At 36.1% G+C, this 144179-nt stretch overlaps 1 protein-coding gene across 2 annotated transcripts; it reads right to left on the bottom strand.

The window, feature by feature from the left end:
* Positions 1–51374: 51374 nt before the first annotated feature.
* On the bottom strand, positions 51375–123520 carry LOC149555994 (uncharacterized). 2 transcript variants are annotated; one of them, XM_089830107.1, is made up of 6 exons: positions 123164–123520; positions 59089–59516; positions 55810–56036; positions 55509–55701; positions 54564–54698; positions 51375–52898 (listed from the first exon to the last, which is right to left on the bottom strand). In XM_089830107.1, exons 2-6 carry the CDS (start codon positions 59477–59479, stop codon positions 52423–52425), a joined length of 1422 nt encoding a protein of 473 aa, XP_089686233.1. In that variant the 5' UTR covers positions 59480–59516; positions 123164–123520; the 3' UTR covers positions 51375–52422. The 2 variants fall into 2 exon arrangements, with proteins under 2 accessions (XP_089686233.1, XP_089686235.1); XM_089830109.1 differs by having other exon boundaries at positions 55810–55979; positions 123164–123301.
* Positions 123521–144179: the final 20659 nt, after the last annotated feature.

Here is a 144179-nt window from a genome sequence, read left to right as displayed (position 1 = left end):
TTTATAACACATTGGAGACATAAGTTACATAAAGGGAGTTATGTTTTATCCCACATTGATAAAATGAAGGATGGAGCTCTTGTGAGAACACTATAAAAGAAATGGAAGAGCTTCTTTTAAGCATGCTTGGAAATATCAAAGAAATTGGAAAATTTTTTGGAGATTATGTCTCAATAGTTTGGAGGACGAAATCCCTTCAAGCTGGAAATCTTGACGCCATTGAAAGATATGGTCTTGAGATTCAACATAGTAGTAGTCCGAAAAAGTGAAACCAAAAAAGCAGACTGAAAAAGCGAGTACGAAAAAGAAGTCCGAAAAAAGCGGAACTGAAAAAGTAGGCTGAAAAAGTGGGTATGAAAAAGCAGTTCGAAAAAGAAAAATTGAAATAAGCAGGCCAAAAAAGCAATTCAAAAAAAGCAAAGTAGAAGGGGCAGCATAGAAGGAAATTATTATAGCCATCTACAACCAGGTTATTTTGTTAGTATTTTTTTTTAGGGTGTTATAAGCTTTCAGCTGTAAGTGTGCATTATACCAGCATTATCATTTTGTAATCCATGTAAATGCCAAAGTCTTGGCCATATTTCATGAGCATTGTAATTTTCATTGCAATTAAGAAGATAATAGTTGCTGGAGTCATTTAAGCAATTTAATATCATTATTTATCAGCTAGTTAGTTTGCATACCAACTATTTGTAAAAATGCTAGTTGGTTGTAGGTGTCCATTTCTCATGCTTAGATCATATATATGCATTGAATATTGTCAAAATTAGTAGCACACTCATGTTAGGTCATTGTGTAGTCCATTGTAATCTTCTAGCACAAGATTCTCATTGATGCAAATTGAAGAAAAAGTCATTTGAAGCTAGCTAAAATACTATATCAGTCATACGTCCCTTGCATGTGAATTGTTTGATGAAATTCCTTGAGCTTTCATCAGCATTTTTGAAGGCAAATTTGAGGAGGGTCATTACAATGGTATCAGAGCTTGCTTGCAAAGTGTTTGACGAAATTTCAAACAACTGAAGTATAAAGATTTTTGATGTTTGAAAAAGTTATAACCTGTTGGGGTTATTACAGTGGTATCAGAGCTATAAGTCCTGCCATCTTGTGGAGGTCTTATAGGGAATTTGGAATAGCCAGATAAAGAGAAAAATGTTTGACAAAATGAATGACGGTCCAGATCAGGGAAAGGAAAGATTCTTACAATTATTAGACACCTTAGCACAAGGACAACGATCAGCAAAGTAAATAGCACAGGAAAAGAGTCAGAGATTTGAGCTTATGATGCAGATGATGGCTTGTCAAATGGGGTTGAATGCTAATGTGGGTGGAGAAAATAATCAGAATGGTAATAATCAGGATGGGGCACATAATGGAGGCGAACAAGTTGGGAACAATTTTGATCATGCACCCCAACAAACTAGGACAGTGAGTTTGCGGCCCATGATTCCCATATTTCCTCCCAGAGCTCCAGAGCAGCCCGTACCAGAGCCCCAGATCACTGATATACAGGACCAGCTGAGGAGAGATTGGGAAGCTGGAGGTCTAGATTTTATTGCTGCAATTACCTTTAGGGAGTATATAGATGTGCGGATGAAGCATATGCCATGTGAACATGACAGGAACCAGAGCTATGAGCTATAGAAGAAAGTAGGGAAACTTCAGTTACCATATTATGATGGCTCGGGGAAGTCTACAACAAGAGCTTGGGTTCAAAAGCTTGACACATACTTTCAAATGAACCCTATGCCTGAGAAAGAAGCTATTAAGTATGCAACAATTCACCTAGATGGGTTAGCACACAAGTGGTGGCATCATGGTATGGTCACTATGGGTCATGCACACATTACCTCATATGTGGAGTTTTCGGAGAGACTGATTGAACACATTGATAGGCCTAAGGATCATACCTTCCCTATGACAGGGAGAAACTTGTATGAGGAGTTTAACGGACATGCAAATTCGATAAAAGGAGACTTCACCACATCTTTAGGTAATGGTTTATTTGCATCATCTTCACAAGTAGAAGCAGTTTCAGATGTTGTACAGGTTGAGCCAGTTGCATTAGAAGGTGATATCATAGGCACATCGGATTCCATGATTGACACAGATAGTCATTCCAGTACAATTGGGCTGGATGAAGTTACAGAAATTGAGGATACTATCATGTTTGAGGATAGTACAGTTGATCAGAAAGTGAGCATTCAGGACTTTGCAGAAAATGAGTATCAAGCACAATTGGATGCTTCTTCACATGAGATAGAGGCTAGTAGCTCTTCACTTGGTTTGGCAAGCTAGCTGAAGACAAGGGACAAGGATATTGTCGTGGCTTTATCTCATCATGACAGGATGTATGGATTGATTGAGAATCACATTTGGATGATTCAACTGCAGGAGAGATAGAAAGGAGTCACAACAGGTTCTTCTTTTGACGACTTATAGTAGATCAAGGAAGGCATGGAGGCAATGAAGGTAAGTTACATACACCAACTTTCAAATCACAATCATCTCCTTAATCTTGCAGGGATCTATTTAGATGCATTGAAGAAGGAGGAGGAGGTTGACTAGCTTTCTCATGAGCTAGAGGATACTTGAAATTCCTTGGTGTGTATTCAGTTGGCTCTCTAGGATTCTGAGAGACATGTGGATGAGCTTTGTCTTGAGGTGAGCTCAGTTTGAGAGTTAGCGCTTATAGCAGGGACTCATTTTTCTTTTACAGTCAGGTCACATGTTGATGATTTCTCAAAGATGAAAAAGTTTACAGGAGAGTCCCAGGATCTAATTATTACAGACGACACCCAAGGCGATGTTGTGGATAGTTTTGAGGACTTAGTTTCCTTAGCAGTTTCTTATGGTATGAAGGGGTTGGACAACGATGCTACAGTTTTTGATACTACGTATGTTGATATGAGCTTTGGAGTTGATTCGTAGGATATGGATGGTAATAGTCTAGAGACCAGTAACTTTGAGGATGCTCCTTTAGACAGTGTGTTAGAGGAGGTTTGTAGGAGACAGTCTAGCCAGTGCCATCATGTGTCTAGTCAGTTGAGAGTTAGTGAGCGAGACATTTCTATCGCTTGCCAGCATTTTGACGTTGCTCGTCAGTTGTTAGCAGTTTATGGATGGGGTTGTCCTACTAGTGATGAGCATGGAGGTAGTTATCTTTCCTTGACAGAGATCCACTCTTTATGGGAGGCTATTCGGATTTTGAGACAAGATTATATGCAGTTGGTAGCCGACAGAGATTATCTTATGGAGTGGGGGAGTACAACATACGATGCATTATTGGCCAAGGAAGATGAGGTGAGTGAGCTTACTCAGTAGCTCGAGGTGACTTTTGAGATTCTTGAGAGTACATAATTGGCTTTTGAGGAGTCACAGTTTTATTTGGCTAAGGTAACCATGGAGTTAGAGTGACTGCAATCTTTACCAAATTTTGTACAGTCACAAGCTGTGGTGTCTAGTGATTCGAGAATGTCCATGGTCGATATTGTCACAAACAGTGGAGATGGGGATGCATCCACCCTTGATACTAACATTGGCATATCGATTCCATTCCTACTAGAGTCAGGTTCAGTTGATTTGGGTGCTATAGCAGATTGTTGTGGTATGCCTGACATGGTGGTGGCCTCTACTACTGATGGCTCAGAGACTAGAGATGTTGCATCAAAGATCATGTGTGATGTTGGTGAGTTGGAAGTTGGCATGGTTCCTACTAGTGATACTACTCCCTTGGTGATGTCTTTGGAGGTAGTAGTTAGTTCCAGCTTGGTTAGTGATCGATTGTAGTTAGTTTCATCTGGGTTGCAGTCTGAGCCACTGACTAAGATTGGCGCATTCTATCGGCATTACACTATGAGGTATGCTCATCAATTTACCTTTGATGACGATGTTGATGAGATGATGATATGGAGATATAATTTGATTCCTAGTGCTTGTCATCAGTTATGGGATGGTTTGACGCCACAGGATGAGAGTTGTGATGGGCATGACATGGAAATAGGTTCTATGGTTGATAGCTTGATAATCCATGACTTAGAGCAGGAGTTTAGGAGTGATGCTTCAGAGGTTGTTGTTATTGATTCTACTCCTTTGGCTATGACATCTCCTAACTTAGCTGGTGATCAGTCATAGTGGGTTGTATCACTTGTTCATGGTGAGTTGTTGACTGGGGTTGGTTCTTTTTATCAGCATTATACTGCAGGGTATGTACATCAGTTAGCATTTGATCCTTGTGTTGAGGAGTTGGTGGCAGGTAGATTTGGTTTGGGTTCCATTTCTTGCTGTTTATCTTGTGATCTCTTTTCACCATCAGCGGTGCATGGGAGTTATGGTTATGAGATAGTGGCCCGTAATCTATAGAGTTGTGTTAACTGCAGTAGATGTACAGTGTGTGGATTCTTTGTATTTGGTGCAGTTTCATGTGGGAGTGGTCACCATTGTTGCAGAGTTGGATTGTACATTCCATATAGACTAGTGGGATGCATTGATGGTATTTACTGTATTGGCAGTTTGGGTTATGTACTCTACTTGGGTTCTGATATTTTGGGAGCTTGTTTCTCATGGGATCCTAACTTTGGAGTTTGGGTGAGTTGTATTCACCAATTTGATTATGGATTCCTCTTGGTTAATTTTCAGAGGTTTTTGCAGGAGCCTATGTTGACTGACAGTAGTATAGTTCATGACTACATTTGGGATCTAGGTGGATTGATTGGTTTGTTGTTCGGCCATTGCTTGGGGACAAGCAATTTTGGGAAGGGCGGACTATAATGTCCCCTTTTTAGCATTCATAGAATGATTTTGTCATTAGCCTATTTCCCCACAGTCCCGTAGGCTAACCAGGACATTAAAGGGGCTTAGAGGCCATTTGGCCTAGATATTTTTAGTTGCAAGTCTTTCTGAGGGGTTTTGAGGGAACTTTGAGCATACTTACTATTTATAGTAAGTCATCTTGGGCATGGGTGGACATCCAGTTGCAGCGGTATGTTGATGGTAATTGTTTAAAATTGGCAAGAAGACTTGTTTATCATTGATAAGATTGTTTTGCATTGATAAAGCTATTTTATAAAGTTAAATTTAAATATTTAACTTTATTAATGCATAGACTATAGTTTGTGGGAAATATTTAAATTAAAAGAGTCCCCTTTATTTTATAACACATTGGAGACATAAGTTACATAAAGGGAGTTATTTTTTATCCCACATTGATAAAATGAAGGATGGAGCTCTTGTGAGAACACTATAAAAGAAATAGAAGAGCTTCTTTTAAGCATGCTTGAAAATATCAAAGAAATTGAAATTTTTTTTGGAGATTATGTCTCAATAGTTTGGAGGACGATATCCCTTCAAGCTGGAAATTTTGACACCATTGAAAGATATGGTCTTGAGATTCAACATAGTAGGAGTCCGAAAAAGTGGAACCAAAAAAGAAGGCTGAAAAAGCGGGTACAAAAAAGCAGTCCAAAAAAAGCGGAACTGAAAAAGCAGGCTAAAAAAGTGGGTACAAAAAAGTAGTCCGAAAATGCAGAACCGAAAAAAGCAGGTCGAAAAAGCAATTCGAAAAAAGCAAAGCAAAAGGGGCAGCATAGAAGGAAATTATTATAGCCATCTACAACTGGGTTCTTTTGTTAGTATTGTTTTTTAGGGTGTTATAAGCTTTCAGCTGTAAGTTTGCATTATACCAGCATTATCGTTTTGTAATCCATGTAAATGCCAAAGTCTTGGCCATATTTCATGAGCATTGTAATTTTCATTGCAATTAAGAAGATAATAGTTGCTGGTGTCATTTAAGCAATTTAATATCATTATTTATCAACTAGTTAGTTTGCATACCAACTGTTTGTAAAAATGCCAGTTGGTTATAGGTGTTCATTTCTCATGCTTAGATCATATATATGCACTGAATATTGTCAAAATTAGTAGCACACGCATGTTAGGTCATTGTGTAGTCCATTGTAGTCTTCTAGCACAAGATTCTCATTGATGCAAATTGAAGAAAAAGTCATTTGAAGCTAGCTGAAATACTATATCAGTAATACGTCCCTTGCATGTGAATTGTTTGATGAAATTCCTTGAGCTTTCATCAGCATTTTTGAGGGCAAATTTGAGGAGGGTCATTATAGTGGTATCAGAGCTTCTTGCAAAGTGTTTGATGAAATGTCAAACAACTGAAGTATAAAGATTTTTGATGTTTGAAGAAGTTATAACCTGTTGGGGTTATTACAAGTTTGAAGATATAAAAACCTATGGTTGATGTTTCTACTTGTTGATCTATTATTTTGTGTAATGTTGAATGAAAAGAATCCTTTTGAACTCCTCTCTTGAAAAGCTAATCGGGGATCAACTCCAAGTTTCTAGGTGATATTATGACCTACTAAAATTCACTCAATTGAAGATAAATGTGTATGTTCACAAGGAGGCCTTTGCTAGTTCTAAATAATTTTAGATAATTTGTTTGATCTATCATTATTTGAAAAACTAACGATAAAAGAGATATTTTTTTGGTATTTTTTGTTTTATGATGAATGCAATTTATTGATGCAACTATATGAATTCTTATTTTGACCAAGTATTAGAAAAGAAAATAACAAAGATAGGGCAATGAGGGATTAAAGAAAATATTTTGAAATCGTCAAAAAGATTGGGTAGGAAACAAACAAAAATAGGAGCAGCGCTTCCTTAATTCAACTTATGGAATTGTCGATGGGAACTCAATAATAAATGAAAGATGCTTCATGTCTCCTCAAATTGCAAGGCCATAGAAAGTGCACTCATGTAAGACAAGACGTTATGCAAGAACAATAGATGATCTTTTCTCCAATTCATTACATCAACAAAATTCGTTAACACAAGGAAAATACCAAAACTAAAAGATCACACAATAAAACCATTGGCTTCATTATTATTTATGAACATGCATTCAAAAACTAACACACTCTAGCAAGAATAACTACACTTAGAATGAGAGCACCAATAGCATATATTATTGCATCAAAATAATGGCTTGGAGTACCCAAGACATCAATGTATTTATAAGAAATCATCTCTTCCCTTTCTTTTAGGAGAGAGAGTTCTTAAAATGAAAATCATACTAAAATCTATAGAGGTGACAATTCATTCTAGTCCTCTCCTAAGGATTCACTCTTGGGATTATCTCTTATCTTTTCTCCCACCATCTCAAGGCCCACTAGCATGAATTCAAAATTAGAGAGGTAAAAGATATTAGTTTCTTGACACTCCATGTCAGCTATCCACTATTGTTGCACATCTTCTGATATAGATACATGAATAGGTTCTTCTAGAGTAGATGGAGGTGTCAGTTTTGAACTTCTTCTCTCCTCCTTTGTTTCCCTGACTAAGAAAGTCCTTTGGCTAAGGGGGACATATTCAATCTTCTCCCCTTCTTCTTCTTCTGCCTCCACTTCTAGGATTGTCTTGGGTACTTGTGGGGGTGGAGTGTTCTTTTTCTTTAATCTTCTCCTTCATGTTCCCACCATAATTAATTCAATCCTTGCCCTTTCGGGAGCTGAGAGGGAGGCTTCTTCCTCTTGTGTAACAACTATTGGTACCCTTTGTTCCTCTAGTTTTCCTTCCTCTTCCTATTTTTCCTATACCTATTCTCCTTGTGGAGGCACTTGTGGCTCTTACTCAAACTCTTAAACATGCTCTTGTGCTTCAAGCTTAGCTTGTGGCTCAACTTGTTCAGGTTGAGGTGCTTGTTCCCGAGTCATCTTTCCTTTTGTTTGTGCCTTTATCAACCATGAAGTACTCAACCTCCCTCTCATGTTAGTTTATTGTTTTTGACCTTACTAGTTGTTGAGCAGGGAAGGTTGGCACTGTTACTAACAAAACTTTTCCTTTGATCAGTCTTGCAGTGGCCTATAGGGGAATAGCCTAAGGAACTAGATCCATTCTAAAAGGCTTCTTGATCCATTCCTTTATTAATTGGACTATATGCCTAGCTTGATGATTGATATTTGCATTCTCATCTCTCTTATTTTCTACATTCATTATCGGCCTGTCATAGATCTTGTCCCTATTTTATAAAGCATCCAAGATATCTTTCAAATCTTTTTCCACCACTTTTAGAGGGATCTTTGTTTTCAGCACCTTTTCTACCAGGTATTGAGTCATCCTACAATAATCCCTTATTCATATATCATATTCATATACTCCATTCATCCAATGGTCTTCTAATGCATCCTCATGTACAAAGTGTTTCACTGGCAGATGATTTACCATCCCAATATTGTTGACGTAGGGGTGAGGGGAGTTGTAATCTTCCAAGGGATATTGATCCCATTTAGAATCAAAAGTGCCAATGTCTTTCTTTTGAATCACCTTGAAAGCACCAATTGTAATGGATCATACCAATGTCTTCTTATATTGTCTACTCACTCTATTGTATGTAGAAGTGAGATGGCATAGAATCTCCAAAAGAATGAGCCTATCTGACTAACATCTTGGGAGCTTCTTCAAGTTTTCTAGAGTATTGGCTACCATAAGATAGGTGAATGTCTTAAATTGAATGTAGTAAGTGCTAATCCCTGTGATCCTAGTCACTACGTCTACTGACATCCATTTTGCATAATCACCTTCTATAAATCTGATGATTGTGAAGATGAAACCATCATTCACCACCCTATGTTCCACACTCTACTCTCAAAGTTTCTTTTTTACCAATTCTAGATACACCACTTAGGGCCAAGCATTAGCATCATGTATGCTACCTTTCCTATAGAGGCTTGGGTAGTCTGTGGTTCTTGTCACAAGTAAATAAACCATATATGATGTCATGTTGAATCATGGATTGACTTTTACAGCTATAAGTTTCTCATGCAGATTATCACTAAGGATAGTAGCCTAATCAATTGACATTTTTTCCATCCTGATGGTTTCTATAAAGTGGACCATCTAGGTTTGAAGGTGTCCTGCTACAAGAAGTCCCATGACTCTACTCAAAATCACAATTGCATGTCCGATGTCAACCTTCATCTAGTACCTTGTCATGTCCACTTTTATGACTTTGTAGCATACTGGTTTTTGATCAATCATGAAAGAGAATTGAATTATTTCTCTAGCCTTCTTTTCATTCTCCCAATACCATCTTTCTACTCTATCATAAGTTATCCTCAAATATTGGTCAGCCTTAGGAAGATGGAGTACCTTCTCAATGTTCCTAGGTTGGAGGTCCAAGACTATCTCTCTTGTGACACTCTTAATGACCTTCTCTTCGTTCACAAAGTTTTTTGCAAGAGTCATTATAAGTTTTGAGGATTGGATGGATGTTTGATGTGATGCGACATTAACAAGGCCAAACAAATAATTTATGATACCATTGTAGATCATTATTTTAGTTTGTTACAAATTGTAAGGAAGGCATTCTAGTCAATATGCCCAAGTTCTGTGTCTCTGATCTTAGCATGCCCATCTTGAAACCAATATTTCTTTGGTGTACTTGCATACTTGAATACTACAAGTTTTGGAGCTATCATTAATGTCATTGAAGAGGATGATGATGCCATCTTATATGCACAAGAAAATAAAAATTAGTTCAAAAAGCTAAATAATCTAACTTAAAACAAACCCTAATTTACTCCAACACTAATCAAAATCAAGAAAAGTGCAATCAAAACCATTAAATTCCCCCCAAATTCCCTAAAATGCACTTTAGCACACCTAACACACCCTTGAAGGTACTTTGGTGTGCTAATTGGGCCCCTATTAGGATCTTTGTGCATAGTTATGCACCTGCACACTCTAATGAGGTGCACACCTACATACATGTGCAACTTCGGGGGGTGGGGGGTGCGGGGGTACTTAGGTTTTTCTTTCATTTTGGATATAAAGGTGTGCACATGTGCACCTCTACACCTTTATAGTATCATAGTGTTTGCATTAGTTTTTTTTTTAAGTGCTTAAGTGTGAGGGAAGGTGCACAGATGCACATGTATGGTGTCTTAGTGTCTTATATATTTGATAAAGTACACATATGCACACCTTTATGGAGGTGTTCATGTTTGCACCTTCATGGCATCTTCTAACCTTTGTTTTTTATTTTGTAAATTCAAGAGCAATAGAGGAGTGTAGGTTGGGATATGCGAAGGTGCAAAAAATTATGAGAGTGGAGAGTGAATGAAGGGGAATAGGGGGTCTGGGGTCTTATATAGACCCTTGGCCCTAGTGTGTATCTCTTTGGGTGCTCACCCTCTAGAGGTGTGCACATGCGTATCTGTACATGTGTGCATCTTCGAAAGGAAATGCAGTATGCACTACGCGCAGATGCACGTGTGCATGTATGCTAGTGCGCTAGTGTGCACTTAAGCACATGAAAATACAAAATCTTCACCCTATCTCTAGAATCTAATCCTCTAGACTTTCTAGTTAGAGACTGGGGCTTGACCCAAAATTTTAGGGGAGTTCAAAAGATGAGCCAAACTCTAGACTAGTATTCTAGTAAACAAAAAAATTACTAGGGGGTCCCCATTTCTAGGAGAAATGGAGCATGCACTGTGAGACCACAAAAAATATCCCCAACAAAAAGGAAGAAATGAAAAAGACACTTCTCCATCAGCAAGCATTCTTCTGATATGTGTCAAACAAAAACTAAATTTTGAATACTTCAAGCAACTTTCAAGTTCCTTAATAGTCAAAACTTCGTAATCTCAAATCTTCAAGCTTAATGTGTGTTTCATGTATTCAGTTCCTTTGATGTTTTGAAGTGTATTCTATCATGATCTTTCAGTAGTTCAGAGATAACCTTTTACTCTACGGGTCCATTAATCAAGAATCCTTGCAAAAACCATTTATCAAATCACTATTCAACTCGATGAGAGAATCTATTCTAAGGGCTCTTGATGAGTTATCAATTTTTCATTTCAAGTCTTTAATAATCTCTTTTTATTCCTTCATTGAGTTTGCATGTTTCCATTTGACTCTTTCATGAAGCAATTTATATAGATAGTAGATAGCCATTTTGGAGTGCATATCCCTATGTGTTAGATTAATTTTCAGGATCTTTTGGAATCTTTAAATTTAACACCATCTGTAATTCTTTTTTCTTCTGTACCTTGACCATGCTTAGGCTATGTGGCCAAGGAATTGGTGTTGTTTTTCTAGTTTGTTTCTTTAGTTTGATAACCCTTGCGTTCCACTATTATTGAACTTTTTGGGGAACTCTTACACTAAACAGTGATCTTAGTAGATATTTGAGAAGACTTTTTGTTTGAATTGGCAAGTTTGGGTTATCCCTTGCTACTGTCAACATCAATTTGTAAAATACTGGGATAGTCAATCTTTAAATTTTTGAAGTGTTGAGAGCTATCAATCAACAACTTTGATTTCAAGATTGAAAGTCCTTTACAATTTCGAGTAACATTCATTTTTAGTTGGTACAAGAAACAAAATCATCTGAGTAATTTGACAAAGAAATACTTCTTTCTAAAAGTCAAAACCAAAAGAGTGATCTATGAGATGTGTCAAGAAAGAGTCTTGATTGCACCTAAACCCTGGACTAACACAGCTCTTAAAGAAAACACACAACTTGAAAAAAATGCATAGCTTGAAGTAAAAAACCTTGTAGGAAATAAACACATTTGTAGAAAATAAACACACTTGCAAATGTATTTTTTCTACATTTAGGCCTCAAAGTAGTGTTTCAGTTAGCCATTGACTGGGGATGAGACCAATTCCCCTTGTAAAGAACTCAGCCTAAAAAACTTATCTCCCAAAATTTTTGCAATTTGATATGGGCCAATCCACAAGCATTGAAACTTAGTGTGACTGCTTGAGTTTTCTTTTGCCTTGTCCCAAAGGAAAACAAGGTCGGATATTCTAAAATATTTGATGATAGCTCGCTTGTTGAACCATTGTTTGATGAAAACCTGATGTTTTTCCATATGCTCTAAAGGAGTTGTCCTTTTTTCATCCAATTCCAAGAGATTCATTAATCTTATCTGAGCTCTGTTTGCATTTTCAGCATAACCCCTCATGAATTTCAAAACTAGAATCCTAAGATTGAATGGGAATAATGGTTCCTATCCTAACTCTATCCATCCATAATGTATATTTCAGCTAAGTGTGCCAATCTTTTGGGTTTTCCTGTAGCAATTTCTTTATCACTATGATCAAGTTCTTATTGGTGGACTCAACCACACCATTCCCTTGGGGATAGTAATTAGATGAGAACTTGACTATGACCTGATTATCTAATGCCCATTGAGTAAGGAAGATTGATGTGAAAGATGACCCATTATCGCATACAAGGAAGAACAACATACCAAACCTTGTGACAATGTGTTTTTCCAAGAAATTAGTAAACACTTTTGTTGTAAAATTTTGAAAAGTTTTAGCTTCTGTCCAATGAGTGCAATAGTTTGTAGCTGTGAGGATGAACATATGGCATGTAGATGATGGTGGGTTTACTGGTCCTATAAAATCTAGCTCCCCACTTGGCAAAAGGATGTACCTCAATTACTGGTTTTAGTTGCATAGTTGGATGTATTTCTCTATTGGCACTTGTCTAACAAATTTTGCAAGAATGTACATGTTCAAATGTATTCTTGAAGATGGTAGGCCAAAAGTAACCTAATCTCAAAATCATGTGAGTTGCACCCTATATTGATATGTTTCTCATGCCATACCTATCATGAACTATTCCAAAGCTTCTTTTGCTTCTTTACCTCCAAAACACTTCAAATAAATTCCCTCATAATTTCTTTTGTAAAGTTTTCTATCTTGAAACATATTGGATTCATATTTCATAGTGAGTCCTCTGCATTGGAAACAATTCATCCAATTATAGTATTGATTCTGCAAATGATAATAAACAATACCTTGATACCATACACTTATAATTAATCCTTCATCAATATCCACTTGAGATACTATGATCTTTTGTTGATTTTCAATGTTGATTTCATCATCAAATATTATTTCATTATCATTACTGATCTCATTATTAGCTATCATCTTAGTCCTTTTCCTCTCACCAGCTTCATTGGTTGAATTCTAAATCAAACTCTTGTAATATAGCCATCCATTTTCCTCATCTTTAACCTAACTCATTCTACATTAGTAATGTTTTGATAGTAGGATCTGGCACAATTGCATATACATTGCTCCTAAGTATGTAATGATAGAATTTCTTGACTATCTTTATTAGAGTGAAGGATTGTTTTTCAAGATTATAATATTTTAATTCAATGTTCTTTAGTGGACAACTCATGAATGCAATAGATCTTTCATCCTATTTGTCTTTCTTGTGAGTGAGAATCATAGTACATGAATGTTTAGAAGAAAATGAATAGATTTTGAATGGTAAATCATAATTTGGAGTTACTAGAATTGGGGCCATAAAGATGGCTACTTTGATGTCTTCTAAAGATTTTTTTATTTCAAGAACCCATTCAGTTTTTACTCCTTTCTTGAGAAATTCTTTAAGAACATACTATCTTAGAAAATCCACTAATGAAGATACACATAAAATTGATTTTGGAGGAGATTTATCTCTTTACGACTATGAGGAGGTGATAGATTAAGAATCACTTCTATCCTTTTAAGATCAATGGACATCCCAACTTCAAAAATAATATGAGTGAGAAGGTTTCCTTTTGAGACCTTGAATGAACACTTCTTAGGATTCAATGATATGCCATACCTTCGACATTGGTTGAATACTTATTTCAAATCTACAATATGAGTACTCCAATGTTTCAAAAAGATGGTTAAGTCATCCATATAGATAACTATACATTTGTTTATCAGCCCTTTGAATGCTTCCTCCATCACTCTTTGGAATGTGGCTCTCATATTGGTCAATCCAAAAGGCATCCTTCGGTATATAAAGGTTCCCCATTTTGTTGTAAATGCAGTCTTCAATTTGTCTTCTTCATCTACCATTACTTGGTTATATCTAAAGTATCTGTCAAAAAAAGACATTAGTTTAGACCCATTCAAAATTTGCAATACTTCATCAAGCAAGGGAAAGGGTAGTTATCCTTTTGGGAAGCCAATTTCAATTTGCAAAAATCCACACAAAGGCAAATTTCTCTAGTCTTGTTCCTTATTGGAACCAAGTTAGCAACCCATGTAGAATGTTGGATTGGGAAGATAATTTTAGCATTGAGTAACTTTTGGAATTCTTTCATTATCAAAGACTCAAGAATGGGATTCATTGGTCTCTTTATTTGATAAAAAGTTTTGCAATCAAGCTTCAACAAAATGTCATGAGTGATGATTTCAAGATCGTATGTCTTGAGTTCTTCATAACTCCATACTATGACATCTTTGTATTTTGTAAGTAATTGAAGCATACTTTCTCATCCTTGAGGATTACATGCCCTGTCAATTCTTACTAACTTAGGATCTTGTTCCTTACCCAAATTATATGAATCACACTCTTCAACCCCCTTTTCTTCAACATTTCTTTTACTACATGTTGATTCATCTTGATTGAGGATATGTTCCAACTCTACCATCCCCTTAGGAATAGTATTAGTCTTCAAATTTATAATCTCCTCTTCATCCTCTAGCTCATTATCCTTGGGTTTGTCATCAGTAATATCATCAATCTCTTGTCCTTTGAAAAGGCCATTCCACATAATGAACTCAAGGATATGTTGGTCATCTTGGAAGACTTTGAAGTTTTTAATATTGTCTGGAATAGATAGGACAACAACCAATTCAACTAAAAACCTCTTTAGTTTTGTTCTTTCAATAGGTTGTAATGCACTTTTTGAAATGGAAAGGGAATCAGATACCATGCTCTTCTTCCTCAGAGTGAACCTTACATTCAAGGCCTCACAATATTCCAATAAGTCCCAAACTCTTTTCCAATACACAAGTAATCTTCTATCATTGCAAGAATAGATTTATTTTACCTGTCTAATCACCAACTGAGAGTCTCCTTCAATTATGAGAGCTTTGATGTCTTTATCTAATGGAAGAGAAGTTCCCAAATCAAGGCTTCATACTCTACAACATTGTTAGTACATCTAAATTGTAAGCTATATGTTGCATAAAATGACCTACCTTTGGAATTAATTAATCCAATACCTACACTAGCTCCTAATTTTCATTTAGAGTTGTTAAAGCTGAGTGTCCAAATTGGTTGTTCTCTAGTTTTTCTAGACTCATACTAATAGGTACACAACTTTTCATTCACTTGAGTTTTAAAAGATTATTTCTTTGGGATCCATTGCAATCTTTCATGTGGTAGACTTGGTGAGTTTCCATACTTTATCTTTGATACTGGGGCAATTTGTTTCTCTATTTGACTTGAATTATCCCCAATTAATTTAGTGATTTTATCAATGTAGGGTTTAGAAAAAACAATCACCAAGGTCCAATCTTAGCCTTTTACAAAATCTATTCTCCTTAGGACTTTGATCATCCATGGTGGAGGATTAGATAATCCCCCACCATATGAGGAAGTGTCACTATATAACACATTAGAATCTTCCTTTTTTCTTCATTAATCTCCATAATTTAGATATGCATGTGGAACTTGAACTTTCCTTTTGTACCTCATTCAAAGTTTGACCATTTTTTGATTGCATTATCTGAGTGAGTACCCTAGCAACTTCTTCTTGAAAATGTGAGCATTCAAATTCGGAATGACTAACTTTGCGCAACCTACAAAATCTTGGAAGAAGAAAACTATTTGGGTCTACTTCTTCACCTAAGCATTGTAAGTTTACAACCATAGTGTGTATGAACTGAGTCATGAGCTCTTCTTTTGGGGTAGGGATCATAGATTTTTTATCCAAATTGTTTGGTCCCTTGGCTAAAGTTATGTCAAGAGCCATCACTTTGTAGGAACCTAATTAGTTTGAAAAAAATGCTATCTCATTTGGTGCATTGTATTGTGTGATTATTGTCTTCAGTTTTGGCTCAGCATCAATCTTGATCTGATTATTCAGTCCCTTCCAAGGTAGCCATAATTGAGTAAAATCAATTGATAATTATCCTTTTAATAAATTTTTCCATTCTCTACTTAACAATAATTTGTATGTTTCTGGTATCTCCACCACATGTATTTCTATAATGTCTTGAATTTGGGGATCTACAATTAACTGTATTCTAACATATTTCAATACCTTGATAACTTTTAGTTTCGTCTTTTCAAGTTGTATCACTATCCACTTTGAGGGTTGAGGAGTGACTCCCAACCTTTGAGCTATTGAAACTGGCATGATGTTACAAGAAGCTCTTGAATCTATAAGACAATTGTGTAGGTTTCCTCCAAAAATTCTAAGAATGAGCAAGAAAGGAGGCACTTTAGCCTTTTCTTTATACATGGTAGGCATTGCCTCATAAGTGTTGACTTGTTGTGATGTTGTCTTTTGAGGGACTATGTTTGTGTTAGGCATTACCTTTGTAGGATCAAGAGTCTTTAGCAATTCTTCCCTTTAGTTAGGACAATTTTGTAGCATATCAAACATGGATATATTAGCATTGATCCTCTTTAAATCTTCCACTACACTATACTTTTTAGTTTTCCATAGATGATTCTTTAGTATTGTTGGCACATTCCCTTGATTTTTTATATTTTTGCCCAATGTAGGGTGCTATGGTAGGTAGTAGATTGTTATTAGCTCTCAGATTAGGAGGTGTTGGCTAAAAGGTAGGAGGAATCCCATCAGTCATGGGTTCCCTTTGGTTACATAAATTTTAAGTATTCTCATTGTCATTTTGAAAAGCCAGCATCTCTTCTGGTTAAGGATTTGATTCTTGACTAGATAGAAAAGTGAATTATTCATTAGCTAGTTTCTCCATTTTATGATTTTGTGGAGAGTCATAAGATTCTAAAATCATAACATTGTACTACCTGGGAGACTCACTATTATTGCCTTGTGAATTTTGGTTCACTTCTTGATTTCCATTGAAATATGAGCCATCGTCACTAGGTACATTTTGATTACTATTGTATTGGTTGATGTCCACAAATGGAGCATTGTTTTCATTATTAGCAAGGATGCTTCTATTATTTGGATGGGTATTCTATTGTTGATTCTTCCTTTGGAAATCATTGTTGTGATCTAGAGGATTGTAATTGTTCCCTACATTGTTATTTCTTATATTATAATTTCTGCTAAGATTCTTGTTGTAGTTCTGACCATAATTATTGTTGTAAGGGCATGCATTCAGTCTTTGAAAGCTATTGTTTTTCCCTTATAAAAACCTCAAATAGGTTAATTTGTGGGTAATTTGAGACATGGTCTTCTTCATTTGGCCAATCCTAGATGCGATGTTATTTTTTGCTTCAGTGAATGTTGTTGCCTTCTACTCAAAGAAAGCAACTTTCAAAGGTTCATATCCTGGGCAAGTTATGGAAAGAACTAGTACAACTGGTGCATATTGTAATGGGACTAGATTCATTGGAATGAATTGAGTAGACATCACTTGTTCTCCAGTAGGATATGTTGGTACCATTATAGTAGCTTGAGATGGAACGATTAATCCCCCTCCATTAGGAGTGGTTTTCTTGGTAAGGGTAATTGTTTCTTCGTAGACTTTTTCTAATATGTCAATGTTTGCAGTAGGTAGTCTTTATAAGAAAATAGTCATGAGACAGTCCATAGCATTAAGATAAATATGAATCGAAGCCTCAACTAGTATAGTATAAGGCATTTCCAACTTGTAGTATGTCATGTGAAAGAGATGATTAAAACATGAAATAGTCTCTACAAGATCCCTTTTGATTGATATGAATTGAAGATGTATCACAACCAAGTTGACAAATGTTTTAAATTACTCAAGGATCAACTTTTCAAAAGTAGTCCAATTCTAGATACATCCTATTGGAAAATTCATGTGTCAATTATAGGAAACTTCTCCCAATGAGTATGGGAATAAATGAAGCATCACATTCTCCCATTGAACTTACTTTCAATTTCATATTTCTTTAAAGACTTTGATATGGTCCTCCTTTTTTTGTGTTTCTCCATAAATGAACCTTGGGTAGAATTTCTCAGGATTCTTGGGAAGCTCATTAACTACACCTTGCAATTAAATTGGTGAATCTACTACATTTGCAAAAAAGGTGACCGGTGTAGGATTTGGTGGAATGATGGGTGGATATAGGTTTGGATTTGGAGCTAGAGATGATGAGATTTAGAATGGAAATGGTAGAATTCTTGGAAGTTCTTTGTCACTATGAGCCTTGCAAAAATGACTAAGTTCTAAGAACTTTGGTTCACTGTCTGAAGATCTTAAAGCTCACTGAAAGGAAGAGGGTGAATTAGGATCTTCTAGTTTGTGTCGATTTTGGAGAAGTACACCTCTGTAGAAGCACAATATTTCAAAATACTTCACCTACACACCTTTTGATAGTGTTGGATGAAAAAATTTTAGAACTTCTAAAATTGCAGAATCTCAAAACAATGAGTTGTTTTTCTTATTTGAATAGTTTGTAGGCCCATCTTCTAGTGCCACTTTTTTCAATCTATCATTTTGCATGATGTTGAATGGTAGGAATCCTTTTGAAATCCTCTCTTGAAAATATAATCAAGGATCAACTCCAAAGTTTTGGGCGATTATGTGACCTACTAAAATCCACTCAATTAAAGATAAATGTGTATGTTCACCTTTGCTAGTTCTTAACCATTTCTTTTGTAGGTACTCTTTTCATTTTGTTTGTTCCCTTATTAGCCTTGAAGTACTCAACCTCCCTCTCATGTTGGTGTACCATTTCTGACCTTATTGATAATTGAGAAAGGAAGGTTGGCACTATTACTAATGCACATTTTCCTTTGACTAGTCTTGTAGTGGCCTATAGGGGAATAGCCCAAGGAACTAAATCCATTTTAAAAGGTTTCTTGATCCGTTCCTTTGTTAATTGGACTATATGCCTAGATAGCCTGATGATTGATATCTACATTTTCATCTCTCCCAATTTATGCATTCATAATCAGCCTATCATAGATCTTATCCCTATTGTATAAAGGATCCAAGATATCTTTTGAATCTTTCTCTACCTCTTTTAGAGGGATCTTTATTTTCAACACCTTTTCTACTAGGTATAGAATCATCCTACAATAATCCTTTATCTAGATATCATATTCATCTACTACATTCATCCAATGGTCTTCTAATGCATTCTCATGTACAAAATGCTTCCCTGATAGATGCTTTACCATCCCAATGTTGTCAAAGTAGAGGCAAGGGGATTTGTACGCTTCCAAGGGATATTGATCCCATTTAGAATCAAAAGTGACAATGTCTTTCTTTTGCTTCACCTCAAAAGTGTCAATTGTAATGGGTCATACCCATGTCTTCTTATTTTGTCTCCTCACTCTGTCATATGCAATAGTGAGCTAGCTTGAAATCTCCAAAAGAATGAGCCTATTTGATAGATATCTTGGGATCTTCTTTGGGTTTTCTAGAGTATCGGCTACCCTAAGATAGGTGAATATCTTAAATTGAATGTAGTAAGAACCAATCTATGTAATTCTAGCCACCTCTTCTACTAACATCCTTTTTGCATAATAACCTTCTATAAATAAAATTATTGTGAAGATGAAGTTGTCATTCACCACCCTTTATTCCACACTCTTCTGTGAGAGATTCTTTTTTACCAATTGTGGATACACCACATAGGGCCAAGCATTAGCATCATGCATGCTCCCTTTCCTGTAGAGGCCTCGGTAGTTTGTGGTTCTTTTCGCTAGTAAATACACCATATATGATGCCATGTAGAATCGTGGATCGGCTTTTAAGGCTATAAGTTGATCATGCAAATTATCACTAAGAATAGTAGCACAATTAATCAACATTTCTTTCCATCTTGATGGTTTATATAAAGTGGACCATCCAGGTTTGAAGATGTCATGTTACATGAAGTCCCATGACTCTACTCAAAAGTACAATTGTATATATGATATCATCCTTCATATAGCCCCTTCTCATGTCCACTTTGTGAACTCTACGGCCTACTAGTGTTCAATAAATCAGGAAATAGGATTGAATTATTTCTCTAGCCTTCTTTTCATTCTCTCAATACCATCTTTAAGCTCTATCATAAGTTATCTTCAAATATTGGTCGACCCTAGGAAGATGGAATACCTTCTCAATGTTCCTAAGTTAGAGGTCCACAACTATCTCTCTTGTAACACTCTTGATGACCTTCTCTTTTGTCACATAGTTTTTTACAAGAGTCATTATAAGTTCTAAGGACTAGACGAACGTTCAATGCAATATCACATTAACTAGGCCAGACTGGATAAGTGTTGATACCATTGTAGATCATTCTTTCATTTTTTTATAGATTGTAAGGAAGGTGTTCCTGTCAATATGCCCAAGTTTTGTGTCTCTAATCTCAACATGTCCACCTTGAAACCAGGATTTCATTGGTGCACCTTGGTACTTCAATACTATGAGGTTTGGACCTATCGTTTCTATCATTGAAGAGGATGATGATACCAATTTATCTACACAAGAAAAGAAACATTAGTTTGGAAAGCTCAATAATCTAACTTAACAAACCCTAATTTACTCAAACACTAGTCAAAATCAAGAAAACTACAATCAAAACCATTAAATTCCCCCCCAAATCTCCTAAAATAAATCTCCTAAAATACACTTTAGCACATGTATCATACCCTTGAAGGTGCATTGGTGCACTAATTGGGCCCCTATTTAGCCTTTTGTGTGCAGTTACACATATGTACACCTGTGCACCTTGATGAGGTGTGCACATATTCATGTGTGCAATTGCATAGATGCACAATGCATGCACAACTTCATGGGGGGGACTTTATTTTCATTTTGAACATAAAGTGCGTAGGTGCGCATGTGCTCACCTTTATAGTGTCAAAATTTTTGCATTAATTTTTTAAAAATTTATTTGGTTAAGTGCTTAAGTGTGAGGGAAGGTGTGTACATGTGCACTTTGTGGAGATGTGCATGTGCGCACCTTCATTGTGTCTTAGTGTCTTATGTCTTTGAGAAGGTGTACATATCTGCACCTTTATGGACCTCCATGACATCTTCTAACCTTTGTTGTTTTGCATATGTGCACCTTCATGATGTCTTCCACTTTTTTTACTCTACAACCTACTAGTGTTTGGTCAATTAGGAAAGAGGATTGAATTATTTCTCTAGCCTTCTTTTTATTCTCCTAATACCATATGTCTATGCTATCATAAGTTATCTTCAAATATTGGTTGGCCTTGGAAAGATGGAATACCTTCTCAATGTTCTCAAGTTGAAGGTCCAAGACTATTTCTCTCATGACTCTCTTGATGACCTTCTCTTTGGTCACATAGTTTTCTGCAAGAGTCATGATAAGTTTTGAGGACTAGATGGATTTTGGATGTGATGCCACATTAACTAGGCCGAAATGGATAAGTGTTGATACCATTGCAGATCATTCTTTTGATTTGTTTTAGATTGTAAGGAAGGCATTCTAATCAATATGCTCAAGTTCTATGTCTCTAATCTCAACATGCCCATCTTGAAATTGAGATTTCCTTAGGGCACCTTGGTAATTGAATACTATGGGTTTTGGAGCTATCTTTTCTTCCATTAAAGAGGATGATGATGCCAACTTATCTGCACAAGAAAAGCAACATTAGTTCAGAAAGCTAAATAATCTAACCTAAAACAAACCCTAATTTATACTGACATTGGTTAGAACCAAGAAAAATGTAATCAAAACCATTAAATCCCCTCAAATTCCTTGAAATGCACTTTAGCACATCTAGTACACCCTAGAAGGTGTTTTGGTGCACTAATTGGGCCCCTATTTGGCCTTTTGTGCATAGTTGTGCACTCTAATGAGGTGCATAGTTATGGAGTGCATGCGCAACTTTTTTAAGGGGGTACTTAAGTTTTGTTTGCATTTTGGACACAAAGGTGTGCACATGTGAACCTTGCAGAGGTGTGGATGTGTACACCTTTATAGTGTCAGAGTTTTTACATTAGTTTTTTTTTTTTTTTTTTTTTAGTTAAGTTCTTCTCAAAGCCATTTTTCAACACTAGGAACCTAAAACTATTATGTTTCAACTTATCTAAACTTTAATTTTTGTAGGATGCCTCCTATCACACGAAACACCTGATGAGGCAAAGGTCATAGAGCTGCAGATGTTGGAGCAAAATAGGAGGATGGACCACCAACCCCACCACCTCCACCACCGAATCCTAATCAGGATATTTTGGATGCTCTCCAAACCCTAATTGGAGTAGTCTAGTAGAGGCTACCACCCATAGTATAGCCTAAGTAGGAAATTTTGAAGGGGAACCACAAGTACCTAGAGGAGGAAGGACAGATAACAAAGAGAGGAGTAGGAGTCCTCCACCAAGGTAGGTTGAGGGACAAGACTATCATGAGGGTGAGTTAGTACACCAGTTAGGACCACCACCCAATAGATCTCCTAGACATATAGGAGATGATATTAGGGAGTTGATACAACTCCAACCACCATTGTTTCTCGATTCCAATGACAAAGCAGTAGTAGAGGCTTGGTTACAGAGTCTGCAATAGTGTTTTAAATTATGTCATTGTGGGAGTAATCTAAAGACATGACTAGCAGTCCATTAACTAATGGAGAATGCCTCCATCTGGTGGTAATAGGAGGAATCTATAGGAGGAGTGAAGATGGATACCCTCACATGGAAGATATTTTTGGCTAGATCCTGAGGGAGGTACCTGTCCGAGCACTTAAAATAGAAGATAGAGGAGTTCCATTCTCTGCAATAGAGGGGCCTCATAGTAGCCTAGTATGAGAGTAGGTTTCTCAAGCTCCTTCCTCATGTTGAATACATTAAGGACAAGAAACTGTAGATCCACTATTTTATCATGGGCCTAAATTTTACACTCCAGGGTGCAGTTTGTTTGGCTTTCCCTACCACTTTTAGATGGGTAGTTGAGATAGCACTAGTTGTTGAGGATACTCAGGGTAGACATGAGTCTTAGGATTAGTCTCAAAATTAAAATTCTACCCAACAGTCGGGACAACAGAAAACCCCTTGGAAAGGGAATCATAATTATCTAGTAGGGTCCTCTAAGGGCCAATAGTCTCAACAATAGATTCTACGGAAGCAATAGAAACCATCACAAGGTTATCAGGGCTCTAAGCCCAAGCAGTGCCAATCATAGGGTCCTAAGTAGGATTAGAAGAAATAGGCCCCATAGTCACAGTCAGCGAAGACTAAGCAATCTTACAGACATGGATATAGTGGATCTAGTAGGTCTGAGGGTCCACAGTAGTCTAGACCATAGGCCATACAGGCTTATACCTAAGGATCATGCTACACTTGTGGTGGCATGGGTCACCTAGCTAGAGAGTGTCTATAGGGATAGTCAGTCAGTGGTCAAAGAGAGACTACCTTAGAGCCTATAATTGGTGACATGGGTAGATCCCACAAAGTTTTTGCAGTGGTTGACAACTACTGGCCTAAGCATCAGGCCACAAGTATAATACAAAATAGTATGGTTGTCATTTTAATTGATTCTAGAGCTACTAACCCCTTTATATATCCATATATAGTGGAACATTGTGGGCTAGTGGTAGTTAGATAGGATGTTAGTTGGGAAATAGAGTTAGCCTTAGGAGCCAGAGTATTAGTTAGTTCCATAATAAACAATTGTTAAATCCAGATTGGAGACATCACGATAGTGTCTGATCTATGCATTACCCCTCTAGGTTCATATGATGTTGTTCTTGGCATGGATTGGCTTTATTCCCATACCACCAAGATGAATTTTTGACAAAAGAGCATAGAAAGTGTGGATGAATATGGGATCTCTAGAGGGATCTTTGGAGTGAAGAGACCAGTATCTCTTTGTATTATTTCCGCTATGCATCTTAGATAGTGCATCTGAAAGGGATGTCAGTTGTTCGCTATCACCATTAATGACTAAGAAGAGGATTCAAAGGGAGAGCCATCCTTTTCCCATGCTTCAGGAGTTTGCAAATGTATTTCCTTTAGAGCTCCCTGGTATGCCTCCACCTTGAGAAGTGAATTTTTACATAGATCTTGTGTCAGGAGTCGAGCCAGCATCAAGAGCACCTTATAGGATGACTACTCATGAGCTTGGTGAGATAAAGACTCAGCTAGAGGATCTCTTAGAGAAAGGGCATATTCAATGTAGTTTGTCACCTTGGGGTGCACCAATGATCTTCATAAAGAATAAGGATGGATCACTTAGGTTGTGCATTGATTATTGGCAGTTAAACAAAGTAACCATTAAGAACTAATACCTACTTCCCAAGATTGAAGATCTCTTTGATTAGTTACAAGGTGCCAATTATTCTTGAAGATATATCTGTAGTTAGATTATCATCAGTTGAGGATTGTGGAGAGTGATATCCACAAGACTGCATTCTATACGATGTATGGTCACTATGAGTTCATCATGGTACCATTTGGCCTCACAAAAGCTCTAGTTATATTCATGAGCATTATGAATGGAGTATTCCATACATTTTTGGATAAGTTTGTAGTTGTATTCCTAGATAATATTTTTTTTTATTCTAGTAATAAGGAGGAACATGAAGAGCACCTAAGACAAGTGTTGCAAAAGTTGAGAGAGAACTAATTGTATGATATCTTGTCGAAGTATGCATTCTATAGACCTAAGATACATTATTTAGGTCATGTTATATCAAGAGATGGAGTCTCAATGGATCCATCAAATATTAGGGCCATCATGGATTGGCCAACACCCACTAGTATCACTAAAGGAAGGATTTTTATGGGACTAGCAGGATATTACCAACACTTTATTATAGTATTATCTAGATTGGCACACCCAATCACATCTCTTCAAAGAAAGGGGAAGAAGTATGAGTGGACAAAGAAGTGTGAGAGAGCTTTCCAAGAGCTCAAGAGAGCCCTCATGAGTGAACTGATCCTTGTAGTGCCAGATACTTTTGCAGATTTTGTGGTATGCACAAATGCATCTTTGGATGTTATAGGGGTAGTCGTTATGCAGGCTGAATGACCTATTTCCTACGAGTCTAGGAATTTGAAGACTCTTGAACTCAATTACCCTAATCATGACCTAGAGCTTGTAGCATTTTCTCATGCCTTAGTGAGGTGGCAACACTTCCTTCTAGCTCATAGATTTGAGCACCATTCTGACTATCATAGTTTGCAGTACATATTTAAACAATCAAACCTTAATGCTAGGTAAATAAGGTGGATGGAGTTCCTTTGTGTGTATGATTTATATGTTCATTACATAAAGGGAAAGGAGAATGTGGTTTTAGATGCCTTAAGTAGAAGGTGCCATGATCTTTCATCTATGACTACTTGCACCAATTTGATAGAGAAAATCCTACAATTGCCAAAAGATGAGCTTTATGCAGAAGTTAGTTGGAGTCTAATGGACTTTTGTGTCATAGAGAATGTATTTATGTACCTTCCAATGGGGTTTTCCAAGATCTTATTGTACTTGAGGCTCACAAAGTACCTTATGTAGCACACCCTGATGTTAAGAAGCTACATGTAGATCTAAGGTAGGAAAAATAAAGTACATATGCATAAAAGATAAAATATCATAGGAAAATAACACAAGGAAGCATTCATGAAAACATGATATTTCATGATGACATGAATCGCATCATAGGATGAAAACTGCATAAGCCTAGTGCAACAACCTAGGCATGAGAGTGAAAATTGCTAGCATTGTTGTGAGATGTCTTGAGTGTTAGAGGGTGAAGGCAAAGAACCGACATCCTAGTGAGCTTCTTTAGACTCATGAGATTTCAGAGTGGAAGTGGGATACTATATCTTTGGATTTTATTGTTTGTCTTCCCATGTCTTCTCACTGCCATGATTTCATTTTGGTGATGGTTAACACATTGACCAAGGTTCCCCACTTCTTGCCCATGCTTACTACTTACATAGCATGAGACATAGCTTAGGTGTTTTTACAAGACATTATCATACTTTATGGCATCCACATAAGATCATCTCAAATAAAGACTTAGTGTTCACTTCATCCTTTTAGAGAGAGTTGCAGGTAGCATTGGGCACTAGGCTCAATTTTAGTACAGTGTACCATCCTTAGACCGATGGTCAAACCAGGAGAGTGAATCAGGTATTGGAGGACATGTTGCATATGTACATGATGGATCATCAATTCAAATGAGAGGAATACTTGCATCTTGTTGGTTTTTCCTATAATAATGGGCACCATTCCTCTATAGGTATGTCACCTTATCAAGCCTTGTATGGAAGACCTTGCAGAACACCTTTGAGTTGGGATAGGATCAAGGATAGAGTATCTATTGGTCCCCAGATAGTCAAAGAGATGGAGCAGCAGGTGACCTTGATTAGGCAGTGCCTTAGAGAGGCACAAGATAGGCAGAAGAAGTATGTTGATGCGAAGAGGATTAATCGAGAGTATGAGGTAGGAGATAGAGTATTCTTGAGAGTGTGATCGTACAAGAGTCCAATTTGATTTGAAAATGGCTCTAAGTTGGCAACTTGATTCATTGGACCATTTGAGATCCTAGAGAGGATAGGACCAGTTGCTTACTATCTAGCCTTGCTACCTAGCCTGTCACGCATCCACGATGTGTTCCATGTTTCTATACTTAGAGAGTATATATATATATATATATATATATATATGAATGATCTCACATTATAGATTGGGATGTCTTACAAGTGGATTCAGAGGTGAAGTTAGCACTAGAGCCTATTTGTATTATTGCCAGACGGACCCTAGCTCTTCAAGGTTGAGAACTAGACTAGGTTAAGGTCTAGTGGGATTGTTATGATGAGATCATGACTTCATGGGAGGATGAAATATAGATGAGATCTTAGTACCCATAACTTTTTGATGAACTCCAAGAGGAAGTTCATGCCCAGTGGGGGAGGATGTGATGCCTCATCCCAATCCATCATAGCACATCTGATACTTTTTTATTTGACAAATTATGACTCGATATGTGGAGACATTGTTTGATAGACTGGACATTATTAAATTATTTTATGCCATGTGATGTTTTACTTTAAAATTATTAATCATGTTATTTTGTGTTTTATAGGCATACATAATGATGGTGTATTACAGTAAATGAATTCAGGATTATGAATATGTTAAATACTTAAATTATGAAAATTTGTAATGATTAAATGTGTAGACATGAGATAAAGGTTATTTAAATGAAAGTTTGATGTTTTGATTAATGAGATTATCCAAAAGAGTTTTAAATATATACATTTGATTTATCTCGACCTATTGATGTGTGAATTGAGTGTGCAAGATTATTAATCATGGAATCTAATGAAGAATCAATAATTAACCCTATGTACAATCTGTGAAACCAAGGTTGAGTCTAATGAAGAGACATAGACCTCATTGTTTCTTATTTTATTTTTATCATAATCTGAATGTGTGTATCATTATGTAATTGTAAGGTGATTAATGTTACATAATAGTGAATCTTCTGGTGTCACTAGACACTCGTAATTCATATATTTGTATCAACGTGATAATTAGGGTTAGTAGAGTAACTTGATAATCTGAGATTGATTAAGTTAGTAACCTAAGACTAATTAGTTGGTAACCTAGATTAATTACCCTAATTAGAGTTGAGTGGAAAGTTTTCTTTCTTAGGGTTTTTAGAAAGTTTAAATATTTCAAGCCAATTTATAGGTCCTAAAATAATCCTAAGGGGCCAAAATTAATGAAATCCAAGTGCTTAGGGGTATGTGTATGGGTTGGGAATATTTTTCACCCTTCTATATTCTTTTGTTGACTTTTGTGACCTTCTAAATATCTCTTTTTCCCTTTAGTGCGAAAATTGAACATATTCATGAGTTTACCAAGTTTATGCTTCACCATAAAGGTTTTCTTAATAGTAGGATCAAGTGGTAAGACCCTAGAAGGCTTAAGTTATGTCTAGAGTTATTATCATTTTATGTGGGTGAGTTTAGAAGCCTATTTAGTTGTCATTTTGAGGGTAGAAGGGTGTTCACCCATTCTCTACATTTAGAGAGAGTCGGGCTTGGAATTGAAGAGGAAGAAGGATTAGCTCTTCTCAAAAACTCCATTTTCCATAAGCTTTGTGAAGGTAGGATCCTTCATGGCCTTATTCTTCATGTGAGGGATTTATTATGGGTTTCTTTTTCTTTTTTCCTTTCTTGTTTTTCATTTTTTTTTGTGGGGAAAACTATTAAGGGTGTGTTGGCATTACTCACCCTCAAATAGGGCATAAGAGACCATGTACATAATGAGGGCCTTAGTTGGACTTCAGGTCAGTGTAGAGTCTCTTCTCATGATGAGGAGCGGGAGAAAGTAAGGTTTATGGTCCCTTGTCTATACAACCCAATTTTTGTTTGGGGACATAAGGAGTGAAAGAACATAAGTTATTTTGATTATTAGCCTCGAAAGAGGCATATTTTTGGTATTGTGACTGACATCTCCTACCCTGAAAAAATCCACCGTCTCCCTAGTCTTGGTTTGTTATGGAACCTATTGTGCAAAGCGGGGATAGGATTAGTTTGTTGAACATGTCTATGTGATTGAGTTTGATTGTTACCGGTCAATTTCGGTTCTCCATGGTCATCTTTATGTAAATTTGCAAATTGCTTATTTGATAACTTGATGTGGAGCAAAACTAGATTTAGAGTTTTGGTGTTCTTGAGTCCAATGTTATGGAGACTTCTCCTCGGAGAAAAAAAAAGATCCTGATGTATAATTCATTGTTAACTTATATTTATAACAACAATGATATCGGATTTTCTTCCCTAATTCTTTCCCAATTCACTCCTTCAATTAGGTTTTTCAATAAAATATATATGAAGTGGCTCATATGTTGAAAAAAAGAGCACTTCATTTCTTATGACATTCTGTGTACTCCTGATAATTCATTCCTTTTAAAATCCTTGACATATTTCAAATAATAGATATGTAATTATAAAATGAAATAAAGTAAAAATAAAAATAAAAATAAAAAATAAAAACTATTAACACCCTACCCTTACGTTATCCCATCTCACCTAATAAACTTTTAAATATCTTTCCCTCCAACATGGGTGTTGAAAGGATCTCAAGGACTGCAAAGTCCTCCACATGTGCCTTGTCTTTTCTACACCTCATCCTTTGGGTGGTCGATGGTATGTGGTAAGGGGGTGATTCATTGCAAATACTTAACATCAAATGAAATTGCACCTTGTTAATGTTTTCCCCACCACCTCCACACTTTCCAAACACCCACATTTATCTCCCTTATCTCTTGCGGGAGAAACCATACTTGTTAGGTGATTAGGCCCCTTGCTCATCCACGTTGACTTGGGGTGGGAAATTTTTTTGATTGAATGCATTTTAATAGGTATGAAGCCCCTTCCTCTAATCAGCACAAAGGAAGTGTTAAAAAACTTTAAAACAAATGCCTTTTCAAGATGCAAGTGTACTCTCCAAAGAGAAGACAAATTTGCACTTTGGGCTGCAAGTGTAAGCCTAGGACCACGTGCAGGGTTTTGGGGACTACTCATGGTAAGTGGGAGGGAGTTGAGGAGTAGAGTTAGTTATGGGGTTTGAGTTAGTATGAGTGGTAGGTTAGTTAGGAGGTAATGTTAATAACGAGATGTGATATTAGTTTAGGATTAGTTAATAGTTAGTGTTAATTAGTATTAGTTCAGTTTTATTTTAATAAAGCTGTAAATAATCTCATTTTAGTTATTAAATTATTAAAATAAGAATGGTGGATTGTTAGGATAAGTTAGTTGTTAGTTAGGTTTGTTTGTTTGTAGTGATAATTTTTATTAGTTTAGGTTTGTAGATTCAATTTATTATTGTTTTTAGTTATTTTAAATTTGTTTAATTAAATTATTAATGTTTGTTTTATTTTAAAATAATCAATGATTTTGAAATGAAAGAGAAATGTGTTGATTAGAAAGTTTTGAGTTAGTAGGTAAAATTTAGTTATGTTATTGGAAGGTTTATTATAGAGGAAGATTATAATTAAAGAGTTTGTTATAGGATTATATGAAAGTGTTAGATGTATGATAGAATATTAGTGGTGTCGTATTCTTACAAATAATATATTATTTTATTAATATTTTATAATGCTTTATTATGGTGTTAATAAACCAAATTGTCAAGATCATAAGATTGGAAGGCGTAGTAAGAGAGGAAACTAAATGTTGTAAATAATGTTATGGGTAATATTTAATGTTTTCAATTACTATTATATGTTATTTTAATTATGGAAATAAAGTGTTAAGGTAGTTGACGAAATTTCTGAAATGATGAAACCAGTGCACCTAGGAGATTAAACCGACAACCAATTAAATATTAAATAACTTGATAACCCTTTTAGTGTAGTTTTGTGATAACATAGTGGATTAAATAACTTTAAAACAAACAAAAAAACAAAAAATGTGTACTTTTGCCCCAATATTTTGGGCATGACAGTGCTTAAGTGTGAGGGAAGCTGTGCACATGTGCACCTTGTGGAAGTGTGCATGTGCACACCTTCATGAAGTCTTCTAGCCTTTGTTTGTCGTTTTGCAGATTGGAGAGCGGTGAAGGAGCGCATGTTGGGATGTGCAAAGGTGTGAACAAGTTTGAGAGCAAAGAGAAAATGAAGGGGAATAGGGGATCTAGGGTCTTATATAGACCCCAGGCCCCAGTGTGCATCTCCATAGGTGCGCACCTTCACAGGTGTGCACCCTCCAAAGGTGCACACATGTGCATCTCTAGAAAGAGATGCAATGTGAACTTGTGCATTGTGTGCACATGCACATGTGTGCTAGTGTGCTAGTGCACAGTTAAGCACATGAAAATACAAAATCTTCACCCTGTCTCTAGACTTTGATCCTCTAAACTTCCTAATTAGAGACTGGGGCCTAACCCAGACTGCTGGGGTTGTTCAAAAGATGAGCAAAACTCTAGACTAGGAGTCTAGTAAACAAAAAAAAATTACCAGGGAGTCCCCATTTCTATGAGAATTGGGTGTGCATTGTGAGACCACAACACTACTATTGAAAGACAATTATCTAATCTTATAATTCAAAGCAAAGGCAAAAGAAAGAAAATTCCTAATATGATGAAGGCATACAACAAGTATAAATCATTTGACCCTGGCAATTACAATAGTAGTAGCAAATCTTAAATTCTAGATGATATAGTTGGTTGCAACAATAACTCTAGACAAACTTCCATTCCAATTGATGAAGAGGATTTGTGGATTAAGAATGAGCATGTGATTAATGTTCTAAATTCCTTCAGATGTTCATAAATGCTTATGGACCATATTGTTATCACCTTGGGTGTTTGATGTAGGAGCATCCTTAGGTTGTTGGCAATCTCACATCACACAAAAATATATAAATATATTTGTTGCTTTAAATTTACAATTACCTATCTGACAATTTGTATTGAAAAAAACTTGTTTGTTATTTCCAGATTTTGTGAGCTAAGCTCCATATTATGGAATTATCATGGGTCATTACCCTAAGTGTACATAATCCTATGTGACATCTAGCAGAAGTTATGATTCATCTTCATGGGTGCTATTTTCTTATGCTTCTCTTCATGCGATGCCCAATATTTAATTCAATGTTGTTCTATATTTAAGAATTGGCTTACACACTCTTGGATCTAGGTTGCTAGTTAACATATGGACTTATACCTACAACCACATAATTAAATATCATGTATTAAGTATTTGATCATTAATTATTTGAGGGTTAGTGCTATAATGTAATGCACATTTCCTATTAGTGGAGATTGTGAACTCTAGGCGATCGTGTGTCCTGATGGCTATATATGTAATATTTATTGTGTGTTTGGTGATATCAACACTCAGGTAGTATCATCCAAGGGTTACTTGGAGGAAGCTTGGATAGCGAACTTTTGTCTACAATCTGGAATGTACATTGGTCGTAACCAAGAAGGTCTTATAACATGGCATATAGTATTTTATATCATGTGAATTATCTTATGAATACGTGGAATGTATATGGTGAACATTTGATGTAACTAGAAATTTGTTGATAATAAAGTGTTTCTTGCAATTATATCTTGTATACTCATGTTGTGTTGTATTTTTTGTGGGCTTGGTCATCTCTTTTAGGGATTCACTTGTCTTGTACTACATCACAAGAAGAATAATTAAGTGATTTGGATACTCTTCTTTATGTAGGACATTTAGTTTCTTGATGCTCCTAGTTTTGAGGCGTACTTTAGTGTTAGGATTTGTTCTTTATTTTTTAATGGACTTCTATGGATCCTCAAGGATATTTTTTATGGTTTAACCCTGTGTGGCACTATATGTAGTTTTTTAATTACTCTCTGGACTACTTTCTCCATGACTCACCTTATGGCTTTAAGATTATACTTATTACTTTTAAGACTTATTTTCTTGGTCTTTTATGTTTTTGTCACTCCTGGACTCCTAGTAGAGGCACATGATCTATCTGATCCACAAGTCCAAGCTGAATTCTAACCCCAACAACTATAGGACTATCATGAATGGACACACCTTTTCCAAGCTCTATGCTACAACATTGAACATTATTATTACTAGAGTTCTTGAGAAAGAGGGCTTGCAGAGCTAGAGGCTGGGCTGGGTTTCGGGTAGGCTACCAGACAATGGACCACATCATGATGTTACAAGATATTACTGAGGAGGCTCAACACTGCTCTACGAAAGTTTATTATTGTTTCATAGACTTTTGTAAGGATTTTGATATCGTCCCACAGTTGGCCCTTTTCCAAGGCTTAGAGATGCTGCAATTTCAAAGATCTTGTTGAGAGCTATTATGAGGTTATACGAGAATGTTGTGGGTAGGTTTAGGACTCTTGAGGGGTTCTCAACTCCTATCCAGAGTACTATTGGGGTGAAACAAGGTTGCCTTCTTTCCCCCACCTTCTTTGGCACTTATATTGATGAGTTTGGGACCTTTCTCAAAGAGTCTTCGCTCACAAGTGATGATTGTTAATTACACTAGGTTTTCATCTCCATTCTCCTTTATGTTGATGATGTGGTCCTTTTAGCATCCTCTCCCAAGAGTCTTCAAAGGCTTCCGGCTTCAATATGAGGCCAACCATCTAGCCCAGAGTTAACAAGGGGATGTGCTCACATGCTATGCTCAAGAGACAATGCTTCAGACACCACTTCCAAGACACAATGTCAGAGTTGTCCCTTATAGATTCCTTGGTTAGACTGAAAGTACTTTATGGTTCAATGGTATGGGGGTTGTCTCTTCTTGACTTAGATTGGGCCTCTATTGAGTGTGTTCAAACTCTGCTTCTCCAACGCATTATCAAATGTCATAGATTCACCCCCCATGGCATTATTATGGCTAAATTTAGGACTCATCCTTTCATACTAGGTGTCATTTTTGATATGGTTTGGTTTCTTCATCAACTTTGTGACTTTGCAGATTATGAGGATGGTCGTCACAAATATGCTTACTTGGCCTATTGCTCCTTTATTGTCATTATTGCCTCAGATCCCTCCCCTAGAGGTTGATGTTGGTATGCTCAAGCAACCTCTTTGTTGAGCTCAATAGGATTGATATTGACCACCTCCCTCCCATCCATTTTTCATTGGATGCTCTTGCTCATCTCATCCCATCACAATAGGAGATGAATGGGCATGTCAGGACAGACATTTACAAACATTATATCACCATGACCTAGAGTAACCCAGTTGGGGGGTTATGTCCTAAGATAGCTACTTGTCGTGGCATTGGTGTCATGTCTTACACATCTCCCTTGGATCTTTCAGAGTTGGCTCCCACCAGTTGTGGATCCAGACTGATCATCATATGGGCAGAGAGAATTAGATCTATTGCTTGTGCTCCTTGTCTAAGGCTAAGACTAAAACCCATATCATCTTCAACTGCCTGTCCTACTACAAGATCAAAGCGAGATTATATTGTCTATTTAGAGATTGTAGTTCCCTCGTGGATTTCTTTGCGTACATAGATCAGAGGTGTCTGGTGGTCTATCTCAAGGAGGTGATGTAGTTTTTGGACCACAATTTAAATCGCTTGATCCCCCAAAAGGCCTCAGAAAAGCTCCTCATCACCACCTTCTTCTCCCCCTTGTCTCTGACATAGGGGGTGAAGTGGACCTCTAGTGCCTCCAGTACCCCCATGGCTGGCCACTCTAGATCAGTGAGACCACGTACTAGGTTTATTGTTACTCTTCAGCAGTACCACTCCCACAACTCATAGTGACGGACCAAATTTCTTCCTGCCTAGAATTGTCTCATTTGGTGTTGGATTTTTTTCAACGGAGGAAGGACCCCTAGCTCTTACCTTTGTGTTGGGTCCTTTGTTGCTTTGTTTTTTTTTTTTTCTTGCTCTTTCCTAGACACCATTTGGTGTCTTGTTGTCCACTGCTTCTTTGGTTGTATGCTCTCAATCCCTTAGACCCTTGGTGGTATTTTGTTGGACATAAATAGATTTATCTTATCTTATCACATTTTACTTTCTAGTTATAGGTGAAATGGGGTTGATGGGACTATGTTATTTATTCTCCTCTATCTCCTAAGATGGGTTTTTCATATCAAGGGTTGGAAGGGACTATGTTACTATGTAACACCTATGAGAATTGTAAGTAGAACTCATGCATTATGTGTAGAACCTTTTCTCTGCCTTTTTTTTGCATTATAAACTCAATGTACATGACACATGAAAAATACTTTTAAGACCTAGGAAAATTGTGATTACAACAAGAACCTCAAAAGATAGTTTGAGGAAACTTACACTCCAATAAAAGATTTATCGTGTGGTTTTAACTACATAATCATCATCTTGGCATAACAAATTTGAGGATCACATATAATAGAATTGCTTCTAAATAACAGGTTTATCCTCATAACATGATAAATATCTAAATAAATAGTTATTTACTAATAAAAAATTATAACTAAAAGGCTATAATGTGAAAGTTTGTGACCATTTTTACCAACCCCTTTTGGTTGCTTTAGATATTGTCATAAAACATATTATTTATACATGTCAAGAATATTAATGCATTCTATATACATGTGAAGTATCATTGAGAATATGAAATAAGATATTGTGATCTTATACTGACACAATAAATGACAATAAAAATTGTAAGGTGGATTCCTGCATTTGATCTTTTTTATTTCATATTTAATGATTAATTGCTTGTAGATCTATTTTTCTAACACATTCCTTTGGCATGTCCAAAGATATTAAAAATTTGCAATGCATATGTTTTAGCTTATAACTATCATGTCTAAGTAATTTTATATCTTTGTTTAAATGAATCTAGACTCCAAAACTTTTTAAAGATGATTAAATCCAATGCAAAAGTAATTCCTTATTTTGTTTCATTTAATATCAAGTAAGTATTAGCATTCCATTAAGTATATTATGTTGTAGATTTATCTCGATAACAATAATATCACTCCAACTTTAACAAACCCCTCAGTTAATACTAATCCTCTATTAATTTTCTAAATTCCAAATCGTTTGGATTGCTTGATATGTTACCCTTCAATATTTTGGATTTTGATAGTTATAAAAAGGTCATATGGACAACTAGATGTATATAGGCTCACTGGACTTAAGGAATAGCTATTAAAACTATAATCAAACTTTGTGGGCCACAATTTCAAACAACCTTCGATGGGCCTATATTAGGTATCATAATTAATGATATGCTTCTATTAACACATTTTTTTGTTACAAGGGCTATATATCAAAGTCTAGGTAAAAATTTTATCTTTAATATAGATAGATATAGAGTCCCTACATATATTACTTCAATGTTTGTCACTATGGTTCACACAATAGAAGTTGAAAAGTTTGGAATAGAATTGTTGTGCAGGAAATTGTTCAAAAAAATATTCTCAGGTGATCTCGAAAAGGTATTGATCAATATAAAAGAAGATCGCACGATACCAAGGCCATGCAATTATGATATAAATTTGACAAGAAGGAATAATGTACCATTATTTCCTATTGCTTTCATTGAAGATTGAAGGAGATTCAATAAATGGAAAATTGTCGCCAGAGGAAATGTGGATTTTCTAATGTACTTTCTTCATGTTACATATCCTCCTGGTAATGATTGGATAGACCAGCTTATGAAGGAGGATCAATTAGGTTTATGGGAAGATATCAAGAATATTAACATTGAACATATTAAGCCTAATCATCCCTTTGATGGAATTTTTGATTCAAATTCCCTTTCTCAATAACATGTTTTATATTTCTTCTCAAAATGTAAAGAGCATTAAGAATGTTAAATCCCTTTTTTTCCTGATCCCTATCAAATTTTGACAATAAATACAAAAAAAATCTTTCGATTTAGTACAAACTAATCTATATAATTCGAATCTAGATTAAACTCACTAACAATGTGATCTTAGCCAATTTTAATTTGGAGGATCTCGAAAAGGAAAACACTCTATAATGAAAATATAAAAGAGGAAGTAAAGTCAAAATACCATAAACGAATCTCTAAGGAACATTATCTTGAAGATGGATTAATAATATTTGTTCTTTAGGGCTTATAGACCTATTATCTATCAAAAAAAATTCCAATTTTTGTTCCAAACACAAAAATGTTAAGAGCACTTCTTATAAATTTGAGAAGTCTTAAATGTATATACTTGGACTTGCAAATATAAAAATCTTAGTTTTAATGAATTATAATTCTATACAAAAATCTAAGGGTTCATTTGGCATTGAGAATTACATTGGAATAAGCATATGTAAATTTCTAAAAATTTAAATCCTTTATTTGGGTGTGCCAAATCAAAAGTGAGAATAAGAATATGTATTCTAATTTTGACCCATAAATGAGTAAATACAATTCCACCTAAATAGGTGGAATAAGAGCCTATTCTTATTCCAATTTTACTTTTTCATATATTTAAGTCGATAGGCTTATTATTGCGAGACTTGCCATCGGAATGTTATGACACTCTAGTGGTCTCGGACGCTAGTAAATGCAAAAATGGTGCCCACAGAAAAGTGTGAATGTGTAAAAAAATGTTGTGCAGATGTCAAACTCTGCACTGCGTGAGAAGCATGGACGTAGACACTTAGTCTGCACTGCGTGAGAAGCATGGATGTAGACACTTAGCGAATAGTGTAACAATGAGCACAGTTTTTAATCATGAACAGTCACTAAGCAACCATGATAAACAAGCGATGCATAGATGTGTCTATGGTGAAGAGCAGTTTATCGTTCTCCTCTATGTGTTTATCACGTCTTTAGCAATTACTAAAATATAGTGGTCAAGAAGCACTTTAGTTGTTTGTGCATTTTCTTTCGCAGAAGCAGTGTGAAGAACAATCCTCCCTCTCTCATTTGCGGCATTTACAAACTTATAAATAGCTTCCTCATCACACCTAAATAAAAAGGCTTTTATACCCTCTATTCCGACATCTCCAGATATTTCACAACTGAGTGTAAAATGCTATTATTTTTGTACTTGTCGATTGCATATGGTGTACATCATGCTCCTCACTATGTTTTCACCCGATTGAATGCTTCCCTAACAGCCGCATGGATGATTCTAGTCATGACATCTATACCAGTTTCCCTTGTTCGATAGAATTAAACAATGGATACAAAGTACTATTGTGGGATGCCCACTTGTCTTGAAAACGGCCCGAATTTCTTTATCTCTCTGCGAAAAATTGTTATGATGATTCTGATTGAAGTGACTTCAAGAATTGTAATGTCTTTCCAATCAGAGGGAAGCCAAATTTACTAGATGGGAGTTTTAGGGAGGAATGGTTTTGAGATCTATAGAGAGAGGGAACGACAATTAGAACGATGGTGGAAAGAATAATGGAAATAATTTCAAGGGAAGAATAAAGGTGTTGAATGAAATGCCTTATATCTAAGGTTGAGTTTGTAAAGAGAAGCGGAAGCATGCATTCAGACAGATTGCAGTTGTTGATAAGCTTACATTCGATTGAAGAAAGGATGAATGGAAACCTTAACACCAAGTAGTTGATAATAGCTTCTAAAGTATTTAGTAATGGCTTACAAATCATTTTCCGTTTAAATTCTACCAGGGATGCTTGAGTCGGCTTCTCAATTTGTTACCATTTGAAAATTATTTTCAGCAAGAGATTCGACCTATGATTCTCTTAATATTATTTTTGGATTTTAACCTTATAAAAATAGACCAATAAAGTTACACTAGTACCTTAATTTAATAAATATAAAATTTAATGCATTATAATCTTTTTTATTTTAATAACTTGTCATATTTTATATTTTATATTTTATTTATGATGATGTTTTAGAAAGTAAACATTATGTTTTAATTTAAATGTTGATTTATTTTAAACTAATTATATTTTGGTCATATATTCATTAAATTAAAAAGATTTTTAAAAACAAAAAAAATTCTTGATTTGCATGCTTCCCATTAGCCTTTATTAACATGCTAGTTCTTCAACATTTTATTTAGATGATACTTGTAGTAGATTATTTGTACAAGTTAAATTTCGATATTGCTATCAAATTAAATTTTGATACTTGTAGCAGATATTGTATGAGTACCAATTCACAATTATTAACCAATACTTTATAAACAGTGGTTCAAAAGATCCAATCTCTAACTGCAAAAAACAAAATACTTAGAATTTATTCGGTGAAGGTCATAGAATTTTTTAATTACACTAGATTGTTGTTCTATAGCCATAAATAGCAACCAAAAATTATTAATTCTAAGTTTATCCCCATAGAAGAAAAGGTTTCTCTATCACTTTAGTGTCAATTTTTCCTAACCAGAATAATAAAAATGATCCTACTATGTTTTTTTTTCAATATTTAGTCTCATATTGAACCCTAACTCCCATGCACTTAAATCATTACTAAAATTTGACAAATCAAATAGAGATATGGGGGGAAAGATTCTGACCCATCCTAGAATAAAGATTATTACCAATCTTTTCACATTAAAACCACAATAAAATCATTTTATATATATAACTATCGGCTTAACGCTTGCACCCTTCTAAAGTGCAAGTGCTAGTTGATAAAATTCTCAAATCAGCACAAGATTTTTAGTGGGTTATTAACTAACTTTTGCTAACTTTTCCAATCGATTTTATAATTTTCTTGTTCTATGGTGCACAACCATTTTCGTTAACTTCGCCAAAACTTGAAACAAAAAAGGGTCTCACTACACTGGCAGCTAGATTTTACCTTGATGCTTGCTTTGTTTATTTTGCAATCGTCCCTAATGCTTGTTTTATTATTTATGAGAAAAGCATGTTGTCGGGATTATTTTTGTCCATGGCGACACCATTGTCGTTACCATCACAGGAACTTGAAATAGTAAATTACTTTTCCCCATGGTATAGTTTTATGTTATCGATTTTAGCATGACTTGAGCAGTGTTGTAAAGCAGAGTGTAAGGACTACCCCAGCAAAACCAATGCCACATCAGCAATCTCCATAAAATGCAAAAAATTCAATGAGTCAAAGTCTTTTGAATATTGACTAGTCAACATTAGTTGATTAACTACCATTAAATTTAACAAAAATGATACATATACATATATGCTCAAATTTAAAAGAAACCATAATTTTGTTACCAGATTACCAATACTAGATGGTCTAACTATGACGACCAAGTTGAAATGAGCTACAGAACCTATTTAAGAGCACAAGTGCGAGAATATTGTAGGAGTGCTTTACCACCCTACTACGAAGTTGTTAAGCTTCCCTGAAATCTTTCCTAACATGAAAGATACCTAGCTCAGCAACGAGATAGTCTAAACAAGTAAAACTAAGAGTAGTAATGGAATTGTGTAACAAAATAATCTCAGAAATATTCAAGTGTCAAAAAATGGAGCTTCGCAAGATAGAAAAACAACCTTGTTCTTGGTTACCATTTTAGTGTCAGTCTCATCTCCAACACTTCTAAAACAAAATATGGTTTATCCAACATCAAGATACCTTGCCGCATGCATGTCTTGTCATCAAACATGGATAACACTTTCAAACCATACATCAATAGTTATATTCCCCAAAGGTATACCATATTTAACACCTCTCAAGACAATGCAAAAGATGCATAAGGAAGTCAATGAATATAATAATTCCAAAATTGGTATTGCATCTCAGTTGTACCAACATTTCAAATGCACTATCTACACATAGGCCCATATCATGCAAATATCAGCATTAAATCAGCCATTGCTCATCCTTTTACAATAGATTTGCTAAGAGTAAATACTTAACATAATTTATAAAACATGGCTTAAAAGATGTCTGAAAATAATCCATATTCTAACTTTTAGAATGTGAAATTTTGGCACTCAATGCCTCCTTCTATAGGTTTAGCTTTTTAGTCATTGGAGTTTCTTTAGCAGGGGAAAAACAACAAATTCCTAATAGAATTTCACTACTGTTCAGATTTTTTGTTTTGGAATTCTATGCTTCCATATTCAATTTTCAATAGAATAGTGTATCACCAAAATTATAACCTCACATATTTTGAAGCTTTGTTGTAGAATGCCAAGAAAGACATTTCTCCTAAGTTCAACTCAACCAAAACTAGCATTATAGTCTTATGTCATCAACCAATGGAAGTGTTTTAAATAAGATCTCTATATGCATTCTACCAGATTATCTACTAATCTGTCAAAAATATAGCATTCGATTTGCTGCAATATAGTCACCGACTAATTCTATTATTAATATTACTATTCACCCATTTCAGTTCAAGAAGATATACTTGATTTTAATCTCAAGAGGCATTCACTAAGGAGCACAATGTATTCTAAATTGAGAGTATTTTAAGGCCTTTCATTAATTGTAACTCCCTTACCCCGAATAATTACATTATTATAGAAAATCCAATTTCATATAACCCGCATTTGGCCCACAGCTACAAAAATTTAAACCAAAAAGCTACACTCACCCTCAACCATGACCATAATATTCACCACTAACACAAACCATAATATTCACTACTAACACAGACTTATCAACCATAATATTCCCCACTAACAAAGACTTATCGAATAAAATGAAAACCCACTTTTAAGAATCCACTATTGCTAATATTAACTCGATAATGCCTTAAAAATGCTTTACACTTTGATATAACTCACAGTAGAGAGAATAATTTTACTCATTTGTTATAAATCTTCAAAATGTAAAGCCTATTTCAACTTATTCCTAAGGATTCCTCAAAAGTGAGGTATAAACAAGGCATCATTTATCTCATTCTAACATATTTGCTTTATAGAAAGAAGATTTCACCTCATTCCACAAACGACATAGGAATTTCAAGCATATTCTAACTAATTTCCAAAGATGAGCTAACTATAAGTATCTTGCATGTGATTTCAAGAATCATTCTGCACATCTACATGAATTAAAAATTTTGAAACAAACCCACCTTAAATGTATGACTACTTCAATATTTCGATGGAAAATAGTGGCAATGTGTGTTTCAAATTAGAGAATGCGTGCAAAAGTATGGATCCCTCATTTGAGAAGTGTACCCCTATCAAAGTACTTTCCAATGTCCATCTCCATAGCCACTCAAACCCTTTTAGAACCTTTCCCTTCTTTCCTCTAGATCAATGCAATTGGTTTGTATGCTTGTTATTATGTATATCCTCTCAACTCAAACAAATCAAACTGCTTCATACCAATTGATTGAAAGTTTCTGAAGTCATTTCACCAGACATTTTGCATATACGTCAACTCGAGCATTTCCTGCAAAAATTAGGGTATAAAAGGGTAATAAATAAATGCTGGAGAAAATTGGTGATGGAAATTTGGTCTTGCAAGTTTTTTGTTCAGTTTTCCTATCTCCAACTACGTCCCCACTCTATGATTCCCTTTGGTTTTGTGTGTGCTGGTTTTTTTTTCCCAAAAGAATCTCACCCCCCATCTTCTCTCAACTACTAAGTATTTCATTCATTATCCCACTACCTTCTTTGTAACTGACACCATTCTTTATTTCAATTTAATGGTTTTAATGTAACTAATTATGTGGTTACTGAAATAAATTGCATTATCAATATAATTTAACTTTTTATTTCTACAATCATGATAATTGAACAAATCCATGTGGTAATTAAATTGTCATTTTATTCGGACAAGGAAAAATTGGGTTATGACATCCTTCCCCACTTAGAGAATGCATCGTTCCGATCCAAATATATATAAGAATTCAAATCATACCCAATTATATACAAGAAAATGAATCTACAAGCTTAAGATCTAACTTCCATTTACACAATAACACATGCATCTGTAGTCAATTCTATAGAAAAATATTGATTTTCAGCTACTGTAATAAAGTCAACTTTTATTTTCCTTATATGAAATCTACATTTCATTTGAATGCATTCTAATAAAATCTACGTACAGTCTCATGGAAATAATCTTTTAAAGGCAATATAAGCACATATTTAAAGTAACAAACACAAATTTTATATAAGCACATATATAAATACTAATTTAAACAACATTTTGAGTGTGTGTGTGAATTCCATAACGATTCTATAGTTTTACAAGGTTAGGCTACCTCTCTCTGACAATATTCCCCCTTTCTTATAATGTGTCGTTCCCTTTGTTGCATTACAAGAACAACACCTAATATCAATCCACCATAAATCAAATCGATTTTCCAATGAAATATAAAATCAAATACTTTCTTATCTCAAGAAGTCTCAAATTTAATTAACATATTACCTTACAATCACATGATATCACACACATACCTGTGCTTACTTACCATACCTTGGCATCACCTGTGGATTTTGCCTCACTAGTAGGTACTTCTTATCCACATCCTACCATACTTTTACACATGTGCTCACAATACCTTTGGCTAATCCATAATGTCAATAGTTAGAGAAGCTAATTTTTGAGTCATAAATGTCAAGAGTCAATATTTTCCTTTAACTCGTCTTTAATCAAACCTTAATCATGAGTAACAAAATTAATCAACCATACGCACCATCTACATGCAGTGCTCACTAAGGTAGTAAGTGTCCACGTCAATAAGTCAATGTCCACAAAACATAATCAAGTAATGTAATCATGATACATCTAATTCATCCTCATTTGAATCATCGTGAAATATAATGACATGCACATATAACATTATTTATGATATCATTAATAGTTAATCATCATTATGCATCTAAATGCTGGCAAAAGTTGACATCCCAATAATGTGTCATATAGCGGAGAACTAATGACATACATTTAATCAATATGATAAGTAACTAGATGATATAAAGGCCATATAGTCATATGTATCAAAGAAACATTGATCCAAAGTCTAAGTCAAATACAATATGACTAATCCTATGTCGAGCAACATATCAGCAAGGAGTCAAACAGATAACTCAAGATGACCAATTGTTAATCGTCATCCATTGACCAAGTTGACTAAATAAAATGAGTCAACAACTTTCTATAAGGTAGAAGTCACATGCATGGTGGATCATCACATATACATAACATCAATGCAAAAATATTTTATCAAAAGTAGATAAGAGAGGGATCTATACATACCTTTTTTGCATTATCATAGGAAGACAACATTTACATACATTTGCGACATAGGCCAAAAAGTCAAGTCAGGTTAGTCAAAAATCATCTACAAATAGTTTAATCAACAAGTAGATACAATATCTTCCAATTAATTTTGCAACTTCATTCTTCTTTCCAACTTACATGTCGAAATGATAGGTGCAATAAATATTACATTTCATAACCACTTATCGACCAAATTGTCGAACACAACATATCATCACATGACTATGCCATAAATGGAAATATCAGAAGAAGTTGACTTACATGTCCAACTTTATTCTATTGTATGTAAAAACCATGTCTTGCTAAGCAATTGTCACATTATCAATTGCAACAACACATAAGTAAGAAAGAAAAACCCTAGTTGAATAGTCAACAACTATTTCATTCACCATAATCAAAGATTAATAAATAATTATCCACTTAAGAATGTAACACATGATATTATCCAAGGATGTTGACCTACATGTCATCCATCCATCAAAATGCATGATTTAATATATACACGAAGTATAATTTAAAGCATCATACCTCAATGGGCATCATAGAAAATGTCGACCTACACGTCGGACATGGAACAACAAGCACATCATAAGAGTGCAATATCATCTACCAATGATTAGCATGCACCATTAAGTAAACCATCTAGGTATGCTCACCAATCACCTGCAAGGATCAATAAATCCAATTTTTATCAATTCAATGACCTTAGGCCCTCAAGCTCATCTCGTCACCATAGTGTACTTAACCAACATATAAGCACAAGTTGTGATGTATGGCCTTCACGCCATTCAATCATCACATAATAAATGGTTGAGGTGCTTTCCTACCCAACCATGAAGCCTTACACTTCCTTGGGATCCTACCTAACTTGTAGAATACCCAACCCTATAATGCCCAATTATAACCAATAATCATTTCCTTGGGATCCTACCTAACTCATAGAATTACCCAACCCGAAAATGCCCTACTAATACAAAAGGTACTTTCTTGGGATCCCACCTAACACATAGAATTCCCAATTATGGAATGCCCATACAGTACCAAAGATAGGAGGTATCTGGTGCAACCATGAAACATACTACTTCCCACATATGTCCAAGTAGCCATAATCATGGATGTGGCAGGGAGATGAAACAAGGGCAACATAGCTTTGGCCAAAGCATTTTTGTAGTGCCAATATGACACTAGTAGGTAAAGTGGAAAATGAAAGCATCACTTCTACACTTCCTTGTTTGTCCATATTCCACCCACCGAAAGTGTAAGCTTTCCAAAATAAAATAAAAATAAAAATAAAAAATGCTAAAGGAAGAATGACATGTTCTTCACAATCTACTCCTTTCAACATCCTATCAATGCTACATTAAACATGATAGATGACATCACTTTCAAATCGAAGAACTAACATCATCAAAAATACACACACCCTGGCCACCTCAAGATCAAAGAAATCTTGAAAAAAAGATTCCTAATTCTCAAGTCAAAGTCCAAAAAGGAGGTACAAAACCAAAAATAAAAGTGAAGAAAAGTCCCAGTAATTAGGTCACAAAATTGGTGGCTCGATGGTCACAAAGAACATAAAATATCAAGCTAGTCCTTCATCACATCCAAGTTCATGAAATTGAACATAATAAAATGAAAACCCAATTCACTTAAAGCACAATGACTCTCACTAGTCACCAAGGAGAAGATGCTTAATGATACCTTGCGTCCAAGGACCATTAAGAACATAACCAAACTTCACATGCATCACATGCAATACTTTTGCAATTAATATCCATGTTCTTCCTACTTATCATACTTGGTTACTCAATGAACCTCATGAATCTTGCATAAAATAAGAATAAATTCTTGCACCACATGTGCATCACATGTCATTTACATAATAAAAAAGACATTTTCATTGCTATCACAAGACAAACCGTCATTTGGTAGGCACTCATAGCTTAGTGCAAAAGTCAACCATCATTTGACTATCTCAATAGTTAACAAAATGTTACTCTTCTTGCATCACACTTACAAGAAACAAATACTTTAGATATAGTACAGAGATATGCATATTATACCACCACATAATTTAAATAAAAATATATTTATAACCATATGAGGTACACAAATTACCAATCATTTCATAAACTTTCCATTTTGACAATCTTTAAAGGAATGCAATTTTAACTCAAAATCATGACATGCATAAGGAACATCATATCCTTCTATGTCAAAAGTAATCATAATTGAGAGACACAACATGCAACCCATGCCAACATCTCATACAACATAAAGTAAACTAGTTGACTTACAGTTGTGTGTCTAGCATAGTGAACTCAAGGCCCAACTGTAGAACCAAAAACTCTGATACCATATGTAAGGACTGCCCCTGCAAAACCAATGCCACATCAACAATCTCCATAAAATGCAAAAAATTCAACAAGAGTCAAAATCTTTTGAATATCAACCAGTCAACATTAGTTGATTAACTATCATTAACTTTAACAAAAATGATACATATGCATATATGCTCAAATTTAAAAGCAACTATAATTTCATTACCAGATACCAGATACTAGATGGTCTAACCATGACAACCAAGTTGAAATGAGCTCCAGAACCTGTCTAAGAACACAAGGGCGAGAATGTTGTAGGAGTGCTTTACCACCCTACCACGAAGCTATTAAGCTTCCTCGAAATCTTTCCTAACATGAAAGATACCCAACCCGGCAACGAGATAGTCTAAACAAGTAAAACGAAGAGTAGTAATGGAATTGTGTAACAAAATAGTCTCAGAAATATTCAAGTGTCAAAAAACGAAGCTCCGCAAGATAGAAAAACAACCTTGTTCTCAGTTACCATTTTAGTGTCAGCCTCATCTCCAACACTTTTAAAAGATAATATGGTTTATCCAACATCAAGATACCTTGCCGCATGCATGTCTTGTCATCATACATGGATAACACTTTCAAGCCATACATCAATAGTTATATTCTCCAAAAGTATACCATATTTAACACCTCTCAAGACAATGCAAAAGATGCATAAGGAAGTCAATGAATATAATAATTCCAAAATTGGTATTGCATCTCGGTTGTACTAACATTTCAAATGCACTATCTACACATAGGCCCATATCATGCAAATATCAGCACTAAATCAGCCATTGCTCATCCTTTTGCAATAGATTTGCTAAGAGTAGATACTTAACATAATTTATAGAACATGGCTTCAAAGATGTCTGAAAATAATCCATATTCTAACTTTTAAAATGTAAAATACAAACACTCAATGCCTCCTTCTATAGGTTTAACTTTTCAGTCATTGGAGTTTCTTTAACAAGAGAAAAACAACAAATTCCTAATAGAATTTCACTACTGTCCAAATTTTCTCTTTTAGAATTCTATGCTTCCATAATCAGTTTTCAATAGAATAGTGTATCACCAAAATTATAACCTCACATATTTCTAAGCTTTATTGTAGAATGCCAAAAAAGACATTTCTCCTAAGTTCAACTCAACCAAAACTAGCATTATAGTCTTATGGCATCAACCAATGGAAGTTTTTCAAATAAGATCTCTATATGCATTCTACCAGATTATCTACTAATCTGTCAGAAATATAGCATTTGATTCGCTGCAATACAATCACCGATTAATTCTATTGTTAATATTACTATTCACCCATTCCAGTTCAAGAACATATACTTGATTTTATTCTCAAAAGGCATTCACTAAGGAGCATAATGTATTCTAAATTGAGAGTATTTTAAGACCTTTCATTAATTGTAACTACCTTACCCCAAACAATTACATTATTACAGCAAATCAGATTTCATATAACCCACATTTGGCCCACTGCTGCAAAAATTTGAACCAAAAAGTTACACTCACCATCAACCATGACTAAAATATTCACCACTAACACATACCATAATATTCACTACTAACGCAGACTTATCAACAATAATATTCCCCACTAACAAAGACTTATCGAATAAAACGAAAACCCACTTTTAAGAATCCACTGTGCCTAATATTAACTCGATAACGCCTTAAAAATGCTTTACACTTCAATATAACTCACAGTAGAAAGAATAATTTTACTCATTTGTCATAAATCTTCAAAGTTTAAAGCCTATTTCAACTTATTCCTAAGGATTCCTGGAAAGCGAGGTATAAACAAGGCATCATTTATCTCATTCTAACATATTTGCTTTATAGAAAGAAGACTTCACCTCATTCCACAAACAACACAGGAATTTCAAGCATATTCTAACTAATTTCCAAAGACGAGCTAACTATATATCTTGCATGTGATTTCAAGAATCATTCTGCACATCTACACGAACTGAAAATTTTGAAAAAAACCTACCTTAAATGTATGACTGCTTCAATATGTCGATGGAAAACAACGGCCATATGTATTTCAAATTAGAGAATGCATGCAAAAGTATGGATCTCTCATTTGAGAAGTGTACCCCCGTCAAAGTACTTTCCAATGTCCATCTCCATAGCCACTCAAACCCTTTCAGACCCTTTCCCTTCTTTCCTCTGGATCAATGCAACTGGTTTGTATGCTTGTTGTTATGTATATCCTCTCAACTCAGACAAATCAAATTGCTTCACACTAATCGATTGAAAGTTTCTGAAGCCATTTCACCAGACATTTTGCATATACGCGTACCAGAGCATTTCCCGCAAAAATGAGGGTATACAAGGATAATAAATAAATGCTGGTGGAAACTGGTGATAGAAATTTGGTCTTGCAAGTTTGCTGTTCAGTTTTCTCATCTCCAACCGCTTCCCCGCTCTGTGATTCCCTCTGGTTTCGTGTGTGTTGGTTTTGTTTTCCAAAAGAATTCCCCCTCCCCCACCTCCCCACCCATCTTCTCTCAACCACTAAGTATTTCATTCATTATCCCACTACCTTCTCTGTAACTGACCATTCTTTTTCTCAATTTAACGATTTTAATGTACCTAATTATGTGGTTACTGAAATAAATTGTGTTATCAATATAATTTAACTTTTTACTTCCACGATCATGATAATTGAACAAGTCCATGTGGTAATTAAATTGCCATTTTATTCGGACAAGGAAAAATTGGGTTATGATACAGAGTAATGTGCATAACATGAGGGAATTGGGCAGAGTTTCCAGGGAGATCATAGAAGAGATCAAGAGCTCCATAGAAGGCAACATTGTTGAGCATTGGCTTCACATGTGCTATGTTATGTTGCACAGATTCTTCTCTGAGAGGAGTATAAATTCTCCCAGAAGAAGTGTGAACTGAATGCCCAAATTGATCATGGCCTGCCCAGTGCTGTTTGATCAGGCTAGAACACCATTTTGGGAATTAACAACAGCTTGTTTTTCAAATGGGGAATCTCAATTTCATTCTCATTTTCCAATTGCTGCATTTTCAAGCTTGATAGCTTGATAGCTTGATCAGATTGGGTAGATCTGTACCCAAATAAAAAATATATATTAAATTTCAAATTCAACTGCAGTTCTAATTTTAGCTTTATAGAACCAAACAGAATGTAGAATAACAAATTCCTATACCCCAATTCCTATTCCGGAAGCCAAACGGACCCTATCTGCAGGAATACTCTGTTTGGTTCTACAAAGCTAAAATTGGAATTGCAGTTGAATTTGAAATTAAATTTTTTTATTATTATTTGGGCATGGATCTACCCAATCTGATCAAGCTTGAAAATGCAGCAATTGTCTGCTCCAAGGAAAATGAGAATGAAAATGAAATTCCCCATTTCGAAAACAAGTTGTTGTCGATTCCCAAAACAGTGTTCTAGCTCGATCACACAGGCATCGGGCACACCATGATCAATTTGCGCACTCAGTTCACACTTCTTCTGGAAGAAGCTTATACTCCCAGAGAAGAATTTGTGCAACATAACATAGCACATTTGAAGCCAATGCCCGATAATGTTGTCTTCTATGGAGCTCTTGATCTCTGCAATATCACAATCGTTGAATACGTTTGAAGAATAGTTTTTAAATTGGATTTAGAACAAAACAACACTTTAAATATGTTTAAGAACAGATTTTATGTTGGATTTCCAAAAAAAACGCAAAATGCAGCTTTTTTTAATATGTGCAAATAGTTTTTACCATTTTTTAATATGTCTAAGGATAGATTATAGACAGGATTTAGAAAAAGATAAAATACAATCAGTTTCACCATCTATAAGTGTTTATAACAATAGAGCTTAGAGTTTGAGGGATGCGACTTCAAAGAAAATGAAGTTTAGAGTTGCAGATTTGGGTGCTTTTTAATATCGTAGTACTTAAATAACTGTAGTTAATGAATAGTTGGAGGTTTAAGAAGCAATGGAGTTTAGCCTTTTGGGTTTTGCATTTACATGTACCAATAACATATAAATGAATAGGATAACTAAGTTTTAGGAAGAAGTGAAATTGAAACTGACAATTTAAGAGAGTTACAAATTACGTATTTGCAGTCTAAATCAAATAAGTTTGTGTGTTGGATTGAGATTTCTTTTAGAGTTAAAGATTTGAAGTATGTTTATAGCATAATTTTTATGTATGTTTTTAGTATAATTTTTATTTTGTTTAGAGTAGCATAGACTGTATTTTATAGCATTATTTTTATTACTATTGATTTAGAAGTCTATGCAACTCTAAGCAAAATAACAATTATACTAAAAACATATATATAAATTATGCTATAAACATACTTCAAATCTGTAACTCTTTAAAACATCTCATTCCAACACACAAACTATTTGATTTAGCCTGCAAATTTGTAACTCTTAAATCGTCAGTTTCAATTTCAAAACTTCCTAGAACTTAGTTATCCTATTCATTTACATGTTCTTGGTACATGTACATACAAAACCTAAAAGGGTAAACTCCATTTCTTTTTAAACCTCTAACTATTCATTAACTACAGTTATTTAAGTACTACCATAAGAGCATGCAAATCTGCAACTCTAAACTTCATTTTCTTTGAAGTCTCATCCCTCAAACTCTGAGCTCTATTGTTGAAAACACTTATAGATGGTGAAACTGGTTGTATTTTATCTTTTTCTAAATCCTGTCTATAATCTATCCTTAGACATTCAAAGATGGTAAAAACTATTTGCACATATTAAAAAAGGCTGAGAACTGATTTGTATTTTCTGTTTCTTGAAAATCCAACATAAAATCTGTTCTTAAACATCTTTAAATTGTTATTCAACGATTGTGATATTGCTATCAGGACAATCAATTGCTTTCTTTTTTCTCATTGCCTTTTTTCCCCTAAAAGTTCAGCATTGACTCTGCAAAGTTCTAAACCCCTTTTACATTAAACATTGAACTTACTAGTTGCAACTAAAACGGGGATGCTTAACAGTGACAATAAAATTCACTTGCAACTAAAACGGGAATGCTTAACAGTGACAATAAAATTCACTGTCAATAACTAAAATAAATGTCAGTCCGTTTTAACAGTGACAATAAAATTCACCATCAATAACTTAAACGAATGTCAACAATGCAAAGTACATCTTATACAACACCTAGTATGGGACCTCCTGTTACCTATTACTCGTATTCAAACTGCTTTTTCATTCATGAAATTTGATTCCTGAGCTACCATTCTAATTCTATATATATTAATGATCTCCATCCATGTCAAAATATAAATTAAAAATAACTGGCATATAATACAAGTCTATAGCCCACATATGAAATCCATTCATTTAATTATGTTACTGTCATAAACAAGCTGTCAAAGTCCAAATCATGGCAACAAAATAGCATTCAGTCCCCAGTTTTAAGGTTATTGAAAGTATTAAGGTCACACTGAAAAAAGAGTTCAATAAAAGTCCATTCATTTTGTCATGAATAAAGTCTGCACGCTGAAAAAAGGGTTCAACAGAAGTCCATTCATTTTCTAATGAATAAAGGCTGCATACTGAAAAAAGAGTTCAACAGACGTCCATTCATTTTTTAATGAATATAGTCTGCATGGTAAGATTCAGAGAATAGTGAGGAGTGAGACCTCGCACTAAACACACTTCTGAAGACGAGAGCCAAAAATTGATTTAAGTTACATGAGACCTAATGTCAGAAGAACAAAATACATTTTGGTCAGACCAAAAGCAGAGGCACACAACTAAGCACAGGGAGCAACAGTGCCTGTTGTGGGAGGAGGATCCCTGTCATCAAAATTGCTCCGACCTCCCAATCCAGTAGCTGAAGGATCACTAGAATCAGGTAAAATCCAGTCTACACCATCATCCTCTTCTTCAGTTTGCACAATTTCATCTTGAGCATTAGGTCGAACTGGGGATATGGCCAAGTCCAACCTTGGAAAATGTTTGTCATTTCTAGCGTGTGGAGTCCACTCAGTGCGCCTTGTAGAGAGGGAAGACCCCCCACCTCGACCTGATGCATGGCTACGGAGTTGTGGTCTGCTCCAAGAGTGGCTAGGATGAAGTTGAACACGTGCTGCAGAAAGGCTCCTACAAGATCCTACTTGAGGCTGATTTGTATCCTCAGGGTTACCCCAGCCATCCCATTCAGTTTTAGAGCCCACTGAAGGCTGATATATTTTGTCAGGGTTACCCCAACCATCCCATTCAGTAGCCGGAGGATCATGGATGTCAGCTACATCCCACCCCGAACCAACATTTAGAGCTCCATATTGTGCGTTTGTTTCTTGTTGATGACCACTCTGATTAGAATATACGGCCCGCTGGAATGCTGGTGCTTGTCTTTCATTTGTAGGGGGTGAAGCCCAATGAGATCGACCACCAAAATGACCCCCTGATCAGCCTCTATAGCGGCCTCTAAACTGTTGTCTGCCCTTAGAACGATTGGTGAAAAGTTGGGCTGAAGAATGGTTTGTATTAGGATTGGCTTGGGACCCTGTAGGATGTTGACCCCTATTGCCAAAGCTGTCAGTACCTCCCTATCCATTGGTGGGGACATCACCAATATCTGGCATGCCCCACCTCGAAACATTATCCATTAAATTCTGTGTATTCTCCTCTTGCTGAACTTTTTCCTTGCCAGTGCTTTGGGGAATCACCCTAGAGCAGTTGGTGCAAGGTCGAGCCAAAGAAAGATCTATACTCGGGTTTCCTTGAGACCCTGTAGGATGTTGGCTCCTGCCGTCAAAGTTGCCACAACTGCCCCATCCATTGCTTGGGAGATCACCACTGTCTGATATACCCCACCTTGAAGCATTATCCACTACCATATTTTGCATACTTTTTTCTTGCTGAACTCGTGACTGGTCAGTGTCTTGTGTAATCTCCCTGAATGTGCATGAGCCATGGCCGATGGATCTAATGAGCTCTTGGAGACACTCCACCTCCATGGTCACTTTTTTAACTTGATCTTGAAAAGCCAGTCTTTTAGCGTTGGGAAGGTTGTGGGCCGAAACTACAACATAAGGAGTCACACAATCAAAAAATTATAGCAATATACAAATTAAAATAAAATGACACCTGCATTCCAGAAAGATGCAGAGTTTGTATTCTATCTCAATTGTATAACATGTCACATTATGATTAAACTACTATGTAAAAGGTTGCCATGCAGAAAATAAACAAGGAATGCACATATTAAAAAGGCTATGGAAAACAATTGAACAGAAATTTCTTAAATGTATCCTCCATCATTACCAAATTGTTGCACATAAAAGACTCAAAGTCCATACAGTACAATATAAACTGAATAAATCTCTCTCAACAAATGGCTAAAATATCTAGAGACGGTGAGAAGTTGACATAAATATGCAGGAGCCAATTCCCCAAATCACAAGAAGAAATAGATAGTCAAAATCTGCAGTTTATGATTTAACTATTAAAAACTCTGTTGATGTCTGATACAGCACAATATATTATCAATTGGTAATGAATTCCAATCAAGAGTAGAATATTGTAGGGCATAATATGAGGACAAATGATGCATTTGTATGACAAACAAGGAATGCTCTATATTTCTTTCTGATATGTAAGGTTGAAGATGTAGACTAGACAGTCAAGGCATACATGACTACACAGATGTAGAGATCTGATCCCCATTCACACGGTATATATTGCATAGAGAGTCTAAAGATAGTTCAGATTCTTCAACAGATTGGCTCTCGATATTTCAGCAAGGTCTTACAAACCATGTTATTATACTGGTAACGAAACATAGGGGAGTCTCTTAGAAACGATCAATTATCTTATACCATGGAGAGTCATTTTATTATGCCATGGAGCTAGCTAGCTTGCAGCGTATCAACCTAAGAGACTATTTTTTATGACACTCAAGGGCCTTTCATAGGTTACTAATTTAAACGAAACATTTGCTAATGTAGCCCTTACACAACTAGATATGAAATTTCGTTTTTCAAGGTTACCTTGTTTGCCAAGCATCAACATAAATGGGTCTTCTGGAAAAAGACATTATCAATTTTAAATACAAAATATTTCTAGCATCCTATACAATTCAATATGCTTCCAATAAGAAGAAATCAAGAAAGAAAATTGACAATGTGCAGGGAACCAAAATCAAGCAAAATATGGATCGATTCTGGGACAAACAAACATAGTAATCCGTTTCTTTTAAACTTGTAAAGCTAGCAATGTGCACAAAATGGTTGACATAAAAGACACTATCACTTCAAAAAAAGAGAGAGCACTAGCAGAGATCTCTACTCAAAGTTTACATAAAGTTTAAAACTATTGCACAAAAGCCTAAATATATTTTAGTACAAGATGTGACACCAAAGACCAGTGATGGTGCCAACATGAATTTCTTAAAATAAAAATCTGTTCTAGAAGGTACCATTTTGACTCAGCATGCAACGAGCAATTAAGTTAATTGCAACCCGTTGCTTGGTACAACAGGCTTCTGATGGAGGTATACCTAGAGAATACTTAAGTCATAACCTATAACTTGATTTCTGAAATTTTTCCTCATCTATATTTCCTAGCATAGTTCTTGCCATATTCTGTAACATCTCTTTCTTTGATTCTGTTTTAAAGGCTTAGGAAGGTAGCTGTAAAAGGGAAACTTCTGTAAGACTTCTAGTCAATTAGACATGAGAGAGCTCACCATTTGATCCAGCCCCTGTTGTCTCATCCTTCAAATGATTGATCAACCCAATAAGTGGATGACCATTTGATTCACAAACTGGTGCATTTCCCTTATCACCTGGCACTTGTGGTATTGATACAGCTGACCTTTTGACTGTAAAAGCAACCATAGGAAAGAAAAGTAAGATAGCAATACCAGAAGAAGATTGATTAACATGTCGCAGCTTGCATTGCCAATAGATTATAGAAACAGTGGCTCTGTTTGGAAGCTTCACTTTACACAAACCCAGCACTTAATGGCCAGAAATAAATTTAAGCTATCAAAACTCTTGCCCTCTTTTTGCTTTAAAATTTATTGCATCTTATTAAAGAAGTAAATGCCTTACTTCAATCTTGTACAAAGACCTTAGACAATAACTTTGTGTTCCAATACAGCAATGTGTTTACAAATCCACCCTTATGTATCTGCCTTAACGTCTTAAACCATTGACACTCTTCAAACATATGTTACATGACCAAACTCCATTCCAATAACTGTTGTTTTTCTCCGTGCCAACAACTGTTGTTTTTCAAGTTGTTTTCCAAAGCTAGAGTTTCTTTAGACCCCAAGCAAACAGATCTTAAAGCCATAATAGTGATTGAATCATGTCTGTCTGGTCAGTGTAGCATAATCATTCTATCTTCTATACACCTAATCTAATTCCATTAGAATTACTTTAAAACTCCCTACTAGCAAACCATTCTTATTACATAACTACTGGCTGTTTTAGATTGAAGGACTACCAATAAAGCATATTGTTATTCATGTTGAATTATAAACCAGAATTTGAATGCTTAAACAAAGATTTGAAACCTATAATCAAGTTTGTGTGAAGGTAAAATTCTGTTCTTATAAAAATGAATATGTTCGGTGTTGTCCCTAAAGAAGAAATCTCATAGAAAGGAAAAATATTAAAAATCTCACACTCTTTAAGAGCAGACCATGCAACCATAGCTGCATTGTTTTCTGCTTTCCTTTTACTACAGGCAGGTTTGCCTTCAAATTCCATCCCATTATACTTCACCGTGCTTGTTACAGTTGTCGTGTACACCGGTAAAGGACTTCCTTCTTTCTGTGCTTTTACCTCCAAAAGAATCTTGCCTATAGGTGACCTAACCTGTGAAAAGAAACACTGTTAGTTTATACCTTCATGATATTCTTCATGAAAGAGCAAATGATGTCCCACCAAAGACACATAAAATGAGAAGTTGCTTTAGAATTTTACCAAGGTAGATACTCTATCAGAAAATGAATCGAATGCTGCCAGTGCAGCAGCATGTTCAGCTTGCCTCACTTTAACAAAGAATCCTGGACTCTCAAATGTTTGGCCATCAAAATTAACTGTTGCCTTGAAACGACGTCTATGTGGAGGACCATCACAGATTGTGGAGTAAGCTGGGGGATGTAAACCACATGCTAGCGCAAATTCAATCAATTGACATTTATGATCGACTGCATATCCATTGAGTATAACTAGGGTTAATTCAATTTAACAGGTAGTGGGGCATGTTAACAAATCAGTGTTAACTGTATTAAAAAATTTATAAAACTGACCAAACTTATCACAAGATATCTGTCCAACTAGCAACTTTTTTATGCAAGCCAACAAACTTCCAAGCAAACTAATTTATACTTAATATTACAAAACTCTGTTATGTTTATGCATGTTAACTCACAAAATCCTTTTTCACTTTATTTGGAAAAATCTCGATCTGCAGGTAATGTGACTTGAGAATCCTTGAATATTTTCCCTCTTGATTACAAATGTAATTGTATACCCTAAATCTTGCATTGCATTGCTATCTATATTAAAAAATTATTAGTTCATATGAGATTGGTTTCAATTTTTTTTCAAATGTTCATTATCCAATAAATGCTATAAAATTTTGTTTTCAATCCACTTGACTTGCTCTCACAGAGGTCATAACTTTTCATGCACGAATCATTTTCTCAACAGAGCTTAAGCTAATTTCTTTATTTTATTTTGAAATTCTAAAGTCATTCCCAACAGCTTACCAACAATTTCTCTGATTGTCTATTTCTATATATATCCAGCATCAATTTGTACATATATGCAGCATCATTTTGCCAAATCAAATATTCTTGATCAACCAATATAGCATGAATTTATATAGAAAAACCAAAGCAAAACTTGAAAACTACGACCTCATTTCTGTCAGATTAACAGAAACGAAGAGGCTTGAATTGTACTAAAAACAAACCACATAGTAGAATATGACGCACACCTCATCTTTTTGCCTAAGGTTCTGTTTCACTTTATTTTTCCTGCAATCTAAATTAGCTTACAAAATTCAAAAATAGCATGCCTTGGATGCTCCCTTCCATGGTTGAAGAATATTTAGATACCATCAAACATATTATATAATTCATAATAACTTTTGGTTAGCCATGGAGAATAGAGTTAGACTAGAAAGAACCACCAATATGCAAACCTCACGACCCACTGAAGCTCGGGTCTCATTGAAATCTTAACAGCTACAATAAGAGATCAAGTTAATGAGGCTAAGAACAGAGTTATTAAAGGATACACTACCACAGGTCACACAGATAAAATGGATACGTGCCCCTCTACCAGAGCAGAAATGGAGAGATGGCCGAGTCAACTAATGAGTCCCAGGAATAAGTGCCACCACGTATTGTGGTAAATTATAGACAAATCTGGAGAAAGCTTCAGCCACCATCATCCAGGTAAGCATTCACCCTAAATAAGGGAGAATCGTTCAAATTCAGGGTTTCCATTCTCAATGATTTAATGACTAGTTGCTTCTTTAAGTGGGTGGGGAACCCATATATCAAATGTACAGATATATGACAGAAAACATAGTGTCATCATGATCTTGTGGGGGTCACCGAAGCAGGAATCATGGAATGGTGAATGTGGTGTATCATCAGAATCTTAAAAAGAAATTCACAATCACTACAAAATGCTACAGATGGGATATTCACAAATGAAGTATGTAAAAGAACCAACAAACTACTGTAACTTCTTGTCAAAAGTCTAACAATGCTGGGACCAGTTCTCAGTTTTATACATCTCTCCATATATTTTAACTGTAATTAGAGGCATCGTGAGCATAATTATATATTGATGATTCACTGTTAGTTATTGCAAAATAAATTTCAATTAGCAACTGAGTTATTCACAGTGACCATTCTCATGTGTCCAATCATAATTCATTATCAATCAGCATCCAGAAAATTTGAGTTTGCAAAACTGCATATACAAACAGACTAATTTTTGCAAATATGAAGACTACCTGGTGAATATTCGATTATATCATTTATGTATGCTTTCTTGGCACAGAAATGATGAGAGCCAGAGCTAATGGTGGTAACAACTTGTTTCAACCTATGTCACATACCGAAAAATGTAAAAGTGCAGCAAGAATCATGAACAGGAAGATGTAATCTACCTTTGGAATCATTTAAAGAGATTCACAATAACTACAAAACGCTAATCACTAGAAAATCCTTTAGATGTTATATACATACATGAAATACAGGACAAATTTTATGACTTCTTGCTGCAAGCGATTAAAAGCAGGTACCGATTAGACTTTCAGTTTCATACATAACTCTCTAAATGTATTTTAACTACAATCAGATGCATAGCAAGTATATACTTCATTATTTGTTACTGCAAAAAAATTTCAGTTGGAAACTAGCTGACATATTTGCAGGTGACCATCGTGACTTGGTATGTATACAACTTTTATTGGCTAGTGTATATCCAATCACAACTAATATGTTTTATGGGCACTAAAATGATAAAAGTCAGAGTGAATGGTGATAAAATCCTGTTTAAACTACAGTTGTCACACGATCAGAGAATAAAGGAAGATTTGTGAGATTGTAAAGATGATTGGAAAGTGTAACACTGTAAAGTGTACCATCAGTACTCGTAAAAAATCAAGCAAGCAACTAACAAGTAGACACTATTAAAAAACTAACACATTTAAATACTAAATAGAGGAAGTCAGAAAGCTAAGTGAAAATTTATCAGTAAACTGGCTTCTTGAAAGACATCTACCGATCTAAATTAACCAAAGGGCTAGATGAATGAAGCAGAGAGGCTAGGTGAAGGATTAATTACTATCCTGCCTTTACATCCACATAAACTAATGGACCAGATGCAATTAGTTTCCACTGATAATATTCCATCTGATGAACTGTGGATTATGCTATAAACTATGAAACAGCTAAAACCAGAAGTGCTCTTATGATCACTTTCATGGGTTTTGAAAATACTCTCTCAAGATAACTGTCTTACATTGATATCAACGAAAAAAACACTATAAGAAAATTTGTGCCCGGCAGGAATAAGAAGAGATTTTAACATAAAATTCATGCCATTCCATTCCAATTTATTTCTAAATTGTTTCAATCAATAAACCTAATGAACACTCCATTGAATACATTTTTTCATGAATAAATTAAAATATGGAAAGAAAATGCTTTGACAGTAACAATACAATGGACATACCTGGACAGAACTGTGGAAATGATGATATTCTTTCTTCTCTTTGTTGGAAGTCCTCAGTCCGCTGGCTCTTTCCTAGCATTCCTGTAGCTATATTATTTTCTTGATCTTTGTTTTTCTCATTCCCATCATTCCTTGAAGTTAACCAGATGTTTCCCATATTTTGTGTATTTGTTCCTCTTCCAGAATTGGTTCCTCTTCCAGAATTGGCCAATGCTGACAACTCTCGAGGAGATACAAATTGTACTCTCGATATATGATTTGAGTGAGGACAAATTTGTGGTGCTGGTGCTGTCTGTTCTTTCTGCCCACTTGTTGTTAGCATATTTGTTATGCCTGACTCAGAAGTTGAGGGCAAACTTCCAGGTGGTTGTAAAATTTCCTTTTTGTTCATTTCAAATTTGAATGTATTTGGCCAGACTGGATTTGGTCTGTGTTCAATTATGCACCATATTTTAGACCATTAATGAACAATCCCATTGTCAGATAAAAAATGAAAAGTAAACCACACCAACATCCAAAAGATAATCTACAAATTTAAATATTTGAAAGCTATAAAAAAACTTGAAACCAACAAAGCCATTGCTTGCACCAAGGATTTCAAAGGCCTTAGATGTTGATAAAGCCCTATCCCATATGATGAATTTCTTTAACTAGTCAATCTAAACAGAAATCAGGTCCACCAAGGAGAATCTCAGCAGTTACCAAACACTAACTAAAACAACATAATCCTCCCATTCAAACACCTTTGTGCTAATTCATCATAATGGGCTACAGTATATGCAGCCACACCCTAATTATAAGTCAAAATTCGCAGGGAAACATATTGCTTAGACTTTCTAGATGACCTGCACAATTATTTTTAAATATTTATTTCAATTGAACTGCTTCATTTATTAAGAAGAACATGCACACAAAAGGATGGGCTTGAAATGTTCTGAGTAGAAACTAGAAACTATCATATAGTTCACCCAGAAACTCTGACCAACACTCCAAAACAGTTGAGGTATGCCAATACAGAAGCATCATAATTGCATTATCCTAAAGAAGACTCTAACTGATGCAAAACATGAGTACCACTCATGAATATGAAACTGTACATCCCAATTTTTGCCTAATTTTTAAATTGCTTAAGAAACCGTTGTGTTTCAGGTGAAGTCAGCTGACAATTAAAATTAGTTATAATCATGTGAAATAGTAAGATGGTTTAACGTTAGGATTTCATATGAAGATGACATGTTAGTTATTCATTGTGATGTTGTTATATTATTATTTAGAAATATTGGAAAGATGGCTACTCATTCATAAGTGAAATGGTAGTTAGCCGTTATGATGTTTTTATAATCAATAACTTGGTATAATAAATTATGATTATTTGAAGAATATGATATTATCATGGAGAATTTCTTATTGCAGGAGCATGTTGAAGGGGGCAAGCATTGCCAAGAAAGGAATTGGGCAAGGGACATCACTTCACCTATAAGTCGACAGGTATGAGTTCTAAGTTATAACCGCCAAGGCTAAGGGGTAAACAGCTAGGCAAGCAAGAGCATACTAGGGACTACCATGAGCTATTGGTCAATAAATGCATTAACAAAAGAAGATCACTAAGCATTTAATTAAATTACGTTACCTTATGATTTTGATGATTTCAGAGCTGCATGTGATATTGCCATGCCTTAGTTCAATAATATCATATTTTCTATGTACACTTGTGTGTATGTGTGTGTGTGTGCGTATGCGTGAATTAGACCTATGTATACGTCCACTTTATATGACGTATACGTTAATACCTTGCTATAATACCACGCATATATGTGTGTGTGTGTACATACACAAGTATAGGTAGGTGTTGTATGACATTATTTTACTAGGGTATTAACATGAGTTAAAATTATTCCTTGGCAATAGTTAATCCTTCTTCTTGAGCGGCTATATTTCTATAATGTTCTCATCGATCTTATAATTTTTTTTTTGGGTGGCTACATCAAATATTATTTTGTTTTCCACATTGAATCGATGGCTATGTATCTTGTAACTCTTGCCACCTTTACAATCTTGCTCTTAACTAAGCATGCGGCCGAGAAGGCTAAGTCTTTTGTGCGGTAGCTAATTGAGCACATACAATATTTCCTCATCTTAGCAAAGCATACCACGACAAACAGAGTCACTACTTTCTCTCGCTCTCTTTCTGCTTCTCACTATTTCTACAACCTTGATACACCTCTCTATATGCGTTGCCTCAATCATATTCATATTACAGTGCATAGTCGATCATTGCAGCTATAATAACCCTTCAGAATTAGGCATTCCGAGCATTATCAAGTACAATTCATATCATGCAAGTCGACCAACAATCAAGCCATGTTATTACCTCTGCTTTTCATGTGAAAATGTGCTTCAAACAAATTGTGAGGCTTAGCAGAAGCCATTGGAAAGATCTTATAATGCTATTTTAATGAATATGAATGAATCGATGTTCACTCCTTATGTATACATTTTGTGAATGTCCCGAATTGTAACATCTCTCATCTAATGAAAGTTTCTTTCAAAATCATAACCAGTGAGTGTGCAACTTATATAGGGGTATTTGAAATATACTCCCTGCAATAAGAGATTTGCACCATGTAAATCAAGATTTGTAAATGTTCTAATTTCAATACCATTGTGTAATGATAAAGCCAGAAATGGCGGATGTAATGACTGCAAAAATAATTGGTTAGATATTTAAAGGAAACCATCTCTATATTGCCAATGCCAGAATGGCCGATGCACTGGCTATATATATGGATGCTTAAACATTTCAAACATCCTTTTGTAATACCAACACCAAAATGCATATGGTTGGCTATGCATATAATACTTTTTAAACACAAAATTCCTCTATAATGCCAAAGCTAGTTGGGAAGATTTATTTCATACATCCACCTAATGAATCATCCAAGAAGACCAACATGGTCGAGATGAAAAGTGTGAGAAAGAGATCACTGAACTATGGTTACTCCTACATGATAAAATGAAAGAACCATCAATAACTTAAACAAGTAATGTGATTTGATTAAAAACTAGTATCAAATCATGACAGTCCCCAATATAGTCTTGTTGTCAAGTCGAGCGGTGGGTGATCGGGTACATAGTGCCCTCACAAATTCTTGGCCAAGGTAGGTTAGTAGCATCCTTGCCGTTGTGATCACTAGAGGTTAAAGTGCTAGCAGCTGGCAGAAAGGTGAATGGAAGGTATCCTAAGCCTAGTTGGTTGTATAGCCGACGCTCTAACACCAAGATGCTCAGTGGCTAAATAGTGGTGCCCAAAGCTTGATTCCTAGGGTAGGGAGGGCCTTTCTCAATAGAGATTGTGTGAGGGTACCTAGAGGTCCACGATTGGGAGGTTAAACCCAAAGGCAATGCTTTTCCTCTCCTCCGATAACCAAGGCTTGTACAACTCAAAGTCAAAGTCTCTATGTAATCATCTGAAAGTCGGCTACTTCATTTTATATTTATGTCCTGTGTTCTAGTTAATGATTATAGTTAGATGATATGGTTAATTTCTCTTTACTTGGATTAAAGCAGTTAGTTCAGTTACTTTCTTTACTTGTTTAAGTTAAAATGGAAAGGAAAATGATATACATGTGTAGGTAGTTATAATTGTCTTTCATGTTATATTAAAAGGAAATGTTAATTTTAGATGCTTTCAATTCATTGAAATTAGTATGAATATTTAGCTTGTTACAGAAATCGACACCAATTGCCATTTCAAGGAACTCAAAATTGCTGACAAAACAGACATGACTTAACTGAAAATAGTAGGCATGGCCAACAAGAAAAAAATTGAACTCTACCATTGCTACCTTAGGAAGTTCAAAATCATATCCCAAGACACCAAGAATTAGTTGATGCAAACCATGACTAATACCCATGACAATAAGACTTGCACACACTGTCATTTTGGGAACTCAAAACTATTGACTTGATAAATATGACTATCTTAAAAAAACAAAGCATAGCTGAAGTAAAGTGTAGGCTTTACCACTGTCACTCTAGAGAGCCCAAATTTCTATGTTAAAGAAAAGAATAATGGACAATATGTGTGTACCAGTAAACAGGATACATGGATCCCTGATTCCTTAGGGGACAAAAACCAAAAATGGTCATTCTCAAGGAGTTCATGATCATTGTTGATCAAGTAAAAGTAGTAGGCAATGATGGCCAAAGAAAAACTAGAGCTATAACACCATCGCTGCAAAAAACCTAAACTATAGACCCAATAACAGAAAATACTGCAACTTACTGGATATCTTAAAACAAACCTAATACAATTGGAAAGTTGTCGACTAATGGATTACGTAGGATATCAAAACAATATTGTCCAACATAACCCTCATGTTATTCAAAAACTATGGCCCAGTACTGACTCGAAACCTTTGAATAAGGTATCCATGCTGATGGAATCACCATTGTCGTTACACCAAAAGCTTAAGTTGTCAATAAACATCATAGTAGCTAGAGACAAGGATCCATGGGAGGCGGTTAAGCACATGTCACAAATCCATTGGTCTATGCTAAATGGTACCTTCACCTGGAGGGGATGGAGGCACCAACCTCCCAACAATCCCCCCCTCAACGTGACCCAAGGGATTTGAACCCATAACCCAACACTCTGATACCACTTGTTGGAATCACCATTGCCGTTACACCAAAAGCTCGAGCTATCAATGAACATCACAACAACCAGAAACAAGAATCCACAGGAGGCAGTTAAGCACATGTCACAAATCCATCGATCTATGCTGAACGGTACCTTCACCTAGAAGGGACGAAGACACCAACCTACCAACACATACCCCCATATATTCAACATATAGGCTACAAATGGGATTCGACAAGGTAGCTTGGGTTCCCATTTTTCAAGACTAAATGATTCTGTGTAAGTGCAATATTTGGGAAACAATTTAATTTAGGCTCTAATCCCATAGTAGCATTAAAAAATTCACAGTTAACCCAAGTAATCACCAACTAAATCATTTGTCATGCCATTGCAGTTTTTTCATAAATGTTCTGAAATTTATTTTAGGCACAATTTTACTTTTTTTCAGTTCATTTTTAGATCTAGGAGAAGAAGATAAACATACAGGAGGATGGAAATTTCTAACTACCAAATTTAAACTTTGAAAAAATTGTTTTTAACTAAAATTCTGAACACTATTTGGGGGTTTCTCTTTTAAGTATACCCTAAAAGGGTTCTATACATAACATTGCCCTACAATTTCAAACACTATTGAGGGTTTGTCTTTAAATTATTCCCTTCAGAGGGTTGAGTAAGGAATTTTGATTTGCCCCAAAATAAGAGGCTGTGTTCAATGATAGTGGTACTTGCCTATTATCTTAGGACTAAGCATGTATATTTTCTTACATATACCCTCATTGGTTAAAGTAATTTTTTTGTTTACTCAATTATTAGGGGTTTTAACTATATTGCTCCCGGTTTCTGAGGAGGGGACAAGGAAATGGGTTTGCAAGACAGATTTTTTGCCCAAAGAAAGGGATGGATAATATAATTATTTATATATTATATATATATATGTATATATACATATAGCAATATTTGTCTATTATCTTAGGACAAGCGTGTATATTTATTTACATATGCCCTAATTGGTACAAGTTTAAGATGCCGGTACTATTTTGGGCATTGACATTGATGTGAGGAACTAGTTCACTGGTATGTCAAATTTTTTAAATGGGGTTGGGGTTTGTAAGTACAAAAACATATTAAAATTATGCGCACACACACAGAGCTACCCAGGGATGACTCCCTGCTCTTAAAAACCCCCGTCCTCATACCGAAAACATTTTTGGGACTTGGGGACAGCTACATGATGTCCGCCTACTGTACTTGAATTCTGAGAATTTCTTGAAAACGTCCTGAAAACTAGAGGATGGCACTGCCTTGTGCTAGGGACATACGGCTGTCCATGGAACAGTTAGGGGACGTCTGGGACATCCCCTTTGTCTCCGGGATGGCCACACGTCCCCGCCAGGTAGCCATTTGAAAAAAAAACTCACTTAGAGTAAGAAAGAATTTCTTTGAGTATTTAAAATAAATTCTTTTGGACTGCATATAGTAGCAGAACAAGAAAGTTAATTGTAAATTTAACCAAGGTGTCACTACTACCCATAGAAGGAAAACATACAGCTGTAGGATAATAGTATACAAATATACCTCTTTTCTAACAATGATAAAATATACAACTGTATGCAGTTGTATGTTTGCCCATTGTTAGAAAAGAGTTAATACTATAGAGTCATGCTGGATGCTCAAGATCATACAGCAGACTGTTTGCAAGGTATTGGGAAGGTCTGAAAAGTAAAAAGTGCATTGCAGACCTGAAACTTGCATCTTTTTGTCATTTTGTGGCAATGCATAAGTGCTGGGTTGATTTTGGGTTGATTTGGGTCTTTTTTCAAAGATTTGGTTAGCACTAGAGGTTGCATCAAGGTGCTATCTTTCTGTAACAGACCTATATCATGATTGGAACTGTATCGCAGACTTGCTCATATTAATATCAGTCCACTCACAGTAAGCTGGAAGTGTAGTTGCAGGGGTGTAAAGCCAGTTTAGATCATTGGTGAATGTGGTCTGGAGTTAGAAGAGCATTGGGAGACATTTACTCAATCCACTGTCTGTAGCAGTCTTTTCTCTAGTCAATATCAAATCTGCAACAATCAAATCCAACACAATTTCCAAGGTATTTCATGTTGGTATTTCATAGTAATAATATTTCATGAACGTGCACTACTGTGTGAATAATTATCTTCCAAAGCAATTGTAACACTATAATGTGTGCACAGATAATTTCTATCAAACTTAAATGATAGTGGTGTATTTCAATTTGGAATGCAGGTTATTATTTTTGTTACTACTGACAATGAATTCCGAACAATGCATGCATATTGAGTATTGAGTATTTAAATGCTGTATCTTAAAGTTCTAAGATGTTTAAATGTCATGCTGCATCCCTGTTTTCATATGAAAGTAATGTATATATGCAAATTTCCTTATATTTTAATATAGCCATCCCCTTTGTCATCCCCAAACTTCTTAAAAGAATTTGTTTTCCCAGAAACTCATTTATCCATCCCCTACCATCCTCGTCCCGAATATTTATATATATAAGATTAGAGATTGTTTCTTCTCAGTCACCATTTGGTGCCTCTGCTTTGGCCAGCTCTTCTGTTTGTATGCTCAGTCCCCTAAAACCGTGTTGGTTTTTCGTAGAAATTAATAATATTATCTTATCTTATCTGCTGTGAGATTGAAGTTGAAGACAATGAATTGCATATCCGTGTTCAACGTCCCAAAGGAATTATTGGTGGGAAAGGAAGAAGCATACATATTTGGGCCATATCACCAATGGAGACCTGAACAAAGTGGTTTCTGCATGAAGATACTAGAAAAGAATTACAGATCAGAAATTTGAAGCAATAGTGGACAGCATGCGCAAATACAAGTGGCATATCAAAAACAGCTATCACAAATATGAGTGGACTTCAATGAAGAAGCCCTTGCATTGCTAATGGTGTTGGATGCTACGTACGTTTTGAATACTTGCAACCCTGTGAACCTTGAACAATATTTAAACCATATCTCAACCCAGTGCAAGCTGGTCACAGATTTGGGAATAAACCCTATGGACCTAGTAATATAGGTAAAAGTAAAATTTGCCTATTCATTATTGGGGGTTTTTAGCTAAGTTAGCCCAGATTTTCAGGAAGAGGGGATAGAGGGATGAGGAACAGGTTTGTGGGACTGAATTTTTTTCCTTAGAGCAAGGTACGACTAATATGTGTATATATATAATTCGAAATATATTTATAAATAATATAAGATTGGAACTATCATCATAGCAACGTAACAACATTGATAAATCTAGAGTATTCATCAAATCATGATAGAGCATAAGCATCAAATGAATTAAATGAGAGTTCAACTTTCAATTTTAGACATTCATAGATATAAATAATTGAAACAATGAGAAGTATCATATCATATATCAAGATTCATTTACCATTGCATCAATATATCATATAGTGTCAGAATACTCAAAGTCAAAGTGGAAACAAAGTATGCTGCTGTTTCGAATCTTGATCCATATCATGTTACTGATACTGTCAATCGGAGCCTCAAGGGTTGCATTATCCAACATAATGCCACGCAATCCCTGCAGTGTGTCATCCTCATCAACCTAGGTGAAGTCCTTGGGATTAATATCCCACCATAAAGCTAGATTCTATCAATACTCTAGAATTTTAATATTTGTAAGCAGCAGCGCACTGAACATAACCACTAACATCTCCACTTGTTTAGAGATAAGCCTATTCCTCTTGACAGAGTGGATAAAGCCATGTGTAAACCAATTCCACTATGCAATAGAGGAACTAGCAAACTATGAGAGACAACGACAAGTGTGCTCAACTCTAGTGCATCTACCCTATGCCATTGTCACAATCCGATGGGATTTTTTTGTGCCACTATTGCTCTATCTATATTTGCCTCTACTGTGCTAAAGTTTGAACCATTAAGTTTTGTGAAGCCAAACCATTGCCAACGAAGTCTACCAAAGTCCTCAGGTTAATAAATCTTTTGAAGGGCTTTCACAAACCCACATCTCACCTCAATATCATCACCAGGAGCAGACCTACCAAACCTAGGGTCATATCATTTTGGATTTAGTGCAAAGGCTGCCATATGAAGTGGAGTGTTCATGGCATTCTACCTCCACAGAAAGATTGGCTTAATACACATCATATAACTGCAATTGATTGTCCTTGACCAAAATTATCTCCTTCATCTTCTAAATCATGTTGTCAACAGTCTCATATACCTTCTACAAGGCTCGGAGAGTTTGTATCAGCGTATATTACGAAATCTATAATAAGAAAGATGATGAAGAAAACAAATCTACAATAAGAATAAGAACAAAATCAGATTTTAAATTAATGACTGAAAATTGAAAGAAATTTATGATTTTCAATTAAATCTGAGAATCAACAATTTCTTACCTAGCAGTGGACCAACAATTGTCATCTAGAATCCTGTGATCTATGGCTTTTCCTTCAAGAGTGTTTGCATTAGGCCATCAACTCAACTCTTAATGTACTAACATCATTTGTAAATCATCAATCACTTCAACCATACTCCCTAAAAACATGTAGTTAACTAGGAGTGTTTGCATTGGGCCATCAATTCCACATCATTTGTAGATCATCAAGCACTTCAACCATCCTTTCTAACAAAATGTAGTTAATCAACATATTTTGTTTCTAAAAGTTTGAAACTTCTTTCTTTGAAAATGTCCTAAAGAGAGGAAATGAGGTGTAATGGTTGCAACTGAACATTTGAATATTTCTACCTTGTGTCACCACTTCTTTTAGTTTTACCAAATCCAATTTTCCCATGTCCTTCATTGTTTAATGCATGAGCACAACATGGCGTCCAAAAGATGTGCTTGTAAGCACCCTCCACCATCAAACCAGCCAATTTACACACACATGCTAAATTAGTGACCGCCTAAGAAATATTTGAGGGCCCAACCTCCTCTACGGCCTCTCTCAGAATGCTAAACTTAAAATCTGCATCCTTGTGTCCTCTAAACAATCAATGTACCTAAGAAAATAAGAGAGGATAATGCATGTGAACATGATGTTGATGAGTGACTGATGACTAATATCCACCCATCCATCACAATGGAACAACCTATCATAATCCAAGTACACCTCATGTCCTCCATCACCAAACTCACCTTCAAATATGCTTTGTCAAGGAGGGTAGTGTGTAATTTATGATCTCCAAGGGGTACAAAAGAGAGACCAACATTAGAACATCTTTGATCATTTTTTTGAAGTAAGGAGAACTGATTGCACGAAATGAGATGGCATGGGCATAAAAGAAATTAGCAAAGTAAATCTCTATCAATTTTTGTGTAGGCACATTGAACAAATTCAAAACTAACCCTGGCCACCCATTATCAATAGCCTTCCTCTTTCCTTTTTCATGTTTCTTTGGCCTCCGCACTATGAATTGCACTACTACTAGAAGACAAAGGGTGACAAGTAGATAGTTCTGAAGGCTGAGGCATTGTAAAGGGCAGACCTTTAGACATCTTTTCAGCCTCCTTGTGTATTCTATAACACTCTAACTTTGCATCCTCCTTTATAGTTTTACAATATTTAACTCCATTGGCCGAAACACTCAAGAAATGAGAGCACACCCTTGTGTAGCTCCCTCAAATTTCACTTTCGCATATATGACATATACATCCTACTTCCACCCGAATTTTTCTTTTTGACATCTATTGAATGAACAAAGCAAAATACAAGTTTTTTTGGGAAAAAAAGAATATGCCTATTCTGCAATGCAGATTCGGTAGAGACAAAATGTCATTTAATTATGGAATGTCCAATATACAATGACATCCATTTTGAATATGTAGATATTTAAAAGACAATCAGTTTAAGTTCTTTATTTGAAGAGAAAGAGCTAGATGGAACAACAAATTTGGTCATTAAAATCCTTTGTCAAAGAGCAGATTTGAAGAAGAGGTTACAACTTGATTAAGGTTCTTAGCACCCTAATCTTGGGGAGTGTGCTAGTTAGCAGTTCCCACAAGCTACTTTAGCCTCATGGATGTTACTAAAATCTTTCTTTTGTTCATTCATTATGGATTAAAAGGGCATTGTGCAAACATTTTTAAAACAGTTGACTAGATTTTGAATTTGTTAGGTTCATGTTTTGCTTCACCCCCAACACTTCCAGTACCACCCCGAATTGCAACTTCTTCCCCTTGTCATTTTGCATCATTACCACCACTATAGCTGCTTTTGTTCATGTTTAAAGAGTGTGTGCAAGCTCAAAATACTGAAATACAAGACAAAAATAAATTAAAAATAGACTATTTTTCTTGAAACCGTAGTTCAAAATCTAATTCTCTGCTAGTTATGGGCAAAGCAAAATGCAATGTCCCTTTTCTGATTTTTCATGATATTTTCAACCTCTAATCAGATCTTTAAAATCAAACAGCTAATATCCCAAAGATCCACCAAATTCCTCAAGAAACCCCAAATCGGGTATGTTGAAAATAGTGCTAAAAGCTTCACAACTTCACAAATTATTAATGAATCTGAAAATGGAAATTTTTACAGAACTTTCAGCAGCATAACAGCCTACAAATTGACATTTCCAGATCCGTATAGCCTTTACACAACAGCTCAAAAATGTAGGACCAAAACTATGCTCATCGAGCTCCCGAAATAGCACAAAATATGCCCGGAAACACCACAAGAACACTAATAATCTATCTCAGAAGTTTAATCACGTCCCAATATATATATTCAGCTCTATTTTAATAGCTTAAAGTCTAAAATACAGCAGCAACCAAAACTGATATGAAATACTCAACCGGAAACACCAAACTCTTACAAAAATACACCCGAAAACTCACAAATCTGCACTGTTCAGCACAAAGGCAAACTCTGTATGAGCATGCACATGGAATGGCTTCAAACTCCCGTCCTTAGCCTTCCTAGAAACCTGCAAACTCCCGTTCTTGGGTCTCCCTGGAAACCTGCAAACTCCCGTTCTTGGGTCTCCTTCTCCACAGGTTTGGCAGCCTCTGAAGAATAACAAAGAATGAGCGAAAATCAAGTCTGGACTCCCTCCAAAATGCCTCCAAACCTCTTTAAAAAGGGCATAACTGTAACTCACGTCCAAGAGAGGTTAATGAAACATATTTTAATAATAATTATCATTTATTAGTCCAACGGTTTCCAAAGATTAACTCCCTTTTTCCGAAACTTCACTTTCTTGGGCCTGCCTGCCTTAGCAAAGATTTTCTTTTTTTTTAATTATTTGAAAAGGGGACATGACACAAAAGAAGTTTTCTCAGCAAATATTAGAGAGAAATAGCCAACTTCTTGGGAAAATATGGGAAATTTTAAAAATGATTTAAATTTAGTTAAAAATGCAATTTTTTTTTTACAAAATTCAATAAGTAGATGCATGTAATGAATTAGTAAATGAGTAAACAAACCAAAAAGCTGATCTAGATATATGTAAATGCAATAAGTAAGAAAATCGCATCCTTATGTGGAACGCCAATCTAGTCAAAGACACTGAACTCTAAAGAAAACTACAAATACCAAAGTGTCTTTGTAAAAAGATAAGCAAATACAAATGTCAAGTACAATATGAAACTAGTCTACATCTTCTTCTCTCTTTGAGTAGTTCTAGTCAAAACTATGGGAGAGGGAGGGGGTCTAGCGGCTCTAGCCATAGCAGTTTTATGTGGTGGACATAGTGTTGGCCCTAGCAGTGACTCCTCATCCCCTAAATCCTCACTGTCACTGTACTAATTGTCAATTTCCTCACTCTCATTGCCCTCCTTCTGAATGTCGTCCAGTCCCGCTGCAAAACCCTCCTCCATAGCCTGCCTCTCCAAATCATATATGTCATCCTTTGTGAACAATGGAGGTTGGTCCTGTGGTATCCAATTGTTAAAACTAGAGACTAGAAATCAATGAAGATAACCAGCAATAAGAAAGATATAAAATTGAATCAAAGACACCAAAAATATCCTCGGAAAACCCTTCAAGAATGAAGGGAAAAACTCAACCACACGATACAAATATATCTTTATTAATAATGAAAGTTCAAGTGTACAATATTCTTTGCTTGATGCAAATATATAACAATGGGAGAGCCTCTTCACATTATAACCGAAGGTCTCTTAAGATTCCCATAACTCCTATAATTAATTATAATTCTTCGAATATTCATGCCTCAATGCATGTGAATGACACATGTCATATACATTTAATATTACAAATTAAACTTAAGTGACCTTTTTCAACTGAAGATGACAATAACGGTAATAACGCCCATTTTTCCAAAGATAAAGATCTCTGTCGCAGCTATAATCTTCAACACCAATCACCAAAAGGATCTATGTGATCTAGAGCAAGTGGCTCAACTGGTGATGACTCTACCTTTCTTATGCGCAACTTAAGGTTACATTGTACAAAGACAAGGTCATTTAGGCATTTTTGCGCCGACTTGTTCCTCTTCTTTGTGTGAATGGATTTGAATAAGCTCCAATAATGCTCATAATTGGATGAGCTACATGGCTAAGATAAGACGCGAAGAGCAAGTTTTTGCAGATTTGGGACATTTCCACCCCAATTTTGCCACCAAGCATCTGCAAGATAAATATTAAAGAGTTAGAAAGAAAGGTGAGAACAAACTTTTGTAGCTTAGTATTTATCTATATATCATGCATGTGAAAGACTCTAAATTCCAAATATTGTACCTAGGGTTTGAGTGTGTCCACCTCTCTTTGAACAAGAGAGAAGAATAGTTTGCCCATTGCATTTTGATACACTTCCATCTCAACCACAATGAGATCTCTCACCACAATGTTAGGTACCATCCTTCACATGCATTCATTGAAGCCCTCCGTGACCTTTCCATTGGGATCCACATATGATGGAGAGAAGAAGTAACAAAGGTTGAGGAAATAACCCGTTGCATGAATGAGTTGGTGGGAGTTGATTGCGGCACCTCCTATCAATAATATCCCATATGGGCTGAATATGCTATCCCCCTTGTATTTATTTCTTAAGGCCTCTTTGGCCCTATCCATGGCCTCATAAAGGGACCCCATTGGGGTTTGTTCCCTATCTACCAAGCGGAGAACTCTAACCAAGGGCTTCACCACCTACAATTGAAACATAGAAAACAATTATTAATCAGAGAGTAGGGTTATAAATTATTAATGAAAGACTTGATCAATAAGTACAAAAAAATTAAATATTCAACTTTTGAAGTTTACAAGTTACCTCCACAATTTCTATAGCTTGATCAAAAAAGTGGGTGTCAAAGACAATGCTTGCAAAACTCTTTCCATCAGGCTTTTTTGAATAACTTGACTCTAGCCATTTTTAGACACACAAACCTCTGCCTCAAAGGATTCATACGAAGAACACTTTGCAACGTTAAATAAAATCGTTGGAAGTCTTGTGACCATTGGTCTAGTCGACTCCTTGTCTTTGGTGAAGTCTCTCATCAGACGAAGGACCCAAGGGTGATTGTAGATATGTTTTGTTATCTTCCTTGCATCATACACAACCGGTTTCTCCCAATCCAATTTCCCTAGATCTTCCAAAAGAAGGTCAATAACATGCACTGACAAGGAGACCAAAAGAGTCTACTATGCTTTTCTTGTGTGATCCTACCCGCTGCCACATATGCCGCTGCATTGTCGGTTATGATTTGCACCACATTTTCAGCCCCAATCTCCATCAAAACACTCTCTAGGATTAGAGACAAAGTCTCAACCATCTTTACCTTGTCCAAGGGATCCAAGGATTTAAGAAAGACTCCTCAATTCTTGCAAGAAACCAAAAAGTTGATGATGGTACAGTTTCTTCCATTCATCCATCCATACTCTTTCCATTGTAATTTTTGCTCTTCAACCATATCTTTAGCCCTAGAAACAATATCTTTCAGCAATCTACAAGCACAAAATAAAAAATGGCATTAAGTAAACAACTTTGATTAAAAAAAATTACATTCAACAAAAATAAGTAAATTGTAAAACTATAAAAGTATTAAAGTTTGAAACAAGTAAACTAATCTCCCACTCAAGCCTGCAGAAGTAGGTGGCTTGTAGCCCTTTCCCGCTACCGTACATTTAGTCACAAAATTCAGAAAATGTGGACTTGCTGCAACATTAAAGGGGAGGTTGTTAAAAAACCAAAAATAGGCACATTGAATGTCAAGTTGCCGATGCACATCACGGTTCCATCCCTTACCCTCCACTGATGTTTGTGCTCCAAGTGTGTTTATATGTACAAAATAACCAATCAATAAAAGAGTTATGTCGTCTACTAGAACTAGCGGATGTGGAAGTTGAGCCTGAGGGTCTGCCACAGGTAGGTGTACGAATCCATGGCCCACAAAGAGTGCTCACTATCCCCTCAAGTGCTTCTTCTTCTTTATCAAGGGTGACTGGAATATCTAGTGACAACCCCCATCATTTCGTTATGCATCATGATAATTGTTTCAGCACAATCAAGCTAATAATGGTGACTAGAAAATAATAAATGATTCTTAAAAAGGAAACATATCTTGCAATTCGGAAATGGATGCTGCTACATCCCAAATTTGGCTCCATTTGAAATGTTCATATAACCGTTGAGGTTTTATGTGAAGTTTGTTGACAAGTAAAATTAGTTACAATCATGTGAAATGGTAAGTTGGTTAATCGTTATAATTCATATGAAGATTGGCATGCTAGCTAACCGCTATGATGATATTTTAATGCTATTTTGGAAAGTTGGTTATTCATCATGAATTCATGGAAAGTGGAAAGGCGGTTAGCCATTATGATTGTTCATAATTAATGACTTGTTATGGTAATTATTATTATATTGAAGAATATGATTTAACTATGGAGAATTTTCATGTAGGGAGCACGTCAAAGAGGTGGAAGCATTGTCAGAAAAGAATTGGGCACCAGGGCACCACCATCATTGGGCAAATAGGTATGAGTTGTGAACCACTATGGCTAAGGGGAAAATGGCTAGAAAAGCAAAAGCGTACATTGGACGACCATGAGCTAATCAATTAAATTATATATATCACTTAATAATAAAAGAAATCACTAAACATGAATTAAAATTTGAACAAGTTGGGACCTTTGTATTTATGTTGTTGGTTGGAGCCTCCTAGTGTATAAGCATGTCCTGGCATATCGACATCATGATACCTAAATATCTATACATGTACATACATGTATGTGTATATACGTAAACCAATTTTATATATAAGGATGTATACGCATACTTGATTCTTGGCGTATACATAAGAAATATATGGTTGGGGTTTACGCATCTACACGTGTATACATACATGCAAATATAGGTATCTATAGATACCATGATGTTATATATTAAGACAATAGTATTATTTCTTTCACCTTGGCTATGGTTTAACATTATTTCATGTATGGCCACCTTCATATTCTATATTATTTCCCATCGGGCCTTATAAGCTCGAGATGATCATTTTAAATATTGTCGATGACCTTTTTTTTATTTTCTTTATAGATTGCTGCAAGTAAATAGCCGATGGCTGTTTGTCTTCTTTTATAACTCCTTCACCACTCCTTTCTTGTTTCTCTTTATTGAAGCCTGAGGTAATTTATGGGTTCGATGAGACTTTTACCATGGTTATTGCATACCTTAGCTAGCTCTACATTCAAGGGAACTTATTTACCAATGAGAGGGTTCAATAGCAATGTTTTTCAAATCACTTATGGCTCTGCAAATGAATCCATGACCTAGTCGCATATTATTCTTTCCCTTTTTGGATGGGAGTTCAAGATCTTTACCTCTACTCATTGTCGTAGTTCATTCTTGTTGCCCATAGTTATGTTCTTTCCCAAGCAAGTGCATATGCAAGCTATTTGGTTGAGAGAGTCGGATTGTGACTGGGACATCCAACGTCCCTATTCAGGACAAATGCTTACTGATCTTTTGTGCATAGGAGTGCTGATATTTTCATCATCGATTGTTTGCATATATGCTCAAATCAAGCTATACCTTCTGAAGGTCACGATTTATCTCTGATTCTCTCTCCATGTCTTCCTTCCATAAAATCGAACTTTAGAATCATCTGATTACCTATCAAAGAAGGCATGAATGTCTTTCTTTAATTCCAGAGAGTGGAATGATTCACAGTCTATGTATTTAATTCTTTTGTCCTCCAATATTGATGTAAGGAGTCATCATGCAATTTGAAATAATAGGTTCACGAAAGTACATCGAGTATGATTGTGCATTCTTTTTGAATCTCTGTCAAAGAGTGATAGTTCGTACAGGAGTACTATCATTATACCCTCTAAGATGAGGACAACTGTTACATCCCAAATTTTGCCCTAATTTTTAATTTGATCATAATTGTTGGTTCAACAAAGTATTTCTTTTCCTGATCATGTGAAACAATTTAGTCAATTATATACATTGTATCAACTATTAATGAACTATTTCTTTCATGATCATGTGAAATGAGTTAGTTATTATAGACGTTGATGAAAATAATCAAGCAACCTATAACTGTCAATGGTTTGATTGGAATTAACGATCAATATATTTTTGAATTAATGTCTTGGCGAGAATGTTTTGCTTGGGTGATTGCAGGAAGAAGACTGAAGAGAGGGGAAGCATTCCTAAACAAGATCATCGGAAGGGGATGGTCAATTGGTCCAGTCATCAGGATCGACAGGTATGACCTAAGACTACTTTGGAAAGGATAGGAAGACTTGACCACAGATTGCATTATAGGATCGCATGAGCTATTAAGAGAACAATATAATAAAACTTAATTTATCTAAATTAAAAATATAAAATTCATACCTTAAGAGATTTATTATTGAAATCTCTTATTTAATCATTATTATACACCCTTAAAATATGAACATATATATATAAATGAAGTGACACCAATAAATTATAACTTTATAATCTAATGATGTCATTTCACCAATCCATACAAATGAACGTATATAAGAGCACATAATAACAATAAAATAAAATTAAAACTCTTCAACTCCTTATTCTCTTTCCCTCTTTATTTTTTTCTTTTATATTTCGAATTTGGATGCATTCAAATGGCCTTCTTGATAACTATAGGTAGCTGAAGAGCCAAGGCCGACCAATTAATAACATATCATGGATCGTATTTGACACAACCTTTCTTCATACTGCGTTATCGTTTTCCTTACATCTTCCCGAAGCTAAGCAAGCCGAGATAGTCTCAATTTGACACCAAAATTCACATCATACCATTTCGAATTGAATCCCTTATTTCTCTTCATCATCCATCAACCAGTTCAAAGCAAGGAAGCCGTGGAAGTTCATTTAACCCGACCGCAAGAGGGAGGATTACCTTGCTACAGGTCACGCTAAATTCATTTCGTTATTGCCTGCTTTGTCTCTTTTCCTCTTTACTCAATGTTACACCAACTCTGAGATCTATTATTGTTCATCTATCCTTGTTAATGTTATTACTGTTGTCAGATCAAAATATTGGGCTGAATGTATTAAGACATAGTTTCCTTAGTCAGAGCTTTACAAGGAACCGATATCATGTCACTTGCTTATTATCAATAATCATGAGACTATCTTAGTTATATGGAGGATAGAAAACTATAATAAAATCCATGAGATAAAGATCCTGTCAGTAATATTACATTTCTTTTCATATATTTAGTAGAAGTGTGAATGATGTCATAATGATCAAGCACCGAGGAATTCACTGGCAAAGACACCATCAAGTGTGAAGAAGTGTAAATCAAGATAGAGTGGATATAATCTCTCATGCACCTAGGATTCACCAGCATGGAAGCCATAAATGGTGAAGAGGTGAAGATAACCTGCAAAAATCAAGACTGAAATCAGATAACTAAGTAACACACATATAATAACTCATGCATGTCCTAATGATGAAACCTGTTGTCAAGTCGAGTGGTGGAGATTGGGTTTACGAACCCAAATTGAAATCCTTGGCCAAGGTAGATATAGGCAGATGTGTTGATCATGAGATCTTTTTTGTTTGTCCAAAAGCTTCAATTATTTAAGAATAACTGATGGGACACTCAAACCACTGGGTGATTCGGATGGCTAGACTTAAGAACATCCCAAGTTCGATCCCGAGGTAGGGAGGGTCGTTCTATTAAGTTAGGATGTGTGGGGATAAGTGCGGTCCGTGGTTGGGAGGTTAAGCCTATGTCAATGCTTCTCCTCCCAAAAAATGTCGAGGCTTAAACAACATGACAAAGGGATTTCTCCATTAATTTTGTATGTTCTTTGTACCTACCTTTGGATTCCTAAAAGATTAAAGAGATAGTTGTTACTATAGATAGTTGTTACTTTACTTTTAGCTAAACATGTTATCAGTTAGATTAAAGATATTAGTTGATAGTTGCACTTTACTTTCAGCTGAACATGTTATCAGTTAGCATGATTATAAATGTTAATAGTGTATTCAGTTATTTAATTTCATTAGATGATTGTAATTTGTAAATTGAATAGGAAGCAGTTACTACCTTCTAGTTAAAATGGTTAAAGGAAGTCGTTTTCCAGTTATTAGATCATTAGGAGTTATAAATATGTTAGAAAAATTTGTTTGTTACATGTACTATCAAAGCACTGGGTTCGACACTGAACCTAGGGCACCCTACCTTCCTAAAACCTAAAAGAATTCTGGACTAACTACAAGATGCAAGTATGTAAAACACCTCGCAAGAAAGCTCGACACCCCATCTTTCCCTCTCTCATTAAAAACATGACTAAATATGACTACACCTATTGTTTTATACCCCGAGATAATGAAACTCTAAATCAGGCAATTCAGTGGATGAAGAAGGAAAGAGTCAAGTGGACTCCTACTAGCAAAGCAACATATAGAAACAAGCTGATTCAAAGCTGGAATGCTCGGCAGAGCAATCCTCTCTTACAGTTTCATAGATCTTGGATGGTGCAGGATATGTACCAAATTGAACCAAAATTAAGTGTTGCAAAGCAAGATTAAATGTTATGTTGATGTAAACATCCTCAATAGAGGAAATTTTGTAAATAAGGTTGCTCTAAGTGAAGCAACGAAATAATAAATTAAATTAAGTTATTTGAAAATCATGTGTTTGTATGACTTTTCTTTTTGTAAAGGTCTTTTTTTTTCCCACATAATTGACACAACTGTAAATTAACAGGTGGGAACCATAAACATAAAAATGAACAACGAGAACAACATAAATCAAGATATAATACGTGAGAACCCTCAATCTTCTAATGAATTGCTACTCCGGATCTTGCAAGAAACACAACTAAAGTTAGAACCCATGGAAAGAAGAATGAGTGAAAAGGCAGCCTAGATAGGGCAAAACTGCGAGGAAACTCAAACCTCACCACCTCCTAGAGCGGAGAAAGAAGTCTCTAAGCATAACAAAACTCCCTCTCCCAAGCAATCGAAGAAACAAAAGAAGAAATAGATAGTGGCTGATTTATCAGCAAACATTAAGAAAATAAAACCACCTAAGTTTTCTGGTTCTGAGTCTGGCGAGGAAGTAGAAGCATGGTTAACTGCGATGGAACAATATTTTGAGATTAGAAATTTCTCTGAAACCTCAAAAGTAGTTTAGGGAATATATCATTTTACAAGAGAATTTGCAACCTAGTGGGCAAACACCAAGATTGAATTGAACATTAGAACCACTGAGATTACTTAGGAAAAGTTTGTGAACATATTCCGGAAACGTTGGCTGCCGCGAACCTTTTATGAAAAGAAGCTTTTAGACTTCCAAAACTTAAAACAAGGAGACATATGGACACATAACTACTAGGAAAAGTTCACTCGATTGCTAAGATTCGTGCCACCATATCAGCAAGACACCAATTTGAAGGTGAGAAAATTCATCATGGGTTTGAACAATAGGATAGGAGGAGCTCTTAAAGTTCTTATTCCCCGAACCATGGAAAAAGCCCTAGAGAAGGTCGTTTGGCAAGAATACAAGATTAGAAAAGATAACTCCATCCGAGACAACAAGAGGACGACAACTTGGAATTTAGATGGTGCTGATTTCAGGCCTCAAAAAAAGCAATTTAAGGACTACAAATACAAAAAACCAAAGTGAAAGGGCCATGGAGCTAAGGATGCCAAAAGAAATTATAATACGAGTAAAAACAATAGGAATAATGAAAAGAAAGGACCACCAAGAGGATGTTTTAACTGTGGAGGAGATCATTATGTAAACTGGTGCCCCAGTAAAACCAACGCCAACCAGCCACAACAAACACCTTTACCGCAATAGCAGCAAGTCTTTCAGCAGAGGATTCATGCAGCTCTGGATAATAGATAGGCAGAACAACTGATAGGCCCCATTGAAACTTCGAGTAAGATCTACACTAGAGCCTCTGAATGTTTTATATCACCTAGGCTATTTAGTAGGTTTCTGAAAAGATCTAGTTTTATGGCAAAACCATGGATAGTCGAATATGCGAACCAATCAAGGGCCAAGCTAGAGCAATGCCTATTTGAAGCTCAGGTTGACTTTCCGAATTTCACAACGGAATTGAACTTATATGTAGCACCCCTTAGGTCATACGATATTATCATAGGAATCAATTAGCTCAATGAACATAAGGCCAAAGTAGATTGTCTTGCCAAACCTATAAACTATCTGGATGATCAAGGTAGACCAACAAGTATTTCAGGGATTAAGCATGAAATTAGATCTAAATAGATTTCTTCAATGCAACTTAAAAGATATGGGAGAAAGGGCTGTGAGATTTTTGTAGTTAGGATTGAGGACACAAGAGAACCAAAAACCACCACTTATGGAGATGACTACCTTTATGATGATAGGGAAATCAAGGAAAAAGTTAAGAGTCCTTTGAGGAAAAATACCCTTATTTGAAGAATTATCAAGACGTGTTTTCTGAAGAACTTCTTGGACTACCCCCCTCCCGAGCATTTGATTTCACCGTAGACTTGATACCAAGAGTAGAACCCATATCTTGGGCACCATATAGGATGACAACTACAGAATTAATGGAATTACAGATCCAACTATAGGATATGCTAGATAAGAAGCTGATCCGGCCTAGTGTTTCACCATGGGGAGCCCCAATGTTGTTTGTAAGGAAGAAGGATGGAACCATGAAATTATGCACAGATTACAAGATGCTCAATAAAGTCACCATCAAAAACCAATACCCATTACGGAGGATAGATGATCTTTTTGATCAAATGAAGGGTGCGACAGTATTTTCAAAAATTGACTTGAGGTACAAATACCATCAGCTTCAAATAAAGGATGAGGATATACATAAAACTACATTCAGAACTAGGTATGAACATTACGAGTTTACAGTGTTGCCATTCGGGTTAACCAATGCCCCAGTAGCTCTCATGAATTTAATGAACAACATATTTCGAGATTGTCTAGATAAGTTTGTGTTGGTCTTTATAGATGACATCTTAATATATTCTAAGAACAAGGAAGAACATCAAAGGAATTTAGAAATAGTTCTGCAAAGATTAAGAGAACACAAACTATATGCAAAATTATTTAAGTGTGCTTTCTACCAAAAGGAAATTCAGTATCTAGGGCACATTATATCAGCTCAAGGCATAGCAGTGGATCCGTCAAAGATAAAAGCACTTAAGCAATGGCCCATACCTAGGAATGTATTCAAAGTTGGGAGCTTTATGGGTTTAGCAAGGTTCTATAGAAAGTTTGTCAGAAATTTCTCAAGGATAGCCTATCCGATCACTTTGCTTCAAAGGAAGGGAAAGAAATTCATTTGGACAAAGAAGTGTCTATCAGCCTTCAAGTTTTTGAAAGAAAAATTGACTACAACACCTATTCTAAGGGTAGTTGATACACAAAAGTAGTTTGTAATTATAACAGATGCATCCGGAGAAGGATTAAGGGATGTGTTAATGCAGGATGAACAAGTCATTACTTATGAATCTAGGAAACTAAAAAACTATGAACAAAACTATGCACCCCATGATCTTGAATTGGGAGCAATTGTGCATGCTTTGCAAATGTGGAGACATTACTTAATCGGAAAACCTTTTGAGCTTAGATCTGATCATCATAGTTTGAAGTATATTTTCACCCAACCGAATCTTAATGCTAGACAAAGGAGGAGGCTGAAATTTTTAGCAGATTATGAGTTCGACATAAGTTATATTAAAGGTAAGGAAAACAAGGTGGCAGATGCCCTAAGAAGAAGAAGACACATTTTGGCAATAACTACTATAGACTTCAAGTTAAGAGATCAGATTTTATGACACTTGGAGCATGATGAATTTTATGCAAAAATCAGTCTAGCCCTTATCAGAAACCCACAAGATCCTAAGTGTTTAGAGTTTAGCTTAGAAGAGGATGGATTACTAAGATATCACCACAGAATCTATGTGCCCAACGACCTCAAACTCCGAAGATTGATTTTAGGTGAATTTCATTCAGCCCCATATTTAGGATATCCGGGAGTAACAAAAATGTTATCTGATATAAAACCTCTATATTTTTGGAAGGGGATGAAAAGGGAGATAATTGAGTTTGTCGCAGGATGTTTGGAATGCCAAAGAGTAAAAGCAAAACATCGGTACCCAGCAAGCTTGTTACACCCAAATGAAGTACCCAAGTGGAAATGGTAGGTAATATCCATGGATTTCATACAAGGGTTGCCTATGACACGAAATTGACACAACACTATTTTGGTCGTGGTTGACAGATTGACAAAGGTTGCTCATTTTATACCAAGGAATTTCACTGATGGAGCACCCGAGATTGCCCATAAATTCATGAAAGAGATTTTCAGGTTGCACGAAATTCCGAAGATAATTATTTTAGATAGGGATGCTAGGATAACTTCCAGGTTTTGGCAAACATTATTTACAACCTTGGGTACTAAATTAAACATTAGTTCAACCTATCATCCTGAGACAGATGGTCAAACAGAACGGATAAATTAGGTATTAGAAGATCTTCTAAGAGTATACTGTATGGACCAACAGTACAAATGGGAAACATACTTACCCTTGGTAGAATTTGCATATAATAACTCCTATCAATCCACCATTAGAATGGCTCCCTTTGAGGCCTTGTATGGTCATAAATGCAGAACCCCAGTAAGTTGGAATCGGTTGGAAGATAGAATCATTGTTGGGCCTGAAATGCTTCAAGAGATGAAGGAACAGGTAACCCAGATTCGTCTAAGGTTAAAGGAAGCAAACAACAGACAGAAGAGTTATGCTAATGCCAAAAGAACACCTAGAGAATTCTCAGTAGGGTACAAGGTATTACTAAGGGTTAAACCTCAAAAAAGTACTATCAAGTTTGGCAAAAACACTAAGTTAGCCCAGTGATATGTGGGAGCCTTTGAAGTTTTGGAAGTTGTGAAACCAGTAGCTTACAGGATTGCTTTACCACCAGCCCTTGCCAGGATGCATGACGTCTTCCATGTGTCATACCTTAAAAAGTATATTACCCACAATGAACATATGATTGATTGAAAATTATTGCAGGTGTGAGAACCGGGAGTGGTAGAGATAAGACCACTCAGAATACTCGAGGTACGTAAGCTACGCTATGAAATCGGGAAGTGATGCAATACAAGGTCCAGTGGGACCAATATGCTGAGGATAATGCCACCTGGGAGGATTATCATGACATTTTACAAAGATACCCCCATCTTTTCACTGAAACTGAGAATTGAATATTTCTTTTCTTCCTGTATAAACTATTTAAGTATTGCTTAAATTTTGTTGTTATGTTCATCAAGGACAATGAAAAATCTAAGGGGGGTGGGTACATTACATCCCAAATATTGCCCTAATTTTTAATTTGATCATAATTGTTGGTTCAACAAATTATTTCTTTTCCTGATCATATGAAACAAGTTAGTTAATTATATACATTGTATCAACTGTTAACGAATTATTTCTTTCATGATCATGTGAAATGAGTTAGTTATTATAGACGTTGATGAAAATTATCAAGCAACCTATGATTGTCAATTGTTTGATTAGAATTAACAATCAATATATTTTTGAATTAATGTCTTGGCGAGAATGTTTTGCTTGGGTGATTGCAGGAAGAAGACTAAAGAGAGGGGAAGCATTGCTAAAAGGGATCATCGATTGGTCCAATCATCAGGATCGACGGGTATGATCTAAGACTACATTGGAAAGGATACGAAGACTTGACCACATATTGCATTATAGGACCGCATGAGCTATTAAGAAAACAATATAATAAAACTTAAATAATCTAAATTAAAAATATAAAATTCATACCTTAAAAGATTTATTATTGAAATCTCTTATTTAATCATTATTATACACCTTTAAAATATGAACATATATATATATACACATATATATATATATATACATATATATATATATACATATATATACATATATATAAGTAAAGTGACACCAATAAATTATAACTTTGTAATCTAATGACGTCATTTCACCAACCTATACACATGAACATATATAAGAGTGCATAATAACAATAAAATAAAAATTAAAACTCTTCAACTCATTATTCTTTTTCCCTCTTTATTTCTTTCTTCTATATTTCGAATATATATGCATTCGAATGGCCTTCTTGATAACCGTAGGTAGCTGAAGAGCCAAGGTCGACCAATTAATAGCATATCATGATCGTATTTGACACAACCTTTCTTCATACTATGTTATCTTTTTCCTTACATCTGCCTGAAGCTAAGCAAGCCGAGTTAGTCTCAGCTTGACACAAAAATTCACATCATACCATTTCGAATGGAATCCCTTTTTTCACTTCATCATCCGTCAACCAGTTCAGAGCAAGGAAGCTGTGGAAGTTCATTTAATCCCACCATAGGAGGGAGGATTACCTTGCTACAAGTCACGCTAAATTCATTTTGTTATTGCCTACTCTGTCTCTTTTCCTCTTTCTCAATGTTATACCAAATCTGAGTTCTGTTATTGTTCATCTATCCTTGTTAATGTTATTACTGTTGTCGGATCAAAATATTGGGCTGAATGTATTAAGACATAGTTTCCTTAGTCAGAGCTTTACAAGGAACCAATATCATGTCACTTGGTTATTATCAATAATCATGAGACTGTCTTAGTTATATGGAGGATAGAAAATTGTAATAAAATCCATGAGATAAAGATCCTGTCAATAATATTACATTTCTTTTCATATATTTAGTAGAAGTGTGAATGATGTCATAATGATCAAGCACCGAGGAATTCACTGGCAAAGATGCCATCAATGGTGAAGAGGTGTAAATCAAGATAGAGTGGATATAATCTCTCATGCACCTAGGATTCACCAACATGGAAGCCATAAATGGTGAAGAGGTGAAGATTACCTGCAAAAATCAAGATTGAAATCAGATAACTAAGTAACAAACACATATAATAGCGCATGCATGTCCTAATGATGAAACCTGTTGTCAAGTCAAGTGGTGGAGATCGGGTTTACAAACCCAATTTGAAATCCTTGGCCAGGGCAGATAGAGGTAGACATGCCGATCATGAGATCTTTTTTGTTTGTCCAGAAGCTTCAATTATTTAGGAATCACTAATGGGACACTCAAACCACCAGGTAACTCGGATGGCTAGACTTAAGAACATCCCAAGCCCAATCCCAAGGTAGGGAGGGTTGTTCTATTAAGTTAGGATGTGTGAGGATAAGTATGGTCTGCGGTTGAGAGGTTAAGCCTATATCAATGCTTCTCCTCTCACCAATGTCGAGGCTTGAACAACATGACAAAGGGATTTCTCCATTAATTTTGTATGTTCTTTGTACCTACCTTTAGATTCCTAAAAGATTAAATAGATAGTTGTTATTATAGATAGTTGTTACCTTACTTTCAGCTGAACATGTTATCAGTTAGATTAAAGATATTAGTTGATAGTTGTACTTTACTTTCAGCTAAACATGTTATCAGTTAAAATGATTAAAAATGTTAGCAGCGTATTCAGTTATTTAATTTCATTAGATGATTATCATTTGTAATTGAATAGGAATAAGTTACTACCTTCTAGTTAAAATAGTTAAAGGAAGTCTTTTTCATGTGAAATGGAATCAGTTATTAGATCATTTGGAGATAAATTTGTTTGTTACAACATCAACTCTATGATATTGATAAAATTTGCAAAGAATTATATGTCTTATTTTGCAATGTCGTAGGCTAGTCTAGGCACAATGCGATGGCAATGCCTATAATTATCAACTAGTAATTCACTCTAGAATTCTCCCAGAAATTCACCCATGAGGACCAGTAGGGTTGAGACTAAGGGTGATGATGGGAACACCCCTGCAAGAGAACATAAATCTAAATCAATGAAAATATAATCATATCTAACTAACTAAATCAGCTCATGGTTGCCCAATGGTTTGATCTTGTTGCCTAATCAAGTGGTGGGTCGACACTCTAGTACCAGAATGCTCAGTGGCTGGACAAGGTGTTCCATGCCTATTTTCGGGTAGGGAGGGCCATTCTCGTTAAAGATTGCGTGGAGATAAGTTAAGGTTCGTGGTTGGGAGGTTAAGCCCCTAACAATATTTTCCCTTCTCCACCAGATGCTATGACATGAAATAGAAAAAGCTAAGTTTTGCATTCAAACATTTGTTGATAACAAGTATTTTACTTTTATGATGCTTTTTCAAGTCGAAGTTATGATGGATTGATTTTTACCATTGATTTAGTTATTCCTTTAAAGAAAGCAACTCTTCTCGTCACTGTAATTGGTAACCAAATAGATCGATTGATCTTTCAACTGAACATGAAATATATCTATTTGCAAGAGATAGGTTTATTTGATGGATTGTTGTTTCTGTCTTTCATTTATGTGAATAATGAATATGAGCGTACCTTCTAACAATATGTTATTGCCATAGTTAGCAATCTAAAGAAAAGGGACGATATAGTGGTATTTGATGCCCTAATTGATACATTGGTATTTGATGCCCTAAATGATACAATGGTATTTGATGCCCTAAATGATATAGTGGTATTTGATGGTATTTGCATTTTGATAAAGTGGTATCGCTATTTGATCCTAAGCAGTATATATGGACTAACCTGGGTTTTGCAGAAGCATCCCTAGACGGATTTTGGTTTATAATTCTACGATATGTAGATTTTAAATTCCTTGTTAAATTCATTGACAGTGTCTTCAATCGTTAGTTATGAAATTTCTGTTTAACTGATTGTAACCATTAATCTCATTCACATGAGCATAACTATTATAACTATCTTCCTATGAATATGAAGTATTAACTGTATTTCTTTGATATGATAAGAGGTTAGTTAAGACCCGAGAAAAGTGGTTGTTACAGATGCCTTCATGGCCAATTTGCCCTTTCCCTTTTCAAATTCTTCTCTTCTTGGGCACCAAGCAAAGCAATCATCTCTCTTTTTATTTCCTCTATAGTGCTACCACAAACCCTTTTGTCACGCTTTTGTATACCAACAAGGTGGTACTTCAAACAAGATATGCCTCCACGAACTTTTTTTAGCATTTTACGTATATCACACTACTGTACTTTGTTCCTTTTAAGCCATATTTCCATGCAAAATCTCTAGCCCCTTTAGGGCGCGTATCTATGAATCCTAATGGACATGCATGTATGGGGCCATTGTCAGATGCTGCAACTAACCTAGTTGTAGCGGAATCCATATTTGCCACTTAACGTAAAAGCAACCTACACATACAAAATAAGCCACAAATTTAGAAATTAAATAAACATATTTAGGAACAAACTCTATTAGATTAAAACTAAAATAAGTTTAAACACAAGTTAAAACTTGAAAGAATAAAACAAAAAAAAGTATTAAGTTATGAAATTATAGAGAAAAATATATTTTTTTTGAAAAAATTTCAAAAACATTGTGTTAGATCTTAGTCATTACACTCTAAAACATGTTAGAGAACACTGCAAATGGCATTCTAGAGTCTTAATAAAGTTGGCATTCTAGAGTCTTAATAAAGTTAGATGCAAGCTATGCATGAATGGCAAGACAAAATTATTTTTAACTCAAAAGAACAAAAAATTAAGAAACTTACTTGTGAATCCAGATTTGCTTGAAAAGAGCTTTAAATCTACTTCAAATCCGCTCCTAATCCACTGGCAATTGCTCTAGATCACTACCAAACACTTAATTTCTCCTCCTAAACCCTTCTCCTGCACCCAAGAAGCTCAACACTAGAAAAATGTTATGTTCTTCCATTTTGTTGGGCGCGACTTATTTATTGGCAACCACCCGCGAGAGCTTAAGCACTTCTCGCCGAGAAATGTCGATATAGCGTTGAGAAAATGGTGTTTTTGTGCCAAGAAGATTGGAACTTCTTGTTCCTGAAATCATGTGATAAAACCTTGTGTTTTTGCGCCAGGACGATATATCACCAATAAATCGGCACTATTTTGAAGTATACTTGAAACTACGAGTTTTTTTGTAAAACAAAACCAAATATAAAAGCATGGACTTACCTTCAACACTCCAACTCCTGCAAATGCTCCTTGAAGCCGTATTGTTGCCTCTTTTTCTTCTCTTCTTCAAACCTTCCTCTTCTATTCTCTTCTAAATTAAAATGAAATGAATGAGAATGAGCATAGTAGAAACATAACTAGTCATGTTTATGGTTGCATTGAAGTGTGGGGCCCATGATAAATTTTAAAAAATTGCAAATAAATTCTAAAAAATTGAAATGACTTGCTTCAGGCATCTCCCCGCTTGGAATGGCGTTCTATCCCTAGGATGATTGGAGGACAACTCTGAGGGACTGTCAATGTTTTCAAGGACTAGTGTTAACCTTTGTTGAGTTTCTGAGATGATTTCCATTTTGTTTGCATGACTAGCAAACTGTTTTCCTTTCTAATACTTGAGCATTTAGGGTGGAAACACATTTTAGTAGCACTAGTTTTTAACCTATTTATATATTATGTTTATTTCTTAATCCTTGTGCACTATGTTTGACATTGAAATTGCAAAATAAAAATTAATCTTTAACAAATATAAAATTCATGTGTTAGGTAGCCTATTCTTGCCCAAAAAGTTCCATTTAAAACCTACCTAAAGCTGAATTCTATTTCCACTTTGCCATGTTGTGTCAATGTTGCCACCTACAGTTCCTATGGAGAGAAAATTGCTAAAATTAATTCCCTAGTGCTGTTAAGAAATTTAGGATCCTTTTCTAAGCACAATGTCCAACAAAGGTATCTTGGATTCCAATTCTGAGGATAGGTGATTTTGTGAAAGTGTTATATGGGATAAACTAGGATATTTTGGTTATGTACCCACGAAGGGGAGCTGGCTGAAATTTCTTGGCAAGTAATGTTCAAGAAATTAAGGAGCTTTTTCAAAGCAAAAATTTCCCTAATTTTAAATTTCTCTTTTCTATTAAGAAATCTTAAGTGGAACTAAGTAACTTTGGAAATAGTCAAATGGACACGCTTTTGTCTTCACTTCCCTTTTTACTTTCTCTTTCAATTTTTCCCTCTAAAATTTAGTAATTCAGAAAAAAAACAATAAATTGGTAATTAGTAATTACCTAAAAAAAAAAAAAGAAAAAAAAATCAATAGATAGGTAGTCCATAGAATTAGCAGGTAGAAAAATATCATAAGCTCACTATCCACAAAAATATCTAATAAGTTTGAGTAGTGGCTCAAAGAAAAATTAGCTAACCACCTATATGCAAGGAGATGAAGCTTTTACAACCTACTTCCCAAGACCAGCTTTGCAACAACATAACTGGATCTCCTCTTTTACAAGGAAAGATTTGTGTCGAAGGGTGCTCCTCTTATTACCATAAACACATAACAGAAACAAAGAAATAACAACAATTGGCAAGAACAAAATATGGACTTCTTATTATCGCTGCCAATGCAGAATTATAGAGTTTTGAAATACAATGTGCAAACCCACATGAGAAATTTCTTTACAGTACTCTTCAACATAGAGCCACAAACTACCATCTAGAACTGTCTAAACATCACTACGAGTGTTACATCCCAAATTTTGACCTAATTTAAATTTATTTATAGCCGTTGAATTCAATGGATTTTCTTTCATAATCATGTGAAAAGAGCAGTGTAATATATTCATCGTACTCATTATGTTAACTATTTAATGATGATGGTAGTTATCCATTGTTTGTCATGTGATGATTAGCAGTTGCTTAATTTCAGAATTATGGTTAATAATTAAATTCCTTGTCTACATTAAATGTTAATATGGATTTATCATGGAACTTGTTATTATCGTGGAAAATGTTGCACAAGTGATTGTAGGAGAAGATGAAAGGGAGAAGCATTGCTAAACGGGATCAACGGAATGGGATACTAGCTTAAGTCCAATTATCGGGTTGACAGGTATGACCTTTAATTGTCTCAGTAAGGACCTAGCGACTTTAACATCAGGATACAATTGATGGACTCGCATGAGCTATTAAATAAACATTTAAAACATTAATTATTTCAATTCAAAATAATGTGTACCTCAAATGGTTTTTGATTTCATTATAAGGTATATTTATGTAAATGCACATAGATATAGGAATAAAGGTGGCACCATATTATTTATTTTATATTATTTTTATAAAATAAATAATATGATGCCACCTCATAAATACATCTACATGCAAGTAGATAAATATATTGTAATTACCCTTGATTTATAACCTTCAAATCTTTTTCCATATTTATTCAAATTCTTGCTAGTAACCGATAAAGCACATTTGGCATATTGGCATTCAAGAAGCCAAGTTTTTTCTTTTAAGTTATGGCTTCTTGGAAGCCAAAAGGTTTTCAAATACTTCTTTATAATATGAAGCCATGAGAGACCATGAGCATCATTATTCCACCCGATGACTCTACATTATTCCACCCGATATCTCTACATTATTCCACCCGATAACTCTCTGCATTCTTCCTCGCAATGATTTTTCCATTTCATTAATATTTTGCTGAAGCCATGATTGGTAATCACACTGAGAACTGCACCTGAAGTTAATTCCATGAAGGAACTGAATATTAGCGTCAGCCAAGGCTCCAAAACTTCTGGACTTACCAAGTGGTGTGGTTGACTTACCATATCCAATCGATTTATAATATATTCATTTTATCAAATATCACTACATTGTATTTACAACAGTAAGCTACAGATTCTTGAAATGTCGTACATCATCCTTGTTTGATATCATCAAATAGTTCCTTCTTAAGTCAAAACTTCTCATGATAGGTCAATACCAATTATTCATGATATGATTTCACATCTTTATTTTACTGCTAAATGTCATGGTATTTATTTTGCAAAGATTATCTTTCTTAGGTCACGAATATGTGATATGTTGAAAACATGTAATGTTCTTATATCAAGTTGAGGATCAACAAACATCCGATTTTGAAAACCTAAGACTCACCAGCTATATAGCCATGGAAAAGGTGAAGAGGTGAGATGGAAATCTGCAATAACATGGAAATAAAACTTAGACATGACATAACAGTTGTAAATTATTTTAAATCATTTAATAACGCATGCATGTTCATACTTATTGTTCTCCTGTTTTCAAGTCGAGCGGTCGTGATCAGGTCATTGAACCCATCCAAAAACCTTGGCCAAGGTCATTAAAGGCATGTTTGCCATCTATGATCACTTGATGTCAGTAGTGCCAGTTATTCAGACATGTCCATCCATAACTGTGCCGACATTCTAAACACCAGAATGCTCAAGTGGCTGGACTAAAATATCCCAAGCTTGATCTTGGGGTAGGGAGGGCCTTTCTATTCAATAGATTGTGTAGGGATGACTATGGTCCAAGGTTGGGAGGTTAAGCCTAAGTCAATGCTTCTCCTCTTACTGAAAGTCGAAGCTTGCACAACCAATTAAAGACTCACCAATTACTTCGTGTATGTTCCTCTTTATATTTCATGTTATGCATTTACTTTACTTGTATGCAAGGAAAGGTAAAAAATAGTTATTTCAATCGATCATTGTTACAGTTATTTTAGTTGATCGTTATTATAGCTATTTCAGTTGATCGTTATTATAGTTATTTTAGTGAATCATTATTACATTTATTTCAAGTGAACGTTATTACAATTATTTCAGCTAAACGTTATTACAGTTATTTCAGTTTGGTTTTGTTATCTCTATTAATCGTTAGTAGTTAAAGTCAATTAATGTCTCATGAAAAGGAATTCAAGATATTTCGTTTCAATAATTAGTTGATGAAAACTCTTTCAAGATCACCTTTATTTTTTTATGAAAATTCGTTTGTTACAACAGGCCTTCCTTATTTAGGCAACTTTTGACCGCCCGAGAACGTTCTAGACACTAACCCTAGGCCTTGAGGTCGACAAAACCCCAATTAAAAATTATTTCCTAAATTATAACCTAGGGTCGGCCCTAATTATATTTTTAGGTACCCCAACTTCCAAAGGCCATAGCTTTCAAATTGTACATCCGAAGTTCAATTACAAGTACTTTTCAAAATCATTGGCTCCTAAACTACAACGCCTACCATGCGCAAGCGTAGTCAGCCCAAGCACGACCTCGTTTCGGAGCCTCTAAGGCCTTCAAATCTAAGCTCAAAGGTTTTGTACCCAAAAGCCTCAATAACTTCTTCATTACATATGGTATGACAATGTAGCTCCATTGGGAGGCTAATATGACTAAGATTAACCTCCACCTATGAAATTAGAACATTCAGAGACCGTATGACCCACTTACTAAAAATAGTAAGTTTCCATAACTAGTAACTCTGTACTAAAATAGCCCTTATTAAAAATGACAAAACAAAAATATTTTTGGGTGATATGCAACATTTCCCTTACAGCAAGGATGCTCCTGCATCAAACACCTGAGGTAATTTGAGAAGTGACCCTATCACGTCTCAACAATTTAGAGGAAAACCAAGGCGGTTAACCTCCTCCTTTGTGCCATGATGAATCCTCAACAGGTCATCCTTTCCACTTGACCAGATATTCTTCATATTCCCTATTCCTTGTACTTCTACCAACTTGGTTGTCTACTATGTCCTCGATCTCCTTTGAGGGTATGTGCAGGATCATGGTGTGTCAAAAAGTGACAATGTGAAAAAAATAGAGTTTGAACACGTCTAAAAGCGCTTCAAAATCCGCTCTGACTTTTTTTCACCTATCCAGCTACCAAACCTGGAAAGTAAGGCCCAAGCCTTATCGGATATCCAATTTGAGATCGGATATCCAATATGAGATCGGATATCCGATCTCATATCAAATATCGGATCTCATATCGGATATCCGATATGAGATCCCATGTTCGATATCGGCGACATAAAAATTGGAGGGAAAAGGCACAAAAATTAGAGGGAAAAATAAATTTGTAAGTGATATAACTAATTTGAGTTATGAAATGTGTAAAGATATAATATATAACCTATAAATATATAATATAATAACATAACTATTATATATAAAATAATATATAATCTATATATTATATAATAATATAATATATATATATATATAACGTAATGTAAAGATATAATATATAATCTATTAATATATATAATAATATATTATGTTATTATTATTATTATTATCTATAAATATAATATATATTATTATTATTTTTACTATATTTTTATTAAATATAATAATGTAATATATTATATATATGTTATTAATACATATTATTATTATTATCATATATAAATTATAATCTATAATATATTATTATTATTATCATATGTAAATTATAATATATAATATATTATGTTATTATTATTATAATCTATAAATTATATATATATATATGATTGTTATACTATATTATTATTATTTTTACTATATTATTTCTAGTGGAATCATTTATATGGGTCAAAAGGGCTCACAGGATGACTTATGACCCCTTTCGACACATTTCATGACGACATATGTCCCTAAGGGATCCTAGGACCCCTAGGGACATATTAGAATAGTTTATATGGGTCAAAAGGGGTCACAGGATGACCTCTGAACCCTTTCGACATATTACAAGACGACATTTGTCCCTAGGGGTCCTAGGACATTTAGGGAAATATTAGAATCTTCATATGGGTCGAAGGAGGTCATAGGGTGACCAATGACCACCTTCGACACATTGAACGGTGACATATGTCCTTAGGGGTCCTAAGACCCCTAGGGACATATTAGAATCATTCATATGGGTCGAAGAGGATCATAGGGTGACATATGACCCCCTTCGACACATTCCACGATGACATATGTCCCTAAGGGTCCTAAGACCCCTAGGGACATATTAGAATCTTTCATATGGTTTGAAGGGGGTCATAGGGTGAACTATGACCCCCTTCGACACATTACATGACAACATATGTCTCCAGGGGTCCTAGGACACCTAGGGACATATTAGAATGCTTCATATGGGTCAAAGGGGGTCATAGGTTAACCTATGACCCCCTTTGACCCATTAAATGATGACATATGTCTCTAGGGGTCCTAGGACCCCTAGGGACATATTAGAATCATTCTTATCGGTCAAAGGGGTTCATAGGGTGACCTATGACCTCCTTTCACCCATTAGATGACGACATATGTCCCTAAGGGTCTTAGGACCCCTAGGGACATATTAGAATCGTTCTTATGGGTCAAAAGTGGTCATAGGTTGACTTATGACCCTCTTCGACACATTACATGACGACATATGTCCCTAGGGGTCCTAGGACACCTAGGGACATATTAGAATGCTTCATATGGGTCAAACGGTGTCATAGGTTGACCTATGACCCCCTTCGACCCATTAAATGATGACATATATAGCTAGGGGTCCTAGGAACCCTAAGGACATATTACAATCGTTCTTATGGGTCAAAGGGGGTCATAGGTTGACATATAACCCCCTCTAACCCATTACATGATGACATATGTCCCTAGCGGTCCTAGGAACCCTAGGGACATATTAGAATGTTTCATATGGGTCAAAGGGGGTCATAGGTTGACCTATCACCCTCTTCGAACTATTAAATGACAACATATATCCATAGGGGTCTCAGGACCTCTAGGGACATATTAGAATCTTCGACCCATTACATGACAATATATGTCCCTAGGGGTCCTAAGATCCCTAAGGACATATTAGAATCATTCATATGGGATAAAGGGGGTCGTAGATTGACCTATGACCCCGTTCGACCCATTACATGATGACATATGTCCCCAGAGGTCCTAGGATCCTTCAGGACATATTAAAATCATTCATATGGGTCAAAGGGGGTCATAGGTTTACCAATGACCCCACTTGACCCATTAAATGACGACATATGTCCCTCCTAGTCTTAGGACCCCTAGGGACATATTAGAATTGTTCTTATGGATCAACGGCGATCATAGGTTGACCTATGACCCCCTTCAATCAATTCAATGACGACATTTGTCCCTAGGGGTGCTAGGACCTCTAAGGACATATTAGAATCGTTCTTATGGGTCAAAGGGGGTCATAGGTTGACTATAACCCCCTTCGATCCATTACATGACAAAATATGTCTCTAGGGGTCCTAGGACCCCTAAGGACATATTAGAATCCTTCTAATCGGTCAAAGGGGGTCGTACCCTATGACCCCCTTTGACCCATTACCTGATGACATATGTCCATAGGGGTCCTAGGACCCCTAAGGACATATTAGAATGCTTCATATGGGTCAAAGCGAGTCATAGGTTGACATATGACCCCCTTCAACCCATCAAATGACGACATATATCCCTAGGGGTCCTAGGGACATACTAGAATCATTTTTATGGCTCAAAGGGGGTCACAGGTTAACCTCTAACCCACTTCGACATATTACATGTTGACATATGTCGAGGACCCCTAAGAACATATTAGATTCATTCATATGGGTCAAAGGGGGTCAGAGGTTAACCTATGACCCCCTTCGACCCATTAAATGATGACATATGTCCCTGGGGGTCCTAGGAGCCCTGAGGACATATTAGAATCATTCTTATGGGTCAAAGGGGGTCATAGGTTGACCTATGACCCCCTTTGACCAATTACATAATGAGATATTTCCCTAGGGGTTCTAGGACCCCTAGGAATGTCTTAAAATTGTTCATGACCCATTACATGATGACATATGTCCCTAGGGGTCCTAGGACCCGTAGGGACATATTAGAATCTTTCATATAGGTCTAAGGGGCTCATAGGTTGACCTATGATCCCCTTCGACGAATTATATGATGACATATGTCCCTAGGGGTCCTAGGACCTGTAGGGACATATTAGAATCGTTTATATTGATCAAAGGGGCTCATAGGTTGACCTATGATCCGCTTCGACCTATTAAATGATGACATATGTTCTTAGGGGTCTTGGGACCCCTAGGGACATATTAGAGTCATTCGTATGGGTCAAAGGGAGTCATAGGTTGACCTATGACCACCTTCGACACATTACATGATGACATATGTCCCTAGGGGTCCTAGGACCCTTAGGGACATTAAAATGCTTCATATGGGTCAAACGGGGTCATATGATGACCTATGACCCCCTTTTACCCATTAAATGACAAGATGTCCCTAGGGGTCCAAGGACCCCTAAGGACATATTGGAATTGTTCTTATGGGTCAAAGAGGGTCATAGATCGAACCATTACATGACGATATATGTCCTTAGGGATCCTAGGACCCCTACGGATATATTAGAATGCTTCATATGGGTCAAAAGGGTTCATAGCTTGACCTATGACCCCTTTCGACCCATTAAATGATGACAAATGTCCCTAGGTGTCCTAGGACACCTAGGGACATATTAGAATGCTTCATATGAGTCAAAGGGTGTCATAGGTTGACCTATGACCCCCTTCAACCTATTAAATAACAATACATATCCCTAGGGACATATTAGAATCATTCTTATGGGTCAAAGGGGCTCATAGATTGACCTATGACCCCCTTCGACCTATTACATGATAGGGGGTCATAGGTTAACCTATGACCCCCGTTGACCTATTACATGATACCCCCTTTGACCCATAAGAATGATTCTAATATGTACCTAGGGTCCTAGGACCCCTAGGAACATATTAGAAGACCCCTAGGGACATAGGACCCCTAAGGACATATTAGAATCGTTCTTATGGGTCAAAGAGGGTTATAAGGTGATGTATGACCCCATTTGACCCATTAAATGATGACATATGTCCCTAGGTGTCTTAGGACCCTGAGAGACATATTAGAATCATTTTTATAGGTCAAAGGGGGTCATAGGTTGACCTATGACCCCCTTCAACCCATTAAATGATGACATATATCCCTAGGAGTCCTAAGACCCCTAGGGACATATTAGAATCATTCTTATGGGTCAAAGGGGGTCATAGGTTGACCTATGATCCCCTTCGACCAATTACATGACGACATGTCCCTAGGGGTCCTAAGACCCCAAGGGACATATTAGAATTCTTTTAATAGGTCAAAAGGGGTCATAGGGTGACCTATCACCCCCTTCGACCCATTACGTAATGACATATGTCCATAGGGGTCCTAGAACCCCTAGGGACATATTAGAATGCTTCATATGGGTCAAAGGGAGTCATAGGTTGATCTATGACCTCTTTCAACCCATTAAATGATGACATAGGACCCCTAGGGACATATTAGAATCATTCTTATGGCTCAAAGGGGGTCATATGTTAACCTATGACACCCTTTGACATATTACATGATGACATATTTCCATAGGGGTCCTAGGACCCCTAGGAACATATTAGATTCATTCATATGGGTCTAAGGGGGTCATAGGTTGACCTATGACCCCCTTCGACCCATCCCTAAGGGTCCTAGGACCTATAGGGACATATTAGAATCATTCTTATAGGTCAAAGGAGGTCATAGGTTGACTTATGACCCACTTTGACACATTACATGACGACATATGTCTCTAAGGGTCCTAGGACACCTAGAGACATATTAGAATGCTTTATATGGGTCAAAGGGTGTCATAGGTTGACCTATGACCCCCTTCGACCGATTAAATGATGACATATATAGCTAGGGGTCCTAGGACCCCTAGGGACATATTACAATCGTTCTTATGGGTCAAAGGGGGTCATAGGTTGACCTATAACCCCCTCTGACCCATTACATGATGACATATGTCCCTAGGGGTCCTAGGACCCCTAGGGACATATTAGAATGCTTCATATGGGTAAAAGAGAATCATAGGTCAACCTATGACCCCCTTCAACCCATTAAATAACAACATATATCCCTAAAGGTCCTAGGACTCTTAGGGACATATTAGAATTTTTGACCCATTACATGACGATATATGTCTCCAAGGGTTCTAAGATCCCTCGGGACATATTAGAATCATTCATATGAGTTAAAAGGGGTCATAGGTTGACCTATAATCCCGTTCGACTCATTACATGATGACATATGTCCCCAGAGGTTCTAGGATCCCTGGGGACATATTAGAATCGTATATACGGGTCAAAGGGGGTCGTAGGGGCATATAGGAGTCATAGGTACTTATTGAAATCATTCTTATGGGTCAAAGGGGGTCATAACTTGACCTATGACCCCCTTGGACACATTACATGACGACATGTCCCTAGGGGACCTAGAACCCCTAGGGACATATTAGAATAGTTCTTATGGGTTAAAGGAGCTAATAGGGTGACCTATGACCCCCTTCGACCCATTACATGATGACATATGTCCTAAGAATATATTAGAATTGTTCTTATGGGTGTAAGGGGGTCATAGGTTGACTTATGACCCACTTCGACACATTACATGATGACATATGTCCCTAAGAGTCCTAAGACCCTTAGGGACATATTAGAATGCTTCATATGGGTCAAAGATTGTCATAGGTTGACCTATGACTCCCTTCAACCCATTAAATGATGACATATGTATCTAGCAGTCCCAGGACCCCTAAGAACATATTAGAATCGTTCTTATGGGTCAAACAACCTATGACCCCTTTTGACCCTTTAAATGATGACATATGTCCCTAGGGGTCCTAGGACCCCTAGAGACATATTCGAATTATTCTAATGGGTTCAAGGGGGTCATAGGTTGAACTATGACCCCTATGACCCCCTTTGACAGATTACATGATGAAATATGTCCCTAGGTGTCTTAGGACCTCTAAAGACAAATTAGAATTGTTCATATGAGTCAAATGGGGTCATAGTTGACCTATGACCCCCTTCAACCCATTACATGACGACATATGTCCCTAGGGGTCCTAGGATCCCTAGGGACATATTAGAATCATTCATATGGGTCAAAGTAGCTCATAGGTTGATTTATGACCCCCTTCGACTCATAAGAACAATTCTAATATCTACCTAGGGGTCCTAGGACCCCTAAGAACATATGTCATCATTTAATAGGTCGAAGGGGATCATAGGTACCCCTATGGGCCCCTTTGACCCATAAGAACGATTCTAATATGTCCCTAGGGTTCTTAGGACCCCTTAGGGACATATGTTGTCATATAATGGGTTGAAGGGGGTCATAGGTCAACCTATGACCCCCTTAGACCCATAAGAATGATTCTTATATGTCCCTAGGGGTCCTAAGAACCCTAGGGACATATGTCGTCATGTAATTGGTTGAAGGGGGTGATAGGTCAACCTATGACTGCCTTTGACCCACATGAACGATTCTAATATGTCCCTAAGGGTCCTAGGACCTCTAGCTATATATGTCATCATTTAAGGGGTCGAAGGAAGTCATAGGTCAACTTATGACACCCTGTGACCCATATGAAGCATTCTAATATGTCCCTAGGTGTCCTAGGGCCCCTAGGGACATATGTCATCATGTAATGTGTCGAAGAGGGTCATAAGTCAACTTATGACGCCCTTTGACCCATAAGAATGATTCTAATATGTCCCTAGGGGTCCTAAGACCCCTAGAGACATATGTCATCTAATTGGTCTAAGGGGGTCATAGGTCACCCTATGAGCCCCTTTGACCCATAAGAACGATTCTAATATGTCCCTAGGGGTCTTAGGACCCCTAGGGACATATGTGGTCATGTAATTGGTCAAAAGTGGTCATAGGTGAACCTATGACCCCGTTTGACCCATAAGAACGATTCTAATATGTCCCCAGGGGTTCTAGGACCCCTAAGAACATATGTTATCATTTAATAGGTTGAAGGGAATCATAGGTAAACCTATGACCCCCTTTGAATCATAAAAATGATTGCAATATGTCCCTAGGTGTCTTAAGACCCCTAGTTACATATGTCCTCATTTAATGGGTCGAAGGGCGTCATAGGCTTTGATTCATATGATGCATTCTTATATGTTCCTAGGGACCCCTAGGGACATATGTCATCATGTAATGTGTCGAAATGGGTCAATTGTCAACCGATGACCCCTTTGGACCAATAAGAACGATTCTAATATGTCTCTAGGGTTTCGAGGACCCCTAGGGACATATGTCATCATGTAATGTGTTGAAGCGGGTCATAGGTCAACCTTTGACCACCTTTGACCCATAAGAATGATTCTAATATGTCCTTAAGGGTTCTAGGACCTCTAGGGACATATGTCATTATGTAATGGGTTGAAGGGGATCATAAGTCAACCTATGACCCCCTTCGACTCATATGAATGATTCTAATATGTCCCTAGGGGTGCTAAGACCCCTAGGGACATATGTCATCATGTAATGGATCAAATGGGGTCATAGGTCAACCTATGATGCTCTTTGACCAATATGAATGATTTTAATATGTCCCTAAGGGTCTAAGCACCTATGATCATAAGTCAACCTATGACCCCCTTCGACTCATATGAATGATTCTAATATGTCCCTAGAGGTGCTAGGACCCCTAGGGACATATGTCATCAATTAATGGGTCGAAGGGGACCATCATAGGTCAACCTATGACCCCCTTTGACCCATAAGAATGATTCTAATATGTCTCTAGGGGACTTAGGACCTCTTTGGACATATGTCGTCATGTAATGTGTCGAAGGGGGTCATAGGTCAACCTATCACCCCCTTTGACCTATAAGAAGCATTCTAATATGTCCCTAAGAGGTCGTATGACTCCTAGGGACATATGTTATCATGTAATGGGTCAAAGGGAGTCATAGGTCAACCTATGACCCCCTTAGACCTATAAGAATGATTCTAATATGTCCCTAGGGTTCCGAGGACCCTTAAGGACATATGTCATCATGTAATGGTTCGAAGCGGGTCATAGGTCAACTTATGACCACCTTTGACCCATAAGAATGATTTTAATATTTTTCTAAGGATCTCAGGACCCCTAGGGACATGTTTCATCATGTAATGCGTCAAAGGGGGTCATAGGTCAACCTATGACCCCCTTTGTCCCATAAGAACGATTTTTATATGTCCCTAGGGGTCGTAGGACCCCTAGGGACAAATGTTATCATTTAATGGGTCGAAGGGGATCATAGATCAACCTATGACCCTTTTCGATCCATATAAATGATTCTAATATGTCCTTAGGGGTCCTAGGACCCCTAGGGACAAGTGTCATCATGTAATGTGTCGAAGGGGATTGTAGATCAACCTATGACACCCTTTGACCCATAAGAATGATTCTGATATATCCTTAGGGGTCCTAAGGACATATGTCGTCATGTAATGGGTCAAATGGGGTCATCGGTCAACCTATGACCCCCTTTGACCCATATGAACAATTCTAATATGTCACTAGGGATCCTAGGACCCTTAGGGACATATGTCATCATTTAATGGGTCAAAGGGGGTCATAGGTCAACTTATGACCTTTTTTGACCCAAATGAACAATTTTAATACGTCCCTAGGGGTCGTAGAAGCCTTAGTGACATATGTTGTCATTTAATGGGTCGAATGGTGTCATAGGTCAACCTATGACCCTCTTTTAACCATATGAACAATTCTAATATGTTCTTAGGTGTCCTATGACCCGTAGGGACATATGTCATCATGTAATATGTCAAAGGGGGTCATAGGTTGACCTATGACCCCATTTGACCCATAAGAATGATTCTAATATGTCCCTAGGGGTCCTACATATGTTGTCATATAATGGGTTGAAGGGTGTCATAGGTCACCCTATGACCCCCTTTGACCCATAAGAACGATTCTAATATGTCCCTAGGGGTCCTAGGACCCCTAGGGACATGTTGTCATGTAAAAGGTCAAAGGGAGTCATAGGTCAACCTATGACTCCCTTTGACCCATAAGAATGATTTTAATATGTCCCTAGGGTTCCTAGGACCCCTTTGGATATATGTCATTATGTAATTTGTCGAAGAGGGTCATAGGTCAACCTATGACCCCCTTTGACCCATAAGAAGCATTCTAATATGTCCCTAGGGGTCCTAGGACCCCTAGAGACATATATCATCATGTAATGGGTCAAAGGGGGTCATAGGTCAACCTACGACCCCCTTTGAGCCATATGAACAATTCTAATATGTCCCTAGGTGTCCTATGACCCATAGGGACATATGTCCTTATGTAATGGGTCAAAGGGGGTCATAGGTTGACCTATGACCCCTTTTGACCCATAAGAATGATTCTAATACGTCCGTAGGACCCCTAGGGACATATGTCATCATGTAATGCGTTGAAGGGTGTCATGGGTCACCCTATGACCACCTTTGATCCATAAGAACGATTCTAATATTTTCCTAGGGGTCCTAGGACCCCTAGGGACATATGTCATCATGTAATGCGTTGAAGAGGGTCATGGGTTGACCTATGATCCCCTTTGACCCATAAGAACAATTCTCATATGTCTCTAAGGGTCGTAAGGACATATGTCGTCATGTAATGGGTCAAAGGGGGTCATAGGTCAACCTATGACCCCCTTTGACTCATATGAACAATTTTAATGTCCCTAGCGGTCCTAAGACCCCTAGGGACACATGTGGTCTTTTAATGGGTCAAAGGGGATCATAGGTCAACCTATGACCCCCTTCGATTCATATGAACAATTCTAATGTCCCTAGGGGACCTAGGACCCCTAGGGACATATGTCATCATGTAATGTGTTGAAAGGGGTCATAGGTTGACCTATGACCCTCTTTGACCCATAAGAATGATTCTCATATGTTCCTACCTATGATCCTCTTTGACCCATAAGAATGATTCTCATATGTTCTTAGAGGTCTTCAGGACATATGTCGTCATGTAATGGGTTAAAGGGGGTCATTGGTCAACCTATGACCCCCTTTGATCCATATGAACAATTCTAATATGTCCCTGGGTGTCCGAGGACCCCTAGGGACATGTCATCATTAAATAGGTCGAAGGGGGTCTCTTTGATCCATATGAACAATACTAATATGTCCCTAGGGGTCCTAAGACCCCTAGGGACATATGTTGTCATTTAATGGGTCGAAGGGGTTCATAGGTCAACCTGTGATCTCTTTTGATCCATATGAACAATTCTAATATGTCCCTATGGGTCTTAGGACCCTTAGAGACATATGTCATCGTTTAATAGGTCGAAGGGGGTCTTAGGTCACCCTATGACCCCCTTTGACCCATATGAATATTCTAATATGTCCCTAGGGGTCGTAGGACCCCTAGGGACAAATGTTTTCATATAATGGGCCAAAGGGTGTCATAGGTCAACCTATGACCCCCTTTGATCCATAAGAATGATTCTAATATGTCTCTAGGGGTCCTAGGACCCCTTTGGACATATGTCATCATGTAATGTGTCGAAGGGGATCATAGGTCAACCTATCACCCCCTTTGACCCATAAGAAGCATTCTAATATGTCCCTAAGGGGTCGTATGACTCTCCGGGACATATGTCATCATGTAATGGGTCAAAGGGGGTCATAGGTCAACCTATGAACCCCTTAGACCTATAAGAACGATTCTAATATGTCCCTAGGGTTCCGAGGACCCTTAGGGAGATATGTCATCATGTAATAGTTCGAAGCGGATCATAGGTCAACCTATGACCACCTTTGACCCATAAGAATGATTTTAATATTTCCCTAGGGATCCCAGGACCCCTAGGGACATATGTCATCATGTAATGCATCGAAGGGGGTCATAGGTCAACCTATGACCCCCTTTGTCCCATAAGAACGATTCTCATATGTCTCTAGGGGTTGTAGGATCCCTAGGGACAAATGTTGTCATTTAATGAGTCAAAGGGGATCATAGATCAATCTATGACCCCCTTAGATCCATATAAATGATTCTAATATGTCCCTAGGGGTCCTAGGACCCATAGGGGCATATGTCATCATGTAATGTGTCGAAGGGGGTCGTAGATCAACCTATAACACCCTTTGACCCATAAGAACGATTCTCATGTCCTTAGGGGTCTTAGGGACATATGTCGTCATGTAATGGGTCAAAAGGGGTAATAGGTCAACCTATGACCCCCTTTGACCCATATGAACAATTCTAATATGTCCCTAGGGGTCCTAGATATGTCATCATTTAATGGATCAAAGGGGGTCATAGGTCAACTTATGACCTCCTTTGACCCAAATGAACAATTCTAATATGTCCCTAGAGGTTCTATAAGGCTTAGTGACATATGTCATCATTTAATGGGTCAAATGAGGTCATAGGTCAACCTATGACCCCTTTTTACCCATATGAACAATTCTAATATGTCCTTAGGTGTCCTATGACCCGTAGGGACATATGTCATCATGTAATGTGTCAAAGGGGGTCATAGGTCACCTTACGACCTCCTTTGACTCATATGAACGATTCGACTAAGACCCCTAGGGACATATATCATCGTTTAATGGATCAAAGAGGGTCATAGGGACCCATAATACACATTCGAATATGTCCCTAGGGGTCCTAGGACCCCTAGAGACATATATCTTTGTTTAATGGGTCACCTATGACCCCTTTTGACCCATATGAAAGATTTGAATATGTCCCTAGGGGTCCTAGGACCCCTAGGGACATGTTGTCATTTAATGGGTCAAAGAGGGTCATAGGTTACCCTATGACCCCATTTGACCCATATTACCCATTCGAATATGTCCCTCGGGTTCCTAGGACCTATAAGGACATATGTCATCATTTAATGGGTCAAAGAGGGTCATAGGTCACCCTATGACCCCCTTTGACCCATATGAACGATTCGAATATGTCCCTAAGGGTCCTAGGACCCCTAGGGACATATGTCATTGTTGCATGGGTCAAAGAGGGTCATAGGTCACCCTATGACCCCCTTTGACCCATATGAACGATTCGAATATGTCCCTAGGGGTCCTAGGACCCCTATGGACATATGTCGTCATTTAATGGGTCAAAGAGGGTCATAGGTCACCCTATGACCCCCTTTGACCCATATTACCCATTCAAATATGTCCCTAGGGTCCTAGGACCCCTAGGGACATATGTCATCGTTTAATGGGTCAAAGAAGGTCATAGGTCACCCTATGACCCCCTTTGACCCATATTACCCATTTGAATATGTCCATAGGGGTCTTAGGACCCCTAGAGACATATATCGTCATTTAATCGGTCAAAGAGAGTCATAGGTCAGCCTATGACCCCCTGCGACCCATATGAACGATTTGACTATGTCGCTAGAGGTCCTAGGACCCTTAGGGACAAATGTTGTTTAATGGGTCAAAGAGGGTCATAGGTCACCCTATAACCCGCTTTGACTCATATGAACGATTCAAATATGTCCCTAGGGGTCCTAAGACCCCTAGGGACATATGTCGTCATTTAATGGGTCAAAGAGGGTCATAGGTCACCCTATCACCCCCTTTGACCCATATTATCCATTCGAATATGTCCCTAGGGTTCCTAGGACCCGTAGGGACATATGTCGTCGTTTAATGGGTCAAAGAGGGTCATAGGTCACCCTATGACCCCTTTTGACCCATATTACCCATTCGAATATGTCCCTACGGATCCTAGGACCCCTAAAAACATATATCGTCGTTTAATCGATCAAAAAGAGTCATAGGTCACCCTATGACCCCCTTTGACCTATATGAATGATTGGTCTATGTCTCTAGGGGTCGTAGGACCCCTAGGGACATATGTCATCGTTTAATAGGTCAAAGGGGGTCATAGATCACCCTATGACCCCCTTTGACCCATATGAATGATTCGAATATGTCCCTAGGGGTCCTAGGACCCCTAGAGACATATGTCATCATTTAATGGGTCAAAGAGGGTCATAGGTTACCCTATGACCCCCTTTGACCCATATTACCCATTTGAATATGTCCCTAAGGCTCCTAGGACCCCTAGAGACATATATTGTCGTTTAATGGGTCAAAGAGGGTCACAGGTCACCCTATGACCCCCTTTGACCCATATGAACGATTCGACTATGTCCCTAGGGGTCCTAGGACCCCTAGGGACATATGTCGTCATTTAATGGGTCAAAAGGGGTCATAGGTCACCCTATGACCTCCTTTGACCCATATGAACGATTCGATTATGTCCCTAGGGGTCCTAAGACCACTAAGGACATATGTCATCGTTTAATGAGTCAAAGAGGGTCATAGGTCACCCTATGACCCCCTTTGACCCATAATACCCATTCGAATATGTCCCTAGGGGTCCTTGGACCCCTAGAGACATATATCGTCATTTAATGGGTCAAAGAGGGTCATAGGTCACCCTATGACCCCCTTTGATCCATATGAACGATTCGAATATGTCCCTAGGGGTCCTAGATCCCTAGGGACATATGTCGTCGTTTAATGGGTTAAAGAAGGTCATAGGTTACCCTATGACCCCATTTGACCCATATTATCCATTCGAATATGTCCCTAGGGGTCTTAGGACCCTTAGGGACATATGTCGTCGTTTAATGGGTCAAAGGGGGTCATAGGTCACCCTATGACCCCCTTTGACCCATATGAACGATTCAAATATGTCTTTAGGGGTCCTAGGACCCCTAGGGACATATGTCATCGTTTAATGGGTCACCCTATGACCCCCTTTGACCCATATGAACGATTCGAATATATCCTTAGGGGTCCTAGGACCCCTAGGGATATACGTCATTGTTTAATGGGTCAAAGAGGGTCATAGGTCACCCTATGACCCCCTTTGACCCATATTACCCATTCAAATATGTCCCTAGGGGTCCTAGGACCCCTAGAGACATATATCGTCGTTTAATTGGTCAAAGCGGGTCATAGGTCACCCTATGACCCCTTTTGACCCATATGAACGATTCGACTATGTCCCTAGGGGTCGTAGGACCCGTAGGGACATATGTCATTGTTTAATGGGTCAAAGGGGGTTATAGGTCACCCTATGACCCCCTTTGACCCATATGAAGGATTCGAATGTCCCTAGGGGTCCTAGGACCTCTAGAGACATATGTCGTCGTTTAATGGGTCAAAGAGGGTCATAGGTCACCCTATGACCCCCTTTGACCCATATTACTCATTCGACTATGTCCTTAGGGGTCCTAGGACCCCTAGGGACATATGTCGTCATTTAATGGGTCAAAGGGGGTCATAGGTCACCCTATGACCCCCTTTGACCCATATGAACGATTCGACTATGTCCCTAGGGGTCCTAGGACCCCTAGTGACATATGTTGTCATTTAATGTGTCAAAGGGGGTCATAGGGTGACCTATGACCCCCTTTGACCCATATGAACGATTCAAATATGCCCCTAGGTGTCCTAGGACCCCTAGGGACATATGTCATCATTTAATGGGTCAAAGACCTATGACCCACTTTGACTCATAGTACCCATTCGAATATGTCCCTAGGGGTCCTAGGACCCCTAGATACATATATCGTCGTTTAATGGGTCAAAGAGGGTCACAGGGTCATAGGTCACCCTATGACCCCCTTTGACCCATATGAACAATTCGACTATGTCCCTAGGGGTCCTAGGACCCCTAGGGACATATGTCATCGTTTAATGGGTCAAAGGAGGTCATAGGTCACCCTATGACCCCCTTTGACCCATATGAATGATTCGACTCTGTCCTTGGGGGTCCTAAGACCCCTAAGGACATATGTCGTCATTTAATGTGTCAAAGGGGGTCATAGGGTGACCTATGACCCCCTTTGACCCATATGAACGATTCGAATATGTCCCTAGGGGTCCTAGGACCCCTAGGGACATATGTCATCGTTTAATAGGTCAAAGATGGTCATAGGTCACCCTATGACCCCCTTTGACCCATATTACCCATTCGAATATATCCCTAGGGGTCCTAGGACCCCTAGAGACATATATCGTCGTTTAATGGGTCAAAGAGAGTCATAGGTCACCCTATGACCCCCTTTGACTCTTATATATTAATAATATACATATTAATATTATATATATATATATATATATTACATTATTATATTTAATGAAAATATTACGTTATTATATAGATATATTAATAATATACATATTAATATAATTATATTTATAATATATATTATATTTAATAAAAATATTACGTTGTTATATATATATTATATTATTATACATATTAATATAATAATATATAATACGTATTATATATATATAAATTACGTTATTATATTTAGTAAAAATAATAATAATATAAATTATATTTATAGATTGTAATAAGATTAACATAAGATATTATTATATATTACTAGATTATATCTTGTATGTTTATATTACGTTATTATATATATATATATATAATATATATATTAAAATATGCCTTTACATATTAATATAAGTGAAATAATTTAAAAATAAAAAACTAGAACGTTTAAATCGAATTTCCCTCCAAAATTTGAATTTTTTTGGAATTTGACTACCGAGCCATATCGGATATTCGATCAGGCTTGGTATTTACCAATCCTACCCAGTCAACCCGAAAGACGTATTTATAAAGAGTTTTAGTGATACTCAGACTTTGAGTAGCCGTCTGACAATGTTATTTTGATCGAAATTGAATGAAACGAAATGAGGTTTTTAATATCGCTCTCTAGATTCCATCAATATAATTTCTGTCAAATTCTGAGTTCAATAAGTATTTATTAATTAATTATTAATGAAGATTATTGTAAAGTGCCGATTGACATTCTGAATGAAAAATAGCTATAACTTTCAAACGGTATAACATTTTTAAAATCTAAAAGTTGCGTCACATTCTATACTTCGCCTAGTATAAGGAAAAAAAAAATTAAATTAAATTTGGTGAAATTTTCTATTAGTTAGGGTGGTCAGACACGAGACTTTTTTTAATCCAAAAAAGTTTTGGTAGAAAATTCATATTTAATTATTTATTGGGAATAAAAATATCGAAAAATATGTGTCACATCCGGGCATGAGTCTAGTTTTCATATCTATAATTATATTAAAAAAATATTATGATTTGATTTTGATTAAGGTGGTCAGACATACACCTACTTTTTATTTTCGCCTTGAAATTTTCTTAGTACTGCATTAAAATTCAAACTTTTGACCAATCAATTATTTTTTTCTCCTGATAAGGCCTAGTAGTTTAGAAACTACATTCAATTTTCTACAAATTATTTTCTTACAACTTTTTGATATAAAGTCCATAACCACTTCAAAATTATGTGTCAAGTTGACATAAACTTGATTTGCTGATTTTTCACTACCACTTAAGGCCATAGTTTGGTACACCATGATCCTGTACATACCCTTGTAGTTGAAGTAGTTGTTGGAATACTCCACTGCGCTTATGTGACTGCATCACTATCACCTCCTTCATGATACTCTATCAGATCTGAAATGTTAAATACTAGTGAAATATTCAATTCAACAGACAACTCTACTTCATAGGCATTTCTCGAATCATGCCTTTTCATATCTTGCATGGTCCAATCTTCTTTAGTTTCAGCTTATTACAGGTACCCACTGGAAATCTGTCCTTCCTCAAATGAACCATGACTTCATCCCCACCCTCAAATTCCTTATACCTCCTTTTCACATTTGCCTTCGTCTTATATTGTGTATTCAACCTTGTAATGTGCTTCCTCACCTCCTCATGGATATTCTTCAAAAGTTCAGCAAAATCCTTTGTGTCGGCACTACTTATCTCCCCTTTATCCAACTGCCTTAATTCAAAAGCATTCTAGGACTACTCCCATATACAATCTGGAATGGTGATTTACTAATACTCTTATTGACAAAATTATTATATGCATAATTCTACTTGTGGTAAAATCGAATCCCAGCCTTTTAGCTTATCTCCAACCAAACATCTCAGCAAATTCCCCAAACTCTTATTCACCACCTCTATTTGTCCATGAAATTTGTGGATGATGTGATGAACTGAACTTCAAATCTGTCTTTAACTTCTTCCACAATGTACGCTAGAAATACACAACAAACTTGGTATCTCGATCTGAAACTATACTCTTTGGCAGACCATATAGTCTCACCACCTCTCTAAAAAACAACTCCGCCACATGAAAATCACTAGTCTTCTTGCAAAGAATGAAATGTGTCATCTTTGAAAAAATTTCAACCACCACAAATATCGAATCATGCCCTCGATGAGTCCTTGGTAAACCAAGAACAAAATCCATGCTGACATCCTCCCATGGCTTCTCTGGTACAAGTAATGGTTGATACAACCTTGTATTTTGTTTCACTCCTTTTGCCATCTAACATACTCTACAACTCGGTACAAACTTCTTGATATCTTGCTACAAATGTGGCCAGTAATAATTCTCAGCAACCAAAGCAATGGTTTTATCTCTACAAAAATGTTCAGCCAATCCTCCACTATGCTTCTCTTTAATGAGATTCTCTCTCATAGAACTTTTGGGAATGCACAACTAACTTCCCTTAAATAACATACCATCTTGGATTATGAAATCCGACCACTTTGTCCTATTAAGTGTAGTAGGTTTTGTACAAGCTTTCCAAGCTTCACCAAAATCAAGATCTTTTGGATACAAATTCTTGAGTTCTGTGAACCCAAAAACCTCAATCTGCATTTCTATCAGCAAAATTTGTCTTCTACTAAGAGCATCTGCAACCATGTTAGACTTCTCACTTCTATGTTTCAAAATGTATAACTCTGTAAAAACTCAACCCACTTTAAATCCTTTGATTCAATTTTCCTTGACTATTCAAATATTGCAAAGCTTGATGATCAATATACAAAACACTCCTTAGGAAGAAGATAGTGTCTCCACTTCTTTAATGCTTGAACTAGGGCATAAAATTCCTGATCATAAACAAAATATTTTCTTTTGGAATCAAGTCCATCTAGTGACTGATCTTCCTCACTAGTGGTAATCCATCAGGTACATTATCTAATACATATCTAGGAACTCCTCCAACAAATCTGCAACTTCTACAAGTACTTCCTCTACTTCTTTACCATCTTTTGGAGTTATTGCAAAGCACACATGCTCTTGCCTCATACCCTCTAGGAACTTCTTTCCATCAACAAAGCATACCCTAGCAACACTACATATAGGTTCATCTATATCTTTCAATGGATTTAGCTTATGTTTCACCTCATCCTTTGTCAAAGTGTAGGAATTTGCATGCCCATCATGTACAACATGTCTATCAAACTGCCATAGCCTACCTGTAACAACCACTTTTCCTAGGTCTTAAATTAACAACTAATATACTCAAAGAAATACAGTTATTACTTCATTTTCATAGGAAGTCTGTTAAATTAGTTTCATTCATATTTAAGAGATTGACAGTTAAAATCAGTTAAACAAAATTTCGTAACTAAGAACTTAAAACACTATCAAAGAATTTACTATAGAAAATTAAATCCACATACCATGGAACTTGAACCGAGAAATCATTGTTGTGATGTTTCTACAATCACCCAGATTAGTCCACAAATACTACTATAACAATATCATATAACGACTACCATTCAATACCGCTATATCAAAATCAAATGACAATTACTATTAAATACCAGTATATAAAATTAGGGTATCACATACCATTGTATCAATTAGGGCATTGGTTACCATTGGATCATTTAGGGCTTCAAATACCACTGTATCACTTAGGGCTTCAATTATCACTAGATCATTTAGGGCATCAGATAACACTGTATCAATTAGGGCTTCAGATACCACTGAATCAATTAGGGCTTCAAATACCAATGTATCATTTAGGGCTTTGGATACCACTGTATCATTCCTTTCCTTCCAATTGCTTAACTTAGTCTTGCATATACATCATAAAAGCAAATTTACCCGTTTCCAACAATTGTTTGAATGTATAGCTTATCTTTGTCCCCCAAGTTATTGGAAGTGCAACAGACAAAGATAAGCTATACATTCAAACATTTGTTGGAAACGAGTAAATTTGCTTTTATGATGGATATGCAAGACTAAGTTAAGCAATCGGAAGGAAAGGGATGATACAGTGGTATCTGAAGCCCTAATTGATTCAGTGGTATCTAAAGCCCTAATTGATTTAGTGGTATCTAAAGCCCTGATTGATTCAGTGGTATTTGAAGCCCTAATTGATACAGTGGTATCTAATGCCCTAAATGATCTAGTGGTAATTGAAGCCCTAAGTGATACAGTGGTATCTAAAGCCCTAAATGATCCAATGGTAATCGATGCCCTAAGTGATATAGTGGTATGTGATGCCCTAATTTTATATAGTGGTATTTAATAGTAATTGTCATTTGACTTTGATATAGAGGTATTGAATGGTAGTCGTTATATGATATTGTTATAGTAGTATTTGTGGACTAATTTACGTGATTACATCCCTAAAATGATTTCTCAATTCAAGTTCCATGGTATGTGGATTTAAATTTCTATAGTAAATTCCTTGATGGTGTTTTAAGTTCTTAGTTTAAAAAATTTATTTCACTAGTTTTAACCGTCAATCTCTTTCATATGAACGAAACTAATTTAACTAACTTCCTATGAAAATGAAGTAATCACTGTATTTCTTTGAGTATGTTAGTTGTTAATTTAAGACCCGAGAAAAGTGGTTGTTACACTACCCAACACCATATGACATATGTCCATAGGTATGATATCACACAACACCTCATCCTAATAGCTTCCAATCTTGAACTTCACTACGCATTGCTCATTCTTGTGGTCATCCTGCACCCAGGCAATACGGTATGGACGCGAGTGTTTTTGCCTCTTCAGTTTTAACTTTGTGACCATTTTTTTGACACCAGATTGTCAGTACTTCCACCATCAATGATCACATCACAACACTTATCTTCACATTTGCACCTTGTGCAAAAACAAGCTCCTCCTTTGATGAGGTTCATTCTCACCACTCGGCAGGACTCTTTTATTAACTAGGATTTCTCCTTTTTCAACATCTTCAGAATGCGATGATTTGGCATTTTCATCAACATGCACAACTCTGGTCTGGCCTTTTGTTCTTCTATTAGTCCTTCCTTGGCATTGGGAACATTCAAATGCTCTATGCCCTTCTTCTCCACAGTGAAAACATTTTTCAAGAAAACCTCCTCTTCCAAATCCTTTCCCTCTACCTCTTCCTCTCTAATCTCTATTGTTCTGATCATGGAAGCGATTGGAATTGTTTCCCCTCTAGTTCTAACTACTCTGTTGGCCTCATCCTTGTTCTTTTGATCATCATTTCGACCTCCATGGGACCGTTCGCCATATCTTCCACTACGCCATCTTCCACTATTCTTGTTATCAAACTTCTTGTTAAGCTTTTTCTCAACTCTTAGGGCAAACTCGTATGCCTCTTCAATATTGTTCATTTGGACCAAACTCAACTCATCCTGAATGCTTGGCTTCAACCCATTAAGATAATAAGGAACTTTCTCCTTGTCAACTTTTTCATGGCCTATTCTAATGAGAACTCGATATAACTCTTCGGTATACTCTTGAACAGATCTTCCCGCTTGCTTCACCCCTTGCATTTTCTTCAGCAGATCAAGCTCATAGTCCACGAGAATGAATTGTTGCTTCAATTTAGCTATCATGCAGTCCCATCTTGTGATTTTGTCCTTCCTTCTTCTATTTCATTCCAACTAAATCTCTTGCCACTAGATCTTCACATGACCCTTCAGTTTGGCCGTTGCAAACTTGACCCTATCAAGATCCTCAATATCTTCATACTCACAATATTCCTCCAATTCATTGATCCAATCAATCAACTCCTCTAGGTTAAGATCTGCTGAAAATGTGAGAACCTCAAACTTAGGTCTTTTATCAATCTTGGAAATGGCCCTAAAAAGTCTCTCTTCTTCTTGGCTTAGAACTACCTCTTCTTCAACATATTCTTCTTCTCCTTCATCCTCACTTTTGTCTCTTAAGGAAAGATTTATTCCTCTGTGCATTTGTTCTTCCAATGCTTGCATTTGTCTCTATTGGGCTCTAAAACCCTCAGGTGTAACACTTATTGCTTTTCCACCATGCTCTCTTCATGGAGGCATTTTCGAGCTTCCGTTGAAACCCTAGTGTAAACTGCCTCACAACCAATGATCTGTCTACACACTCAACCCAAACTATGGTCCTGGTGCAACTGCCTCATAGTCAGTGATTTGTTTACACACTCAAAAACTAGGCTCTGATACCACTTGATGATAGGTGCTCCCCTTAATACCATAAACAATAACAGAAATAAAGAAATAACAATAATTGGCAAGAACTGAATATGGGCTTTTTATCACCACAAATGCGAAATTATAGAGTTTTGAAATACAATATGCAAACCCACATGGACAATTTCTTTACAATACTCTTCAACATAGAGCCACAAAGTACCACCCAGCACTATCTAAACATCACTACGGGCCTTCATTATATAGGCAACTTTTCACCTCCCGGGAAGGTTCTAGACACTAATTCTAGCGCTTGAGGCTGACAAAACCCCAATTAAAATTTATTTCTTACATTATTACATAGGGTCAGCCCTAATTATATTTTTAGGTACCCCAACTTCCGAAGGCCATAACTTTCAAACCATACATCTGATTTTCAACTATTTAGTACTTTTTGGAATCTTTGGCCCCTGAACTATAGCGCTTGACATGCGTAAGTGCCAGTCAACCTAGGAACGACCTCATTCATTCCAAAGCCTCTAAGGCCTTCAGATCTGAGCTCAAAGGTTTCGTACCCAAAAACCTCAATAATTTCTTCATTACATATGGTATGACAATGTAGCTCCACTGGCAGGCTGATATGACTAAGGTGAACCTCCACGTGTGAAATCAGAACATTCCATAATCGTGTGACCCACTTACTAAAAATAATAAGTTTCCATAAATAGTAACTCTGTACTGAATAGCCCTTATTGAAAATGACAAAACATAAATATTTTTAGGAGATGCAAGATTTCCTTTACACCCAAGATTCTCCTACATCAACTTGTTTTAATGATTAGCTACATTTTATTTTTATTTGTTACATTGCAATGTAGTCTGTGTAAACATAGATGCCCAAGGCACTTCCATGAGATCATATTCAAAGATATTGGAGTAATTGCCATGCCTTTGTAAGGTCTTTAATTATTTTATTATTTTCTTTAAACATGCAATAGCCAATTGGTACGTTGTGATTGGCACAAGATCATGTTGATACAAATTGACTCATATTCTAGACAGCAACAAGTAAAATAAATTAGAAGCACCCCTTCCAAAGCCAAAATTGGACATACCCAAAGGTGACCACCAGCCAAGCCAAAAATGCTCATGCGCAAATGGAGTTACCCTATTAAGGAGAAACTTCTAAGCAACATCCAAAACAACCCTTTTACTATAATTATTAACTAGCACTTCCATCAAATTGTGCAAGGTTTTAGCTGATTTCATTATGAGTTTCTATGTTCTTATCCAAAAGTGAGCTTCAATTCTTTTACTACCTTAATCATATGTACTCTCTCTCTCTCTCTCTCTCTCTCTCTCGACTTAATCATATGAATTAAGCTGTATTTTTAAGTGAGATTGACAGAAGCAGATCCAGAACCACCTTGCAATGGAGAGATTTGCCAGAAACATTGGAGACACAGTCCTGCCAAAAATACCTCCAATTATATACATCTCCTCCTCTTCCTCTTCTTCTTGGTCTTTTTCATCTTTGTCTTCTTTGTTTCTTCTTTTCCTTTTCCCTCCTATCCTTTTAGTTCCGCTTCTTCTTCTCCCCCTCCTTATCCTCCTTCTCTTCTTCCTCTATTTTGTCCTTTCCTTCTTCGGTTTCACCTTTTGCCCCTACTACTTCTGCTGCTCTTCTTTTTCTTTTTCTACTTATTTTCCTCTATTTCTTGTTCCCTTTGCTTCTGCCCCCCCTCCTTTTTCACCTCCTTTTCCTCATCCCAATTGTCCTCCTACTTTATCTTCTTTCTCCTCATCTTCTCCTCCTGCACCTCTTTTTCATCTTTATCTACTTTTTCTTCTCTTCCTTCACCTCCTTGTTCGTTGTCTTCTTTAAGCTTCACTATGTCTCCTTCTCCTCTACCTCATTTCCTTCTCAATCTTCTCCTATTCATATTTCATCTTCTTTAATAAAAGTTGCATCTAACCATATCTTTATGGTAGGATGATATATTAAACATATTTGATAATTGTTTAATAATAAAACAATTGAAGCCTCAATAATTTTCCTTTATACATATTATTTAATATATATAAGCTAGTTACCTTCTACTTTGTGTGATACTGTTTCCTTTATACATATTATTTAATATATATAAGCTAGTTACCTTCTACTTTGTCTAAAAGTATCACATTTTTTTAATAATATCTCATTTTAGTATATTCAATTCCAAATTTATAATAGAATAGTCTATATATAAAAAATAAATGTTATATATCATTTTAAATGATCATAAAAAAATTCAAAATATACATTTAATTTGTAAAATAGAAAATATATATTTTTGGTATAATTCAATTCCAATTTCACAATATAATATTCTATATATAAAAACTATATATTATATATTATTTTAAATAATCATAAAAGAAATTCAAAATAACTATATATTTAATTTGTAAAATAGAAAAATATATATATGTATTTTTTATTATTTTTGATCTGTAAGAGGCCGAAACCAAGATTAATTATTATGTGTATTAAATAATAATAATTATTTATTTACTTAACTTGAGTAGGTTTGAACACAAGACCTCCTAAATAAGTGGGTCACAACTTAACGTTGTATTGTAGGCTCTTGCCTATATATATCATATATTTTTAAATGCATATATATTTAAATTTATGATTTAATAGAAATCTATATTTTAGAAAATATAACAATTTACAATTTTAAAATGCACATTCTAAAATTAAGATGAAGAAATTTGAAACTTATACAATTACTTATAACCTTTAGAAGATCTAAGCAAATAAAAAATTTTATATTAAAAAAATCCAACGCACACTGCTAAAAGATGTCGAGGCAGTCCAACTACAATGAAAATATATTTCCATTGCCAAGCAGGGAACGTCACAATGGCGTACATCGGGAGAATTGCATTTCATCTTCCACACGAGACAATGCTATAATTTTTCTGCCAGTAATTTACTTGAGATGATTTGAGTATGTTATCTGCTACTCGTTGCTAAAATCACTAGTATATTTTTAGCTTTTCCAACAATGCCAAAAAATATAACCAACTCTATACAGATGAATGAATATATTTTTAAGATATCTTCTCCGGTAAATCACAACTGAGGAAAAGAAAGAGACCATTTCAAACAAAACGAGTTTTTGAAATACAGTACTTCCAAAATCATTTAGGGAGAAAAAACGATTGAGCCATATAAAATGAGGAAGATAAAATATAAGATTTAGGAGGAAGATAATGGTAAGGTAAAGAGAAATAGTTCAGAAATTGATAGCAAACTGAAGAGAACCATATAAACCGAATTAAACTCCATTTTGACATTGCATTAATTTGTCTAGTGGGAGTAGGCGAGTAAATGGGGCCGACGCTTGCCGACAAAACTTGCTTGCTACATAGAGAGCCCTAAAACTTTATTTACCCTTTTAGTTCTGTCGGAGCTGCTCATTAATGCTTTTCGAGGAAGCTCCGAGGATTCTTCGAGAAGCATGTTGAGCATTCCTAGATCATTTTGTAGCCATTAGAAGGTGATTTCATACTATAATTTTAAATGAAGATAAATGCAAATAAGTATGCATTGAATAAATCAAAACAAGGTGCTCTTCAAATAGAAAATAATGATATTACAAATGGAAAAAACAATAAGGAAGGACTAAGAAGAAGTTGTATTGTAGAAGGCATTCGAAAAAGGCATCAGACCAGAGCATGGACATCCATCAAAATTCATAGGTAAGCAATTTTTTTTGTAGACGTTACAGGTGAACTTCCCTCTAAATAACTCTACTGCTATAAATGTGAGCCTCGTAAAAATATGCCCCAAGCATCCTTTATATATAGGAGATGATTTCCACAGCTAGTCAAATTGTGATGTGAATATCAGGATTTAACTGTGTGATTTTGAGTCAAACTCGATGACCCATGTTTCATGAGTAGTGATTCAACATGAATCCATCTCTCATGAGAATAAATGGAACACTTAGCACTCATTGGATCTAGGTGATGCTCACAGGGGTGAAGCACCGGGACTTCCCGGGAGGTCACCCATCCCAGTACTACTCCAGCCTGAGCGCGCTTAACTACGGAGTTTCCTCCACAGTTAAACCCAAAGCTTGCAACCCCATTTGCAAAACCTTCACCAAGTGTTGTGCCTTATGAACCATTCATTAGAAAGCCCCTTAAGCTCATCAATTGATAAGTAGGAGATGATTTCCACAGCTAGTCAAATTGTGATGTGAATATCAGGATTTAACTGTGTGATTTAACTGTGTGAATATCAGGATTTCCACAGCTACTCATGTTGAATCACTACTCATGAAACATGGGTCATCGAGTTTGACTCAAAATCACACAGTTAAATCCTGATATTCACATCACAATTTGACTAGCTGTGGAAATCATCTCCTGCTTATCAATTGATGAGCTTAAGGGGCTTTCTAATGAATGGTTCATAAGGCACAACACTTGGTGAAGGTTTTGCAAATGGGGTTGCAAGCTTTGGGTTTAACTGTGGAGGAAACTCCGTAGTTAAGCGCGCTCAGGCTGGAGTAGTACTGGGATGGGTGACCTCCAGGGAAGTCCCGGTGCTTCACCCCTGTGAGCATCACCTAGATCCAATGAGTGCTAAGTGTTCCATTTATTCTCATGAGAGATGGATTCATGTTGAATCACTACTCATGAAACATGGGTCATCGAGTTTGACTCAAAATCACACAGTTAAATCCTGATATTCACATCACAATCCTTTATATACTTTAGTCAGGGCGGTCCTAGAAAGCAACTATGTGTCTGAGACGAGTCTGAAGCAAGGTGCTCTATGGCAGCCTGGACGAATGAGGACAAGCCAATGTAGAAGCTCCGTGGCAGGTTGTGGAACAGACGGGTTGCTCCAATCGACTCGCTAGCAATGCCACCATAGCAGCTCCACGGCAGGTAACTCTTTCTTTTCAGAACTTGGACCATACGTAGCCGAAGCTCTCTATCGGACCGAAAACTAAGTCATTTCATAGTATGAATATGTGTTGTTTGATCATTGTTCAATGCCAAATGCAAAGATAAACATTAAATATCCGCTTATTAATCTATGTTCATGATTGTAAAGAAAATCATAAATTGAATTACTAAATTGCAAAACATAGAGTAGTTCATCAAATAATAAAGTTTGAAACATAATGATAAATGACAAGTGTTTAATAGTTTATCAATAATCAAAGTATCAAATGCCCTTCAAGAGTCAGATGGGTCATCAAACAATGAGGATCAACGGCTTCATCACCGGCTGCAACTATATCTACATCCTCATCATTGGAACAAACAATCTCTATGACTTTTTCTTACAACTTGCAAAATGGGCACACCAAAATGAGAGATTAAATTAGTGAAATATTTTTTTATTGGCTCCTTTTAGAGTTACATCAAGAAAATGATTTTTAAAAACATTATTTTAAGTTGTTTTATTTCAGTTTTTGGACCCTACTATGGGTCCCCCTGGGTTCGCCCAGGTTTGTGCTAATAAGGACCTGGACGGACCCACAGTCCGAAATCTGGACCCTACCTGAACCTGCAACGAACATGGACACGAATCCAGTAACATAGATCATAACATTCTTAATTAATTAATAATTACAATAAATGAGTCACTTATGGTGATGCATAGGCGATGCATAGGCAATGGTCTATTTGGGGGGCTCAAAAAGGTAAACATGCACTAAAAAGGGAAAAAATAAAGAAATAAATAAGCTTTCACCCACAACAAAAATTCTTTAAGTCTGATTTGCCGGCCCAGCACCCTAGTTTGGACAGGTTTCGAACCAGGTCATGGTTCAAGTCCAGTTCCCCTGTGGGTTCAGACAGGGTTCAAACCCAAGCAAGCTGGTTTGTCCAATCCGAACCCAGGTCAAAACAGGGCAGGCAAACATAGCAGACCAATGGCAAACCAGGTACATTTCTGCTGAGAAACATTTTATACTTTAGCGCAGGAAACAATAATTACAGAATTTGAATAAGATCTTTAACATTACAAAACAAAATTTGTTTAAGTTCAGATATTTATCACATCAAATAAAACTAGCCCTCAAGATTTTTTCCAGGAAGTCTTTTACATCTAATTGTTGATAATGACCCCTGTTAATCACAAGCTCTCTAGAGTGATAAATTATATTTTGACTATTAAACAATATCTTCATTGGGTGAAGGGAGATTCAGGCTACTTTTCCAACATTTTTCAAGTAGGATGTTTATTACAAACAAACATGCTCTCTGTGCAAAGAAAAAAGTATTACACATAAAGTGAGAATGTTGTTGGTGTAGCTGATCCCATTAGCATTGGCAAAGTTTGTGAATCAACTAATGCCCCTGATGAAGAAGAAGAAGAAAATCAAGACAAAGATTTGGATAATCCATTAAGGGCCCGTTTGGTTGCTGGAATACAACCGGAATAGAAATAGCAAATTAGAATATGATTTGTATTCTTTGTTTAGTGCGTGGAATAGGAATAGGGAATAGGAATACGTATTCTCATTTTAGCCTCAAAATGAGCTTTTGTCCATTCCAAAAAATACCTGTAATTGGAATTGCTATTCTTGCATTCATTTTAACTTTCTCAAATTTGATTAAATTTCAAATCCGCTTTGACCTAGGGTGAGTGCTGGAACTTTGTCTTCAATATTTTCAAATATTTCAGCGATTTTCCAATGGCGCCGGTTGCATCTACAAAAATATTTTCAAATGGCGCCGATTGCAAGTTAACCCTATTCCAATTTAAGCTTGCATAACCAAACAAGGGATAAACAAGATTGGATTGCATTTTTCCATTCCTATTCTTCATTCTCCATTCTCATTCAAATTTTCTATTCTAATCCTCAATTCCTACACTTGCAACCAAACAAGCCCTTAAAGGATTGAAACTTAGTATTGATGATACTTGTACTCTCAATCTTACCATTTTAATGTTAATATGATGCTATGATTACAAATTTATGGTGTTTTCGTTGTTTTTATGATACTGTGCAAAATTTTACTCTTAATTCATGTGTCTAGGCTGCATATGTATGCATGTATATATAAGTGTGTCTGAGTGTGTGTATAATTTTTACATGTTTTTGTACTAACAAACCCAAACCCCATTTCAAAATTTGCTCTGCTAGCGAAACGGTTCTTCAACCCCGAACTTGAACCCAAAACCGAACCGGCAACTTAGCAAACAATGCAGAAATTTTAATTTTTTAAATGCCTACTTTACCAAAAATAGATCTAATGCTAAAGAAATGCATAGAAGACTCAATACTTAAATCCAGATTTCGCAACATAGCGTGAACCTGCATTTAGGGTTTAAACCGGCCCTGCCCTCATCCTGTTGAAAAGGCAGATATTGCATCTCACTAAATAAACAATATTTCAACGTGGGACATTGCACATTACAACCGTGATATAATTGACAATTTAGAATATAATAGTAAGAGAGTTTCAACAATTCATGAGAATTTTTCAATTATTGCTTCTGGAATCGATTGTGTAAGAGTTTTTTCATCAACGTTTCGGATCTTGGAATCTCATATTTCATTTTCTCCTTTTGCTTTCTCTCTTTCATCTTGATGATAGATCATGGAGTGTGATCCAAAACATTGATGTCAAACCTCTTAACACAGTCGATTCCGAAAGCAATAATTGAAAAATTTAGAATATCTTAACTTCATCCATAAACCAGCTCTTACGACTCATGTGGCAGCTAGAAGTATAGAACTCATATCTGTAATTGCTAACAGAAAAATAACCATATTAAAACCTGCATTTACCCTGCTCTGCCCTCATCCTGTTGAGGATGTAGAATATCTCAACTTCATGCAAAACCCAGCTCTTAAAAAATCACGAGCCAGCTAGAAGTCTAGAGCTCATCTCTGCAATTCCAAACACAACCAGAATCAACTTAACCAAACGCAAAACTAGTAATGTTGGAAATTCAGACTGTTTTAACATCGTGTATAGTCTGCCACACCCTTCACGATATTGAGAATCCATTAACCATCCAAAACCAAACCTGCAATTTCCAACGCAGACCAGATCTTTGCTCAACCAAGACGACCTAAGTCTGCATTACGCCTACCCAGCCTAAAACCAAATTAAACCTGCACAGCATTAGTACTCTTAAGCATGCATCATGTTTGAACGGCAGACATTACCCTCCACGACCATAATTCAGTTGAAAACCAGATATATATATACCTCTACCGCTGGCCTAGCTCCTTCTAGTCTGGAAGAGACAGCCACTAAATAACGTAAACACAGATATAAAACTAAGAACAGGGCAAGGCCTCCCTAATTCATGAAACCCAAAATAAAAAAATGAGCATGGGCAATAGCGCAAAATAACAAGCAACTACAAATATTAAAAGAACTTATAAACTACCCCTAATTACAGCACAATCAATCCACATTTTTGTTTTTCTTATGATTCTCAATGAAAGTTGACAGAAAATGGCAAATGCAGATGCACTGAGTACATAATTTAATTTTTCCGATTCCCAATTTAAGTTCATAGCCAAAAATAATAAAGTTCACCCAAAAGCGGGATAGTTGAAGCGAACTCTTATTATCTCGGCAAGCCCTAAAGAAAGCCAATTGCCAGTTAGCTGTCCTCAAATGAACAAGACACAAAAACAGACATAATTCGTGGTAGGGTGGCATTCAAAAGAATCATACACAACAGGCACAAAAAGCTCTAATTCCTCGTTTTAGTATCCTAAAACTACAAGGCACATTATAAAGACACAATTCACAGCGGCGTTCCTTCCGAAATACAAGCCAGATAATCAGACTTCAACAGAGATGGCAAAATTCAAACAACAAACAAACAAACAAATGAACTTATCAATTACAGAAGGCCACAACGTACCACTCCCAGAAGATCAGACTAAAGTATCAACTGCAAAATTTGACAAAACAACAAACCCATAAATTTATAATTTAACGAAAAGCGCAGCTTACTAGTTACAGCAGGCGCATTTGTCTGCATGGGTTCGCCATCTGGTTTAGCCAAGAGGGCATCAAGAGCAACATCTGCAGCAGCATTTTCAGCTTCTTTCAAAGTCCTGGAGCGTCCAGGACTATGGAAGGTGAGCCCACAGAAACTAACAGACGCCAAGAATTGAGGAGCATTTTCTGCGCCATCTTTGGAAAATAAAAATGCGGGCAAACTTGTATACTTCTCCTGCACTATTTCTTCTAGCTTGTTTTTAGATAGCATCTTCACAATCTCTTCAAATCAGAAAAATATATGAACCAGCAACACAGCTAGTACAGTTTGTTTATCTCCTCCGTTTCTTTTCTCGAATGTGGGTGTGTGCAGCCAAAGCGCATGCATCGAAGTTAAAAACATGGAAAAGGATTCCCTCTTTCATGTTGGTTTGTTACGTGGCAAAGCAATAATGAAAGTTGCGGGCATTAAGGGAAGGTAAGAGAGAGAAATCTCGGCAGAAAGCTACCTCGCCATTTTTGCCACTCCCATCGTACACTTCAAATATGTACCAATTAAAAACATACACTGAGTGCATTTTGGAGTACTAATAATTTTATGGAAAAATATGTTTGTATCGAGAGAAGCGCAGCATAATGCGTACTGGGTTAGCTTAGTGGTGGAGAACTTGTACTCTTGAAAGAGAGGTCACAAGTTCAAATCCCACTGGGGGGTAGGGTATGTACGCCTCGTTTGTAGCGCCAAGCGTCTCTCGAAAAAGAGTACGAGGTAGTCCCATATCACTGTCACCATATGTAAACCCAAAAACTATGGCATAGTGTCGTGGACTATAAAACCTCCTCTCCTCTCTCTCTCTCTGGGCAAGTGTGGAGATCTTGTTATCACGCGAAGAGTGCGGTGAGGTTTGGAAGGCATAGGTAATCTAGTTCCTTGAGCAGCTCCATGGTTTGAATAGTAGTTGGTTTATACACCTTGATGAAAATTGAACATAGTGAACGCTAAATAGGAAAAATAAAGGTGGGAGGGGGGATTTTCAAATTTGTTAATAAAAATTTGTTTCTCAATTGATGTAAATTAAAATATGATGAATATATGATTGTAATGGTGTCTTTCATAAATTCAATGTGTATAATGTATGTTATCTTCTTTGTTCAAATTATCTTGAATTCATTTGTCCTCCTTGATATATGTCAATCTTTTGAAATTGAATAATATTGAAAACAATACTCTTCAATTATACACGTCTATAGAATGATATTGTGAGGCTATATTCTTTCTAGAATATCAATTGAAGCATGTAATATGAATGATTTCTTCTTGTGATCCAATGATTTCTCCATGATCAGAATGATTGCATTAAATATCATTAAACACAAAGACAAAGTAATATATCATGCAAACATATAAGTGAAGTACCCAATCCTAGATGGGTTGGGAAGTGCTAAAGGATTTCTCGAAGAGGTGGAAAATTATGTGAAGGGCGAAGATAACAATTGGAAAGAAGGAATGAAGGTTTCAAAATGTGAACTAAGACTTAAATATCAATGATCTACAAGAAGACGAAGGACACAAAATAAGGTTTTGATATGTGTTGTATTTGGCTTCTTTTTGTTATAATTAATATCTAGTTAAATGCAGTTTTAATAATATGGTATAAGTGGCTCGAGTCAACATTTTATCAATAAACATTGGCCATTTTGAAAGGCAGTTTGTATTTGTCTTAATGAATGCCTCTCTAGTAAGGTAGTTGAGGTGTGAAAAAATGATGTCATTACTCTGAATAGGGGACAAGAGGGTTGTTGAAGAGGTGCTTGATTTTTCGTTCGTGAATATTGGGCATTTTGTGATATAAGTTGTGTTCTTTTACCTGTTGATACAATGAATTGATGCATGTAGGGTAGGGTCTAAATGTGGTAGTGCTTGGTGAAAAATATAATTTGGTATTGTAAATTTTTTTATGAAATTAATACAAATAGGGGGAAAAAATACTATTGATAAAATATGTTTTCTTAAAAATGCATATCATGCAAACCTGTGTTAAGTATACCATAAGCAAGAAGTCTAGAAAAGGAAAGTAAATCAAATTTAGATACAATTTATTTATTTATTTTGGAGGAACAAGTCTATAAGTGCCTAAGAAAGGGACATACATGAAAATCAAATAATGATCAATTAATCCAACTTATAAATCTACATAACATTATCTTAATATACGACTTGATCCAACTTCTTTTTGACAATTTAAATACCCTATTAAATTGTTTTAATTGTTGGAACGTGTTTTTTGTCATGCTAAAAGATCGACATGTTAACACCTAATACAAATATCAAATATAAACAGACTCACTAGAGGTCGTTAGTCCATGTCTTGGATTTATGAAGGGAGACATTAATGATTAGTCGAACAATCCCCCCTCAATGTCACTCAAGGGGATTCAAATATATGACCCAACTCTAATATCATTTGTTTGATTATGTTTTTTGTTGTGCCAAAAGATTGACATGGTAACACTTGATACAATGGTAGAGATAAAAAATAGTCTATGAAAGGTGGTAAGTTAATATCCATAATTTGAAGGGGGTGTTCACAATTAGCCATACAATAATATTTTATGTATTTCCTAGCAGTAAATCAAAGTCAATTGGAAAGTGTTTCTAGCCTCTTTCTAGGAAAACAACATTTTAGCTTCTTTCTAGCCTAGTTAAGTGCACTCAAGCTAGAGTATTATTGGGATGGGTGACCTCCTGGGAAGTCTCGATGCTTCACCTCTTGAGCATCACCTAGATCTAATGAGAGCTAAGTGTTCCATTTATTCTTAGGAGAGATGGAATTATGTTGAATCACTACTCATGAAACATGGGTCAATGAGTTTGACTCAAAAACTACACAAATAATCCTGATAGCAATATCACAAAATACATGTGTTTTCTCCTTTAATTGTTAATTTACACATGAACATCATATCAACCTTGGTAAACTAGAGTTCACTCTATTAAATGAGTTTTTGTCAAAAAAAAAAAAAAGAATCTTTAAATCTCTAAGACACAGGTCTTTACATGAATGATTTTTTTCTAATTATTGTTAGATTTGAGCAATACAAATCTTATGAGCCCATGAACACCTGCATGCCAAATCTTGTCACGAGACAAGAAGAGAGATCAAGAGAATTACTCTAAAAGAGTAAAATGTATAATGAGAGAATGAGTAGATTTACAATTATCATCCTTATAAATGGAGAAAGGTAAAACCTAAGAGGTAGAAACCCTAAAGTGAAATATCCTAGATTACATGATAATAATTAATATTAAAAGATTTAATTATTATATACATAAATTTTAGCTTAAGTAATCTGGAGTTAATAAGAATATATTATTACTCTAACACCCCCCCTTAAGATAAACTTAGGGAGTAGCTAAAAACCTAGAAACCACTAATGAAAGAAAAAGTAAATGGATCCTGACAATAAAGGCCTGATCAAGTACCCAAGCACAACCAAATCTCTATAAAGGGGATAAATAAAGAAAATCACATGGAAAAAAACTTACTCCAAGAAGAGATGGAAAGAATGTCCCATAAGATAGGAACAAAAGGATGATCATGAAGAACACCACTAAAGCATGAAGCTGCAAACACTATCAAACTGTTGATCCGAAGAATGTTCACTGTATAGAACATGGAAATTGGTAGAGAAGACTAAGAATGAAGAGTTGATCAATTCAAGATGGAAGATATCTTCATGGCCTCTAAAAGCAAGAATGAAAGAGTATCGATATGGTAAATGATCAATCTCACCAGAATTCTAGCCATTGCAACTGCCCAGTACATAAGATCAAATATTGAATACATAGCTCACTCTATCAAACCAAGAAAGAAATATAATCAACATAGCCCCCTAATAATGTTGAGAGGTAAGACATAAACACTAAAATCGAATGCAATATCTCTTGTATAAAAAAAACTAGGAACACCGAGAGTGCATAAGAAGTACAAACACCTATAATGACATGTGTCATTAACATATCATGAGGCTAATGTCATGGAAGGAACACTCACATGACAAAGGAAGACAAAAAAAAATGGCCAACATGAAACCCCTCAAGGCACTTTATAATGTAGTGTGAGTACAATAAAACAAAAAGATGGCCAAGATCCTGAAATGCAATACATTGACACTTTATCTCAATGTGTTTACGTAAAATTCTATAAAAAGGTGTCAACAAAGATCAAAAGAGACAAAGGTTGATACAATAACCCATGACGAATCATTTAAAGCAACGAAAATGATCCCTAGACCTATAACAACCAAGATATCTACCAAAATGTGAAAAAAAAAAAAAAAAAAACTAAATAGGATGTACCTGAGGCCAAATCTAGGAAAACAACTAGCATCATTGGAAAGAGTATAGAAAGACCTTTCCAATGATATAAAGAATTCTCGAATTTGAGATCGAATGCTCAAGATATGTCTCCTAGAGTGCAAAATAGAACTCTTAACTTTATTAGAAAAAAAATCTATACAAAAAGCATCAAAACTAAAAAATACATGTACCATCACAACAAGCTTGGAACTAGCTTTCCAACAATATTTCATTGCAAAAAATGGAGATCATATGCTAGAGATATGAGTGAAAAATTGAGGGTATGTCCAAATAGAGCCCGAAGGGCTAACAAGCATGTTGATGTAGTGTTGACATCAGCAAGTGATGAGCCCAAACTTGATGGTCAAATGGCCATCAAGGCAAAAAAAATGCCAGAAAAATATCCAAGTCATCTAAAAAACTCACCCAAAAAAAATTGGGGCAACGGAAAAACATAAATATGGGGGCCATATGCATGTGGTAAATAATTGCCATAACCAGCAATGTTAATAGCAAAACCACCTACAGAACAACTCAAACCACCTTGGTAAGGAGAAAAGTACTAGATTAAAAAACTCAAGTAAAGAAGGTGGGCTAGCTCTGTCACAGGTGTATGATGCAAAGGAGTGGTGGACAAAAACTGCCTATAATACTACCTAAACTGCCACATACAAGGCAAAAAACTACATTTATATTTGAAAAATGGTCCATATAATCCAAACAAAATTGCCCACACCATAAATAAAACCGCTATAAAAAGAAGTGGTAAATTTTTGGCTTATGCATGGAAGCAAAGAAAAGACCCGAGCACTTACATGTGTCAAACATGGTGTAAGGGTTGATAGGATGTCCACGCAAGGCTCACTGTAGAACAAGGATGTTATTTATCAAGAGTAAAAGGCAGGGCCATAAAACAAAGTTTCCAAAATTCATGCACTCATTAATGGCTAGAAATCTATTAGGCAGCTTCCAAAGTAGACCTCCAAAAATCAAGGTGTTGATGTGGGTCTTGTTGTGGTGTTCGAGGTGGGCAAGGCCCAATCAAAATGCATGTGCCTCCCAACAAGGTAAGCAACGCTTCCCAAAATTTAAAAAATGTCATGCAACCCTAGTCAAATATGGCATATAAGGGGGAGATTCCCTAAGCGCAGAGGACCTGCATTCTCAAAAATATGGATGACACCCTTCCTTCCAAATCCAATGCAAAAACAAATCCATGTGTCACACAGAGAAGTTGTCATGCAGGGTGGGTGGGCCACTTAGGAGACATGTAATAGTAGGATGACATTGTTGGTAGGTAGCATGGAGGACTTGGGCAGAGAGCAGTGGAGACTACCCAAGATCTGCGTCAAACTTGATACGGACACACAAAATGCATCCTTAAAAATAACATGCCTCCAACCAATTTTTTTCTTATTTTTAATAAAATATGTTGTGCATAAAAAATACCCACTACATAAAAAAACTGATAGTATTTTTTAATTTAAAAAAAAAATTAAAATATATATATATATATATATATATATATATATATATATATATATATATATATATATATATATATATATATATATATATATATATCAATGCTTTTTGGGATGCGTGTCTAGGCCAAATGACTTGGGCTAAAAAAATTGCCTCAAAGTCCAATTATGTCCAAACTAGACATATTTTATATGGAAATGAGGGTTTTAGGATGCTTTGAGCTCAATTGTCATATTTGTTCAACCTCAAAGTGACTAGAATCAAAGGTTCCCATAGATCTAATACAAAAAACTTATGAAAAAACAAAACCCTCAGAAACTCAAAAATTCTTCAAGATCAAGAACAAGTTGCAGTATATCTAGATCTAGTACCATGTTAGATTTGAGATATACAAATCTTATGAATCCATGAACACCTGCATGCAAAATCTTGTCACAAGAGAAGAATGAAAAACTAGACAATTTGTCTTAAAGAGTAAAATACAAAAAGAGAGAATGAGTAGATTTGCAATTACCATCCCTATAAAATGTAAGATCCCTCCTCGTATATACTTATTTAAATATGAATTTCTTTTTTAAAATCCTCTATAGGAGATTTGAATGGATGTTTGAGTACAAAAAGGTAATGGTATGGGGTAATGTTGTTGTTTGTACTAGGAACCATGTAGAGGACATTATGATGATTATGGCTATCTTACATATAATTATTTAATGATTGTTACAATAATATAGCGTAATAAATACCTTCTTATGGATCATTTGAAACTCGAAGATAGATTATTTTCTCTCTAGAAGTTCCCTTAAGTAGATTAAATTTTAAATATTATAAGTACACTACGATATGTTAAGGTTGTTAGGGTATCGTGTACAAGAGGTTATACTCAAAATTATGGTTTAAATCATAAACATTGTGTGCATTCTCTAGGATACATCTACATAACTAGGTGATAGAAAGTTATGGACTTACATGATTATGATGATGGATATGAATTAAGATTAGATGGTTTATGTGTCCTAATGGGAATTGAGATCAGTTGATATGTTTGTGTTTTGGTACCCCATGATTCAAGACTTACTACATTGTTTGATTGTTTAAATATTGATTTGTACTAATGATGTTATGATATGTTTCACCTTATGATGATGATGTTATTTATGGTACCTTGATGATTAGGGTATATGCATTCAGATAGTTTAATATGCTCTATTAATGATGTTTATGATGTTTAGGTATATGCATGCCTAATGATGATTATTCTAGTATTTTAGTTTGAATTGATGAATACACTATGTTGTATTGATTATGCAATTAGTGATGATTAAATATGTTTACAGAAATGAGGACGTTTATCTAAATGAAAATTTTAATGTTTTGATCAATGTGATTATGTAAATTTAGTTTAAATATATGAATGTAATGTTATAACTATTGATATTCAAATTGAGTGTGTAGAATAATTAACCATGGAATTAATCGAAGAATCGGTAGCTAACCCTATGTGCAAACTATGAGACTAAGGTTGAATCCAATAAAGTGATTCGAACCTCGTTGTCTAGGTTTGATTCGTATCATAATCTGAATGTATGTGTACCATTATGTATTTTGTGACATGTCGAATGTTGTGTAAAAGTAAATCTTATGGTGTCACTTGACACTCATTATATGCATATGTGTGCCGACATGTTAATTTAAGGTTAGGAAAGTAACCCGTTAATCTAAGACTGATTAGTTAATAACCTAAATTAGTTCCCCTTAATTAGGGTTTAGTGGAAAGGTTGCATCCTTAGGGTTTCAAAGATCAAATATTTCAAGCCATTTATATAGGTCATAAATTGATCCTAAAAGCTAAAATTAATCCGATTCAAGTGCCCAAGTGGTATGCGTATGGGTGAGGAACCTTTTCCACCCTTCTAGAACTTCCTAGCAACATTTATGACCCCTAAAATACCTCAATTTCCCTTTGTTGTGAAAATGGACCATCTCCATGAGGTTACCCAAGGTTACACTCCTTCTAAGAGGTTGCCTTTCTGATAGAGGCAAGTGGGAAGACCGAAGGAGGTTTAAAGTCAAGATTAGAGTTATTGCTATTTTGGGTAGGTGAGTTTGGATGCTATTTAGAGTCCCTTTGAAGAGTTGAGGGTTGTTCACCCATTCTATACATCTAGGGAAGTCCAATTTGAAATTGCAAGAAGGAGAGGATTTAGCTTGTCTCAAAATTCATTGCCATAACCTTTGTGAAGGTAGGTTCTCCATTTCCATAGTTATGCCCTTTTGTTCATTCCTTGTATGTATAAAATTCTTGCACATTGTAGTATGTGTGTTGGTATCATGTGAGGGATGGGTATTGTGGGTTTTACTTGCTTTCTTTTCATACATTTCTTTTCCTTGTTTATTGGGAAAATTGTGAATGTAGTGTTGGCATTACTCACTCTTAGATAGGGAAGAAGTGGCCATATACGGGAGAAGGGATTAGTTGGGGGTAAGTGCACCGAGTTATGGTGCCAAAAGGGGGGTATAAGTGGACACCTTTTTTCCTAAAATCAGCAATTTATGAACTTTGACAAGAGTTTGAAGATAGTGAAGCTCAAAATTTTATGATATGACAAAAATAAAAGTAGTCGTCCTTTGAATCTAGTTTCTAAACTACTAATGTTTTTCCAAAATGGTTTAGTTTTAAGCCCTCAAAAAAGGGGGCCACAGAAAGAGATACTATTTTTTCAGAAAAAATATAACATAGTGCAAAGTGTGGCCCCCTAAAATTTTAACTTTTATTTTGAAATTCAATTGCTCTAGTCAAAAGTTACCTAACACTATGTAGTTTATCCCAAAAATTTTGGGTAATTTTATAATGTGTGTGTGTGTGTGTGTGTGTGTAAAATGAATTTTGTAAGTGGACACATTCAAAAACTGTGAAATATCTGTGTGCTCCCCCTAGAAATTATTGAAAACTAATCTAAAATAAAAACTTCTTCTTTTCAAAGTGTGTAGAATGGAGTCTAGTTTCTAAAAAACTAACTTTTTGCAAGATTCGATGAACGAACTAAAATCGACACCCCAATTAGTACATGTTGGTTTTTGAGAGAAATTGGACATACATTCAAAAGAAATTATAGTTGAAAGGCTTGAAATAATATGAATTTAAAATAAATTATATGGTTACATAGCTAACACAAAGATCTATAATACTATGTAATCTGATTTTATCGATTCTCAACCACAGGAAAACTTGAAAGAGAGCACAGAAGAAAAAACAAATATTTTTTATATGCTTGCTGCAAAACGCATCTCAGACCAGTTTAGCGCCTCCAAACCTTTGGGTTGGATCCCCAAAGAAAATACAAGCCTTAGACTTGGTGGTATCCAATGCTTTAGATAGTGTGTGCACAGAATAGTGCATGCACGCAATAGTGTGTACACACTATAATGTGTGTGCACTATTTAAAGCATTTTTAAATTCAAGGCTTAACTAGCTTGTATGTGCTCTAGTGTGTATGCGCTATTTAAAACTTTTTTTAATTGATGACTTAAATAGTGTGTACGCACTATAGCATGCATGATATATAGTGCATGCGCACTATTTAAGCCTTCAATTTTAAGAGAGAGGATGAATAGGGAGAGAGGGAAGGAGAGAGGTAGAGAGGTAGAGAGGGTAAAGAGTGAGAGAGAGAGTAGAGGTTGGGGAGAGAGTAGGGGATATGATGTAGAGTGATAGAGAAGAATAGAAAGATAAAAGGGAATGGGGAAAGAGCATAGAGAGAGAGAGAGAGAGAGAGAGAGAGAGAGAGAGAGAGAACCTTAGAAATCTTACTCTAACCATCCTCTAAAATCCAAATATTCGTCCAAACTACCCCATCATGCCTCCATGCATACCCACTAGTACTCTTTGTCCTACCTTTGACAAGGGAAATCTATTTTTGCATTCACCCACACCATTTTCCTATACCACACCCATGTATTGCCCACATACATCATTCATGTCTCTATCTTCCTCCATAGTCATATCCAAATCTCTACCTTTCCATAGAAATGCTACTAACTACATCCTATAAGGAAACTTGCAAGAAATAATATAACCATTTCCACATAACCCATAATAGATCTGAAATAAATATGCAATTAAAATCTACATGCAAGTGAATAAATGGCATACCTACAAAAATGTGACACAAGATATACCCTAGGAAACCCTCATTGAGGGAAAAACCCAACCTCCAAAAGCATCCATCACCATGTATTATTTAGTAAAAACACCTTTGCAATACAACCATGGAAGCCTTCAAAGTCATAGCGACAACCAAGAAATCTATGTGAACAAGCATGAATCCACACATCACATGTCATGCTTCCAACCTTCACAAATGCTCCCTTGGCTAACCTGTCAAGCTCTGTCTCTCTCAAATCTTTCCCTTTTTCCCTTTTATCTTCTCTCTACAACAACTACCCTTGTGGCTACTTATATAGTACCAAGTCCCACAAAACCACCAAGTGGTATTACATAAACCATGTGCTACCTAACCCCTTTACCCAACATTTAATATTAGAATTTTAATTATTTTCTCCAATATTAAATAATTACATGAAATGTTATCACAATATTACAATACAACTCATAAAGTATATCCCACGGGAATCTTTACATGTTGCACACCCATCTAGGTGCAACATTACATAATAAAATAAAAATAATACAATATAACAATATTATGCAATGTGTGCAACACCCATTATCTCAACAATCTCCCACTTGTTGTATACATTGCATAAGGTCAATCCATAGCCATATAAATGAACAAGGGAACAATCCCCCCTAACACATCCACCATCATGGATCAAAGTACACTAAGTGCTCCATCCTAGTACTCATAACAAAATCAAAGTATCCAGCATCACAAACATGAATGATCTCACCTCCTATTATGTCACTGCCACCGAACATACATAGAAGCCATCCAAAGAGAAAGCCACCTAGCCTATCACATTAGAAGATCATAAAATCATGTACCATCTAAAAATGCCAAGTATAAAAAATCTAATCCAAAGGTAATCACATGTATCCATAGTTGTCAAAATATCCATAGCCAAAATACCACCCACAACAAGTGCCAGATCTATCTAACTATCTATACCTCCAAAGGTATACCTAGTAAATCTCACATCATCAACATATCTAATATGTAACCCACAATCACAAGCCTCAAGAGCAATACCTACCACATATATACCAAGAAGCTCCCACTAAAAAAGGTAATGTCAAATCTATAACCAATCCACTCACAACATTTCAAAGAAGTAAATCCATGTAGTATCAAGGACATCCATAGTACATAAACCAATAACCTTCAAGAACAACTCTCATAACAAGTCTCCAACGCTCTCCAAATTTCTCCACAACCAACAAAGGAAAGAGATAAAGAAATAACCATGTCATCTCTCACATGACATACATGAGCACAAAACAATAATCACAATCTCTAACTAATTTGAATTCTAATGTAAGTGAAATTGAACATTCAAGAAGATAACCAAGACCAAAGAGAAACCATGCAAATCATAACTTGTATCATGTCATTCTACACACACCTCTATATGTAAACTGTACAAGTATGATCTCCTCCATAAAACCCCAACCAGAAGTTTCAACAACACTCAAACCATACTATATAAATAATCATGGATGTAAGCCATTCCTAATCCAAGGAATATGGCCAATATAAAACCATCTCCCAAACTCAACCAGTATAAAAACATATGCAAATGGAGATAATCAATGCTAAACCATCTCTCAAATGAACCCTCGAGAACTAATTCATGTACCATAGCTTAAGATCCATATCCATAAAAGACAAACATAAATATAATACACTTGAGAGAAACAATGGGCTATACCTCTCAAGTAGCAAAACCGCTGAGTAGACCAAGAGTGGGGAATGAGAATACTGATCAAGATATTCAAGTCTCCAACCCAGACTCAACTAAGAACAATCTCCTCTCAAGTCCATATCAAGTGAATGCCCCTCAGACTCTCCTACTGAAACTATCAACCATCCCAACAAATACTTCTCTAATCCAAGAGAAATCAACATCACCACCATCTCTAAGTATCTGTGAGCACCTATAAATAATCAATCCATGCCAAATCCAAATGCAACATAGCAATATCATGAAGTATCCAACTTATGATCGATGTACTCAATACCAAGACACTAAATCAAGATCATTGTCAAAATTCCAACCATGGCCTCAAGAACATAAACATGAGAACATGATCTAACCATCTCAACCAAAGAGATAACATTATCCATATGAACATACTATAACATGTGACAACTCTAAATTCGTACCAATACTATAACATAACATAAAAATGAAACCATCCTAACACCAAGGATAACATGCCAAATGAAAGCATATACCACACCTTTACCAAGAATCTCATTATTCCTCAAGATGCAACAATCTCCACACATCATGAAGAAAATCATCTCCATATACCATGAAGAACCATCTCCACACACCATGAAGATAACCAAGTGCACCAAGCAAATGTCAAATATGCTTCTATAGCAACAAGATCTAAGACAAACCTCCAATATCTGCAAACACTCAATAAATATATTAATGCCAAAAAAAAAAAATCTTACTCAACCATGATACCAATTCACCTATGGCATCATAAAGTCCATCTCCTACATGAAGATCCTCCAAGTCTACACTCACACAACAAAGAGTGTTAATACCAAGTGAAGCCAAGATCTCCAAAGTAAGAAGATACAAATCAAACTAGGAATTAATCATGTACTATCACCTCATCATTGTCACAAGGTCCCACTAAACTATGTATCCAAGTTATCCATGACATCATGATGAAAAATCATACTCTAACCATGAGAATCAACCAAGGCATCAAACCATCACAAAACTCAAAGTGCACATCATGAGCTCCTCAAAGAAACTAAATAACCATGATCTTCAAACAAGAAGATATACAACCATAACCAAATCAGGAATCCAAACCAATAAAAATCAAGGATGTACTTGTATATCCAATCATTTCATGCCAAAATCCATAGCACCATGATCACATCAATGAACTGAGCATTTAAATCTCAAAGTGTCTAACCTGTTAGCATAAAATAGTTAATCACAATCCTCCACCATGAATGTACTTGGTACCAACATCTCATCCCTTCTACATGAAGAAAGATTAGCAAGTCATGTGACTTAGGGCATGGACAATCCAAATCCAAGCCACCGATCTGAATATACATCAATAATGAAAGATCAATGGGAAAAGACAACCCATAACCAAGTTATAAATGTAACTTGTAAGTATAGATCGTTTAAAACATTGCACAACTTGTAGACCTAACAAGTCATCATACATATCCAAACCAAAAAATGATAGCCATACTATCATGAGACTAATTTGAAATATGAACTTAGTATACAATGACATCAAATCTTAAATCTCCTACATAAAATGTCATAAACTCACAATATTACCATAGTTAATATATATCATAAACTATTCAGATTAATATATCACCAAATAAACCATGTCAAACCTACACTAAATCTAAACCAATGTGTAGAGCTCTCCAAGAGCTTTTTGTTGACTACTCGAAGTCTTAAATTTGATTCTCTATGCCCAAGTTATGCCCTAATCTGTGCTCAAAATAAACATCTAATTCTTGGGATTTTAAACCAGACAAAATGTCAAAATCACAAAACTAAACCTACACCAAGTTGTAGTGCTCTGAATTAGCTTTCCAATTCCTATAAGAAGTCTAAAATTCAATATCCTAAGAGAAAGTTATGGCCATTTTACTAAAACAGTCTTTTTACTATTTTCACAGTGATTTTCTTATTTTTATTTCGTTGTGATGAAAATTCTGATAGGATTAAATTTGACGGCCATCATAGGCTGAAACTAAAAAAATCTTTCATTTCCTCTTAACATGGCCAAACTAGGGCCTATTATATATCAAAATTTATGGAAACATTGACCCGAATCCAATGGTGAGGTTTATTTTTACCTAGGAGGTTATTTCTGTAATCTCCCCCAATACCCTCATTTAAATGAAACATTCAAGAAAAAACCCTTTTGTTTAACAATTTCACAAGTCCAAAATCTACCAACATCTCATCATAACAACAAATCCAAAACCATTAGATCTGCAATAAACAACTCATATATTTTACCCTTTCTTTTATCCTCTCATGCATTCCCATGGATTCAATCTAGAGTTACAATAATAAAACCATAGCTCTGATACCACTTGTATGAAAACTTGCAAGAAAGAATATAACCATTTCCATATAACCCATAATAGATATGAAATAAATATGCAATTAAAATCCACATGTAAGAGAATAAACAACATACCAACGAAAATGTGACACAAGATATACCTTGGGAAACCCTCATTGAGGAGAAAAATCAGCCTCCAAAAGCATCCATCACCATGTATTATTTAGCAAAAATACCATTGTAATACAACCATGGAACCCTTCAAAGTCATAGTCACAACCGAGCAATCTATGTGAACAAGCATGAATCCACACATACCATGCCATGCTTCCAACCTTCACAAATGCTCCCTTGGCTAACCTATCAAGCCTTGTCTCGCTCGACTCTTTCCCTTTTTCCCTTTTGTCTTCTTTCTATAACAACTACCTTGTGGCTGCTTATATAGTAGAAAGTTCCACAAAACCACTAAGTGGTATTACATAAACCATGTGCTACCTAACCCCTTGACCCCATATTTAATATTGAAATTTTAATTCTTTTTCCCAATATTAAATAATTACATGAAATAGTATCACAATGTTACAATACAACTCATAAAGTATATCCCATGAGAATCTTTACATGTTGAACGCTCATCTAGGTGCAACATTACATAATAAAATAAAATAATACAATATAACAATATTATGCAATGTGTACAACACCCATTATCTCAATACATCCCTAGTCCAAATCCACCACTTTCATATCCTCCAACCCATTTTCCAATTTTTTAATTCAATCCTAGTTAGGCAATGCATCAACCTAACTAACCCACTCTTTCAATCCAATTCCATCCACTCCATCCTTCATAACATCTCCACCTTGTATTAGTATACTATATTTCATTCCATCCTATTCCACTGTAAACCCCCTTCCAAAAACAACCTATAGTTCATTACCCATCACGAACTACCTAGTAATGCCTCCAAACAAAGGTAGCCAAAATATTCCACCACAACAACTACAGATGAGGGAAACCCCTTATGTGAACTATCTAGCCATGTCATCTCATATATTCATTTATAAACCTCCACTCATTCATCCAAGCCTACCTTATGTTATCCCACCATATATTACTACCACCAGCCCACTCACAAAAAATCTGAGCATGTCCATATCACTTCCATTCACACCATAGGGATTAGGCCAATCACAAATTCAAGTTGTAAACATCCCTACTTTCACCTTTGTTGTGATCACTCCACTACAAATAACTTCCCATACACAACACCTACAACTACAATTCCACCTATCACCAACTACTTTACAAAGCTACCACTCAGAAGTAGCCACAACACTGATCCACAACCACATGAAAATATAAATCAGCCTATCACCAACTACTTTGTAAAGCCACAACTCATAAGTAGCTACAACACTTATCCACCATACCATTAGAAGATGAGGATGACCCCTACTATCAACCACTTCAAGTACCACCCACACCCATCATTCCTCTTCCATCTCCCATACCTCTCATCCCTCTTTCATCCACCCACATATAAATTCCCTTCCATTTCCTACCATTATTGAAATCCCACTTATAGGCTCCCTTCCATATCCTACCATTATCAAAACCCTCCCATCCATTGAATCCCTCCAATCCTCGTCCACATCTCCTCCTTCTATCATTATCCAAACCTCATCTAATGAACCTCATAAGTTCATTCTCCATCTTCCCATTACAATTGAAGAAACTCCCATCCATCCATTGATCCCATATGAAGAGTTCACCCATACATCTCCTATGACACCATCCACTCCCAAGCAATCCTCTCAAGATCTTGTCCAAAAGCATGTTGAAATATCCATTGACATAAATTACAATCCTCCATTCTACCTACTCCATCTCAAGATCCTCTCATCACATTTATTCCCCTATATTATCCATTCTTACCATCCACTCCATCTAAAGATCAGTTACCATCCCCTCTATATCAAGATCCTACCATTACACCTACTCCATCTTGTGATCCTACCATCCCACTTATTCCCTTATCTAATCTAGTTTAACATCCATTCTATCTACAAAGAAGTCATCATCTCCTCCATATCAAGATCCTACCATTATACCTACTCTATTTCAAGAGATATCACCCTCCTTCTATCCAAATAAAGATCATATCCTTCCATTTGCCCCACTTCATGATCCTTTTGTATCATCTTAAAATGGAAGCACTTTTATGTTAAGAGTGTTTAGTACTCCAAGTGAGTGGTCTGGGGTCATGTCAAGTGCCTTGAATGGGTCTTTGCATGGATCTAGTTGTTTCCCCCTGTTTGTTCTCTCTCTCTCTCTCTCTCTCTCTCTCTCTCTCTCTCTCTCTCTCTCTCTCTCTCTCTCTCTCTCTCTCTCTCTCTCTCTCTCTCTATTTCCAACATATTTCTGATAAACTTCTATGTGAAACTGAGGACTTTGGCCTTTGCATCAAGGATGACCTTCTAGGTCAAGGTCAACCTTGACCTTAACCTAGGTCAAGGATGACCTTGACCCTGACCTAGGGTAGGTTCGACCTCGTCCCTAACCCAAGTCCCATTTTCAATTTCTGGAAGTTTTCAAATCTCGAGCTTCAAAAGTTTATTTTCTCGCTTCTAGGTCATCTATTTCAGGTTTCAAAATGGTAGACTCTTAAATTACGTTTGATCTAGGTCCATTCATAGGGGTTAAGGTTAAATGGGATTTAATGCTCCTATGTTGGCTTTCTCTAGGAGTTAGTGCCCTAGATCACTATATAAGGAAGTCTTCTTCCCTCATTTTGACATCTACAATTTATCTACAATTTATGCACGATCAATCCACAAGTAATCGATGATTCATAAGCACATTCACGATCTATGATCAACTACCTACTTTTTGAGTTAGTAAGCATTCTATCATTCAAGCAATTAATTTTTCCATTGAAGATCAAGGATCGAAGCATTCAAGCCTTTGAAGGGATTTGGTTCAAGAATTCGAGATTCATTTTTCAAAACCCTAGATCTAGCCATCATGGTATTGTGATCTTCCTTTAAGATCCTTTGTTCATATTTAAGATCTATTCATACTTCTTTCAAGGTGGATTCTAAGCATATGATCATGGAGGTTTTGATTTACATTTGTTAATGTTGTGTTCAAGCTTTCATATCAATATACTTGTTTACATTTCAAATACAAATTACATATCTATTGAGTATCATAACTTCATTGTTAGATTTACTTCTACTACTTGCTAGCATTATCTATTTCAATTCAATTATTAAGGTTGATTCCAAACTAGGGTTTGACCAAGGCAAAGCCCTCATCCAAACAACAAAACTAATTTTCTTGCAAATACAAGTGTGGAACAATGAATTGAAGAACATATTCAAATAGCCTTTTTGCCAAACTTGTGAGATCTGTGAACATAAATTTCGTTGAAGCAGTATAGGTCAAGATCAACTTTTTGGGGGCACAATTGTGCCTGAGGGTAAGATTGTGCCCCGCCAACAGGGTCAAGGTTGACCTCCCTTCAAAAGAGCAAAAGATTTTTGGGTTTTCTCCATCTCAACATTTCTAGTGTAGAATGGATTACGAATTTTCCAAAAATTGCACACAGACTTCAGAAAAAAACACTTTTAAGGTGAGTATTTGTCTTTTATCTATTTTAGGATTCAAGCACATACTTCCCCATAATAGAACGATTATATAACCTGCTTTCTCCCTATTTTTCATCACATGATCAATTTATGCATTGATCACTCTCTTGTGCTTAACCCATTTGGATCATCACCTTGAAAATTAGGGTTAAGAAGGGAAACCTTATTTTCTTTCTATTCACCTTTTTTAGCACCCATCCAAACTATTTGACCACTTTCCCTCTACCCCCTAGGTTTACTTACTTTCACCCATGGTGGTCTACTTATAACAGAAGAAATAAATTCAATATCCACCATTTGTAGTCTACCTAATAATGGACTCACAACTTTTTGTCTAAATAAGAAGTACCCTACTCTGGTTCAAATGCTCAAGAAATTAAATTACCAAGGTGAAGGTTTAAGACCACATGAGCAAGGTAATGTGGGTCCTACCCATGTAAAAGAACATCCACGATCTCATGGTCTTGGCTATATATCCAAAAATGTTGGTACACTACATCCAAAATCCAAGCAACCTTCCAAACCCACCATTTCATCTTCCCATTATTCTTCTAGGACATTTAATGTCACCTCCTCTCCTCCATCATTACAACCCAAAAAAACCTACGATATACCTCCTTTATCCTCTAAATCCATTTTGGTCCCATCTATACCAAAAGCTACCGTTCATATCCTCCACATACCAAATCCATTTTGGGGCCTTACATCCCAAAATATCATCCCATCTTATCCTACCAAATCCTCCATATACCAAATCCATACTCCTATCATCCACATATATCCCACTCCTTGCATTCCTAATCAAGATCAACAAAGGCTCATAGTCATCCATACCATCCAACATCATCCCATTATAAGATCTTCCTTTAAAACTTCTTATGATCCTTCTAGTAATTCTCATAATAATGTGGATGCCAAATAAAAATTTCATAGAGCTAAGTATCCACAACATCCCAAATATCTCTATGTCTACTCTAAACTATATACTCCAACAAAGAAAAATCAAATCAAGAAATGCCCTAATATACAAATGCCACAAAGGCTATCAAAGAAAAATAAAAAGCTATGTGGATCCCAAAGAAAAAAGATGAAGTACATTCAAAATAAAAATGCACAATGACATCTAAAGTTGCTAATCCATTAGCTAGTAATTCCTCTCCTCCATCTCCTAAATCTATTTTGGGTCCTTATGTCCAAAAATACTTTCCCATAATTCTTCCATTGTACCTACATCTACCATCCACTTCTCGTACACTCTTTTCAACCCCCTCACAATATGTGCCAATGTTGGTCCTAACAACATTGCCCTCTCACATTCGTTTCCAATCACTCCATCCAAACACTTCATATAACAATGTCATTTCTCCCACATGTGCCCCCCATCAAAACCATTTAATCTAGTCCTTTGCATAATCCCTTAATCCAAAATAAGGTTGTACCAACATTCTGTTGGAAATGATTGAAGAGATCATGAGGAAAATTGTTGGAATGATCATATGGAACTAGTAAAGAATGTTCTCAATCATTGTTTTGTCATTGATGTCAAACTTGCTACTTGCAGGAATGACAATTGCTTTAGTGATCCAAATACTATCAATTGGTTGATTGACAAGGAGGAGGCAATCAATAAGATGTAACTCGAACACCTAGAGAAAGGTTGAAGTTATGATGTTGTAATGAAGTCCAAGGATCAGCTAGGTCATTGATGAAAAAGTGTATTGATGACATACTCTAAGACATAGAGAATAGGCACATTGAAACATATCAAAGATGTAAGGTTTTAGCTAAGACATCTATAAAGCCTAACTAAAGTTCATTAGAGAGAGGGAGCCGAGCAAGCTAGTAGGTGTCGAACAGATTCCTAGTTGAAACCGAGCAAGTTCAACTTCAAGTGCCGAGTGAACTTCAGATGCCGAGTAAAATCAAGTGCCAAGTAGATACAAGTGCCGAGCAAAAACATATGCCGAGCATTAGAAAACCAATAGTGTCGAGTAACATAGAGATGTCGAGCATCAGTAAACCAATAGTGCCGAGTTGCTGCATTATTTCGAAAATCAAAATTTTGCCAGATCTAAGCCGACAAGGTTGTTATCTAGAAATTTGTGAATTAAATGGAAGATAAGAATGATGAATTGGTGGCACAGAACACCATGTAGAACGTTTTTGGAGAATACAACTAGACTCTACACGAAGTTTTCTAGATAAGAGCAAGATATGGGGTAGATACATTATATCCTACTTAATCCATTTGAAACCCTAAAATTGGAGAGGGAGAATTGAGCAGTAAAGGCAAACCAAATTTCTATTTAAGGAGTCATAAGGTCATGAAGAAAAGAGAGGAGAAGGTGGTTGAGCATAAAAGCATGAAGTGCTGAAGAAGGTGCTAAGGAGAAGAAAGCACAAAAGCTCTGTTTGGATAGACAACCACAAGGATGATTGCATTGGCATGATGAGTAAGAAGACTCAAGGAGACGAAGCTTGAGATGACAAGCTGTAAGAACTAAAGTGATTAAAAGCTAAGCAAAATGACTGAACTGAAGAGTGATTTGAAATCTGCAAAGTATGTTGTAAGTTGTATCAGATCAAAAAGCCATTATCGTTACTCTCTAGCAATTGTAATAGTTAGTTTAAATCCTATGGACTTAGGTTGGTTTAATAGCCATGTTGTAAATTCTTTAACAGGGTGACATTCCAAGTGAATGTTCTAAAGTCCTTTGATTAGGCCCATTCCTAATAGTTTGGTGAAATCCTCTAACAAGGTCACATTTAATAGTGTGTTGTAAGCCTTTAACAGGGCAGGCTTTTAACAGGGCATCACTTTAAAAGAGTGAAAATCAAGTAGCATGTTCCTGGTGGTTTTTCCCAAATTGGGTTTCCACGTAAATCACTGTGTCATGTGTTGATCTTGCATGTTTTATCTCTGCATGTTGATTCGCTGTAACTTGCTAAGATGGTTGATTTAAGTTTGGATGGATGAAAAGTGTATGGATTCATTAAAAATAGAAAAAAAAGTATTATTAGGGCATTTGGACCTTGGATAACTGATTCACCCCCCCTCTCAGTTATTTTAAAAATTCTAACACATTCATTGATAACTCCTAAATGGGCTCTTGTTACCTCCATATCAAACATTATGCTTGAGTCCATAAAATCCATCCAAAAAATGTCAAAAAAAAAGTCAAAATAGAGAAAAACAATATTGTACAATGGTGAAAAACTTGGCAAACAAGTGCCTTGGATAATTACCATGATGAAAACTTAGCAAACAAGCATTATGT

Source organism: Cupressus sempervirens, chromosome 5, assembly GCF_028749045.1.
Source record: "Cupressus sempervirens isolate cs-2001-9-10 chromosome 5, ASM2874904v1, whole genome shotgun sequence".
In the NCBI taxonomy this organism is placed as follows: Eukaryota; Viridiplantae; Streptophyta; class Pinopsida; order Cupressales; family Cupressaceae; genus Cupressus; species Cupressus sempervirens.
This window is presented reverse-complemented; position numbering and strand designations above follow the sequence as displayed.

Excerpts from the sequence above, each read along its gene's own strand:
- LOC149555994 (XM_089830107.1), bottom strand. The coding sequence starts at position 59,479 with ATGAACAAAAAGGAAATTTTACAACCACCTGGAAGTTTGCCCTCAACT. Across the intron at positions 54,699-55,508 it reads ATGGTCTGCTCTTAAAGAGT|TCAAAAGGTCAGCTGTATCA; the intron begins GTGAGATTTTTA and ends TTGCTTTTACAG. Across the intron at positions 52,899-54,563 it reads AACAGGGGCTGGATCAAATG|TTTCGGCCCACAACCTTCCC; the intron begins GTGAGCTCTCTC and ends CTTATGTTGTAG.